The sequence below is a fragment of the Schistocerca piceifrons genome, chromosome 7 (assembly GCF_021461385.2).
Source record: "Schistocerca piceifrons isolate TAMUIC-IGC-003096 chromosome 7, iqSchPice1.1, whole genome shotgun sequence".
Taxonomy (NCBI): Eukaryota; Metazoa; Arthropoda; class Insecta; order Orthoptera; family Acrididae; genus Schistocerca; species Schistocerca piceifrons.
In genome coordinates, this window is record NC_060144.1 from 561,034,155 (window position 1) to 561,178,333 (window position 144,179).

At 44.7% G+C, this 144,179-nt stretch overlaps 1 protein-coding gene across 1 annotated transcript; it reads left to right on the forward strand.

The window, feature by feature from the left end:
* Positions 1-210: 210 nt before the first annotated feature.
* On the forward strand, positions 211-115,531 carry LOC124709079 (paired box protein Pax-6-like). The gene is made up of 7 exons (XM_047240726.1): positions 211-496; positions 78,142-78,309; positions 93,060-93,142; positions 98,149-98,295; positions 105,733-105,927; positions 106,042-106,267; positions 115,437-115,531. The coding sequence occupies exons 1-7, from the start codon at positions 211-213 to the stop codon at positions 115,529-115,531; spliced, it is 1,200 nt and encodes a 399-aa protein (XP_047096682.1).
* Positions 115,532-144,179: the final 28,648 nt, after the last annotated feature.

Consider the following 144,179-nt stretch of genomic DNA (forward strand, 5'->3'; position numbering starts at 1 on the left):
TAATATCTTTTTGTTTTGCCAACGTTTTCTCTTGCTCGGAGGAGTCAACACAGTGGAAGTAGTACCGTGTTGTCATTGGGTTTGGATGATGCGCGCGGGCCCTTTGTATATTTGTGAATGTCTCTGTCTCTCTCTCTCTCTCTCTCTCTCTCTCTGTCTCTGTGTGTGTGTGTGTGTGTGTGTGTGTGTGTGTGTGTGTGTGCGTGCGTAATGGAGCGGGCGGCAGCGGCGCGTCCAATTAGCGGGCAACGCATTCCGGAGCTTCAGCCAGCAGCCACCAGCCGCCAGCTGCCAATCGATGCGCGGGAGGCGGAGGCGGGGGCGGAGGCGGGGGTGGAATGGGCGTGCCGTGCCGTAGGCAGCCGGGCAGGCAAACAGGCACGCCGCGTGCCCGGCGCGCCCCGAACCTGTGACGTGCCTTCCGCAGAGACGTCATCACCGACTCTGCTGGGCGGTCTTCTTGTCTACATTTCAGAACCGTGCACTCCCAAACGCCGTGGGACGGTTAGGAATGGGAAATGTCGACGCCCGCAGAGGAATGGTCCACTTCCTCACTGGACTTTAGCCTTACCCAACGCAATTACACTGAATGCACCTCAGTTGAAAGGAAGAATGTGCTTCTGGAGAGAGAGGTTCCACAGAACATTTCATAATATGCTGCACACTCCTCACACAGATTAGAGCACACACACGAGGACTTCTGCAATGCTGCTGAGGACGAAACAGCGTGGAAATAAATTGGATGGTTTGGCAGACTCGATTTCAAGCACCACCTTGTACCTCAGTACATAAAAATAGCGACAAAATAGACGTGACATGAAACCCAGGACACAACAGTCAACCCGTCAGACACCTCGTGCCCCTTGCACTGGTTATCTATGATGTCGCTGGGAACACGTAAGGGTCTCTTGCGAAATTCCGTGTTGAACAGTGTGCGCTGAAAGGCTTGTTCCGAAACGCTGGAGCCTGCACCAGCATTCTATTCAGTCATCAGATCTGCCATATATCGGCTCTATCCTGACTTACAGAGAGGACAAGCCTCCGACCTCCACGTTTTGTAATTAGGCGTCGACGTCCAATACCTGGTCGCCTGTTTGAGGCTTATACGTCCGTTAACTACTTCCCATAAATCAGGTTATCAACCTTATCACTATAGTCTCTCTGTTAGTAGTGAAATTTTCTAACCGCTCACTGGTTCCACAGCAATGATGATATAGGGGATGATCAGAAACAGTGTGGAAAGCTTGTGTGTTGCAGGATAGACTGCGTTGACAAATAATTGTTGAGAGAAAGATTTGAATGTTGTGCCGTTTCCGAGTTAATTAGCACTGAAGTTAGCCAATCAGGTCGTTTCGTGCGCAAATCCAAGCAGCCTGCAGAGACGTTATAGTCAAACGTCTACTCCGTGTGGTTTCGTAAAACTGAACACGGAAGCGATACAAAGATTGGACATGGGACGAACCCGAGCCAAAGGCTGAGCAGTCTCGTGTGCCGTGGCAACAACTGGCACTAACTGTATCTGGCGGGCCGCTTGAATCTGCGCTTACAATGGCCTGATTGTCTATTTCAATGCTAATTAACTCGGAAACGGCGTAACGTATCGAATTTTTTTCTCAGCAATTATTTCTCGGTACAACCAAGCATGCAACACCCTTAGAAGCTCTTCAGACTGTTTCTGGCCATTGTGTATAAAGTAAGGAAGTTACTTTACATTACAAAATTTATAACGCAGATTTATAGCAAGTTAAGCATCTGCTAATAATTGCTTTCCAGATACTTTATGACGAAGTAATGAAAATTTTTTTTATACCGCTGCCACCTCCGGCCGCAATGGAAGCTGGAACGCCCACTAGTGGGGCGGTAGGGACCAGGTTAACTACCTCTGCCGTAGATGAGCAGGAAGCCAGCGAAACTGACGATGATGACGACGACAACTTCCTTGGGCGTTCGGCACTGGATGTATGTCTGTGGGACGGGCCAGATTCAACTGTTATAATGGGACTCTCAGGTTCAAGTACACGTCACAATTAAGTGACATAAAGACGTCGTTACATGTTGAGAAATGTACGATGGAAACCAATAACGCTAGTCCAGAAGTATGTACAGGCGACCTTTTCAAGTGCTTAACGCACATAGTTAACTCAGTCTGACTCCTCGCTTACATTGCTTCAGCTGTAGACTCATTCATCCAAGAGCGCTATTGCTGGATCTCTTCCGTTCGCTGGAACTTTCGCAACTCTGGTAACCTCTGCCTTGCTTGGCGTTTGAGGGTTTCTATATAAGGCGTTGAGGATGTGTGCTTATAGATGGTATGTGACTGCGTCTATTTTTACTTCCAATTCGCAATCAGTGAGCATCAAACCGGCTGTTTCTCCGTAAAGAATTAACGAAAGCGGTTTGCACTACGCACCTCTGCCAAATTTACAAGGCTTAGCAGCTAACATTCTTACTTGGATGATTTTTCTTTTGGCAACATTTCATAATTCGGTCATTACACGCCAATTGATAGACGTTGAGGAGACAAACCATTATGAGAACCTGCTTAATAGCGTGTTCGTCCACTCTGGAATGCAATACAACAGCGATTCTATGTGGGATGGATTCGACAACTCGTTGCTAGATTTCTAGAGGTGTGAGGTGCCAGATCTCTACGCACAGCTCATCCACGTCCGGTAAATTATGGGCCGGTGGTTTGCAGGCACAGTGCTGGGGTCCAGTAACGTCCCAGATGGGTTTCATTGGGTTCAGACCAGGCAAACGCGATTTCATTATTACGCTCGTCAAAACACTGTAGCAGATTTCTGGCCTTGTGACGCGGAAAGAAGTATGGAGTGATATGCATTTGGTCTGGTCATGTACTCCACATTTGTCTTGGTGCCTTCTATGACTACCACAGGTCCTATGGAAGCCCAGGTGAATGTCCCCCACAGCATACACCTGCCCCCGCCGGGGTGCGTTCGTGGAGCGTTCGAGCAGCCGTTTGCCCCGTTGACGGCGTATCTGGACACACCCATCGATCCGACGTAACAAGAAACATGATTCATCAGACCATGCGACAAGTTTCCATTCATCCACCGTCCAGTCTGTCTCATCTCGTGCCCGTTGCAATCGTTATTTGTGATGTCGTTGGGAACTCGTAAGGGTCGTTTGCTGCGAAATCCCATGTTCAATAATGTACGGTGAATTGTGTGTTCCAAAAACTTTTGCGTGCACCAGCATTGTACTCTGTCGTCATATCTACCACAGATCGTCGCTTATGGAGCTTCACGGAGAGGACAAGCCTCAGACCTCCACGTTTTGTTATGAGGCGTCGGCGTCCAATATCTTATCCCATTCGCGAGGTTTCTCCATACTACAACCACTTCCCATCGATCCCCATGACAACAGCACTCGAACAGCTGAAAAGCTGGAACCATAACAAACTCGTCTTTGTCAAAGAGTGGATTTTCCCGTATGCAACCCGTATCGTCGCAAGATGACTCCTGAACTCGTCTCCGCTCCGCTTACACACTTAACTTACCGCGTTCCTTCCTGCAACACCACCAGGCGATAGCTACTGAATATTGCAGCCCCGATGAAACAGGCTTCATTTGCGATAAGTAAATATGCAGGAAAGTGAGAACTGACCGTACGGTGACGCGGCAGCCATTGGCTCAACGAGGTATTTCGCAGGAATTATGCATAAACGTAAGTTTAAGGATGAAGATGATATTGGTAAAACATCACTCGAATACTAGTAACAAAATAACATATTTTGTCCACAGAGGTAACTTACTTATACACGTTCCAGTCTCATTAATGTGTCAACGCCTATGTTCGACATCAACGTCCAATAAATAACCAACAGACGGCAAGGTGGCAGTACTAGCAGTGGAAAGTAGTAAGGGTGCCGAAGGGACACGCAAAACAGTGCAACCGCTGTCGTAATATGAAAAGCTAAAGATTCAACTGACGTCCAAAAAAGGAGTATTCATTGGCTTTCGGACCAAGGGTGGACTTGTTTCCGAAATGGCTACGTCTGTAAACTGCTCGCGTGGTCAGAGTATACGGTGCATGGCAAAATGGCGCTATCCAAAACCAGCGCCAAAGCAAGTGTGGTGAACCACGGGCCATAGATGAGAGGGGTGAACGATGGCTGGGGAGAGGTGTACGGGCGAAAAGACGTGCAACTGTTGAGCTATTGATCACCCAAATGAACCAAGGGGCAATCAGTAGTGTCTCCTCATCGACCGTTCAGCGAAAGTTGTTGCGTCCACGCACCCACGCAGACTATTGTTCATCGGCGACAAGGCTGGAATTTGTGCCTCATTACCGACATTGGACGTCCAGTGGGAGGCGTCAGGTGGCCTTTGCCGACGGATTAAGTTTCGTGCTCCATCGGACAGATGGCTGTTGGCGAGTATGGCGTGAAACGTTTTTTTCCGCACGATGGCATCTACCAGCAGGACAATGTAACGTGTCACACGGCTCAGGGTGCGTGGTTCCAAAAGCACCAGGACGAGTTTGCCGTACTCCCCTGGCACCCAACTCCCCGAATTTAAACCCAATTGAGAATCTGTGGGACCACCTCGATCGGGCTGTTCACATAATGGATCCTCAACCGAGAAGCAGTGCAGCTGGACACGCCACTGGAGTTGACATCTTCCAGTGGCTCACTGACTTCCTCCTGCACGTCAAGCAACGATCTGCGCTGCGAAAGATGGTTATTCGGGCCTTTGAAAGGTGATCACATTAATGTGACTGGACTGTGTAGCTCAATATATAACAACCTCAAATATGTACAGTGGTATTGAGAGTAACTGAGCCGTCAGTTTAATCAATGTACCGTGTAAGTTCTCTTCTTGGTCGTTAATACTGTCTCTTTCTTTAGAAATTCGGGATATACTGACTTAATACGGCTTACACGATTGCCAGGACAGTTTCGAAACGCACATAGGTCTTGGAATTCCTGAGCTCATCGATGTCATAAAAATAATTGTCTCGTCTGGGATCTCTCCATAGGAAGGGATGCCAAAATATAAATCATCTGGAGACAGCTCTGATCCAAATCGATGGTGCTTGTTATGGTCGTAGTACGACTGTTTTATGTGGGGAAACCATGTTGCTCTCGGTATACTGGTGGGGGATTTTACGTAATGGCGTCCATTTGAGAGTTGGGAAGACAGCCAATTTTTGTCCCCTTTGCGGAGTGCTTGCTTGCTTAATATAGCATCAAATCCTGTGCACGGTGGGACGTTGAATGAGATTGGCCTACAGTTATACATGTTTCGCCATTGATGTCCAACAATTCTAACTGAAGTGCCAGAATGACCGTTAGTCCATATTAATTGAAAACATTTATATTGTCACTTCCATTGACGAATCTATGTGGATTGGAAAGCCGTAGAAATGAGTCATGCTTTTAGGAAAGCATCCTTCCTCGAGAGAATTTGCAATGTAAAGATACTAACTTCCGATGGAAGCTCTTATGTCCAATACGATGGCGTAACCCAAACCTCCCCCTCTCCCCATTGATCTGAGCCACCTGTGAACACTGTGACATGCGTCAGATATCTTCTCAGAGTAAGATGCGAGATTTTTACAGGTGTGATGAATCATGCAGACAAAATGCATCTGTGGCTCACTGGTGGAAGTGGAAAACTGTTTAACTCATCCTCTTGTTTTCATCTTCACTGTAATCTTCGAACAAGTCTAGAATCGGTTCAATAAATGGCTTTAAATACACACCACGCTCCAGATTATTCGGAATAGTGCGAATCCGAAGCTGCGTGGATAACCGGATACACCGATAATCCAAAATACACATGATTTTACCGGAAACTAGTGTTTACTGTACTCACAAAACATCCTACACTTGAAACCTGTTGCATTACCTATACGTTACCTGTCGGAGACAGACAGTGTGTTAACAGAATTACGCTTAAAACTCATTGTATTTCGAATCAGTTCCTTTCAGTTGGATGTCGGGAAATAATGGTCCATTTTTTACATGTTTCTCTTTTTCATTAACTTTTATCCTGACAACAGTTCTTGTTTTCCAGAGAGCCAAAACGTATTTTATCCTCCGTAGTCTAACAATGAATCAACGCATTTCAGTGCACGCTGTGGGTGATAACGGGTTCCTCGAAAGGGTCGTCTTCCATCTCTGTCTCTATCAAACATATTTTGTTCACTGTATCTGCATCACTTACCTGCTCAGATCCCGGTTCATAGGTATAGCTCTTTAACCACTGGCGGATGTTTTCGTTGTGTACGTTTTCTAAAAAAAAAAAAAAAAAAAAACCAATTCTCAAAATGTTTCTGTGGTGAACCACACAGCCTCTAAATTCTTAATAAAATAAAACATCGTCCATAGTAGGCTGTAATGTAGATGATACATATTTTATTTGTGCGATTAGCCAATTTAGATGACGTGTCATTTTCAAGCACATATGTAATGTTATGAATTACGTGTCGTGACTGTCAAAGTACTCTTCCCTACACGTAAAAAATAGACGTTATATTCCGTCTTTACGTTGTCCCGCGTAGTGAAAAAACAATAACTTCAAAATCATGAGATGTATTACATAATATTACACCTGTTCTTGAAAATGACTAGTCGTTGAAAGTAGGTAACCGGAAGATTTAAATAAAGTCTACTACGAACCACTTTTCCTTTTATTTAAAAAAAAACATCCGTTCTCTTTATAGTAGGCAACTCCGCGCGTCTTATTTTATTTCTTCAAAAATCGCCTAATGATGCACGGATAATCCGCACCCGGATAATCGCTAGATTGCTGGATACATACACACAACGAATACTATGAAAAGGAACGAAACTGGGTTAACACGGTCTCTATAAACACACTGATTTAGGGATTTCTATGTCTGAATAAGCAAAACGAAACAAAACAATCCTCGTGTACTGGTCAAAAGACCACTCTGCTATTGAATACTAAAAAGCATTCCTTTCTTATTCGGTACATAAGTATCCTGCCATGTGTCTAGATTCTGATTATTCGTAGTTTCTCTCAAAACATGTTCAAGCGAATACAAAGACTAATTCTTCTCGAACAGGGTATTAATACATTCGTTGTCGAACAGTCGTTACTTTACAACAATTATAAGTGCTGTTTGAATTGTGGAAAAATGTGGACACAATATATGGCATTTCGATGCCTTTTTTATCCAACGTACAGTTTTCGCACGGTTCACATGACCGTGAAACAATCAATAGGAACGAACAGTCCATCACCATTGTGCTTCTCGTTAGTAAAGTCACGAGCAGGGTGGTGGGCGGTGTGTTCATGCGTGCGTGCGTGCGCGCGCGAACTCATTTCTGCAGCAGGCATCCCTAGCAACAACTGATGCTGCTTTGTTTTCAGACATGTCCGCTGTTTAACGATTTTAATTAAACGGAAATCCATTTCGGCTGTGAAAGCATTAATTATCGGAATATTGTGGAGCCATTTATTTGCGAGCCGGAAGCTAATGTGGCGTGTAACGAAGGCGGGGCGGCCTAACCGCCAGCATAGCGGCGGGGCCGGGTGTCCCTGGCCGCGGTTCGCCGCTCGAATCCCGTGACAGGCGCGCCTGTCGCCGCCACTGCTTGCTTCAGTGACATCCGTATTGGACGCCGTTCATTAGGAAATAATGCATCGTCCAGCCAGCTATACTAAGCATGCACAGCTTCTTAAGCGTAAAAGATATCCTTGTTGACTACTACTTACATATACACAGAAGCGCCAAAGAAACTGGTATAGGCATGGGTATTCAAATGCAGAGATAAGTAAACAGGCAGAATACGCCGCTGCGGTCGGCAATGCCTGTGTACGATTGTTGAACAGGGAATAATGTGTCATAACAACATGGACATTCGACTGCTGTCAAATAGTCGTAGCTGGTACAAAGTCGAAAATAACAGATAAGCCTGCTCTTACGTTTTAATATTTGCAGAACTGATGAATTGGCCACTAAACTGTAGGAATGAAACACATGACGCATTTCACGATCAAACACCACCTGAAGCAGTTTCATAAAAACTCAAGAGAGGTGCAGTGAGAGAATATGTACAGAAGGAAAAAACCGATGTCTTAACTTTACTGAAACAGTTTTACGTAATAATTCAAATAATAAAGTTACTGAAACAGTTACATTTTTTTCTTGGCTAGCACCACCAGTTCCAAGAATTTATTCTCATTTATAAGTTATGTCGGAGTTTACATCGTTTTTGAACATGACGTAATCTCCCATAGTATTTGAAAATGAGAATACGTTATCGAAACACATTGTGTTACGCAAAAGAAAACGTGGCTAGTGAAGTAACTTCATAATTTGAATCATTATTGACCAGTTGCAGACAATTAAGGAAGATTATTTGTGACAGATGGAATTAAATTTCTGCTCACACAAACAAAATGTTTTGGTTCAAGAGTGAACTACATGTCCTGCTGACACGAACATATGAAAGTGCGCGTCAAAGATGTACACTATATGACGCAGAAACGATGCACTGCAAGGATATTACATATAAGGTCGCTGCTGCTTTACGAGTGCAAGAAAATTTATAAATTTAATAAGGATAAGAAAAGCAAAAAGGTACGTGCTATGACCTACTTTTGGCTGCACTTCGCCATCTTTAATCTAAAGGGTACAGCAGCCTAGACCCATTATGAAGTGTTGATTGTTTTCCGCCAAATATCAAGCTACCTGGTAGTAGGGCCGATGAATTCCCCAGTTGTAAATGAATGGTATGGTGGTTTCCAGTTGCAGTATTTGCCTTAAAAGCAGGGAAAACTTGCCGAAAATATTGATCAGAAGTAGAGAATTGGAACTATTTTAATTTATTCCTACGTCACAGTTGTCGCATTTCCCACATAAAAATAAAAAAGGCGTGTGTATTTGGGAGGGTGAGGGGGTGGGGGAGATGGGGCACGTGGAACTGTTCTTGGGTAGTACTAGCGAAGTTTTTCTTTTATTATTTCTCCTTTGTGTGTGTGGAATAGCGAGTTCATCTTATTTTCATAGTTTGATAGGCAATACATGTTTAGAGGATGCGTTGCATTAGCTTATGTTCACATGGCGACGACTGTACCATAAAGTATTCACTGCCATGTGCAACTTTCGTTTGCATAACGTCGTTTTTGAGAAGGAGCTGTCTGCAAGAATGGTAATTAAAAAACCGCTGCAACCTAACCAGTAACAGATCAAAAGATATTTTGCATGGAAGTCACGCTCTCATGGAACGTATGTACACCAAATAATCGCGAAAGTCACATAAAACTACGTAAATATATGACATATTGAAAAAATATATTTGAGAGTAGAAGCACAATGTCAACTTGCAAGCTAGAAAATTTACAGTGTACGAAAGTGTGAAGTGAAATTTTTTTCTAAGAGAACGCTAATTCAATAAATGCATAATCAATAAATTTAGAGGCACTTAGTAAAATAGATAAAGCGTAGCCGAGCTGTCAATGTAAGTGACAAAAAAAAAATATCGAGATGATTAACAGCAGCGTAAATAGTGTAAGAGAATCACAACTACACGATTGTGACAGAAGTATTTTTAATTCTCTGGGTGTTGTGTGATGTCCTTAGGTTAGTTAGGTTTAAGTAGTTCTAAGTTCTAGGGGACTGATGACCGTAGATGTTAAGTCGCATAGTGCTCAGAGCCATTTGAACCATTTTTAATTCTAAATCTGCACCAGTAGGAACCGAGAGTCTTAATGTAATAATGAGAAAGAATCGAAATTTGAAATTTATCAGGAAAGGACTCGAGCAGTTGAGAGCTTGATTCAGACTGGAAGGTACAAGCAGTGAGAGAGTGGCTCCATGGACTGCTAACACTGCTCTGCTCTTGTGTTTAGTGCACTCCCCACATATCCTAACACTGTCTAGGTTTTCTTTCTATCGTGTTCCGTTACTTTAGGATTATACAGCAGTATGTGGCTAGTAGGCCTTCAATTAGTAACAAGAGTTGAAATTGGTAGTAGATTCAATTTCCTTAACATTTTAATCGTATTCGTATCATTTAATTACGTCTCACAAATGATTTTGCCTGTTAAATGGCGAATACTTTAATTGAACAGAACAGTACATATTGCTTCATGTTTAAGATGGCCTTGTACCAAAACATAATTTTTTGCCGTTATGTGCCTGCTAACAGTTATAGAGTGACGATAACTACATGAATAAATGGGCAACAAATATTTTCACGAGGTTGCTCATCTTCGATAGACTTTTTCCAAGCAGCTTGTTTGACGTAACATGGACACCAGTTATACTTCCTGAACAGCACAAGTTATCAATACAAGGTTTTCGACGAGTTTATAGTGAAGTCCGCTGTACTTTTAACGCGTATGACATTGAAACAACTTTTACGAAACAATGCGAAAGCGATGAGTAGGTTGCTTTTTTCGTATCACAAGTTCTTTAACGATAGAAATATTGAAGCAACTATACTTTTCAATGGATTTTATGCGCTGTTTCATTCTGCAGTGGAGTGCGCGGCGATGCGAAACTTTCTGGCAGATTAAAACTGTGAGCCGACCCGACACTCGAACTCGGTCCACAGTTCGCGTCTCTATCTGGTACACGTATTTAATCTGCCAGGAAGTTTCAGTACATACTTTTCTTGTCCTTGTTCAGTATTTACGCCAATATTACTGCTGTCTGCCGCTTTTCCACTTTCATTTGTGCCTGTATATATACAACATTGACGGACATGGGGTCCCCTCTCACTATGAGACTGTTACAGGGACATATTAGCAGCAGGAGGTCTCCAAGATGCCGCAAGTTCTCATAATATTTTTTACCACGAGGGCTGCTGAAATGGACTTCGGTTCAAAACAAGCTCAGTCTGACTAATAAAAGCTTATAGTGCAGCCGCATGTGTCTGAAGATGGTGTCAATTAAACAGTTTTAGTAGTGTTTGCCAGCTCTCAAAAAAGGGAGTACAGTGATACAAGGCTTGGCTTATTTCTGGATTCATCCTTGTCGTAGACATAGCGGGAAAATGTTCTAAAAGTGCAGGTCGAAGATGCAGTCAAGCCACTGAAAATAATGTACCTGCTGATTTTTTTAAAAAAAGATAAATGAACACCCACCATTCGACTTTATTGTTGTTTATTTAATTACGACCTAGGTTTCGGCCTTTTATGCCATTTTCAAGTGATTGAGTTTATGTCATTAACATATACTGCAGGACATCAAGCTCAAAACTGACCACAAAATAAGAAAAATATTGGCTCGCCACGAAATGTCAGATGTAAAAATCACCATCTTGTAAAAAGATCAGTAAATAGTAGTGGTAGTACGTCATATTTAGTGAACACACTATTATTTACTGATCTTTTTACAAGTTGGTGATTTTTACGCCTGACATTTCGTGGGGAGCCAATATTTTTCTTAATTTATGGCCAATTTTGAGCTTGATGCCCTGCAATGTATATTAATGACACAAATTCAATCACTTGAAAATGGCCTAAAAGGTCGAAACCTAGCTCGTAAATACAAATGGAGGTGTGTTCATTTAAAAATTATTGTATAACTGTTCCTCAGCAACATCAAAAGCTGTTTTAAAAAATTGGGTTCTTTTATTTTTCAGCGGAAAAAAAAATTATTTTCTCACACAGCCAAATGTTGCTGAAACAATGTCTGTGGCTGAATATGAAACGATGAAAGCAATAACTTAGTAACTACACTTTACCTTCATTGGGCTTGAAGAGATTTGAAACTTTAGTGTTATCTTCTTAGAAATTTTATTTCATCAGAATAATTCTCAGAAACGCAGTTCTGAGGTGAAAACTGCATAGGTCACTAGAACAATGTTGCTGTGGTCTTTAGTACACAGACTGGTTTAATGCATGTGTTGGAACCTGCTTACTCTACAACATTTACGCCCCACACTCCCCTCTATTACCAAATTACTTGATGACTCAGGGCGTGTCTAGTCAACCGATTCCTTCCGTCAGTCAAGCTGTGCCATAAATTTATTTTCTGCCTAATTCGATTACAATTTTCAGCATTTTTCTATAACAAAACATTTCAAAAGATTGTATGCTCTTTTTGTCTGAACTGTTTATCGCCTATCCACATTTCACATCGATGTAAAGCTGTAGAAGTACAATAACTTTCAGATAGTGTTTTCTAGCACTTAAATTCGTGTTCGTTGGTAACAAATTTCTGTTTTTGAGAAAGGCTTTCCTTGATGTTGGCAGCCTCGACCCATATGTTCTCTACTTTTGGTGCCTAAGCAGCAAAACTCATAATCCAGTTCCCTGAGCATCACGTAACTTTGATCAAATACATTGCATTACCCATCTTTTTACTTTTATTAATATTCATATTACAACCTCTCCTGAAGATCTCTCCGTTTCATGTTACTGCTCTTCTAAGTCCTTAGACTAGAATTACAGTGTCATCGGCAAACCTGAAAGTTTGTATTTCACTTCCAGAACTTTAGTTTCCTTCAATACAGAATGTAGACTGGAGCAAATCGATGGACATGTAACAGCGTTCGAGAGCTGTGCTGCCAGATAACTAGAGAGGCCGCGATCTTCAACTGTAGATGGACCTGAACCTGCACAGACCTTGGCTAATAAATAGTCCAAATCCAATTGTGAGTTACTCTGTCGCAGGCAACAAGCCACGAAGGATCAAGGTGTGGCATTTGTCTGTCTGGTTCGTGTATAGGGCTGTACGTACTTTATGATAGACACCTGGCATGTCATTCTAATACCTCGACTGTTTTGCGCATATTGCATAGTCTTCATGTGACAGAGTGGTGTTGGCATTGTGTGATATAGCTACTGCCCGCTTTTATAGATGCGAGGATGCCAATATATATTGCCGAAACTAGTACTCTAATCCAGTAATTGTGTTTACATAGCCATCTTGGCAAATAAATTGATTTTCAAAACGAGACTACAAATACAGTAAATAAAGTTTAGTGACTGGGTACGGAGTTGTTGCTTTAACATAAGCGGATGTTATATTCTGCATCTACATTTATACTACGCAAGCCACCCAACGGCGTGTGGCGGAGGGCACTTTACGTGCCACTGTCATTACCTCCCTTTCCTGTTGCAGTCGCGTATGGTTCGCGGGAAGAACGACTGCCGGAAAGCCTCCGTGCGCGCTCGATTCTCTCTAATTTTACACTCGTGATCTTCTCGGGAGGTATAAGTAGGGGGAAGCAATATATTCGATACCTCATCCAGAAACTCACCCTCTCGAAACCTGGACAGCAAGCTGCACCACGATGCAGAGCGCCTCTCTTGCAGAGTCTGCCACTTGAGTTTGCTAAACATCTCCGTAACGCTATCACGCTTACCAAATAACCCTGTGACGAAACGCGCCGCTCTTCTTTGGATCTTCTCTATCTCCTCTGTCAACCCGACCTGGTACGGATCCCACACTGATGAGCAATACTCAAGCATAGAGCGAACAAGTGTTTTTTTTGTAAGCCACCACCTTTGTTGATGGACTACATTTTCTAAGGACTCTCCCAATGAATCTCGACCTGGCACCCGCCTTACCAACAATTAATTTTCATATGATCATTCTACTTCAAATCGTTCCGTACGCATACTCCCAGGTATTTTACTGAAGTAACTGCCACCAGTGTTTGTTCCGCTATCATATACAATGAAGGATCTTTCTTTCTATGTATTCGCAATACATTACATTTGTCTATGTTAAGGGTCAGTTGCCACTCTCTGCACCAAGTGCCTATCCGCTGCAGATCTTCCTGCATTTCGCTGCAATTTTCTAATGCTTCAACTTTTCTGTATACTACAGAACCAAACTATTCAGTTCTTTGTGAATTTTGTATGCGAAGAAGATAGTTTCCGTGACTCGAATCGTAAATAACGTCTCGATGTTCTGTGGGAATATTGAGGAAACGAACGGCCCCAAAACTCATCCGTGAGGGACACCCACGTTTGACCTTGAATTTATCCCTGACGAAGAATCTTCCTCGAGTACAGCGTACTGTAGTAACAATTTCTCCAGTCGGTGACACAGAGGGAGAGATACGAGGCTGTTTTAGTGGCGGAGCGGGCAGGCGGCAGGGTGAGTGAGCTGCGCTTTGCGCGCAGGGAGGCTGCAGGCGCTGCGCCGGCGACCCCTCCCGTGGCGGCCCCTCGGCCCGCGACGCCGCCAGCACTTCTTTTGTTCCGATATTGAAATAGAATCGTTTGGGTGTAAATAATTTGCTTTGGGTTCCCCGCGCGGGGCGGCGCGGCGGCGGCGCTCGCAACTGACAAGTTATTAGCCGGCAGCCGAGACACCCCTACCGCTAAACCGGCCCACGGGATGCCGACACAGTTCCTCGAAGGAGCGGCCGCCATTCTGCGCGGCGTTTAGCGCACAAAGCAGCGGGACGCCGGAACAGCTGCCCGTCATACGTCTGCCCCGCGGGCCGTGTTACGCACCGTAACAGCTAGAAAATCAACCTGCATTCGGCGGACCCAAATACGAGTACAAGTACCTCAATAGCTATAATTTTTTAAGGTTCCTGCGCCTCTTCGTGGCGTAATAACTGCCCGTTCGGCTCCGACGACGAGCTCTTGCTTAGGAGTCGGAGTCGGATCAATCCATATAGCGAAATGGTGCAGCGGTAATGTAGCGTACTCGAACTCGCGGGGACCTCGGTTCAAATCCCCCTCTAGTCACTCAGACCTGCAATGAGGCCTTACATTTTCTCCATACTTACAGCATTTGAAGATCAGTTCCCAAACATCGGTTTCCATAGCAGTACGTCTACTTTTCAAAATCTCTCGATGAATTCGCCTTTCGAGACTTCCAAGCGATATTTAGCAGAAAAAATTTCGAGATTTCTAACAGGGCGACTACATGGTGTTTGTGTAGCGTTATTGTCTTGTAATCGCGAACATGCTGATCCGATTTTAAGTGGACGTATTTTTTTTTTTTTTTTTACTTTTATCTGAACTGTACATCTATCATTAAATGATATCCTGATTTTAAAAGTTGGATCATAATTTTCTAATAAAAATAACATCTGTTTTTAACTACTGACAGCATGAAAATGGAAGTACTCAGAATAAATTTTATTAAAAATAGTGATTCAGTATTTGTTAGTTAACAATTCAATTCAATAACGAATGTAGAACTGAAATAAAAGAAGAAAATTTGCGTCTACCGAGAATCGAACCATCAACATTGCGATTACAAGGCAGGCTCCTGGCGTATCTAGCAGAAAGTTCGAAAATTTTTTTGCTTGATTGTATGATATTTTCTGAAGAGGTGTTTCGGGACCACCATACCATTTACTTAACCATTTGAGTACCGATGATTTCTGCCTGTAACCGCTATTTTGTTACTTTTTTCCAAGTACTAGTGTCTTTCGCATGAAACCACAGATGCTATTACCAGACAGACACATCTAGTGGTACACTGAGTTACTTCTTTTACGTATGCTGTGTACTGTAACAGTCACAGCGTCCAAAGCAACAGTAGGCGCTGGGATTATGCTATGCGATTGTCGGAGATTATGACATAACGTTTTCATTTTTTATAGTGCTGGTATTGAGGAGATCACTGACAGTGAAAGTAGGTATATCTAAAAACACTGTAACGTAAATTTGAGTCTGTACTAGTGCTGCTATGAGTGGTTTGGAAATGAAACCACTATGTACTTTTGATGTAAATTTATTTAATTTTAGGACCACTGTTGGTTGTTATTTAGGACTATAATTTGTTTTAGGCATTACGCGTCCGAGATGCGGGGTGTATCGAGCAGAAACGCGAAACTGCTTTCAAATATATTTCACGAAGTGAGGAGCAGCTGAATCTGTGTTGTCCCAATGTTTGCAAAGTGAAACCAAAACTTGAAGACAATTGATTGTTTACTTTTTGCCAATTTCTTCTTGTATTCGTTGCTTACTATGATTATAAAGGTCAATTTTTTGAAAAATTATAAAATTAACTATGTTTCTATTATTGGGACTCAAAAAGTTAAACGAGGGTGGAGAATGTTCCGTGAGGCCGGTGCACTAGTTGAACCGTCGTTTAGCCGTGGCGAGGATTCAATCCTGAAGGAAGATTAGAGTTTAACATCCCGTCGACAATGAGGTCATTAGAGACAGGATTGAACCCGGGCTTAGCTCACCTCCCTACTGGGTGTAAACGATAACTGTTACAGCGTATCACAGTGGGGAAGGTAAAGTCGAGACGAACGACTTGCTATATGACACTTGTGGTCTGTCAAGCCGGAAAACCATCTCAGATCGGGCTACGAAAGCTACCCAATCCACAGCACATTAGTGCTGACGCAGATTTTCAATATCCCCTCGCCCTCTAACGCCACACGCTTAGTCGGCCTTAACTGTTCATTACTTTTTCTCGCTAAAATTGTAACAGCGTCAAGTTAACAATTAAATCGTTTTGCTTCTCTGGCCTTCTTACCACGACGCTATTGTGCTTGTAACAGTTAGCTTTAGATCGAATTGCAAACATAATTAGATTTTGCATAAAGTTTACAAACTTCGTTTTTCTTTCATTACCCCGTCTATTGCAAAAAAATTGTTCAAATGGCTCTAAGAACTATGGCACTTAACATCATCAGTCTCCAAGACTTAGAACTACTTAAACCTAACCAACCTAAGGACATCACACACATCCATGCCCGAGGCAGGATTCGAACCTGCGACCGTAGCAGCAGCGCAGTTCCGGACTGAAGCGCCTATAACGGCTCGGCCACAACGGCCGGCTTGTATATTGCAAGCTAGTACGTTGCGCGTTAAGCCAGTCGAGAAGAATCTACCAAATTTAAACTAGTTTCACTAAATCGCTCAAGGCAAATATAGCGCGTACTTCAATACGAAATGCTTTTAATAATTTCCATAACGAAACTCTGTCTCGAAATCTGGCAGAAAACCCAAAGAGATTCTGGTCATACATAAAGCACAGCAGTGGCAAGACGCAATCAATACCTTCACTGCGCGATAACAACGGTGAAGTCACTGGTGACAGTGGCACTAAAGCAGAGTTATTAAACACGGTTTTCCGAAACTCCTCCACCAAAGAAAACGAAGTAAATATTCCCAAATTCCAATCAAGAACAACTGCCAAGATGAGGGACATAGAAGCAGATATCCTCGGTGTCGCAAAGCAGCTTAAATCACTTAATAAAGGATAGGCTTCTGGTCCACATTGTATACCAGTCCGGTTCCTCTCAGAGTATGCTGATACAATAGCTCCATATTTAGAAACTATATACAACCGCTCCCTCACAGAAAGATCCGTATCTAAAGACTGGAAAATTGCACTGGTCACACCAACACCCAAAAAGGGAAGCATCAGTTTTCTCCTCCGATTGCGAAAACATTCTGTTGGCACCCAACTACATAGGGAGTAATAATCATCACGATAAATAAGAGAAATCAGGGCTCGCACAGAAACATTTGAGTGCTCTTTTTTTTCCACGCGCCGTTCGAGAGTGGAACGGTAGAGAGACAGCTTGAAAGTGGTTCATTGAACCCCCTGCCAGGCTTTTTATTGTGAATAGCAGAGTAATCACGTAGATGCAGATGTAGGTCTCTTTACCATGTATCCAAAATAACATAAAACAAAAATCAGAGGATAATAGTCCAATAATAGGTCAGTCGAAATTGTTCAACACTTAAGTTCCATTTTTCCAGCTTTTTTTATGAAGCAAGACTCGGTAATTACTCGTACTACGAAATATTCACAGTACGGATTTCGGCGCTTTATTATGAGTATACGTATGTGGCATGAATATTCATTGAGAAATATTTCGTACAAAGCTAAAGCAAGTAGTTCTAAACTTCAACAACGATCAACTTAACTTTACCAAAATATAAGTACATTTCACTGCACAATATGATTGACTGAATATGAAGTTTTAAAACAAGGTACTGGTAGAGTGGAGATTCCTGCAGGAGGAGGAGGGAGGAGGGGGGATGAGGACGAGAGGCAAATTTTACTCTAAAAAAAGTACGTCATATGACTTGCAAATAACAATATGTGAATATTCAGTTTAGTGCCATGACCCACTTCGGCTTATTTGGACTTTAAAAAATTTTCAGAAGATTCTGCCGCCAACTGCTCCTCCAGTTAACGATTTGCCCCACACCATACCGCACTGCCGCCGGGTATCACTCTCCCCTGAATGAAATAAAAACACACTCGCCTTTGAGAATCGGGAGTGCCGATACAATTTCGCGAGATTCATGATAAGACCCCGCCCTTTAAACGAAGCTTTATCGAACCATGTGCGTCATCTCTTAAGAAATTTGACAAGTGCCGAAAGTGACGCAAAGAACACTCTTTCTGGCGCCCAAAAGAGTTTTCGACATGTTCCATCGTTTTCGGTTTCTGAACATTTAAAAGTCTTTTAGTCAATCAGCACTCTTTCGTTGCTGCCACTTCCGGACTCAACGCTCTTCCCCAGAAGGACATGCCATCCTGTGTTTACATTTATCAATTAAGGGCCGCATTTCTTTTTATTTTCAATGCATTTATTTCTACTATATCTTCCAATCGTTTATCATGGTCATCTATGACAGAAATAATATTGTTATATAAATAAATAAACCGACAATGCAGCGTTGTTGTCACTGATAAATGAAAATGACAAATACCATCTCCTCAGTGTGTTTCGACTTTGACAAAACAATTGCATAACCTCTGACCCGCACGTTAGTTCACGTAAAACATCCCTACTTTCTAAAATTTATTTATTGTTATTTCATGAAGACCCGCCCTCTTGAGTCACTATTGAAGGTAATTTGACACAAAAGACGTATTACAATTCTTTATTGTTAGTTAGGTTAGGCTAGGTTAGCGTTTGTTTTAAAGTCCCGTCGACAACGAGGTCATTAGAGACGGAGCGCAAGCTCGGGTTAGGGAAGGATGGAGAAGGAAATCAGCCGTGCCCTTTCATAGGAACCATCCCGGCATTTGCCTGAAACGATTTAAGGAAATCACGGAAAACCTAAATCAGGATGGCTGGAGACGGGATTGAACCGTCGTCCTCAGGATGCGAGTCCAGTGTGCTAACCACTGCGCCACCTCGCTCGGTCTTTATTGTTCAAATTACAATTATAAAGTTATTTCTAGCAAAACAAAATGTTTAAAATAACGTAATGAGTAGAATAAAATGAAAAGACAGGAAAAGAAAATGTTTTAAGCACACAACCATATAATGATAAAAAAACTAACCCCATCTATGTACTACTATTCTACATGGTTGCCTCGCAAAGAGTTAATTTTGCCAGTCCATTATCGTGCAGTCTAGCCTATGCAACTGCACTATTTGTAATTTACATGCATGGTACCGTCCTGCCGTTATGCTGCGGTCGCAGGTTCGAATCCTGCCTCGGGCATGGATGTGTGTGATGTCCTTAGGCTAGTTAGGTTTAAGTAGTTCCAAGTTCTAGGGTACTGATGACCACAGATGTTGAGTCCCATAGTGCTCAGAGCCATTTGAGCCTGCCGTTATGTATCTCAGCACTACTCGAGTTTCTATATGTACGTACAAGTTATTGCTATTCTAAATCTAAATTTTAACACTATTTGTGTATCACTATAGAAAAGAATTAAATACGCGCTGGTAGTATTTCATATACATGTTATAAAGTCCCTCGTCACTGTGTGCCGGACCGAGACTCGAACTCGGGACCTTTGCCTTTCGCGGGCAAGTGTTGTACCAACTGAGCTACCCAAGCACGACTCACGCCCCGTCCTCACAGCTTTACTTCTGCCAGTACCTCGTCTCCTACCTTCCAAACTTTACAGAAGCTATCCTGCGAATCTTGCAGAAAGCGTAAGTCGTGCTTGGGTAGCTCAGATGGCAGAGCACTTGGCCGCGAAAGGCAAAGGTCCCGAGTTCGAGTCTCGGTCCGGCACACAGTTTTATTCTGCCAGGAAGTTTCATATCAGCGCACACTCCGCTGCAGAGTGAAAATCTCATTCTGGATACCACAAATTCTCCTAGATTTTGTAAGTGCTTTCCAAATTCACTGCCATTTGTTTATCTTTCAGAGGTTTAAGCTGTTTTCGTCAGTGATTTTGGGAATGGTGATTTTGCAGACGCTGTTTATATACCCCACGTCGTAGCTGGTACGATGCACGAATATTCATGACAGGTCTGTCGACTGGACGTACTGCAAGATCCATAAACAGCTTTCGGCAGGCGTAGTCCGAATACTGCCAGTGGCAGCAGCCTGGTGTGTGTGTGTGTGTGTGTGTGTGTGTGTGTGTGTGTGTGTCACGCGCATCGGCCCGGCGCTGTGTGGGGGGTTCCCCTGAGCGGACGGCATGACTCGCCGGCGCGGCCAGTGGTTGAAGCGCGCGTCGCGCCCACAAAGGCCGCCTAATCCCGGATTACACGTCTTGCCGCGGGCCGTGTGAAGTGCTAATACAGCAGACAGCCGCCACAGCCCGCCCCGCAAGTGACGCTGCCCGAGCATCTCGTCCTTCACAGATATCCGTCGCGAAAGCCCGACGCGGGAGCTGATGCACGTAATATAGGATCGAGAGAGATGCCGCAGACGTTAACGTGTTTCGTAGGAATGGAGTTGGAAGCCGTCCGGCAGCCCTGATAAAGTTTTCCATCATTTTCCTAAATCATTTCAAGCGACAGCTGCGATGATTCCTTGAGTGAAACCACAGTCGGTTCCTTTCCCTGTCATCTTTCAAGTGACTAATCGTCCCATACCTAATGGCTTTAAGGTAACCGGGACGTAATTTCTAACCACTCTTCACATTTATGAAAGTTTGAAAGTTTTCTGCTTCGTTCATAACCATAACTGTTTGGCGTGAGGTATTTCAGCAGCAACATGCGGAAACTCATATTTGCGATTTCAGTCTTTCTCGCCGTATTCCACTGATGAATCCTTCTCGGGTTATCAACCGAGTGGTGGCGTCGTCTTGTCGCAACGTTTCAACGAGTTTCGTACCCATCATCTTCTGGCGAAGTGTCGGGATGCTGTCTGCTCTCATCTGTTACTTTCCCCTCTTTGCGGAAGTGTGAGGGGGAGTTTGTAGCATTTCGGCTTTTACTCCCCTGTGAACGTGTGTGTGTGATTTTTCTATAGGTTTTTGGTGTCTGTGATTTGTGATGATTGTTGTGAGTGAGTCTGGTACTTGCCTGAGGTAGGCGAAAAGATTGGTGTTATATGGGAAGGAACTGGATTAGGGATTGGGTATTGGGATTTTCTCTTCGACTTAATCGTCGAATATCGTCATAGGGCGCTTATGCTTATCGCGGGACATGTCATACCGACCTAGGGAGTGGATGAGCGCGTTTCCGGATCTGGAAGAACCCTCATAGAAGGCCCTTGCCAGATCCTGGAACCGCTCTCTCAGGAGTGGGATTTCGGCTGCGGCGTGCAAGTCGTCTGTGGGGAATCCAAGAGGTAAGTGTAGTGCCCTTCTGAGGGCGCGGTTCTGCAGCCTCTGGAGTTTGTCCAGGTGCTGCTTTGCCGCGTATCCCCAGACAGGGCACGCATACTCCATTACTGGCCGGATCAGGGCCTGGTAAACATTTACAGCTACTGGGCAGGGAAGGGAGCTGGTTGTGTTCAGGATAGGGTATAGGATGGACATTCTGGCGCAGGCCTTCCTGTGGACCTCGTCTATGTGGGGTTTCCACGTAAGACGAGAGTCCAAGGTTACGCCAAGGTACTTGGCGGTTCTGCGCCAGGGGAGTTGGTTTCCATTAAGGTGAAGGTGGGGGGGGGGGGGGGGGGTGACGTAGAGGAGGTTCGCGCCTTCCGAGCCTGCGGGTAATCAGCATTGCCTGCGTCTTCTCAGAGTTGATGGTGATGCGCCAGCGACGGGCCCAGGTTTCCGTGTCATCTAAAACCTTTTGTAGCCTACGGATGACCAGGTCCTTATTCGCGTTTCTCGTGTAGAAGGCTGTATCGTCGGCGTACTGTGCAGTGTGCACCAGGGGGGCCGTTGGAGTGTCCGCAGTGTACAAACTGTACAATACTGGCCCCAGGACCGATCCCTGTGGCACCCCAGCACGAATACGCCTTCTGGTGGAGGTGGCAGTTTCTACTTTGACGGAGAAAGTCCTATTCGTGAGATAGCTCTTGATCAGCTGAACTATGCTCCCGGGAAACCCTTGTGTGTATAACTTGTAGAGTAGCCCTCTATGCCATACTGAATCAAAGGCTTTGGCTACGTCTAGTAGCACTATCCCGCAGTAGCCTCTGTGGTTGAAGCCCTCTGTGGCTGCTTCATCCATTCTCATGACCTGTTGTGGGGCAGAGTGGTTCTGTCGGAAGCCAAATTGGAAATCCGGCAGAATTTGCTCTCTGGTAATATGTTCTCGTATGGGTCTTAGCAGGAGGCGCTCATAGATCTTGCTGAGAGTTGGCAAGAGGCTAATCGGCCTGTAGTGCTGCGGGAATAGAGGGTCTTTCCCTGGTTTGTGTATCGCGACCACTTCCGCATGTTTCCAGCAAGCTGGGAAAACACGGGATCGAGTAATCTCGTTGAGGACGTTCGTGAGATGTGTGATTGCTGTGGGTGGGAGTTTTTTGACTAACTGATTAGTGACACTGTCGTGCCCTGCTGCCTTTTTTGTAGGGAGGGACCTGATTACTCTTGCCACGTCCTCGGGGGCAAAAAGTATGGTTTCGTCCTCTGGGTCCTAGACAGTCAGTTGATGACTGACTACCTCTTCATGCTCTTCATCCTGGGGTTCTGCCGCTTGGAACTGCTTCTCGAAGGAGTCGGCGAGAGCGTTGGCCTTTCCAGCATGGCTGTAGACCAGTCCCCGCTCGCCATGCAGTGGCGGCATCCTAGCGCGTCGTTTTGTAAACTGTTTGGTCGCTTGCCATAGTGTATGATCGTCTACTTTGAGAGCTGTGAGGCGGTTTTGCCATTGCTGGTTTCTGTGCTCATTGAGCGCTACCTTCAGTTCTCTCTGTAGACGATTGAGCAGCCTCCTGGGGGCCTGGTTTCTGGTGATCTTCCACTCTTTTGCCACTTTGTTCTTATGTCGAATTTGAGCTAGCAAGTGTTCCGGGAGCTGTATTTGCGGCGGCGGGCCATCCCTTTGTGGAGGGGTGGCTTCTTCCGCTGGCTGCAGGATGGTGCCTGTTAGGTCTTGTAGCGCTTTTTCTACTGTTTCACCAGTAGGTGGCGGAGCGCGAGCGATATCAGAGGCGACAGTTTCTCGGTATCGCTCTCAGTCAGTACGTTTGTACGACGTCTGGTACCGTGGGAGTGCTACCCATTCTCCCACATCGACCTCCAGAATCACTGGGTTCTGGTCGGAGGACATTCTGTTGATTGTCCTTGCGGCCACAAACCCTGCGATCCTCCTAGTGAGAGCAATATCTATCACGTCGGGCCTACCTCCATTTTTTGGAAAATGTGTGGGCTCGACTGGACCCCATGTTTCGAAGTGGTGGGTGCGCGCTAGTTGTTGCAGTTTGGCGCCTGCTCTGGAGGTTACTCCAGAATTCCAATCAGGATGTTTGGCATTGAAGTCTCCCCCTATTATGAGTTTGCCTTCAATTTGCCCTAGAGCAGCTATGTCTCCCTCATCTATCTGGTCATGTGGGGATCGGTAGACTGCAACAATTGTTAGGGGTCCAGTGGCAGTGGTTACTTCCACCGCCACTGCTTCGATTTTGTTGGTAGCTGGTAAGAATACCTGGTGGTGGGGGATCCCTCTTTTTACATATATGGCCACTCCTCCGCCTTGGGTTGGCCTGTCTTTACGGTAGTTTCCGGGCCGTTGGTGTATCTGCAGTGTACAGACTGTACAAGACGGGCCCCAGGACCGATCCCTGTGGCACCCCAGCTCGAAAGATATCGGGATGCTGTGTTCTGCATATCTATATAGCTGCTTGGCCGTCGTCCGCTACTGTAGGCCGGCCAATCACGTTCCTCCGGAAGGGGGTACTGCATCGGTGGCGGAGGGGGGGGATGGGGGACCCGGTGGCTATCCAATCTGTCTGCGGACGCCGCTGCCTTCAGATCGGAGCGTTCCTGACGTATTCTATCAATTGTGGGATTCCACGCTGCACTGAGCTAAAAACCGCCATCCCTGTTTACTAAATTGTTTTGCAGACGTATCTCCACTGCTCTTTGAAGATTGAGTCTTAGAAACCGTTAGCGCTGCACAGCTTCTTCGTTTTTTCGATTTCGTAGGTGTGTCCCTCGGTAATGCTATGTTCTGCCGCCGCGGACTTGTCTGCTTGTTCTAGTCGTACGTTCCTCATGTGTTCAGTACAGCGCTGGGAGATACATCGTTGTGTCTGCCCGATATATTCCATCCCACATTCGCACTCAATACTGTAAATGCCCGGCGTCTGCAACCCCAGCTGGTCTTTGGTTGAGCCAAGTATATCTTTGACTTTTTTCGGTGAGCGAAAGATGCACGTTCTTTCGTCCTTCATTAATATTCTTGCGATCTTGGCTGTCGGCGGTCCAGCAAACGGCAGAAACGCCACACGTTTTGCTTTGTCTTTTCTGGTTTCTCCTCCCGCCTCTTGTCTGCACGCAAGGCGTGTCTTATTTGTGTCTCGGTGTAGCCGTTCTTTCGGAAGGTTTCCCGCAGATGTGCTAACTCACGCGGCAAACTCTCGCTGTCACAGGTCGACCTGGCTCTTTGTGCTAAGGTGTTGAGTACTGAGTTACGTTGTGCTGGATGGTGGCAGCTCCGAGCATTCAGATATAAGTCCGTGTGCGCCTTCTTCCTGTAGACACTCGGACTCGCTGAGCGGCAGTCAAGGGTTGAACATCTGTTCCTCTAACTCGCGCACTGTCAGCCATAGGCCCCCACTTGCGCGAGTGACAAAGCAGGAGAATCTCCGGCTTTGGTTTTACTAAGGACTCGGCGGAATTTCAGTACAGGTCTGCAGTAAGCAATTACGGCGGGCAGGATATTTTGTTAAGCGACGCCCGACAGCAGAATTGTCGCGTCTCTTTTCTTTTTGCGGGATGTCGAACTCCAGTGGTGCCTTGGAGTCGAAACGGTCTACCGATGTCGACAGAAGGCGCGTCTTGTTGTCGCCATTGGCCTCGTCTCCGGCCGTTTTGGGTGCCCTAGCTGCCGCAGAGTCAGGCTCTGCTCCCCCCAAGGTTAGGTTCAAATGGTTCAAATGGCTCTGAGCACTATGGGACTTAACATCTAAGGTCATCAGTCCCCTAGAACTTAGAACTAGTTAAACCTAACTAACCTAAGGACACCACACACATCCATGCCCGACGCAGGATTCGAACCTGCGACCGTAGCGGTCACGCGCTTCCAGACCGAAGCGCCCAAGGTTAGGGAAATTGTTGAGCAGGACCTGGAAGCCGGCCGCCGAACCGAAGAGGTTTCCGCCGCCGCCGTCCAGACCTCCGCGTCCACCAGTGCAATAGGGCCAGCAATGCAGCGGGGCCACCTAACGGTGACAACGATAGCCGTAAGTGGCACCCCCTTGGCAGCAGCCCCCTATTCCGTTCCAGACATTTCTAATAACACAGGAAATGCGATTATACACAAAACGCCAACAGCTTCGCCGGCCGGAGTGGCCGAGAGGTTCTAGGCGCTTCAGTCTGGAACCGCGCGACCGCTACGGTCGCAGGTTCGAATCCTGCCTCGGGCATGGATGTGTGTGATGTCCTGGAGGTTAGTTAGGTTTAAGTAGTTCTAAGTTCTAGGGGACTGATGACCTCAGCTGTTAAGTCCCATAGTGCTCAGAGCCATTTGAACCATTTGAACCAACAGCTTCATACGTAGTCAGTACTTGCGATCCCACCCCTCTTCCCCTTGTCCTATGTCCGCTCCTGCTTGTCAACGCCACCAACCACCTACCAGACTACATCGCACCCTGAGTAAAGGCAAGCTGACTACCCGGCTGCCGATCGAAATCCTCTCCAAACCCACCGCCTCGACCCAGCCCTCTACCCGATCCAAATACATTAAATCATCCCCACACAAGTCCTCTTCATCCAAACAGCGGAGTGCAAAGAAGGACCGCAAGGACAAGCACCCTAAGAGCAGGAAACGTTCCACAACCACTTCCTCACCCTCTGAGGAGCCTGCGCTCCCTGACAGCAGAGGGAACCAAGAAACCATCGCCCTGGAAGGGAACCACGTAAACGGGCAGGGTTCGGATGGTTTCGCGTTGGCGAAGAAAACCTTTCGCCAGCCGAGGCTTCCGGCGGCCCGGGGAGTGGAACACACCCCGAACAGGTTTCAGGCGACGGCTGATGAGCCAGGACAACACAAAACAACACTATAGAAACACTAACACAGAAACAAGTCATCCACCAACTCCCTCAGATTGTCGCAGAATTTCCTCAGAATTACGAGGAACTCTTCGAGTTGCTAAAAACAGAAATCGGGGGAGGCAGTTTCGAGGCGAAACCTGCCGGTGGTGACAAAATAAAAATATCACTACACGCATTAGAAGACTACAATACAGTCAAAATACTTTTCACTAACAAAAACATACCCCACTACATGTTCCCCACTACGAAAACACGAAACAAGAATATCGTTATCAGAGACCTCCCAAGACGACTGTTCCCCAGGCAATCAAAACAGACTTGACTGCCCAGGGGTATGTCGTCAAGGCCGTGCAGCAGATGGGCAAAGTGGAAAGCATGTGGCCACTTTTCCAGATCACACTGCCAGACATCTCACTGACCAAAAGGGAGATTAAGATGGCCCTGGCTGTGCCTGTCACCACCGAACCACTCCGCCGAAAAAACAACACGGTGCAGTGCTTCAGGTGTCAGAGCCTAAATCACATTGCCGCACCCTGCACCGTGGCGATAAGGCGCAGAAAGTACACTGAGGCCCATGCCACGACGTCGTGCACACTAAAACCTTCGCAGCCACAAATAAGGTGCGCACTGTGTGGCGAAACTCACACAGCGTGTTACCAAGGTTGTGAGGTCCACAAAAGACAATTGCAGCAGGCAAAGTGTGCAAAGGCCACCCCCCACACACGAAAACAAGACACCACCACCCCATCCGGTTACACAAAGAAACAAAACCCGTCAACACACACAGACAGGGCTTGGGTAAAACCAAGACCAGACACCCCAAGGGCAACATATGCGGAAGTGGTTTCTCCCTCGAGAAACCACGAAAACGTAGCCCTATCACTACAACACCAAACACAGTCACAAGAACACCGGGAAACAGACAACAACAACGACAAGGTCCACCAAGACAGAAGCAGCCCTAGGGAACTCCACACTCAGTCCACCCCCTCGGATCAGTTGTTAGGCATTATGGTGCAGACCATGAACCTCGTCATGGAAATGATGAAGGAATTCAGGGAGGCCCAGAAGCAGAACACTCAGTCGCTCCCGTCTGTGACTTCCTCAGTAGTTTCACCACCCCATCATGGATAGATGACCAAATATACAAGGCCTGACAATGTGCGTCTTTAACGCAGACGGCATTGTAAATAAAGAGCTCGAGCTCAGAGAACTCATGAAGGAGTTCTCCATCGACATATGCATGATGGGGGAATAAAAGCGACAGTCCCCAACTACGTTAGCTGCCTTAAGGACAGGGCAACCCAAGGCGGAGGAGTGGCCATATACATAAAAAGAGGGATCCCCCAACACGAGGTATTCTTACCAGCTACCAATAAAATCGAAGCAGTGGCTGCGGAAGTAACCACTGTCACCGGACCCCTAACAATTTTTGCAATCTGTCGACCCCCTCAAGACGAGATAGACGAGGTAGATATAGCTACTCTATGGCAAATTGAAGGCAAACACATAATAGGACGCGACATCAATGCCAAACACCCCAACTGGAACTCTAGAGTAACCTCCAGAGCAGGCGCCAAACTGCAACGACAAGTGTGCGACCACCACTTCGAAACATGGGGTCCGGTCGACCATCGCTTCACACTTTTTCCGTACACAGATCCTATTCGAATAGCAGGAGTCACTCAAAGATTGTTAGACTACTAAAAGGGAATAGTAATAATAGGGAATCCCTGTAGACTCATCTCAACATGTAACACATTTCCAGTGGTGGGCAGTCCGCATCTTACGCTTCTGTGGCGCCTCATAGCTTTCACACGGTTACTATGCGTCTGGCATTAGCAACTACGACAACAACGTTTATTGTCTCTGTCGGTCCATTATGGCCTGGGAGACATCGGCTGGTACATATTTCGTGATTCAAGAAACTTCACCCATTCACAGAAATCTGTTGCATAACGATCGGATTTACGATTCCAGTTTTATGACACCATTCGATAAGATTGTTAATACGATAATAGCTTATGGGGCCTGAAAATGGCATTATTGAGTTGCCGAAACTGGTAGTATTTGAGATGTAAAATAAAATAACCCAAAACATACGGCTGTTGGTAAAGTTTTTTGAATCAAGGAATAACGTTAATTTGTTTAGTCTCCGTCACAGTGTTGTCTTCGATACTTGTTTCACTCTGCAGGCGCTTCCCTAAAGTCGTCTTTTTAGACTTAAGAAACAGTTTTAACTCCCTCCTGATGTTTCAGCTCACCTTTCTCTCTCGTGTTTAGTTTAGCAGGCACGATGTCGCAATAGATGGACCTAAAATGATAATAACCGGAGACGTACTGACACCTCAGAATCCTTCCAAATATGATATAGTAGGATAGAAAATCAAAAGACGACTGCAGTTTAGCTAGAAGGCAAGCTCCGGAATGAGGTGATTACTGCAGGTGTCCGTGTTACGGTGCTGAGCCTCCAGAGACAGGCGGGCTGAGCGCTGAGTGCCGGCCACCCCCGCGGTGGCGACAAATAAACAGCTCGCTCCGCTCCGCTCCGCGCGGCAGCCTCGTAATAAACACCCTCTCGCAGACAATAGCGGCCACAATTCGACACGCCGGCTCCCCTTGTCCTTATGTCCCTGGGAGTGTTGTTCCGGCCGCCGCTCTCGAGTTGACAACACGGGAAGTTCCTGGTCAGTAGCGCTCATAGTATAAACCTACCTCCTGTAATTTGTCTTCCCTGGTTTATTTGTCACGAACTAATACAACTGAATAGATGAGTTGAAAAAGGGGTTATGCCTACTTCTTTTCTTTTTTTTAATTACGTTATGGAGATAACTGATCTTTGCGTGCACGCATCGTTTGGTACAACAGGTGTTATGCCCCCTGTATAGAAGTACTCGTGAGAAAGGCATTTACATAAGAAAGGGGATCATGTTCATATAAACAAGCGCATAGTGGACTTGTTCCAATAAAAAAGGAACTATAAGATGTAAAGGAAATTCTCCAACACTTACCTGACGAGTAGAAACCTTTTCATAACAGTATATGCCAGTGGCCAGCGAAGGATTGGCAAGATAAAGGTGAAACATACCCACCATTGTCTAATTTGCTGTATTTTGCTTGCGGTTGTATTTTTGGTACATTATGAGTAAACCTGTGTGCTCGTAGCACATTCTTTTGCTGCTATAATGAATATGAATAATATAAACTTGCATAACACAACCCTTCCGCTGCAAACAGGATGTTTCTTGCTTCATCACCATCATCAGGCTCGAAAGGGGGTCATCTCTAACACATTTGTACTGGATTCCTAACCACAGTTGGTGGCTAAAATATGTTGTAATGGTGTATGATGCTTCGCCTTGGGGCCAGTTGCTACAAGGCAGCTCCACGACAGTATATTTAAACCTTTGGTGGACTAAACGACTTTTTTGTCCCTTCCCGAAAGGCGACCCCTTTTCCAGCTCAACGTTTAACTGGTTTTTCTGCACAACAGTAATTCGTAAAAGTTGTTTGCTGTATTAGAAGTAACTTATGACATGCTTGTTGTGATGAATGTGATGTAGAGCATATAGAATGCCTGATTATATGTATCAAATCGCCTGATGACGTTGATCTCTCTACGTTAAATAAATCTACAAAAAAACACGGCGTCAGAAAAGGCTAAGGTACCCAGTTAACAGTCCACGCTGCACAATCAATGGAACTGAGGCCAATGACGTTGACGAATGAAGCAAAAATCAAAACATCCGATCGAACACAAAGTAGCAGTAATAACACCAAAAAGTTATGTGCGGTAACACATTGTTCTAACTTGCTTCTCCAAGTGATGGTAGATGCAACAATAGCTCACCAGCGGGCAGCAGGTCCCCTTACTGACTGGCTGTCCAGTGTGGCTAAACAACTTTTTGAGTGATTGACCAGCATGGCTAAGTAACTGGTTGACTGGTTGGCCAGCAGGCTGATCAACTGGTTGGCCAGCATGGCTGATGTAGTATAATTTTGTAATAGATTATCGAAGCAAAATCTATCGTGATACCTAGCAACAAATGGTTTGACCCTAACCTAAGTTTATATCATGTAAATTCCATTTACTTTCTAATACATACGGCATACATCTAGCAACAGCTCTGCTGTGCTGGTTCCATAGATACTACACTAACTTTCTGAAATTTTATTTCGTGTTACTGTAAGAAATCACTACTTCGAATCTTGAAGCTGGTTTAATCCTTAACCCCATATTTTGTCATCATGAGCTGAGGATATTAGTAATGTAACACAATAAAAGGATGTAAGGTTTCGTGGGGGACCTACTCATTTGCTTAATTTCAAAACTGTATCATGTATTAACATAGGAACATTTAATGCAATGTTTAAATTGAATTATTTATTTACATTTAATCTGACATGATTAGTGCTCTCAGACCCTCTCTTACCTCAGACTGGGGTCTCACACACACAGTACCTTTTCTTAAATGATTGTTTCCTAAGAAACAACAATTTTAGAATGATAAGTAGTATTAATTCTTTGTCTATACTTTCAATGTGAGTAAGTAATACTGACTATGGAGTGAGAAAGTTAACAATGAGAGTACTTCCACTACTGCTGCTGCTGCTGCTGCCACTAATAGTGATAATAATAATAATAGTGGCAGACATGAAAAGAATTCATAGGTGCATAAAATAGATTTTTTATGAGAGTTCTGGTTTGATAAGTAATGTTCATTCAAATGATAGTAGGTACCAAAGATCATGTTTTACATATGCAAGTCCAACCTGAACATATCAGCCGAGTTAATATTACCAAAATATAAATCGTAATGTCAAATTATCCATAATTTACGAAATATTACGGACTCGCAAAATCTAAGGCAAGTTTTGGAGTCTGTATGAAAACTCCATTAAAATGACGCTTCACACATCAGTTGTCAGAAGTTTCACGGTAGAACAAACATGTGTTTCATATGTGAGTGTAGCCCTTCCCAGCATATACTGCTGGAGAAATCTACTCGGGCTGCCATCTGAGCTCTTCAAGCGAAGTGTCGAGATGATGTGGGTTCCAACCAAAGTGCCGGCTGCCTCTCCCCGCCTCTCCCCAACTCTTTCCTCTGGCGCATAGTCAGTGTCCCATAGTTAGAACAGAACCGCTGTTCAATTCTCACGGCAATCAGTCTTGGCTAGACTCGCGTGGTGTCATCTTCTAGTCGCAGTCTCACCTTACATCCGCTACTGCAGCGTTCAAGCCGAACTTAGCTGGTAGACCTCGCCATTGATTCTTTAATACTGCTCTCCCAAAAGTCAACTAGGCTGGCACAATATTTTTGTTTTATCAGATTCGAACGCATGTCATTTGTCGAAGCTGTATTCTGTCGCCGGTGACATTTTAATTTTATTTTGCTAAGATGGCACAAAAGGTTGTGGAAATTATTACTTACGAATGGGTGCTACCACATTAATATACATTCAAAAAAATTTAATATACGACGAAAAATTTTTTTAAACTAATATTAATGTAAATTAAAATTTCCTAAGTTTTCAGGTAGCTTAATTCTGTTATTGAATATATGTTTTTAGTTATTTTCTGTGACCTCACATCCCTTAAAATGATGGGGAGAGGAGGCCTTTAAGTAGATGTTAGAGAGAGGCCAAAAAGCGGTTCAGAGTGAATTATTGTGTTACGTAGGGTTAGGGTAGAATCTGCAATAATTTTAATTCCTGTGAATGCTATCCTCATGCAGATTGGCAACAGGACGAAGACATGTCCAATGTCTGTTGTTACCTTGAAATTCCTTTGTGGGTTGTGTTAATTAATAAATACTGTAGTAGGAAGACATATTTTCACTTACGACTACTTACATGGTATAGAGAAACCTGACAGCACAAGTGTGCTGTGGCGCCAGAGACCTAGAACTTACTTGTACTGCAGCCAGGCTAATACATCTGGTGACATTGATGGAGTGCACAAGTTGGATTCGTGTTGCATTGAAGGGGAGCTCAGACTTTAATTCTTATTTGTCCCAAACATAGAAAACTCCACGAATGGGAACTCTACGCCGGGATTATTTTATGCTCTGGTTATTTTGTGACGAATTCTGTTCAAGTGTTTTTTGAAGAGAAGCCCCGAAATTCCAGGTGGATGGCAAATACACTGATGGTAAAAAATTGCAACTAAGAAAGAGCTGTCTGACATAAACGGAAGTTGGTAGGCGCGTTTCTACACCTGAAAGATGACGTCTATTCCAGTTCCGCGCCACTCGCGTAACACTGGCGCTAGCAGCGCAACTCTGAGCATGCGAATCAGGTTTGCGTTAAATACATCCTGTAACGGTCGTGAGCGTCATTAATCTTTGAGACTGTGGTAAGTCTATGTTGGTCAAGAATGTCTTTAAGGCGCCAAAGACGCCGTTACCAACACGTCACTGAGTCTGAACGAGGTGGTGTAATAAGGCTACGAGGAGATGGATGTTCCTTCTACGACACTGCAGAAAGACTTGGCAGGCAACTAACCACAGTACACGTTTGCTGGCAGCGGTGGTCACGCGAATAAACGGTCGCAAGGAGATCGGGCTCCGGACGGCCACGTGGTACTCCCGGAAGGGAAGAGTATCGTGTTCGGCGTATGGCCGTGGCGCATCGTGCTGCATCTGCAGCAGCAATGAAATCAACAGTTGGCACCACAGTGATACAACGAACTGTTACGAATCGGTTACTTCAAGGACAGACGCCCTGTAACGTGCATTCCACTGACCCCAAACAACTGCCATTTACGACTTCAGGGGCGTCACGCGAGAGCTCACTTGGAAGTGCAGGGTGGAAGTCTGTTGTGTTTTCTGACAAGAGCTCGTTCTGCCTCGGTGCCAGTGATGGCAGTGTGTTGGTTGGCAGGAGGACAGTTGAGGGCCTGCAACCAACCTGTCTCTGTGTTGGACAACCAGAAATAATCAAACCTTAAACCCAAATAAGAAATAACTTTTATTACACGAAAAATACCATAACCATCTAACTTTAATAAAACACCAGCAAGGATTATTCTACCAGAAATAGGAGCCTCTACATGGGCCTTAGGAAGTCATAAATGAACTAAAAATATTGGCATCTTAACTAAAAAGGCCAGAATTATAAAAAACATAAAATATAAAATAATAATAAATAAAATAAACCAATAAAGGGAGATATAAAGTATTAGAAAAATCATAAACCTTAAATAAAACTAACAATAAAGGCAATCTAGCAACCAAAGTATAAAAAATGAAATAAACACCAGCCTGCAAACGGTCAGGTTGATGACCCCAACCTAAAATCAAAAGCAAAGTAGGAACCAATCTAGCCTCGAAAAAAAATATAAAAAGAAAGAAGATTCAATCTAGCAAATGAACAATATAGTATAATTATCAGAATCAAAACCATAAAAACAAAAAATTAGAATGATAAGAACTTAAATAAACTGAACATCTAGCAGTAATTATTAAAGAAAAAATTAAAAAACGCAACAGAATTAAACTAAGAGAAAAATAATACCAAAATAATATCTAATTATATTCAAATCAGCATATGAATACACACAAATCATAAAAACAATACTTGACAGGAACATTAAAGAATGAACCAACCACCAACAATTATTTACTAAACAAAGAGGGATCAAAAAATAGTTATAAATAAATACTTTAACATAAAGACAAACCAAAAGAATTTAAAAAATCAGTACAATGAGACCGAATTATTGAAACCAAAATAGGGAAGACCTAAAGCACCTTCACAAACCGAAAAAACTAAAAAAATAACAGGAAAAAAATAATCAAAATCATATTCAATAAGAAAAACAATAATGAATATAAATAAAGAACAATATATTCCAATCTCAAAAGAATAAGTGAACTTGGAGTTATAATTTGGGGTGCGATTTCGTAACGACAGTAGGAACACTCTCGTGTTTATCCCGCGCACCCTGACTGCATTTATTTTTACGGCGGTTGATGATACGACCTGTCGTGCTGTCATTCATGAACATAATTCCAAGGGGCGTTTCCCCAACAAGCTCGCCCACATACCGCTGTTGTAACCCAACACGCCCTACAATGTGTCGACATGTTGTCCTGACTTGCTCGATCACCAGATCTGTCTCCAATCGAGCACATGTGGGAGATCATCGGATGACAACTCCAACCTCATCCGCAACCAGTATTAACCGTACCTGTATTGAACGAACACGTGTAAAAGTGGAACCCCATGCCACAAAATGATATCCAGCACCTGTACAACACAATGCATGCACGTTTGCACGCTTGCATTCAACATTCTGGCGTTTAAACCAGTTATTAATGTACCAGCATTTCACATTTACAATGGCTTATCTCGCGCTTACATTAACCTGTGATCTTGCAACGTTAATCACTTAAGTGTGTTACCTAGACAAACGTATTCCCGAAGTTTCATTATTTTACGTTATTTAGTTTTTGGTGTTGAGATCTTTTTCCATCATTGTATGTGTTTAACGCAAACCTTTGTAACTTTACGAGCTCACAAGATAAGTGCATCTGTGTTTTTAAACTCTGCCTTAAGCAAAACACAATGTATTCCTTTTTCTCTTTACTCATACATGCTTAGACACCTTAGTGTCAACTTCCATGGGTCTCGAATTATTTCTAAAACTACATTACTTGTGAAAATTGTTTTCTACAGATCGGCTTGGTTTTATACCTTTTGTCTTTTCAACAATACCTCATTTTTTTGTCCATCTGTGTTTCTTTGGTGTGTTTTCGACACCTTTTAATACTTCACTAAAATCTATTTTCACAAGATTTTTACACAGAAGTGAGATTTGAACAAATACTTATGTCGTCATACTCATAGAGAGGCGCTATGTTCCTGTCGCCGACAGTAAAAAGGTGAGGAAACAATGTATAGAATTGCAATAGAAAAAGAACCTGGTCGATAAACATAACATGCCAGCGATATGATAGAAAGAATAAAAAAGCCGACCTGTAGAAGTAAGTTTTCATAATCAATTTAGTTTCAAAAACAAATAGGCCACAGAAGATGACTCTCAGGTGTCAAAACATATCTGAGTAAACATACATTGTGTTTTGCACAAGGTAGAGTTTAAAAACGCGAACTTCATTCTACAACGTCAAGAGGAGTTCCAGACCCCAGCAACATGACTATGACACACCCTCTTTTTTACCCTCTAAAAACCAGTAAAGTGTAATATATATACAATTTGTGGAGTATGGAGGTAACAGCAGGCAATCACCAGAAAGGCTTAGCTCCTGATTCTGTCAAGTACACTGCCTTCTTATATACCATTACTATATGTGGTACCATTTGGCTCGAATGTCTCTGTTGAAGAGCTCATATGAGCCCTTCACTTCATGTTTGCAGCAGATCTAGCATACAGACAGACAATATATGTAGGTGATATTTTAATATCTACTGCCAAATGAACAACTCATCTTGAATTGCCCAAAGATGTTTCCAAGCATTTGTAGAGGTAAGCATGACTTTAAAACTAAAGAAGTGCAGTTTTCAATAAGGGCTATTCCAGGGTTATAAAATCACAGAACATTGGAACATGCCTGATATTGAGAAACGTAAAGTAGTCGCTTGTTCCCACCCCTAAGAAGCAAGAAATAACTTAAATCACTTTATGGTTTACGTAGTTTCTATGGACAGTTTATGAATGGACGGTGTTTAAATGCACCCCGACTAAGGAAACATCTTATAGTTTGTGTCTGGGCCAGTAACTGTTAGAAAGTAGTTGATGCTGCAAAAGAGACCCTGTGCAATAGCAAAATTTTATTTGGACCTGATTTCACTCTACTCTTTTTAATTAGCCACGAGTGGTAGCAATATTGGGCTGGAAGTTCATTTGTTTCAGGAATATGAAGTTAATAATAAATACAGACATCAGACTATTGCATTTGCAAGTAGGACGCGGTGAAAGTGTGAAAAGGCATAGTCAGTGACTGAAAAGGAATTTCATTTCATTGGAGATCCCTAAAATTCAAATTTTATCTGTTAAGTCAGCATTAATTGTATATACAGACCACAAAGCATTAAATTACCTACAAGAGTGTTGACTCTATCATAATCAATTGGCTAGTGGGGCCTCCTTATGCAACAATCTGACTTTGAAGTAATGCAGATTAAGGGTTCACATGAGGTGATGGCTGATGCCCTCTCTAGAGGTCAATTTTTGAGGGTAATTTTGTTTAGAAAAACAAAATTGGATTCTGAAAAATGGAAATTGAGCTTTCCTGAATAGCATGACAATAGATTAGCATATTATGTCCATGTGAGATATAGGAATATGGGGGCCCAGAAATGTCTGCTGAAGCTGCAAGAAACTGTATATTTTTATAATACAATGAGGAAAATCCACAAACAGTTAGCTACATGTGACAGGTGTCAAAGGTCAAAGTGCTAAACAGAAAGAGCCAAGGACACATTCCAGAAAAACCACTGAGTTTGGCTTCTGTACATCTGTATGGACCACTGCCCAGATCTACAAAGCCCTTCTGCTCTATTTTTGTCGTAAATGACTCGTTTTACAGATTCATTACATTGTACTCTGTATGTAAAGCTGCCAATACAGCCATAATTTCAAAATTTGCGAGAGATTTTTTTATTGACTTACAAAAATTGTAGGAAGTGATGTCAGATAATAGATCCTAGTTTGTATTCAAAATTTAGAAATGTTCCTTTGAGAGAAATATTATCTAACACACAATCTCTGTTCATCACTGTGCAAGTAATCCTGCCACGAGATATATGAAATAAATTGGATGTCTATGCCAAATCTATTGTCCACAAAAGCACACCACTTGGATCAAATATATATCTAGTTCTGAGAACTTAATGAGTAGTCTACATCATACTTCCCCCACTTGAAATTATGTTCAACAACCAACCCACAAATTTGCTTTCAGCAATGATTGATTTCCCTCCACGCATTCCCATGCTGCCTGAAGAAACGAGATCAGTAGTCAAAAAGGTAAAGAAAAAGCAGGCTAACGTCAGGATAAGGACCCATAACGAGAAATGAAGAGGTACTCATTTTAATGTTGGAGATCCAGTACTGGTAAAAGCTCAAGAAAAATCATGTCAGATGACTCTATAACTCAGAAAATCACTTGACTCTTACATTGGACCTTCTTTAGTCATAGAAAGTACATACAGAAAAGCACGTCTGGTATACCCCAAGTCGAAAAAACTGTTTGAACTTTGAAACTCTATTGAATTAAAACTGTAAACATAGACTGATATATAAAACCCTGATTGTTCCTTCCTACCTACTTCTCACATTATATGAACAATGTTTTTCATTGAGTATGTCTAATATCTGTAATTAAAAAACACTAATTCATATCTATATATTCTACAGCTGCGTTATTACAGATTAAATAAAAAACAACCTACAACTGTGAATAAATTATAAGTTTGAGTTAAAACACATTCGTCAGGTAAAACAAAAAAATTATGTGTGACAATCATTTGCTCATATTACTAAGAAACCCAATCAATGTTCTCAGAACAACTTCAGATGTATATGAGGTTTATGTTTCATTGTGAGTATTTATGCTAATTGTATCATACATATAAGAATCTGTCAAATCTACTCTGCAGCACAGCCACAGAGTACTGTTAAGGCCTTAAGCTGTAAATATACTCTGAGAGCCAAATAAAAAAGAATTTATTTTTTAACAATTAACATGTTGAATTGGGAAACCTGAAACTTTTTTCTTCTGTCATGCTTTGATGCTTTTAAGTCATAGGCTTAAACACAGTAGAAATACAAAGATCTATCTTTCGCTTGGCAGTGATACCTATATTTCTTTTTTAGGAAAAACTATCCTTGAAAAACTGTCAAATTAAAACCGTAAACATGATTGTAAATTCAGCAATTGTACGTTGGTAAACTTGGAGAGGTTGAAAAAAATCAGCCAAACAATTGCAAATAGAGGTTTATTGAAAACCTTGACCTAGGTCAATGCTTGGTGTAACAAGGTCCATTACACTTTCTGAAAAAGACAATTTTAAAATTGTGGAAACCCTGGTAAAAGGTTCCAATAAACATTTATTACTGGCTGGCTGATTTTTTGTTTCAACATGCCCAAGTTTTTATAGTTCAAGTAAAGAAATTTATGTGCAACACAATGAACCAATAGAACAAGATGGGATGGTATTAGCATGTCAGAGGATCTCCCACAAGCACTGAGAAGCTGTAAAACTACTTTCTGGCTGAGTGGTTGGCCAATGTGGATGAGAGACTTGTTGGTCATTATGGTTGACTAATTGGTTTTTGTGACTGTCCACTGTGGCTGAGCAGCTGGTTGAGTTCAGTGTGGCTCAGCACATGGTTGACTGCCTGACAAACAAGACACAGCAGTGAATTGAGTGATTAGTCATAACGACTGAGTGATTGGTTGAGTGGCTGATCACTATGGCTGTGTGACATGTTGAGTGGCTAACTGACTGGCCTAGCAACTCGTTGACAAACGAATGTAGCTGGCCAGTTGTTTGAGTGACTGACAGTTGTGGTAGAGTGACTTTAAGTGGCTGGCCAGGATGTCTGAATGACTGGTTGAATGGATGTTTACTGCAGCTGAGCAACTGATTTAGTTGCTAGTGTGGTTGAGTAACTAGCTGAGTAGCTGGCCAGCATATCTGAGAAACTGGTTGAGTGACTGGTTAGTGAGGTTGAGCAACTGGTTGAATGGCTAGCCAGTGTAACTGGCTGACCAATTAAGTCGCTGGGCAATATTACTGAGTGAATAGATGAGGGACAGCCCAGACTGGATGATCAATCAGTCGAGTGGCTGCCAAGAGTCTCTGGCAATTGTTGATGACTGAACTGCCAATGTGGCTGAATGTTTGGTTGAGTGGCTGGGCAGTGTATTGGGTGGTTGTTTGATCACTGGACCGTCGTTTCTTAGCAATTGCTTGAGTACCTGCCGAATGTGGCTGAGTGATGAGCTGAGCGGCTGATCATTGTGGATGATCTCCCAGTTGAGTGCTTGACTAGTGTAGATGAGTGGCTGATTGAGTGGTTGACCATTGTAAATGAGTATCCAGTTGAATGCTTGACCAATGTGGATGAGTGGCTGGTTGAGTGCTTGACCATTGTAGATGAGCAGCCAGCTGAGTATTTGAGCAGTGTGGATGAGTTACTTTTTAAGTGCCTGACCATTGTAGACGAGGAACCACTTGTGTGTTTAATTTCAGTGGCTGAATGGCTTGTCAAGTGCTTGACCAGTGAGGATGAGCGACCTGTTGACTGACTGACCATTGCAGATGAGTGAGCTTTTGTGTGGTTGACCAGTGTGGACGTCCAACCAGTTGAGTGCTTGACCTGCTTGGCAGAGCGACTAGTTGAGTGGTTGACCAGCATGGCCGAGCAACCAGATGCCCACTTGACCTGCACGGCTGAGCGTACAGTCGACTGGCTGGCCGACATGGCTGAGCGACCGGTCGAGTGGTTGACCAGCATGGCTGAGTGATGGGTCGAGTGGCTGAACCGCATAGCTGGGCGACTGGTTGAGTAGTTGATTATCATCACAGTGCGCTCCTGGCTGCTCCTGGCTGCTTCTGGCTGGGAACAGACAGAGAGTGGCCAATCGTGACATCATTCTGGATTGGTTGAGAGCTTAGGAATTCAAATTATCAGAAACTATTTTGAATATTTTCCACAGTCAATCAATAACACCTGGAATTTTTTTCAGAACTCTTGACGTAAAGTGATGTTTCTCAAACAAGCACCAGCTAATCTTAAAGATTCATCTTGAGAAATCAGTTACAGTCTGTCTCTACAGTGAAATGTGAGTAAGACTTGCAGTAGGGAACTGCCTCACCCGGAAACACGTTACAGCTGCCGTAAGGACGACTAAAAATCTGTTTCCCGCTTAACAAGCGGTGATTTTAGTTAGACGATGTCCATCTGCGTTTCTTCTGTTTGTTATGCTTTATGTATTCTGTCTAGTGTTTACGGATTTAATGGAAAATAAACACTCCCTGGCCGTGTATGTGCATCGCAGTGTCAAGGATTCGGAAGTCGCGCTACGGAAGAGACGCACAACATCGTAAAACAGCCTGTAGCTGCTGCCTGTGGCGTAGCAGGGCAGGGAGAGAGTGCGGACTCGCCTGCTCGCTCTTCAGTTAGCCCAGTGTAGCAGAGGTTTGGTGGTGTGGCTTCTATGGATTACATCTTACATGGGCTTCTAGAAGGCACAAGTTGACCCTATGGGAGTCGAACCAACATCGATATGATTTTCACGCTCCGCTTCTTATAACGAAGAGGAACCACGAGAGTGGCTATACTTCTACTTTCGAACCAGTGTACATGAATTGGTGTAACTCTTAAGCTATGTTGCGTCATTAATCGAAGTTTACTAATAATATTATAATTGTGTTAAGGATACTCTTTTGTTACTGGCGTTGGCAGTTCTGTCCAGTGAAGTAAGACATGCTATGTTCGTAAATGTACTGATAGAAGGCCGTAAAAACAGTATCATAAATGTCACAGGCCAGCGTGAGTTCACGAAGAATTTTGATAAATATTGGTGCGAAACACTGGTCATTACGTTAAGTAGTTACAAGCTCCTAGATTGTTAATGTTGCATGTTTCATAGAGAATGCTATTTGCGAATTTTTTTCTGGAGTTGTATTATAACGATTTTCGCTATGCGTGCGTTAGATAGAACTCCCAGGAACACTTAGGCTATCTACTCAGAAGTAACCGCCACCATTATAAAAGGAATCGGGGAGTATTCTGTTATCAGTAGAGGAGCTGTAACATCAGAATGGGTCGCTCAGCGGTGCTAAATAGCTTTGAACGTAGACTAGGCATTGGATCTTATTTGAATAACAAATCTATTTGGAAAATTTCAACCCTTCTAAAGCTTCCCAACGTCAATTGTCGATGTGATTGTGAAGCGTGAAGGAAGAAACGCTGCCAAACCAAGCCCAGCCAGACTTCAACTACTGACGGACAGGGATCGTAAAGCATTGCGGAGAGTGGTTGCAAAAAATCAGATTAAATCAGCGGAAGGAACCTCACGTGAATTCCAAAGTGCTACCAGCAGCACAGCTAGCACAGGGAGTGTGCGCTGCCTCTGAGTCCCAGGGTCCCGGCCTGGTTGGGGATTTTGTCTGCGCGGGGACTGAGTGTTTCTTTTGTCCTCATCACTTCATCATCATTCGTGAAAGTGGCTAGCTTGGACTTTGTACGGGGCTTGATGACCGCGCAGTTGAACGCCCCACGAATCACTCATAATCATCACAGGGAAGAATGCGGTAAAATGGTCGAGCAGCTCCTCATAAGCCACACAGGTCTGTCGTCAATGCTAAGCGACACATGAGGTGGTGTAAAGAGCAACGCCACAGGTCAGAGGACGACTGCAAATGAACGATTTGGGGTGATGAAACACGTTATACCTCGTGCCAATCCTATTAAACGGTTTGGATCTGGCGAGAATCTGGAGTACTTTATCTGCCATCAAAGTATAGTGCCAACAGCGAATTAAGAAGGTGGTGTTACGGAATGGTGGTGTTTTTCGTTGATAGGATGTGATCGCCTTATTTCCCTTCAGAAAATGCTAAATGCTGAATGATATTAACATATTTTACAGCATTGTGTACTAGGTACAGTGGAGGAACCGTTCGAAGACTGGCAGTATCAGCTTGACAACGCACCTCTTCATATGGCAGCATCTGCGAGACAATGGTTTGTGGACTATAACATTCCTGAACTGAACTGCCCTGAACCAAATGTAAAACCTCTGGGTTGAGTTAAAACGTCGATTTCACTCCAGATACCTGTGTCCCCCGTCACTGCCTTCTCTCGATGTTTTCCTTGAAAGTGTTCCCAGCAGAGTTCAAGCCATTGTAAAGTCCAAGTGGACACACCCCATATTAAGATCCATTAATAGGTGTCCCGATAGTTCTGATCAGATAGTGTATTTTGAGACATGATTGAAGGAGATGAAAGCACCTGTAGAACTCTACAGTCATAGCAAATTAGACCACATTTGTAAACGACTCACAGTATTCCCCAGTACGGGAAACACCAGTCATAGCTGTACTAATTGCATGCTGTAAATTTTTAAAGCTCCAAATTCTGATTAGGTGTCACACTATGTGATCAAAAGTATCTGCACACCCCCAAAAACTTGTTTCTCATATCAAGTGCGTTGTGCTACCACCTACTGCCAGGTACTCCATATCAGTGACCTATCGTGAGAGAGCAGAATGGGGCGCTCCGCGGAACTCGCAGACTTCGAACGCGGTCGGGTGATTGGGTGTCAGTTGTGTCATACGTCTGTACGCGCACCTTCTTGCTTCCCACTCCTGAAGAGCAATTCGGGAATGGCGATTGCATCTTTCAACATGATCGAGCACCTGTTCATAACGCACGGCCTATGACGGAGTGGTTACACGAAAATATCATCCCTGTAATTCACTGGCCTTTACAGCGTCCTGACCTGACTCCTGTAGAACACCTTTGGGTTGTTTTGGAACGCCGACTTCGTGCCAGGCCTCACCGATCGACATCGATACCTCCCCTCAGTGCAGCACTCCGTGGGCTGCCATTCCCCAAGAAACCTTCCAGCGCCTGATTGAACGTATGCCTGCGAGAGCGGAAGCTGTCATCAAGCCCAAGGGTGGGCCAACACCATGCTGAATTCCAGCATCACCGATGGAGGGGGCCGCGAACTTTTAAGGCATTTTCAAGCAGGTGTGCGGATACTTTTGATCAAATAGTGTATATTATTTGTGTATGGATAAGTGGTACGCCTCACCGCACTGCTAAATTTATTTTGTCACTCCATTTTAAGTAATTTACTACCGACACACATTCGCGCTGTAAGTCTGCTCTGTGACGATAGGTTTTGAATTCGAATTTGATAAGGTTTTTTTAGGCCAGATTTTGGCTAAAGGTGATTTACTGATTTCAACTGGTATCACATAATCGTGATGGAGCATTCCTAATGCCCAACCAATCATATTTTGTGGCACCTATTGTTAAAGAACGTATCAGTGTTGGAGTGCACACAGGAGCAGAAAGTTACACATTTTAATTTCCAAACAGTCGCCGTACTGTAAGACTACTCTTAGTGCAGTGTCCAATCACATTAATGCGGCCACCTGTCAGAAAGCCGAATAACCTCCTTATGCAAAGGGATCTGTGCAAGACTTGCAGAAAGAGAGTAAATGAGGAACTGGAAGGTGTCGACAGGGATGAACAGCCACGCCGACTCCAGTGGCATGGCCAGCTGCGCTAGATTTGCTGGTTGAGGATCCAAGGTGCGCGATTGAGGTGGTCCCACAGGCTCTCGATTGATTTGTAGTCTGGGGAGATTGCTGGCGAGGGGAGTACAGTAAACTCGTCCTGGTGCCGCACGAACCACTCGCGTACACTGCGAGCTGTCTGACACGTTCCATTGTGTGCGGCGCCTAAAGGATGCTGCGTTCTCGGAATCCTATACAACAATTCAAGCACATAGCATTAATACACTACTGGCCATTAAAATTGCTACACCAGGAAGATGACCTGCTACAGACGCGAAATTTAACCGACAGGAAGAAGATACTGTGATATGCAAATGATTAGCGTCTCAGAGCATTCGCACGAGATTGGCGCCGGTGGCGACACCTACAACGTGCTGACATGAGGAAAGTTTCCAACCGATTTCTCATACACAAATAACAGTTGACCGGCGTTGCCTGGTGAAACGCTGTTGTGATGCCTCGTGTAAGGAGGAGAAATGCGTTCCATCACGTTTCCGACTTTGATAAAAGTCGGACTGTACCCTATCGCGATTGCGGTTTATCGTATCGCGACATTGCTGCTCGCGTTGGTCGAGATATAATGACTGTTAGCAGAATATGGAATCGGTGGGTTCAGGAGGGTAATACGGAACGCCGTGCTGGATCCCAAGGGCCTCGTATCACTAGCAGTCGAGACGACAGGCATCTTATCCGCATGGCTGTAACGGATCGTGCAGCCACGTCTCGATCCCTGACTCAACAAATGGGGACGTTTGCAAGACAGCAACCATCTGCACGAACAGTTCGACGACGTTTGCAGCAGCATGGACTATCAGCTCCGAGACCATGGCTGCGGTTACCCTTGACGCTGCATCACACACAGGAGCGTCTGCGATGGTGAACTCGACGACGAACCTGGGTGCACGAATGGGAAAACGTCATTTTTTCGGGTGAATCCAGGTTCTGTTTACAGCATCATGATGGTCGCATCCTTGTTTGGCGACTCAGCGGTGAACGCACATTGGAAGCGTGTATTCGTCATCGCATTCTGGCGTACCACCCGACGTGATGGTATGGGGTGCCATTGGTAACATGTCTCGGTCACCTCTTGTTCGCATTGACGGCACTCTCAACAGTGGACGTTACATTTCAGATGTGTTACGACCCGTAGCTCTACCCTTCATTCGATCCCTGCAAAACCCTACATTTCAGCAGGATAATGCACGACCGCATGTTGCAGGTCCTGTACTGGCCTTTCTGGATACACAAAATGTTCGACTGCTGCCGTGGCCAGCACATTCTCCAGATCTCTCACCAACTGAAAACGTTTGGTCAATGGTTGCCGAGCAACTGGCTCGCCACAATACGCCAGTCACTACTCTTGATGAACTGTGGTATCGTGTTGAAGCTGCATGGGCAGCTGTACCTGTACACGCCATCCAAGCTCTGTTTGACTCAATGGCCAGGCGTATCAAGGCCGTTATTACGGCCAGAGGTGGTTGTTCTGGGTACTGACTTCTCAGGATCTGTGCACCTAAATTTCGTGAAAATGTAATCACATGTCAGTTCTAGTATAATATATTTGTCCAATCAATATCCGTTTATCATGTGCGTTTCTTCTTGGTGTAGCAAATTTAATGGCCAGTAGTGTATCAAGAAGCACTACCGCATTTCGATTTGAGTTAACAACTAGCGCTGTTTCGTTATCTATGTGTTAGTAATTTTTGCTAGTTGCTTAATTACCTCGGCATCATTTTGGGGAAAGAATATTAGGGTCCGTCTACCATGCAGTCATTAGAGGCGCAGTGAAAGCTCGGATTAGGAGATGAAAGAGGAAAAGAGTCGTGCCCTTTCCGAAAAATCATTCCGTCATTCAAGCTCTGTAGGGAGATCACAGAAAAGTTACATCTGGAACGCCTGATGGGAATTTCAACGACCCTCGTCCCAAATACAAATCCTGTGCCCCCTTGGCTTTGCGCCACCTCGATCATCTTGGGGAATTTGACTGCGGGGAGGGATATTTAGTACGTTGTTAATGTAATTACACGGCAATTATGTAACATTACTTAAAATTTTTATACACTCCTGGAAATTGAAATAAGAACACCGTGAATTCATTGTCCCAGGAAGGGGAAACTTTATTGACACATTCCTGGGGTCAGATACATCACATGATCACACTGACAGAACCACAGGCACATAGACACAGGCAACAGAGCATGCACAATGTCGGCACTAGTACAGTGTATATCCACCTTTCGCAGCAATGCAGGCTGCTATTCTCCCATGGAGACGACCGTAGAGATGCTGGACGTAGTCCTGTGGAACGGCTTGCCATGCCATTTCCACCTGGGGCCTCAGTTGGACCAGCGTTCGTGCTGGACGTGCAGACCGCGTGAGACGACGCTTCATCCAGTCCCAAACATGCTCAATGGGGGACAGATCCGGAGATCTTGCTGGCCAGGGTAGTTGACTTACACCTTCTAGAGCACGTTGGATGGCACGGGATACATGCGGACGTGCATTGTCCTGTTGGAACAGCAAGTTCCCTTGCCGGTCTAGGAATGGTAGAACGATGGGTTCGATGACGGTTTGGATGTACCGTGCACTATTCAGTGTCCCCTCGACGATCACCAGTGGTGTACGGCCAGTGTAGGAGATCGCTCCCCACACCATGATGCCGGGTGTTGGCCCTGTGTGCCTCGGTCGTATGCAGTCCTGATTGTGGCGCTCACCTGCACGGCGCCAAACACGCATACGACCATCATTGGCACCAAGGCAGAAGCGACTCTCATCGCTGAAGACGACACGTCTCCATTCGTCCCTCCATTCACGCCTGTCGCGACACCACTGGAGGCGGGCTGCACGATGTTGGGGCGTGAGCGGAAGACGGCCTAACGGTGTGCGGGACCGTAGCCCAGCTTCATGGAGACGGTTGCGAATGGTCCTCGCCGATACCCCAGGAGCAACAGTGTCCCTAATTTGCTGGGAAGTGGCGGTGCGGTCCCCTACGGCACTGCGTAGGATCCTACGGTCTTGGCGTGCATCCGTGCGTCGCTGCGGTCCGGTCCCAGGTCGACGGGCACGTGCACCTTCTGCCGACCACTGGCGACAACATCGATGTACTGTGGAGACCTCACGCCCCACGTGTTGAGCAATTCGGCGGTACGTCCACCCGGCCTCCCGCATGCCCACTATACGCCCTCGCTCAAAGTCCGTCAACTGCACATACGGTTCACGTCCACGCTGTCGCGGCATGCTACCAGTGTTAAAGACTGCGATGGAGCTCCGTATGCCACGGCAAACTGGCTGACACTGACGGCGGCGGTGCACAAATGCTGCGCAGCTAGCGCCATTCGACGGCCAACACCGCGGTTCCTGGTGTGTCCGCTGTGCCGTGCGTGTGATCATTGCTTGTACAGCCCTCTCGCAGTGTCCGGAGCAAGTATGGTGGGTCTGACACACCGGTGTCAATGTGTTCTTTTTTCCATTTCCAGGAGTGTATTTATTTATTTAACATGGTATGATTAGGGCCATCAGGACCTCTTACGCTGAGCAACGGTTTCAAACATAGAGTACCTTTTTTATATTGTAGTTACCTAAGAAATAACAATTTTAATACGACAAATACTATTAAGATGATTTGAGTATCTATAGTGGCAATGTGAGTAAATAATTCTGATTGTGAACTAATAAAGTTAATTCTGGAAGTTGCTGCCACTAATAGTGATGGAGGTGATGAGGAGGAGGAGGATGATAAAAACAATAGTGATAGTGGCAGATATAAAATATTATAAGTGTACAAAATAAATGTTTTCTGATACAGCGAGTTCTGGATAAAGGAAATTTAAGGAAACACGCCAGATAACAATACTGGGAAATGAGAAAGATATGGCTGAAAAAGAGGAGGTACAATGCTAACGAAAGCACGCAGGGACAATGGCAATCATTACTGTTGCTTTAGTTGACATGTCACTAACTGTCTTCTGAAGCTCGAGATCTTATGCAGTTCTGTAATATAATGCGGGATATTATTCCAGAAACGGGTTCCTGCTACTGAGGAGGACTTCGAGAAAGTGGCTGAATTATGGGTTGGGACACAAAGGACTTTACTCTGATGCGAACAGGTGTTTCTGCCATCTAATTCAGACAAGAGCGTTAAGATCTAGGAGGGATATGAGGACAGTGTACTTCGATAAGACAGTAGAGACACGCAGCCGGATAGCTGTGCATATGATGGTGACATGTGATAAGAGTCCAACATCACAGACATAAAGGACACAGCCACTGATAACCAGCTGTAATCACCGTGTGCTTTCCTGAGGAAATCCTTTCAGGAAAACATCGCCATAATCAATAGCTGGAAGTATAAGCGTTTGTACGAGGTTCTCTTTCAGAACAAGAGGGAAGAATTTTGAAAATTTGACGTGAATTGTTTGTAGGATATTTACAATAGTAATGCCTGTTACATTTCTGTGATTGACTAGTATTGGGTAGCTTTAGTACAGACTCTTAGGAATCGATTTTGGAGCAGCTACACTTTACATGTATGTTAGAGGCTACACACCAATTTTAACATCCAAAAGTGTGATAGGTGATAGGATAATCATATTAAAAATTCTGAGCTTTCCCTCAGTAGTAAGACCGTTGACTTTGATTAAACAATTCAAATGGCTCTGAGCGCTATGGGACTTAACTTCTGAGGTCATCAGTCCCCTAGAACTTAGAACTACTTAAACCTAACTAAACTAAGGACATCACATACACCCATGCCCGAGGCAGGATTCGAACCTGCGACCGTAGCGGTCGCGCGGTTCCAGACTGTAGCGCCTAGAACCGCTCGGCCACTCCGGCCGGCAACTTTGATTAATGGGTAGAGCGTGAAAAACGTTCCTGATCCTCTTTTCTAAATTTCTGTAGTATATTCATAAGGCACCCGACAGACTGTGGCATAAAAGTATCACACATAAACTCCTTAAATGTCGCTTTCCAAAACATATGATCAAAATAACAGGAAAATGACTGTCTATCTTCGTTCACCTGGGGCCAACAGAAGAGGAGCAGATGGGCCGCATCCTCTCGCAATGGTCAACAAAGCATTGACGTAACTGCGCTGAAGTGGATGTAGAGTGACTTGATCAATAGAAATTATACGGTTCCAGAGACCTTTTCAAGTCTCAAACATCTATGATGTATTTATGCAGACTGAAGCGACGAACGAAAATTTGTACCAAGACCGGGAGTTGAACCCAGGTCTCCTGATAGCTTGGGAGATGCGCTAACTACTATGCCACCCTGTTACAGCGGCTTTGCACAACTTGCCATCACATAACATGCTTTGGGTGCACGCCTTTTGTAAACAACATTTCTTCACTATGTTGTGATCTGTAGTTCCTTTCCGAACTCCGGCGACACTGTGGCCAGCAGGGCCACGGCAGCAGAGTCGGCGCCTCTTTCTGGCACTCCCGGCTGTCGCATTCCTTTCTGCGCCAGAGATCGCGCCCAGCGCAAGACTTATAATACATTTTTCCCATTTTTTTGTTCTCCTCGGAAGGAGGTTTAATCTTATTTCTGAGGGGTTTCTAGGGGTGAGGGCGGCCTCCTGCGCTTCTCAAGGGTGAGGCAGCCGCGTGGCGAAACACGCGGACGAAAGGAGAGGCTGCTTCCGAAAGCGAAGACGGCGGAAGGGGGAAAAGTGATGGCGAAGAAAACGGTGGAGGACGAGAACGCCGGCACAGGGAAAAAGGGGGGAAAGGCGGAGGGGGTGCTGTCGCGGTAACGTACGGCCCGCGCGGCGCTAATGGATGCCTCGACTAACCCAACATAACCTCACTCTCGCGCAAAATGGCCTCCATAAAGAAAAGGGAAGAGGAGCGCGGAGCCGGCAAGGAGGGGAAGGTGCGGGGTGGGGGTGGGGGCGGAGGGGAGGGACCGCAGTCAAAGCGCGCGATCTTTGTTTGCGCTGCGGCTTTTATTGACCATTCACGTGGCCAGGCTTCAGTACCTCATCTGGCCACAAAAACAGTACCCTGGACGTCACCAATGTGGTACACCAACCAATCGGCAGAAGACTCGAGTGGCACTTTCCTTCACTGGACACAAGACATTTCCAGTACGCTCAAACAAGACCACCCGCGGCGCTTCACAGTGATTTGTGGGGTATAGATGTAAATGCTGCTAGATTTATTACCAGTAGGTTCGACAGAATGAAAGGATTACGGAGATGCTTCTTGAACACAAATGGGAATCCCTAGAGGGAAGACGACGTTCTCTTCGCGACGTATTACTGAGAAGATAACTGGTATTTGAGGCTGACCGCTGGACGATTCACTGGCACCAACGTAAGAACCACAAAGATAAGATACGAGATATTAGGACTTGGACGGAGGGACTAAGACAATCGTTTTCCCGTGCGCCATTTGTGTTTGGAACAGAAAAGGAAATGACTAGTAGTGGTACGAGTTACCCTTCACCATGCACCGTACGATGGCTTGAGTAGTATGCACAATGAAGCGCCAAAGAAACTAATACAGACATGAGTATTCAAATACAGAATTTTGTAAACAGGCAGGGTACAGCAGTGCGGCCGGCAATGCCTGTAAATGTCTGGCGCAGTTGTTAGACCGATTGCTTCTACTATAATGGCAGGTTATCAAGATTTAAGTGACTTTGAACATGGTGTTATAGTCGGTACACGAGCGATGGAACACATGATCTCCGAGGCATCGATGAAGTGGGGGATTTTCTCGTACGATCATTTCACGAGTGTTATATCCTAGCCAGTAATGCCACCCGAGCCCGCTGCCAAAAGGTTGGCAGCATCAAAGTCCGGACGCCGTCCGCATAAGCAGCGCCAGCGAGACAGGAAATCGCCGCAAGTCTGCGCGCGCCACCGCTGGCTTCTGGGTTCTTATGCGCTGGAGTCGCGAGCGCTAGGACAGTTCTGTATTCGCCGCTCAGTTGTATACTCGCCACCGAATTGTGTACTTGCTAGTCAGTTGTGTGTTCATCGCAGCAGACTTGTTGTTTGTCGTCAGCCGACGCTGACCTAGCCGCTCCGACTCGAACTAGACAGATTTCTGTAGACACGGAGTCCACTACTGTGTTCTGTATCTTCGTTAATAAAGATAAGTACCGACTTTTATTTAATCAGAGTGTTTGGGTTTTCATCTTTCTGTTCACTGTTCCAGCGGACCGGTCGGCCCGCTATGAAAAGTGTGGCGGTGACTTCGTAAGCCGTTTCTACAGCGAATTGCTTGTCGCTACGAACGCCGCCACAAAAACGAGTGTATCGTCAATATCAGGAATCCGGTAAAAGATCAAATCTCCGACATCGCTGAAGCTAGAAAAATGTCCTGCAAGAACGGGGCTAACGAGGACTGAAGACAATCGTTCAGTGTGACAGAAGTGCAACCCTTTCGCAAATTGCTGCAGATTTCAATGCTTGGCCATCGACAAGTGTCAGCGTGCGAACCATTCAACGAAACATCATCGATATGGGCTTTCGGAGCCAGAGGCCCACTCGCGTACCCTTGATGACTGATGACCGCACGACACAAAGCCTGGACCCGTCAACACCGACATTGGGCTATTGATGACTGGAAACATCTTGCCTGGTCGGACGAATCTCGTTTCAAATTGTATCGAGCGGATGGTCGTGTACGGGTGTGGAGACAACCTCATGAATCCATGGACTTTGCATGTTACCAGGGGACTGTTGAAGCTGGTGGAGAAGTGATATGGGACCCATGATACGTCTAGATTCGACTCTGACAGGTGACACATACGTAAGCATCCTGTTTGATCACCTGTATCCATTCATGCCCATTGTGCATTCCGACGGACTTGGGCAATTCCAACAGATAACGCGACACCCCGCACGTCCAGAATTGCTACAGAGTGGCTCCAGGAACACTCTTCTGAGTTTAAACACTTCCGGTGGCCACTACACTCCCCAGACATGGGCATCATTGAGCATGTCTGGGATTCCTTGCAATGTACTGTTCAGAGGACACCCCCTCGTACTCTTACGGATTTGTGGACAGCCCTGCAGGATGCATGGCGTTGGTTTCCTCCAGCAACACTTGAGACATTAGTCGAGACCATGCCACGTCGTGTTCCGGAACATTTGCGTGCTCTCGGGAGCCCTACGCGATATTACACAGGTGTACCAGTTTATTTGGCTCTTCAGTGTATGTAGATGTTATGTAGTAAACTATACTCTGTCCATCTGAAATCTGACACGGAAGCCAATACTGCGCGATTAATTCATCCGTGTTTCTTGTTACGTCACTGGATTATCCTTTTCCTGGAACATAAACCCCTCTAATAATCCCATCCCCCCCCCCTTCAATATAGTCTGTACGACTGTTTGGGTAAATTTATAGTGCAGTCTCGCGGATAGCACATCAAACCTATCGTCCGCGCTTAAGATGCATCCGCCTTTCCATCTTCACGGATCGCTGGGATCTGCGCCAGACTAGATAGGTTACACGCTTCACAAGCGGATCAGACGAAAAGAGTAAGGCAGACGTCAACCCGAGTAAACATACCACATTTTTATCTGCATGAACTATGTGTCATGTTGCAGACATTCCTCTATATTAACAAATCAGGGTGTATACGACCCGGGACAACCGGGAAATCCGGGAAAAACCCGGGAATTTTTTCATCCGGGAGAAAACCGGAAAAAACCCGGGAATTTTTCGGAATTCCGGGAATTTTTCATTGTTTTAGCTTTCAGTTAATTTTTTTTTTTTAATTTTGGCTGCAGAATTGATTCTCTAGGAAAGAATGTTATTGTATCCTGCTGCTGGAGAATGATACTGCAGCAATAAAATATAAACGAGAGGGGGAAAAAATAAAACTTTAGTGACAAAGGAAATGTGCAATTTACAACAACAAAAAAACGTGCACGCACAAGCGTTTGCAAATAGCAAAAATATGTCAAAGGCCGTAGGGCGCAGACTGTAATTCTTCATAACAATAAACTGCATGCTATGAGCATGACGTCACAACTGTTCACATTGGGTTCGTTTGACCAATTGCCAGCGGTCTGTTGCGCATGCGCATTTGACTCGCGTATAAGCAGTACCTTCTCCCGCTACTTGAAGTTTGGCTGTTAGCTGTATCGGTAGCAGCAGCAAGCAGCCAGATGCAAACGAGAAAAATTTTTCTCGCGCGCCCTAGCTGCCAGATTCACGCTTGCACAGAGTTGTAGTGGGGAGGGGGTTAACCTCCACGTGACACGTGTTTACGTTAAGTGATTTCGCTGCTTCTCTTCGTGTACAGCTCCCAAGTCAAATGAAAACAAAACGGATTTCTGTGGCCGGGAGCTACCAAGTGAATTAAAATACATTCACATAATTACGGAGGGCAGAAATATATTATTAATTTCAGTTTTCTGATTTTATTTTATTTCCAAGTTAGTAGCAGTCAAGCATTAATCGCCTTGCAGAACAGTGAAGTTATTTTTGCAAGTTTGCTAAAGAAATTTAGCTTTATTAATCTTTCTGCTGAGGCAATCATTTTATTTGATACGAAGTGTTTCATTCTACAGTATTGGCTAGTTCCAACTTTTCGCTGAATTTCAAGTGCACGTTCTCATCTTCTGCCATATATGGCATTATGCCATAATAAAGAATCAAAAATGAGATCGTAGAGTACTGGTACTCCAAGAAAATTTACATCCCAAAAACCACACTGAAAAGCTTAATATCAGATGGGACCTACTTCACTGTGAATCTGGAAAAAGCCAATTCGCACTTCAAGCCGAATTATGCATTTTAGTATGGTTTACGAAATTCCGATGCTCTTTGGAGTACCCTCTGATGCCCTGTTTCTTTTATGGTGTAACGTAAGCTCTTTTAGTGCTTTATACAAACGAACATACGGGCTTCCTACACCACTGCAGTTGCACACGCACAATAATGCCTGTTTTCTGGCGCTCTCTGGAAAGGTAAATCGAACCTATTTCTAACAGTCTTCGGATAGTATTGCGAACGGTGGTTAGAAAAGCGTTACTTTCAAAGTAAATTTCTTTATACGCAAGATGAATTACGTTACGTGTGAGAAAGTGGGATGGATATCTAAATCACAGAGCGTTCGAAACTGAACAGTTTGAGGACCAGTCACTTACAAGAATTTCGAGCCGAGACATTTATGTCATAATTTTAAATTTACTGGCACATTTGTGTGATGTATCTTAAAATATAACAAACGCAAAAAAGATCAATATTACATGTGAAAGCTTAGCTTCTGTTGTAGCGTGTTAATCTTAGAGACTAATATTATATGTGAAAGCTTAGCTTTTCTTGTAGATATACGGTACTGTGTACATTAATGTAAACCGTTAACTTTTCCTCTTGCGTGTTCGCGCTATGTAACCAGTGATCTTGCTATTGGCTGACTATAACACGTGTCCTATGCTCTGAATAGCTGCTGCCATCGGCTGACGAGATCTCGTGGCTTGAGATATGACTCGCTTACAAAAGGACATCGCAACCTCGGTTTCAACGCTCCGCAAACTAAACGCGCTGTGTTTGGTGCAATTCGAATTTATACTTTCGTAATACGAAAATATGGAACGTATATGTTGCTGCAAATCAAAGGTCTTTCCAACACTTCTCTCCTTTTTTTAAAATTAAAAGTCTCTTCAAAATTTCTCTGCCCGTCTTTTCTTTTTTTTTCCGGGAAGTTCTACGCGATTGTATAAAACGTTAACCATTCAAAGAATTGATAAGTTTTACAATTCCGAGGGAAAATCTACGGAAAACCTACTGTCACTTAGCACAGAAAAAGTGTATTTTCGCCCGGGAAAAAGCGTATTTTTTAAACGGGATATTCGGGAGAAATCCAGGAATTTTTTTTCCTTGTCCCCATATACACCCTGCAAATATTGAAGACAGTACTTACTAATAGAGTTGCCCTCTACCAAAACTACGGTTGTGTACTTTTGCTACACTATATAAATTACGTAGTAAATGGTAGGATGACGGATAGTATTGGTACCATTGGTAGGGAAAGAAACACAAAAGAATGTGAAAGAGAAACTGGCAGACGACAACTTTTTTTTTCTCCTCAGTGTTAGTGTGCTGTGCATTTTAAATCATTACAAAATATAAATTGCATTTTATAAGTAATAAAAGTTAGTTGATGGCGTAACTTCTGCACTTTTACGTAACCAAAAGCAATTCCGTTTGATGCAGGTACAGCTTACATACACAAACTTTTCAAAAATCTGTATATTTGTTGTTGTCATTTTGTACTTACTGGAACGTCCTTCATCACGATCAAAGTTAAGAGTTTCTTTTTATTATTGACAAGTGCGAAAGTTGTTAACAAATAACAGGAACATGGTTCATATTAGCACGACGAAGCATTGAAGTGATGTTTGGTAAGTTTTTGTTTTGCGGTGTTTTTTTTTTCAGTTCTACCTTCATTAGAGGAAACTGCGTATTATAGCCCTATATCATAAATCTGTATTGTTTTTTTTTCTTTTTATTGCAACATCCTTCCGTTTCACGAAACAAATAAACAATTTTCGAATAAAACCTCAATTAAACATTGGAAATTTCTATTTTGCTATAAATACTGTTTATTTTTAAGTAAAAGGTACCGTAACTTATGTGGCCCTTTATATATCCTCACTCAGTTTCTAGACGGATCATTACTTCCGGTTTTTAGGAGAATATAGCAAGATACTTATCATATACACAAACAAAGAGATCGAGATGAGGCAGTGTCCGACGGTATGCAGACACCTAATGTACAAGTTACGTAGTTATGATCTTAACTGACCAGGCGTACTGGGTAAAGTACAATAGTGTGTGCTTACTTGTAATAGTCTACAGCAGGCTACGTCAGTTTTAGCTCTACATGTTAACAGTCGACGCCTGCTAACCTCTCAACTCCTGTGGATATGCGCTGCGGCCGACAACCAACCGTTCAGCGAGCGTTTCTTTACTCTAGGGCTCAACTTGTGATGAACAGAGTGGAGTAGGTTGGGCCCTTGCCTCATCCATTAACAGGTGATGTGAGGGATGCATAGTATCTGCACGCCTCGGCACTAAGTTAATGTCTTTAACTGTACAGTCGTAGTCATGCTACGGTACGAAATGTATGCCACAGAAGGGAGTATACTACTTAATTAGTCTTCGAAGTGACAGTCTAGAGCTTTCAGGATGGCAAGAATAACGAGCCGCCCACAACGAGGTTATTAGAGGCAACATGCAAACTCTGATTGTAAGAAAACGGAGAGAGAGAGAGAGAGAGAGAGGGGGGGGGCAATAAGGGGAGAGGGAGGGGAAGAAGGAATGGCGATCACTTCATTTGTAGGCAACGTTTGCCTAAAGTGATTCAGGAAACATGCATGGCTAGTAGGAAATTTGAATCACGGGGCCTTGACTAATGGCAATAAAGATGGAATTATGGTGTTGCTTCACTGCGTGCTAAGGTAGTTTACGTGTCACGCTTCCAATTTCAGCAAGTTTTTGCAAGATTCTGTAAGCTTACTCAGAGACTTGACTGAGGTGATCAGAAAAAATTTTTTTTTCATTTAAGCTTAATACTGAATACCCACATACATGACCGAAATTCCTCCTAATTTGAGGGTAGCATTTCTGATAAGAGGTAAGCCACCTTTGGCAGTGAAAGAGCTGTAAAATTTAATCTTTCACAGCCAGAAATTTCACAATTAATAAAATGTTCCGGGCTATTATGTCGTGGTCGGATGTATTTCACATTTCAACCCAACGTTTCGTCCCCATCTGGGGAGGACATTTTCAAGGGCGATGGTAGCTTCTTCGAGTGTCAGTTTCACAACGTAGCTCGCTACTACCTGCAGCAAAATTCCGTTTATGCGTGCTTCTGAGCTGCGGCGTGACGTCGCATGTTTCGTTTATCCGAGCGCAATTGGCCGTTGTCGATTGCGGTCTTCAAAAAAAAGTGGTTCAAATGGCTCTGAGCACTATGGGACTTAACTTCGGAGGTCATCAGTCCCCTAGAACTTAGAACTACTTAAACCTAACTAACCTAAGGACATCACACAACACCCAGTCAGAGAAAATCCCTGACCCCGCCGGGAATCGAACCCGGGAACCCGGGCGTGGGAAGCGAGAACGCTACCGCACGACCACGAGCTGTGGACTTCCGCTGTTGTTATCACCCCATGATAGAAGACTGGTACACAACTCCTTCAGTAGCGGAATCCAAATGTCATTCAATGTGAAGCCCTCCTTCATCCTTTGGAAATTGCTGCGGAGTTTTACAGTCTCTACGGCCTCTCTGGTATCCACTTGTGGCTGCCAGTTCAAATGGCTCTGAGTACTATGGGACTTAACATCTATGGTCATCAGTCCCCTAGAACTCAGAACTACTTAAACCTAACTAACCTAAGGACATCACACAACACCCAGTCATCACGAGGCAGAGAAAATCCCTGACCCCGCCGGGAATCGAACCCGGGAACCCGGGCGTGGGAAGCGAGAACGCTACCGCACGACCACGAGCTGCGGGGCTGCCAGTACTCGAGACCTGTCAAAATGAATGTGGTTGCCTCCTGACTACAAAGCAAGTTTCTCAACAGCTGATTTGTCAATCCCAGTACCCACGTACACCTCCCCACAACTACACAGAATCCTATAACTTCCTGTTTTTTTTTTTTTTTTCCAGCGGTTTGCGAGCATTCTTGGCCAATTTTATGTGATCTTGTATCTTCCGGCTGGGTTTGTACATTACCACGATGTTCCATTTCTTCTGTCCGCCTGTTCATTTGTGTATAAAGAATAATAGCGGTCCTGTCACACTTCCCTGGGGCACTCTTGACGATACACTTGTCTATGAAGAACACCGGCCGTTGAGGACAACACACTGGGTTCTTTTGCCTAAGAAGTCTTCGAGCCACTCACATATGTGTGAACCTACTACGTTCGTACCTTCGTTAAGTCTGCAGCGGTGCACCGTGTCAAACGCTTTTCGGAAATCTAGGAATATGGAACGTGCTTGATGCCCCCGATCCATGGTGTGCAGGATGTCATGTGAGAAAATCGCAAGCTTTTGGGACCACCCCACTATCTCTTCGTAGGCGTTCAGGCCCACAGCATTTATATACTCTTTCCATCATACATTTAACAAACAAGTAAATGTTGCGGTATTTTTTCTTCCGTGTTTGCTGTCACGTCATCGAAATCTCCTTCCGGCGGAACGTAAATCGCATCCTGTCGATAAAATTCACCTACGATTATAAAAGTGTGTTTGTGCTGCAGTCCCGTGCCGAAATAATAAAATGCCAAATGCCATTTATAGATGATTCATAGGAAAACAGCGACCAGCGGGAAAACAATATACCTTCAAATAGTAGTTGTTCATTTCGTAAAAAGGATAAATTACCAAAATTTTGAGGTGAATGACGAAATTGTTTCGAGACTTCACTTGCTGTTATAGTCGATATCCATAGGCTTTCGTCAAACTCATACTGATTTGATACGCCTGTCTGTCTGGTGAAGCAGTATCCGAGATAGGTTTGCGAAGATTTCTTCCTTTCTAAGGGAAGGGGAGAGTGGGCTGTTTCCCTCCCCGCCGCTCACTGTTTACACAGTTCCATTTGTGTGTCTAATCTAATAGCGTATTGTACAAATTTTACTGCATAACGAAATACTGAAGCCACTGAAGGCATTACTTTACAGTGGGTCGTCTGATGATATCTCAACTCTCTCCTTATCAAAATTCGAGGTATCCAGTTCAGAAATGCAAAACCCAACGGCTATGTTAAAGAGGAATCGATCATCAACAAAATTTATAAAGCCATCCTAGTGCTACATTTACTCATCTACTTTAGAACACGCCTCATGTGTCGACGTGTTGCTGTCTCAAGCATCGCCACGCCCGAGAATGACGCCACAGGGCACCACGCTTTTGCACCGTTACAGAGGAACACGAGAAATGTATTCATACTTGCGAATAAGGTCAACCGTCAGCTGTATAATAAAATGACGACAATAAAAATCTGTGCCGAACCGGGAATCGAATCCGTATCCCCCCCCCCCCCCCCCATATCGCGAGCAGTCGCCTTACCATTAGGCTATCCGAGCACAACTTCCGGCCAGATCCAAACTTCGATATGTCGTCAACCAAGTGTCTACAACCTACCCTGGTGGGCTTACATCCATTATGTACGTTCCCGTGCAGGGGAGACATTTTAACCAAAAGTCGCTTTCCCGGTTTCGGCGGATAAAGACAATAATGCAGTGCCTGTGTTTTTCACGTGCATACACGAGCGAAGGAATAGGCATTGCGGCAACCGCCCGGGAGGAGCCGAAAATCAAAGTTCGGGTCCTGATCTAGCACAGATTTTCACTGTCGTCATTCCACTATACATCTGATGGTTGTCCTTATTCGTAACTGCGCTGCGAACTCATTTCATATCTTTGATAACGCCTGTTGTCGTCACAGTGCCTGTTCCTTGTGACAGACCAGCAGTTTATACTCGTACTTTTTACGCAAATGTCCACCGAGGCAATACAGTGTAAGTTTCCCGCACTGTAATTCCTGAATTTGACGAAGATATCGGCTCCTCCGCAAAGAATTATAGTCTGCATATGCTACTGCGCAATTTGTTTCCTATTTTAGGACCAAAAACTAATATTTCTCATTAATCTTTTGTAATGACCTCTTTTAAAAATAGGTAAGTCGTTACCAGTATCTACCACTTGAATAGTATTGCCATAAGTTACGATTTTCGCCGGATGTCGATATTTTTAACGGTTTCATGACTTTTCCAACGCAAGGCCCCGGCTTTGGGGCATTGCTAACAAGAATTTTAAATATAATGCATATTCACTTTAAAAATGGTTGAATACACTAACGTTCAGAAATGAGTTTCTCAACGCAGTGATGGGTGTAACCCAGTAAGGTAGAATACGGTGCGTGAGGCGGCCAATATCAGCCGAGTAATTAAAGGAACCGCTCATCGAACGCCAGAACACACTCACCTGCGAGGCTCCCACTGTTGTACTAATACCGCAACGCCGCCGTTTTCTGAACAGTGTTTCAACTTCTGCCCACCCCCGCCCCCTCCCCCTCCCCCACCCCTCGTCCATTAACCGGCTGCAAGTGCTCTTGCATTCCATGGCGGTCTGTGTCATGGGCGTCAAAGTTTATTATTGTAGAAGGTGTCAAGATTGTGTAGTTGTACTAATGGAATAGGTGTCATGGGTGCTTGGACAAGGAAGAGACTTTATTAAATAGTTACGTTACGGCAACGCAAAGGCGTTGCCACAGGTAGGCACCAGGAAGCGGGCCAGAACTCCATATGAGTAAAGCAAAATGACGGCCAGCCGAGAAAGTGGGCTCGCTGTTAACTACTGACGGTAACAACCACCCCACACCAGCTTGGGGGCACCAAGGTGACTCTATCCAGCAGAAGCAATACATTTGATCCAGACAGAACGTTGTGAAAAGATTTCAGACATTAGGAAGACCTTCGGAAGAGTTATGAGAAAACGATACTACGAGAGAAACTCGATTGAGAGCTCTGGCAAATCGGTATATAAGCGGCCAAACAGGGAGCCAAGTCCGTGAGTGCCATGAGCTAGAAGCTGTCACTACCAGGAATCAAACGAAACAGTTAAGAATGAGCGAGTCGTCAGCGGTAGTACCTCTGCCGCACATCAAAGTGACGCTCAGCTGCTGCTGCTGCTGCAGCAAAACTACGTGGACTCTGGACACATTCGAGGAAGGTCAACTGAGTTTACCATAAGTGTCTAGCAACAGTTATCTTGTGTTTTCTGCCTGTCAGAGAAGAACACGCAACATAGAGTTTGCCTCTAATACCAACGAGGGTCACAGCACTATCGTATTTGCCGGCCGCGGTGGTCTATCGGTTCTAGGCGCGCAGTCCGGAACCGCGCGACTGCTACGGTCGCAGGTTCGAATCCTGCCTCGGGCATGGATGTGTGTGATGTCCTTAGGTTAGTTAGGTTTAAGTAGTTCTAAGTTCTAGGGGACTGATGACCACAGTAGTTAAGTCCCATAGTGCTCAGAGCCATTTGAACCATTTGAACCACTATCGTGTTTACACTTGAGAAACAAGGAGGGGGAAGGACATGCTGAACACCTCCAGTATTCTTACAAGTGGGCTGGTATCACACGCCACCTGCCCATCACCACATTTACACTCTACTGAATGAATGGAAGACTAAAATCTCATTTCAAAATCCAAATGTGATGTTTGCTGTCACATTTACAGGTTAGGCATGTATCTATGTTGCTAACCTAATCAAATATAGGTCCCGAAGTATCAGTTGCCTAACAAGAATAGATTACGTAAATGTGCTTTTCTTTAGTCAACTCTGTGAAGTGAGGTTTTTTTTTTCTTATTTAATAAAGAGAGGACATTGTTCAAGAAGGGATGTTTGGAAATTATATCCATGGGAGATTGTTTTATTATTACCACTGGATCACGCACATTATGGAAACTGGTTGTGAAGTGATTACTGGCTGATCATTATTGTGATGAAACATTTTGGACACTTAAAGGCTGGAATTATAGCAAATGGGTAAAGATATTGTGAGTAATCAACAGAAAGAATCTGTGTGACATTCTGGACTCTTCAGCATTAAAAGCTACAGTGCCGTCATGATTGGTGGCATAGCACAAGGGAAGAAAACACATACCTGACAAGATGGAGGTTGCGAGTTTGAAACCCTTCTGGTGGTTGGAAATTTTTATTTCTAAATCTTTATCAAGATAACTTTTTTCTTTTTTTTCCCAATTACTTGCACTTATTTTATTTCTGACTCTTTGCTGCAACCTTTTAATCATTGTGTCAACTCTTATTTGCCCGCCGCGCAACATAGAGTTTGCCTCTAATACCAACGAGTAGTATTTGATATGTTGTGTTTGCCACAATACAAAGAGAAACAAACGCTTTCTCGCACGGTCCTCCAATTGTGGTTAATGTATCTGATTACGTGTTGTGGGAACGAGGTGCAAGCAGAGAGCTCATCACTGAAAGGGGAGGGCAGAGTTGCTGGAAAAGACCCAATATACAGAGCGGTAGGGTGTACTACTTGATTTGCAAAGATATGCAGCCACTGTTAAGACACCTCTACGAATAGGGTTAAACTATGGCATTCCGTCGCGCTGACCACCCAGCTACCAGCGGCGGACTGCACCGTTATTCATTTCGTACAAATCAAAAGTTCTCCTCTCAGTTCCAGAATCGCCTGCCCTATTCATCCTGGGAGATTTTATCCTCTCACTTCTTTAAAGGTGACTAAGTAGACGTCAACCGACACTGTCAACTTCCTGACGACGCTACACAGGCCACTGCTTCGCCCAAGTTGTTTGATGGGACCTGTGCCGGGACCCACCAGGTCAATGCCACTCGCGTCCGCACACTTGTCCGTTTCGTATTTTTCGTGTGTGGTGACAAACAAAACACGGTAGGCATGTGACTTACAGGTGTGTACATAACACTCGTCGACGTCTCCGTTCGTTCAATCAGTGGGAAGACGACTGGTAATTAACTTACAGAATGTGTATACATTTCGAAACACAGTAAGTACAAACAAAGCAGTTGGATATATTAAATAGTTACTCCAACAAGCCCAACCCGTCTTACATTTTAAAATTCCATTAGTATTCTTAAAAAACGAAAAGCATGCATATCTTTATTATGCGGGTATTTCTTCCTATCCAACCCTTTAATGCGCAGATTTTTGAATTGAATAATTTTTGTAGGCGAGCTTATGGAGTTTTAGATGTCAGGACGGCTAATGAAAAATTCAGTTTTATTTTGTGTAAAAAGTTTTTTATTTCACTACTGGCCATTAAAAGTGTTACACCAAGAATAAATGCAGATGATAAATGGGTATTTATTGGACAAATATATTAAACTAGAACTGACACGTGATTGCATTTTCACGCAATTTCGGTGCATAGATCCTGAGAAATCAGTACCCAGAACAACCACCTCTGGCCGTAAAAACGGCCTTGATACGCCTCGTCATTGAGTCAAACAGAGCGTGGATGGCGTGTACAGGTACAGCTGCCCATGCAGCTTCAACACGATACCACAGTTCATCAAGAGTAGTGACTGGTGTATTGTGACGAGCCAGTTGCTCGGCCACCATTGACCAGACGGTTTCAGTTGGTGAGAGATCTGGAGAATGTGCTGGCCAGGGCAGCAGTCGAACATTTTCTGTATCCAGGAACTGCTGAAATGTAGGGTTTCGCAGGGATCGAATAAAAGGTAGAGCCACGGCTCCTAACACATCTGAAATGTAACGTCCACTGTTCAAAATGTCGTCAATGCGAACAAGAGGTGACCGAGACCATACCATCACGCCGCGATGACGAATACACGCTTCCAATGTGTGTTCACCGCGATGTCGCCAGACACGGATGCGAGCATCACGATGCTGTAAACAGAACCTGGATTCATCCGAAAAAATGACGTTTTGCCATTCGTCTACCCAGGTTCGTCGTTGAGTACAGCATCGCAGGCGCTCCTGACTGTGATGCAGCGTCAAGGGTAACCGCAGCCATGGTCTCCGAGCTGATAGTCCATGCCGCTGCAAACGTCGTCGAACTGTTCGTGAAGATGGTTGTTGTCTTGCAAACGTCCCCGTCTGTTGACGCAGGGATCGAGACGTGGCTGCACGATCCGTTACAGCCATGCGGATAAGATGCCTGTCATCTTGACTGCTAGTGTTACGAGGCCGTTGGGATCGAGCACGGCGTCCCGCTTTACCCTCCTGAACCCACCGATTCCATATTCTGCTAACAGTCATTGGATCTCGACCAACGCGAGCAGCAATGTCGCGATACGATAAACCGCAATCGCGATAGGCTAGAATCCGACCTTTATCAAAGTCGGAAACGTGATGGTACGCATTTATCCTCCTTACACGAGGCATCTCAACAACGTTTCACCAGGCAACGCCGGTCAACTGCTGTTTGTGTATGAGAAATCGGTTGGAAACTTTCCTCATGTCAGCACGTTGTAGGTGTCGCCACCGGCGCCAATCTTGTGTGAATACTCTGAAACGCTAATCATTTGCATATCACAGCATCTTCTTCCTGTCGGTTAAATTTCGCGTCTGTAGTACGTCTTCTTCCTGGTGTAGCAATTTTAATGGCCAGTAGTGTACATATCTAAAGTTGGAACTTTTGGTGAACAGAACAATACTTTTGAGGACAGTTTTTCCAGTGCTTCGGTTTTTTCGTAATATAGTATCATAAAATGATTAAAATTTTACGTCCTACTGTAAGTTTCATGCTCCGCCGATTTTTTAAACCTTGAGTCCTAATTTTCTGCAAACTGGATCTGGAATCACTACACTTGCAGTATCACATTTATTGTTAGGTGCCTTCTACATACTCCACAGGTTACCCTGCGGTGCGTGCCGGAGGGTTCCATGATCCACTGCTAGTCATTTCCTCTCGTGTTACACTCGCAAATAGAGCGAGGGGAAACGACTGTCTATATGCCTCAGCGCGAGTCCAATTTTCTCTCGTCTTCGTGGTCCTTATGCGACATTTACTTTATTTCTTATCAACGCTTAGCACTTTTCACAAGATCGTAACGTTTTCAAAAACATACCAACTTGTTGTCTTCTCCTCCTGGCAGGAGTGGACACTTTCCGCGCACTCTGTTTTTAACATTTTTCTGCGCCTGTGTGTCACTGCGTTATACGAAGTTACTTCACACACACTTTCACAGTGCTAACGAAACAGAAAACCATGGGGACACGACTGACTGGAGAGAGGAAGCGACTATTGAATTAGATCTGAAACAAGTACGTGTGTAATATATTTATACTGTGATTAAGAAAAGCTTTGAAGACTTTCAGGGTTTTAGCGGGCCTCCGTGCATCAATGTGATGAAGTGCTGAAAGGTAATGCCTCCGATTTTGGTATGTGAAAATTTTTGAAGCTTTTTAAATAAAACAAACTGCATTAACATCCTACATCTTTATTGTTCATGTCTACATATTTATTTCTCCACTTAGCCTAGTGACGAACACATTTCTCCAAACAGGAAAACAAGTTTGTTGATACTGTCACTGTAAAATGTTTGACTTTATTGACCGAACCGCAACCCCACCTCTGGTTTCACTTCTCGCCAGTATCAGACAGAAGTCCTCGGTGGTATTCTTCAGGTTTTGGAAACAGGTGAAAATCGGAGAGGGTCAACGCGAGTTTAGCACCACCGTTCCCCTTCATGAGGAGAACGAAGAATCCAACGTCGCACTTTACTGACGCTGATACAATCATCACCGCACACAGCTTTCATACTTCCTTGGACTTCAATTGGAGGCAAATTTTCTGCTGTCACAAACTCGATTACAGCACGCTGCTTTTCTCGCACCGACCTAGTTATGTTACATTTCTCGACCAATTTCCTTACTGACATCTTTTTCCACAATATTCGAGAAAGTAATGTACTCATGAGTAGTAGCATACCTAAATAGAAACAGTTTACTCAGCACATCACAGTTTGCATCCTAGAAAAGTTGCTCGTCTGATAAAGCTATTTATACACTCACTCATCAAATAGTACAAGCCTTAAATAATACTAGATCGCCTGTTGGTATTTTTTGTGATATCTCCAAGGCCTTCGATTGTGTAGATCATGGTACTCTATTAGGAACACTCATGTTTTATGGAAATGATGGCTTTACACACAGCTGGTTTGAATCATTCTTTACAAACAGAATGCAACAAAAGGTTGTGCCGAACAATTCAGACAACTTCGGAAAGATATTCAGACAACTTCGGAAAGATGGGAAATTTTAGTGTCTGGTGGGGGGAGGGGGGAAATCACAAAGGGAGTCCTACAGGGTTCTATTGTCGGTCCATTCCCATTCCTTATGTATGTGAATGACCTTCCACTTAGCACTCAACAGGCTAAATTCGACTTTTGCAGACGATACTAGGGTTGAAATACATCCCTTTAGAGAATAAGCGGCAGAAGAGTTGGTAAATGATATTTTCCAAATAATTATCAAATGTTTCTCTGAAAATGGACTTCCCCTATGTTTTTGCAAAAAAAAAAAAAGAAAAAATACCACTACATTCAGTTCTGTACAACAAATAGTCATACCAACAACTGATGTAGCGCATGAGCAGGAATCACTAAATAGGGTAGAATGCTACAAATTGTTGGGTGTACATATTGACGAAGACTTGAACTGGAAGAAGCACGTTACTGAGCTTCTCAAACAATTAAGTTCGCTAATTTTGCTCTTCATGTAATTGCTAATTTTGCAAACGAACGTATCATCCTGCTGACACATTTTGCATTTTTTCACTCGGTAATATCTGACTGGGTAATTTTCTGGGGTAAATCATCAGTTAGAAAGAGAGAAAGTAGATCTACTATCCCACAAAGGCGAGCAGTAAGAATAATCTGTGGTGTTCACACACGGACGTCATATAGTCACCTCTGGATGTAGCTAGGCATTTTAACTGCGCCGTCACAATACATATATTCGCCAATGAAATTCGTCATATATAATCAAAATTTGATGAGAAGAACAGTGATGTACTGAAGTACAACAGTAGAGGAAAAAATGTCCTTTATTATTTATCCACTGTTAAAGCTGTCAGTGGTTCAGGAAGGAGTTCAATATGAAGCATCAAAAATTTTTGACCATCTGCCCAATAACATAAAATGTTAGGAGCTGAGCTATACATGAGAATGATTTTAAACTATATTTAAAACATGCTTCGATAGCTATCTGTTCCACTGATGAATTTTTACTTAAAAACTGGTAGCCAACAAAAAATGTAGTTGCATAAGTAGGACTAAAAATAATAATGGGTATAATCATGTATACATATCCTGTAAACTGACTTTCCACATAATTTCGATAGAAGAATCGTACAAATGATCCCTGGAACATACAACTAACTAACTAACTAATTTGCTCACTGCCATGTTACATGCTACAATTCGGAGCCCTCTAGCGGTAAAGGACTGCAACTTGCCTTACTTTTCAGAACGCCTTCTTACCGAATTTGGTGGAGTTATACCACCAGATGGAAATGAACTTCGGCTGACGACTGACAGCCGAGCGTGCCTTTGTTCGCACCATAACTGAATTTTGATTAACAAAGTACAGTACACTATTGGTCGTTAACGCAGTCATCTTCATTATCGGCAACGTATGCGTTTGCCGCTACATCCACATTGAAGAGCCAAAGAAACTGGTACACTTGCGTAATATCGTGTAGGGTTTCCGTAACCACGCAGAAGTGCTGCAACACGACGTGGCTGGGAGTCGACTAACGTCTGAACAGTGCTGGAGGGAATTGACATCTTGGATCCAGCAAAGCTGTCCATAAAGTGTACGAGGGGGCATCCCAGATATGCTCAATAATGCTCATGTCTGGGGAGTTTGGTGGCCAGTGGAAGTGTTCAGATCAGAACAGTATTCCTGGAGCCACTCTGCAGCATTTCTGGACGTGTGGGTTGTCGCATTTCCTGCTGGAATTGCCCAAGTCTGTCGGAATGCACAATGGACATGAATGCATGTTGGTGATCAGACAGGATGCTTACGTATGCGTCACCTGTCGGAGTCTTATCTAGATGTATCAAGTGTCCCATATCACTCCAACTGCACATGCTCCACACAGTTACAGAGCCTCCACCAGCTTCAACAGTCCCTGCTGACATGCAGGGTCCATGGATTCTAAGTTTGTCTCCATACCCGTACCCGTCCATCTGCTCGATACAATTTGAAACGAGACTCGTCCGACAAGGCAACATGTTTCCAGTCATCGACAGTCCAATGTCGGTGTTGACGGGCCCGGACGAGGCGTAAAGCTTTGTGTCGTGCAGTCATCAAGGGTACACGAGTGGGCCTTCGGATCCGAAAGCGCATATCGATGGTGTTTCGTTGAATGGTTCGCACGCTGACACTTCGATGACCGAGCATTGAAGTCTGTAGCAATTTGCGAAAGTCTTCCACTTCTGTCATGATGAACGATTATCTTCAGTCGTCGTTGGTCTCGTACTTGCAAGATCTTTCTCTGGCACCAGTGATTTCGGACATTTGGTGTTTTACTGGACTGCTGATATTCACGGTACACTGGTGTTATGGTCATACGGGAAAATCCCCACTTCATCTCTATCTCCGAGATGCTGTGTTCCATAGCTCGTGTACTGACTATAACACCACGTTCAGTCTCACTTAAATCTTGATAACCTGTCATTGTAGCAGCAGTAACCGATCTACGCCAATCACTTAGTGTCTTATATAGGCGTTGCCGACAGCAGTGCTGTATTCTGCCTGTTTACATATCTCTGTATTTGAATACCCATGCCTATACCAGTTTCTTTGGCGCTTCAGTGTATTTAGTTAGTTAGTAACATTTCCGTCAATCATGTGAACGATTTTTTTTTTTGTCGAATTGATGTGTAAATAAGTCAGATTACAGGATATGTATACATGACTAGTGTTAACATTAATAAATGCATTATTATTTTAGTGCTGCTCATGGAACTACACTTAAAAACAAGATTTTTTTACAAGTTTTTAGGTAGAAATTTGTCAATGAAATAGGAGTTGCTCAAGAGAAATTATTTGAAGTTAGTTTTAAACCGTGCTTCACTAACTCATCTCTGAGAAACTGAAAGCTTTTACTATTGGTAATAAAGCTTATTTTTTATACTGTTTTACGCATGGACATCACTATTCTCTCAAATTATGATTATTTATGACGATGTGGAGGTGCTGTTCTAGGCGCTTCAGTCTGGAACTGCGTGACCGCTACGGTCGCAGGTTCGAATCCTGCCTCGGGCATGGATGTGTGTGATGTCATTAGGTTAGTTAGGTTTAAGTAGCTCTAAGTTCTAGAGGACTGATGACCACAAATGTTAAGTCCCATAGTGCTCAGAGCCTTTTGAACCATTTATGACGAATTTCAATGGCGAATATATGTATTGTTACGGTGCATTTAAAATGCCTCGCGCCTTGAAGAGGTATCTACATGACGTCCGTGGGTGAACATCACATATTATTCTTACTGATCGCCTGTGTGGAACCCTGCTTTCTTTCTAAGTGATGAGTCACCCCAGAAAATTATTCAGTCAGACATTACTGAGTGAAAAATGCAGAATGTGTCAGTAGGTTGATAAGTTCGTTTGCATAATTAGCAATTATGCGAAGAGAAAAGTAGCTGAATTTAATCCTTTAAGAAACTCAGTAATGTGCTTGTTATAGTTCGCGGTTACATCAGGACATACACCCAAAAATTGCAAGCATTCTATCCTATCTACTGATTCCTACTTATGTGCTACATCAATGGTTGATACGATTCTATTTGTTGTACAGAACTAAATGTAGTGCGTTTTTCAAAAATTAGGAAGAGTCCATTTTCAAAGAACCACTTAAGTTATTTGATAACTATCATTTACTAGCTCTTCTGTTCGTATCTCCCTAAAGGGATTTATTATAACACTGGTCTCGTCTGCAAAAAGTACGAATTTAGCTTGTTGAATGTTATGTGGAAGGTCATTCACTCACATATCAGGAGTGGACCCAAAATAGAACCCTGTGGGGCTCTCTTTGTGGTTTTTATCTCAGTCACTAAAATTTTCAACCTTCTCGACATTTTCTGGCCTACTCAGCACAACTTTTTTCATTCTGTTTGTAAAGTATGATTCAAACCAGCTGTGTGTAATGTCATCTGTTCCATACAACTGGAGTTTTTCTAATAGAGTATCATGACCTATACAATCGAAAGCCTTGAAGATATCACAAAAAACACCAACGGGCGATATAATATTATTTAAGGCTTGTACTATTTGATGATTGAATGTATAAACAGCATTCTCAGGCGAGCAGCGTTTTGGAATCCAGACTGTGATATGCTAAGAAATTTTTTCTACTTAAGTATGCGACGAATCTTGAGTCCATTACGTTTTCGAATATTTTGGAAAGAGATATCAGTAACGAAATTAGTCGATAGTTGTTTAAGTCTCTCTTGTCACCTTTCTTATGAAGTGGTTTACCTATCCACGCTGGTGATAAAACCAAGTGCTGGCAACGCTTTGTAATCGGCCCGTACACACACGGCGACAGATGTTAAGGACGAGGGCAGCGGAAGAAGGCCGGACATGATAATGAGGCGGAGGGCGCCGCTTTTGTTGTGCGGCGCCGCGTAATTTCAAAATGGCGGCCGCAGCGGGCGTCGGCGCGGCTGTTATCAGGTTTCCATTAGCGTGCGGCGGAGGCGCTCAGGCAGAAACTGCAGATAGCGCGGGCGGCGGGGGCGGCACCCGGAGGTGACGGCGCGCGCTGGCGGCGGGGGTGGCGGCGGCGGCAGCGGGGGCGGCGATACGCATCGCGCCAGGTGGTGGCGTGCGGGGCCCTCAATATGGGCAGCCCCACTCCCTCCCTCGCCGCATTTTTCCGCCATGTTCGGCGCTGCACTTTCCTGCCATGTCAAATAACCCGTCGTGTCGTAATTCTCCTAGAACGGCGGCAGTGCGCAAAGTGGCGCATGCGAAAACCTGAACACAGGAGTCATTTTTACTCGTAATCTAATAAACACTCACTGGAGGAGTTTACCCGCCTAATGCACAGTTACAGTATTTGCACTCCCAGGAGACATCACGTTAGTGCCGTGTAAAGCTGCATCTACGCATCATAATGGGCTCAGTTCGGCGGAGAAGAGAACGCGTGAATTTCGTCAGATATTCCATATCCAGCTCCGGGTTGCTTCTTGATGATCACGAGGGCTATATTTTGTTGTTAAGCTCCGATTCGTCGCGGAATCGAAACCATAGCATAAATCAAAAATGTTTTATTTGCAATATTTGGCTCTCTCTTCCAACTACTTCTGTATATAGCACTTAGACATATGAGGGATATTCGGAAGGTGAGATCCAGTACGTAGAGAAATGGAAACGAGAGTGAAAATCCGATGAAGCTTTGCACAGGTGTGTTGCGCAGTGTCTAGTATGCCTGTCATTCGCGTCAGCTCGCTCTTTTCAGTTCTGAGCACGCAGTCACCAGTTTACATGGGGCTCGCGAAACCGGATTTCATAAACCGATTTCCCAACAACGCTTTTGGATAGTCATGTAAACATCTCAAAATCGATTCTGGAAATCGGCTTCTGGTTGCCGGTTTTCCAATTCCGCAATCGATTTTGACTCTCATGTAAACGCAACCGGTTTTGAAACGTGCTTGGTCTGTCAGGTTTTGTATTGTTTTTAAAAAATTTCGGCTAATGTAGACAAAGTGGCTTTTTGTGCAGTTTGGGATAAGTATAAATATTAGAATGAAGCTGTTTTCACCTCGTCTAATTGAAGATAAATAGCGATTATGCTAACCAAATCACAGACTGCAATAGCTGTTTTCGAGGCGCCTTATTTAACTGGGCTAGCAAATCCGCTTCAGCACTTAACGTGTAAATAAGGTTTCCGAAATTCCGTTTTCGTCTTCCGGAAGATGTGCCGCATGTAAACGTAGTGAGTGAGTACTTAAAGATGCCTAGAGTAATAGTGTCTCCCGCCAAGTGTGCGTCGCCATTGTGAGGTTACGCCCTGTTTGATACAGCCTAACATAATGTACCTGTCATGCATTTCCTTCTTCTCGACAACTCTCGGCCGCACACTGCAGACATAATGAGCACGCCTCTGCAGCGTTTTGGATGGGAAGTGTTTGATCACTCACCATCCAGTCCGGACGTGGCTCCCTTTGATGTTCATCTCTGCTGACTTTTGGCACAGACAACGAACTGCATACCAGTGTAGAGAAGCGGTGGAAAGTACAAGCGCCTGTTTTCTATGACGAGGATATTGGAAAGTTGGTACAACGCTACGACAGATATCTAAGGCGGAGCGGAGACTATGTAAAGAAGTAGCTGGAAGGTGTCGCAAATAAAACATTTTTGATTTTCACTGTAGTTTCTATTTGGCAACCGACTGGGCCTTGCTTTCCGAATAGCCCTCTTACTATATCATAGCGTGGTAACAGTTTGCCAATACCATCGTCATAGAATTTCCTGTACTGGTCTGCAGTTCGTTGTTTATGCCAAGATGCTGTACTCATAGCCAGCGGTTCATGTGAGCGAAGAGATGAAAGTCAGAGGGCGCCATGTCCGGGCTGTCTGGCGGTGATCACACTTCGCGTCGGAAACGCTGCATGAGCTGCTTCGTTGCACCTGCTGTATGCGGTCGACAATGGTCATGAAAAAGGAAACGCAAGACAGGTACGTTATATGGGCTGCGTGAAATCAGGCGAAACAACTCAGCAGGCACCTCACACTTCCAGGGAGCCATTTTCTAGGCCCCTTTACGTGCTCACTGCGTGCTCAGAACTGAAAAATGTGACTTTATGCGATACATGGGCATGCTAGAGTTACTGCACAACATATCTGCACAAACCTTCATCGTATTTTCGCCGTGGTTTTAATTTTTCAATCTATCTGAGGTTGAAAAAAAAATAGCCTCGAAGACACTAGAGAGCTAGCAAATCGCGGAGATGTTGACTGCTACTTCACCTGATTTCCCCGTAGAAAAAAGACGTTTTCTCTGGAATTAAAATCGGATGATTAAGCAAGCCAATCGACGTATTGCATTCTGCCTGAGTGTTTGACGAATGAGGAACTTACGCACGCAGCCCTGTGGACATAATGGCTATCATCATTTGTTATGGCATGAGTGGCCATAACACACTCATAAAGAACATGTAGAAGAAAGGGCAGCAGTTAGTTATCGAGACTGATGAAATGAACAGCCTGGTCCGTATTTAACGTTGGAAAACAAACACCGTTAATATTCCGCCAACATTTCTTTATCTCGAACCGGTGTTCGGCTTATTACACCCGTATCAGGAAACAACTGAGTGACCTCCACAGAAGTTAGCGTCAAAAGAGACGTTCATGGAGGTATAATAAGGGGAGACGGCGCTGCAGACTTAACGCTGTACGTTGCATTGAACTCTGCGCCGCCATGTTAGAAGCCCCAAAACATAGGCAGACTACTGTTTACCATTCCTTCTTGTTCTTAACTCCTGTGGCTTGCACGCAACTGTTGTTTTAGTAGGAAAATGTTACAGCTCTTTCTTGAATAACAGAGTGCCAGGAAGGCATTTTCAGTAGTTTTTCTGGTCTTATATGCATATTTGATCCAATAATATGACTATTTCGCCTCATTAATGTAACTTTATTTTTGTTGTAAGTTTCGAATAACCAAGGCTGCTTTCCTAATCCAGCATTTTCCTTAATATGGAGTTCAAAACTCATGCTTGGCCTACGTCGTCTACTGAAGATGTATTTTACAATCCCTCCTCCCCACAACCTTCACCCCGACAGGTTTGATAGGTAGGAAATCCTAAGTCAAATAACGGAAACAGAATCACTACAGTAAAAGTAAACAATGCAACTAAAATTCATGTACCAAATACAAAAGAAAATATCGCTTGAAAAAGTCCACTTATGAATGAAATACGATTCCTTTATCCTTTATATCGTAGACGATAATTAGAACGATTAGTACACCCCTAAATAACCCATGCTGCTATTTTTTTTTTATCAAAGCATTTCCACCAGAAGCTAATGTTTGGGGCAACTAACATGGAGGACAATGGCTTCAAGTTTGTGACGTCATGACAACTCCCCATGGAGACTCTAGTACGTAGTAATGCAAACATTAGAAACAAAGATACAATCAACCCACACAGCATCTTTGATTATGATATTAGGTGAGAATTATCAGACCGAGTGCTCTTTCACAAACTCCTACCTTGTCACAGGGGCACATCCTTCAACTGTCCAAATTCCCAGAATATCTCCCAGTTCCGTAATCCCTCCAAACCACATCTAAGCGAACCACCATCTACGGATCCTTACCAAACTGAGAAGCTTCCAACTCTATGCTGCGTACTCCCGCCACACATTCCATATTCTGCCCCAACGCAACGTAGGCATATTCCCTCTCCCCGATTCCGAAATCTACCCCTCTCATCAGCTGAGGCCTTTCCTCTCCTGACTTCACGCTCTGTTTATCACACCCTATCACCGACCCCCATTACGTTACCCTCCTAGTTTCCACACGAAGCGGCTTCGCCACAATTCTGCCACTGCTTCCAACACTGTCATTTCGACGACGCCGTGCATCTACATAACAAGGCGAACCCGAACTCCAGCAACATAATGTCGGATGGTGCTCAAGGCTATTTCCTGCGTATTGTGATGGGTCGTTTAAGAGCAGTAACGTAATTCTGATTTATTCGGTTTGTTACATTAATTATCTGTGTGTCTATGAAAGTATTTTCACGACAATGAAAAATCCTGTAAAATGCACTGTGAGAAGTTTCCATATAAAAAGAGAGCTGTTCTTGGATTGGGATCAAATACGTAACTCATGTTGTCAGGTTCGAAGAGTTGATCTTCCTTGCAGTTGCTATAGAAAACAAGAATAAATTGACGTCCTGGAGGTACAAATACTGATCACATTAATTCGTGCCACACTTTGTTTTGAGCTTCAGTTTTCTTTATTTTCGTGTACAACTGTACCGAGCTGGTACAGTGTGTGCCGTTTACAATCGATTACATGTTAACTGATCAACACAGGTACCGCGTCGATACTTCAAGCATAACTGAGCCTAAAACAGTAGCTCCATATGGGCCTTATATAGATTTTACTACAATGACGTAATTGTTAACAACAGAAATTCAAATAATTACAATGAATTTTAGCAGATGATAGGACATTAAGTAACACTAAATGACGTAATATATCAAATTCATTATAAACAAGTCTCAACAAAAATGAAAATAGTCAGATACGTGATTATAACAATACATATTACATTTTAGTGGATTATTCTAACTATAGAGAATATAAATTCTTCGCCGGCCAATGTGGCCGAGCGGTTCTAGGCGCTTCAGTCTGGAACCGCGCGACAGCTACGGTCGCAGGTTCGAATCCTGCCTCGGGCATGGATGTGTGTGACCTCCTTAGGTTAATTAGGTTTAAGTAGTTCTAAGTTCTAGGGGAGTGATGACCTCAGATGTTAAGTCCCATAGTGCTCAGAGCCATTTGAACCATATAAATTCTTCCTAGCAATAAGGAAAACATTGTGTATTTCTATCAAACGTGATACGGATCTTCAGGCTCATGAAGACTATTAAGTGACTTAGTCGACATTTTAACAGGGTACTAGTACGATATTATAGTGCCTGTGGTGTTAAAAAGTGCAGTACTTCTAGTACTGCCCATATATTGCTATGCTTAGGATTGCTGGTTGATATGCTATTAGCTTTTCAATAAATTGTGTGAAATTGTTGGTAACAAGGGGTAAGGTCCTAGCTGCTATGCTTCAACGGCCAGACACTTCACTTCAGTTCTATGGCGGAAGACTTGTGTTTTTCGTAGACGCCTATGTAAATATGCAACAGTACTGTGCAGTGCTGGGCGTCGTATCTCAGGGTAGAGTCGCTTTGCATCTAACAAGGGAACCTCCCCATCGCACCCCCCTCAGATTTAGTTATAAGTTGGCACAGTGGATAGGCCTTGAAAAACTGAACACAGATCAATCGAGAAAACAGGAAGAAGTTGTGTGGAACTATGAAACAACTAAGCAAAATATTCAAACTGAGTAGTCCATGTGCAAGATAAGCATCATCTAGGAGAGTTCGAGTTCAGGAGCGCCGTGGTCCCGTGGATAGCGTAAGCAACTGCGGAGCGAGAGGTTCTTGGTTCAAATCTTCCTTTGAGTGAAAAGTTTACTTTCTTTATTTTTGCAAAGTTATGATCTGTCCGTTCGTTCATTGGCGTCTCTGTTCAGTGTAATAAGTTTAGTGTCTGTGTTTTGCGGCCGGACCGCAAAACCGTGCGATTAGTAGCCGAAAGGACGTGCCTGTCCAATGGAAACCGAAAACATTTCATTGCAAGGTCATAGGTCAACCGATTCCTCCACAGGAAAACACGTCTGATATACTCTTTAGGACACTGGTGACGGCATGTGCGTCACATGACAGGAATATGTTGTCGACCCACCTAACTTGTACACTTGGTGAATGGGTAAAAAGATTCTTCTACCTTGCCCAATTTAGGTTTTCTTGTGGATGTGATAATCACTCACAAAAAAGTGTGAAAACATAAGAGTTTGTCACATAAACTGCAACAAATGAATGCAACAGTTTCACAGTCGCACAGTTTTGTCTGTGCTCTGTCAAAACATGTTTTTAACACTTTCAAATTTTTCCGTGTGTAGACCGTCAAATCCTGCATATGTCCAAGCAAATCTGAACATGTCCTGGAATTTTGGAGAGCGAAGTTGCTTATATGTGAGTGCCTGAACTTTGATAATTGTCTGAAAATAAAAAATTAGAATTTTCTCCCGAGGGAAGACTTGAACCAAGGACCTATCGTTCCGCAGCTGCACACGCTAACCACAGGACCACGGCGCTCATGTGTTTACACTCTCCTTGATGTTGCCTATCTTACACATGGACTACTCAGTTTGTATATTTTGGTTATTTTTTCATAGTTCCACACAACTTCTTCCTGTTTTCTCGATTGATCTGTATTCAGTTTTTCAAGGCCTATCCACTGTACCAACTTATAACTAATTCTGAGGGGGGTGCGATGGGGAGGTTCCCTTGTCAGTGAACCCATACACGAGGTGCGTAGCGGCCAACTGTTCATCGGCAAACTTATACATGTTGGTGTGTATCACTGTTAAAGTACAACTAACACTGCCGATAAGGAAAGACAGAGCCACGACCCAGCAGTACTGAATGCTAACTCGAGTGCTTGACTGAAGTGGGCATTACTGTTGTGAACAGCCAGTATCGTGAGTGAACGGGAATAACACACACTGCGCATGCCGTCGACATTTTGACTGTTTTGTAGATAATTTCAGTTCAATACAGATACATAGATAAATGCTGGTAAGCAAAAACGATATTTCCTTGGAGTTCCTGAGAAACTACATTTACGTATGAAGTTTTCTCTCAATAACATGTCGTGTTCTACTCGCTACGAACTCTTCTGACCAATCACAGAGCTTTGAGTGACTAGAAATAAGACGTTCAAATTCTTAGAACATGTGCGTCAGTATGTTATGCAGAAATGATTACCATTTCAGTCATCTCTGTTCAGCATGTGCCTTGTTGCCTAGCAGGCATGGGGTTCGTCATGGGCCCTGATAACTTGTCCTTTGCGTGATGGCATCGACGCGTAGAAGGCGGGAATGGGGTGCTGTGACAGTAGCCATCCATGCTGCACCTGCCTGGTTCCAAAGTTCATCTGTGTGGTCGGCACTGGGTCACAGTCCTGCACCCGTCGTTTCGCCATATCCAACACATTTTCAATTGGCGAGAAGTCTGGTAATCTGGCGGGACAGGGCAAAAGACTGACGCAATATGACACCAAGAAGGCACGTGTTCGTGCAGCAATTTAAGGTCGTGCAGTGTCTTGCTGAAAAATGGCGTCTGTGAGGTCGCGCAGACAGGGTATGGCTATGGGTCGCAGGATGTCATTCACGTAGGCCACACAAGTCACAGTGCCCTGTACGCGCACCAGTTGTGATTTGTGGTTGTACCCAATAGCACACCACACCACAAGCCATCGAGCTGGCGCTGCATGTCTCGTGCGAATACAGTCATTGTGATGCCGTTTAACCTGTCTGCGGCCATCATTTTCAAACAAACATAACCTGAATTCGTCCTAAAACTCTATTGATGCCATTCCTGTCCAGAGTGACGATATTCCATGCACCATTGCTGTCTAGCATGTTTCTGCACATTCGTCAAACGTAGGGGAAAAAGTAGACGACGCGCACGTAACCCATGCCGTAATAACCAGCGTCGGACTGTCGCGCCTGATAATGTACGACGTGTTCCACTGTTCCACTAGAACAGAGGAGGACACACATGTCCTGCAATGCCAGTCGGATCAGGTGTCGATCTTCCCGGGAGGTGGTCTGGATGGTGCGAAGTGACTCATCTCGTCGTGTTCTACGGCCTTCTGTGAACCATTCGCACGCATCCGTTGCACTGGCGAAACACTTCGTCCCATATGATTAGCAATTTCCCGCATGGATGTATCACATTCTCCCATGCCAATAATGCGCCCTGTTTTAAACTCACTGCCGGCTGGTGTGGTCGAGCGGTTCTAGGCGCTTCAGTCTGGAACCGCGCGACCGCTACAGTCGCAGGTTCGAATCCTGCCTCTGTCATGGATGTTTGTGATGCCCTTAGGTTAGTTAGGTTTAAGTAGCTCTAAATTCTAGGGGACTGATGACCTCAGGTGTTAAGTCCCATACAGCTCAGAGCCATTTGAACCTTTTTTTTTTCCAAACTCACTGATTTGACGGTACGGTTCGCGCATATGTCTTCGAAGCGCCCTGCATGTCTGCTCAATTCATATTGATCTATTACCTTCAGTTTATAGTGACAACGACAGCCGGGGGCACATTTTTCCTGTAGGTGGCGTTGCGTGGCGATATCGATGTTGACCTGGAACCCTCGGCCCGACGTGGTCCAAATGCTAATCATTTCTGCAGAGCATACTAATTTACATATCCTGTGAATACGAATGTCCTACCTCTAGTCGTTCAAGATGATGTTCTTTGTGAGCACGAGTGTGTTTTGTTGATGTGGGCGAGGACGTACAGAAGTGGACTTGTGGCGGTTGCAGGGTCGGAGCTGGACGGCACGGGCGACGAGACGGCCTCCGGGGACAACAGCAACGCCGGCTCGAGCGCGGGCGGCGCCGACGAGGACCAGGCGCGCCTGCGGCTCAAGCGCAAGCTGCAGCGCAACAGAACCTCCTTCACCAACGAGCAGATCGACTCACTCGAGAAAGGTACGCACCCCCCCCCCCCCTCACCACCACACGCAGCTCTACGTCTCCGTGCCAGTGGCGATAGGGCGGGAGCTGGACACCGCCGAAGCCTCCGTTGTGTTGCGCGAACTCCGCAACCGGGGCCCGAGAGAAATACGGGCCCCGCAACGAACTTGTGACGTCACACTAGTTGCCTTGCCCGATATACCTCGCGAACACTCGGCTCCGTTCGGGGCCCACGGGTTGCCGATGAAAAGGTACTCACTAAGGGTCTTAACTTCGTCACGTGCTATTGACAGCTTGCACACATTTAAGCGAGCAGCTACGAATTATTTAATTCATCTGAAATATTTTTCACTTCTCGCAGCATAATGAATAATCCATTAAATTTCTGGAAAACAACTGCGATAATATTATTTCTTCAGTAGGATTTCGGCTGCCTATCGTCTGGCCGCCTTTGGACTCACTCTGACGATGGACGGACGATACGCGGCTGAAATGTCAGTTGAAGCAATAGTATTTGCGCGGCTGCATGCTCGAAATTTAAAGGATCATTCATGCCCGAAATTTAATGGATCATTCATCTGAAATAGTAACTTACTCCCCGCCGGAGACGATCGCTGAGAGTCGTAAGATCTGTAGTGTGACGTGTTGTGACGCGCACCACAGAGCCTGTATATCTTTCGGTGCGTCACAGGATTCAATCGGAAACATTTATTACCTTACCCGGATTAATTCTTTGCACTGCTATACATGTAAAACCAGCATAACTGAAGGCCACCAGCCTCGCTTTGTCCCAGAGACAAGATTAAACTTCTGACTACTCCAGTTGCAATAATGAAAGCCGAGTCGCAATCAATCCGCCTTCAGAAAAATGCCGAGATTCGACTCCTGGACTGGAATATGTTAAAAGGTCTCTTTATTATTTTTTTCTGAAGTGATAGGAATAGAAAGTCCTCGCTTTATCCTGATTCCATTGAATACAATGTCGTGTGAAGTCATTACAAGAATGTGGCACATTAAATTATACCAAGTGCGCAACGGAAATTGGTATCGTGATTTCAACAATACAATCCAAGCAACGGATCCTATCAAATTTACAATAATCGTTTCTCAAGTAGGCAGCGCTATCACCACTGACTTTTGGAGAAAACTACAATCGAATTATGGTCCGTGAATTAAACATTTATTAGCTTCTAGGTTTTCCTTTCTTAACTTGTCCATCATGTACCAAAAACAGAAACAACTTGTTGATATGTTTCCTCAATGTGAGGCGGTTTTTATCCAATAAAAATCATCAGCAACAAAGGATCGTTACCCAAATGGGATAATTTCTGGATGCAGTTTGGAATATAATAAGCTCTAACATTAGTGAAATCTAAAAATTTACAATGGCTAACAAGATACTATAGGGGAAAATTACACAAGTTTCACATACCAATAAGCAACATCATTACCGGGGGATGAAAAGGGGGGGGGGGCAGAAAGTAAGTTCGCCATGCTGGTTAAAATTCCGGTGATTGTGACAAATCCCAGGTTACCAATATCTTCTCCTGCTTGCAAGTATTCACAGTGATCAAGAAATCACTCAGAAGACATCGCTGTGGTTGTATTGTTAAACGTCATACTAGTGCACCACAGGTGTAAACAGCGCGTGTTTGTGACATTCTGTGTCTTATACTGTGTAAGTGGTTACTTGTGAAATTTGCGTGGGAAAATGCGATGAAAGCAGTAAACTAATGCGCAATAACAAGAATGATATATATCAAAATATCTGTCAATCAATCAGTACAGACTATTGGAGAGAAACTGATGAGAAATATCGTAACATAAATCAAACAAGCACTGTCAATTGAACATATTAGCCATATAAACGTTGCTCGGGTCTAGTTTCAAAAACATATACTTTAAAGACTCTTTAGCATGTTCGAAGTCAATCAAAACCATAAAGGATTTGCTTGCAGCTGTTGAAATGATTGTCGGTGAGGATGGGGCAAAACGCTGATACATTACAGAAAACAGAGAAACCAATTTGATTTATGGAGAGAACATTAAAAAGTAGCACAAGAAAAGAATAATAGTCAGACAAGAGCACAAACTGGTCCGTCATTACAGTTCATTTATTATCCGAAAGACCCTTCCGGATTGTAAACAAAATCCGAAGGAAATATGGAATACATATCTTCGGTATTACCTATCTAAAGCTACAAAAATTGCGCTGAAGTATTTGAGCTGTATAGCCACATCGTCAGCTTCTGAAAGAAGGTTCACAAAAGCAGGATACGCTCTCTGTCAGCAATTCAATAGACTGAAGGGGAAACATCTCTCAAAATGTTATTTTTAATGTCTGTAACAAATTTGAGATATGTAATGTTAATTATTACTGTATTTATTGATTAATATTTATGACATTAGAGGTATTAGCATACTGCTTCTTTCGCTATTCTATAACGCATTATTATCGGACAGGTGTGAAATCTAAATCAGCATCGATAATTTGCCACCATCGCACATTCCTATATTCCTTACATATACGTTGATAGGACGTATAGAACTTCTTCGTAACCGAGCGAGGTGGCGCAGTGGTTAGCACCTCCTCGCATTCGGGAGGACGACGGTTCAAACCCGCGTCCGGCCTTTCATGATTTCCCTTAATCGCTTCAGGCAAACGCCGGGATGGTTCTTTTGAAAGGGCACGGCCGATTTCCTTCTCCATCCTTCCCTCATCCGAGCTTGTGCTCCGTCTCTAATGACCTCGTTGTCAACGGGACGTTAAACGCTAATTCCTCCCCTTTCTTCGTTAGATCCATTGGTCTCGTTTCACAAGCTTAGTTTTTTTAAAAACATGGCACCGATTTCTACATTACTTCAAGACGGAATTCCGAGATTCTTTAAGTTTATTAGCTTCACATATCTCAATAGTATTTCGACAAGCAGAATGGCATCCAAACTCGAACACCACACACACACACACACACACACACACACACACACCAAGTGACGGTGAAGAGAGGTATTCCTAACACAGACTGCCGCAGTACCTCACGATACGCGGAAACGTCTTTTTTTGGCAGTGTTCCTGCAAGTGAAGCTCGATCCAACACAGTGGGATGCATACTTTGCGACACGTGAGGGGCGAACCACGCGAACGTAGTAGGGAATCAGCAAACGACTTCAGTTATCTCGGGTACTAACTAGCTCTACATTATGCTAGATACTAGAGCCTACGACACCTTTTATAGAAATTTACGAGTCTTTTTTCCTTACTTCACACCTTCTCAAGATCACAACAGTTCCACCAGAGGTGTTCACTGATCGCCATCAGGAATTTAGGCCGAAACCAATCTCATCCAAAATCGCAGTGGGTTGTTTCCATCTTCTAAATAGAAGACCTAGATTGAAAGTGAATATCATCCCGAATGAAACTGCACTGAACCATTGCTACACGTTTAAAAACCTTGGAGTACCTTTGAGCAGTGTCTCTTCCTTCAAGAAACATTGTGACGAAGTGACACACACACACACACACACACACACATATATATATATATATATATATATATATATATATATATATATACGTGTGTGTGTGTGTGTGTGTGTGTGTGTGTGTCACACACCTGATTGACATTCTGAAAAATTGTTCTATCGTTCGTCAGGTTTGATGCATACCACGCGTATCGTAGCATATCGGCAAAAATCGGAGAAGACAACTGGTGGTAGACGATGGATTGGATTTTTATACAATCGTCTCTGGAGTTGATGTCACGGTTTCGCTCGATTAAAAAAGCACAATTTTGAAGGCGCTTGATCAAATTTTTTACCTGCTGGTAAAAATGCACGTCACACGGTTGGACGAGAGGAGTGCACTTTGGAGGAAAGACTTTTATAGTGCACGTTGCTAACCTCTTATCGTCCTGGAACATCTCATCGTATAACGCCGGGTTCGTTTGCCCACCCCAAGAGTCGATCAAAAGGAGAAATTCTTTCTTTTGTACGTATGGTTGCAAAGCATTACGCAAGAAGTCCATGAACAAACCGGTTGTTAGTTTACCGGATTTGGAGGATGTAATAATAACGTTGGTATACTTCTTGGCGTACTCGTCGACTGTCATCTGTACTCTGGGTCCAAACGTACCTGTGGACTCTTTGGAGGCATACGAAAACAAGAGGCCAGACTCGTCCAGACACCGTGATTGAATATTGAGCCGTATACGAATGCGTCACCTTGTTCATGTCGTGTCGGGTTACCAGGACAGCCTTTGACCTTTTTCGGCGTGAGTTCTGTTGAACGTGGACTGGTACTGGCACCATGACAAACAAAATATAAAAATATCGTTTATATAAGAAATATACGAAATCTGTGTTGTCTATCATATATCAGATTATCATATTCTATCATGATGTTATATGACATTTGTGAACAGCCCTTTACGTACCTGTTTGATCAGTGTTAATTATGAAATCTTTGTCGAAGTTAGTTATCAACGTTCGCGTCTGGATCCGAAATGTGTCCGCTGCGGCCAAAATTTCGTCTTGGGTAGCCGTCTCTTCCCGGGAAACAAATTTTGTGATTTTCCGTTGCCGAGTCCCATGCTTCTTTTTAAATTCGGTGACCCATGTTTTTGAAGCTTTGAAGTTGAAATCTGGGAACTGACTTGCAGCGCCCAAGGCCCACTGCTGCAGGTTTCTAGTAGTAACTTGCTGGAAGTTTTGTCGAGCTTCTACGAAGCGATCATGCACCCATGACTCGATGGTACAATATTTATCAAATTTGCTACCGCCACGTTTGATTTGCTCTTCCCACCTGGATAAATAGCCCATATTTGTCAAACGAGAGCACCCTTTTTTTTGTAGAGTTTTGAGACTCCAGCCTGGATGTTCTTTGGCCAGATTGACAGCTCTAATTTTGTAATCCAGAGAAATATAGTCGTACCCTTTTTTTTTCTTTTCGTCCGGCTCGTATTAGTCTGATGATTCGTTGGCAATGGGACTCGTTTCAACGTCTTCGTAGGCATTATTATCGTCGATTTCATTAATGTTATCAGTTCCTCATCATGAACGAGGGTTTTTTCGGCGAGCATTTGCAGCGTATTCTGGAACATTTCTTCCCAAATTACCATGGCTTCTTCGTTGATTGATGATGACGGTTCTGCTGCGATGCGATTACTGTTACGAAGGAGGCTTTTAAATTACACCAACGCATCTTTCAATTGTTGTTTCGCCACTTCACTGTGTATAGAATCTTCTTCGATCACATCACTTTCATGCGAAGGGCCCGGATCGCTCTCCAATTGTACCGCCTCCATTTTTCCGTTTGTTTAACAGGGTGTACCAAATCTCTCACGTACGCACTGATTTTCGATTATGTTATAAGTTGCGCTAGGGGCCGGATCTACCTTCTTTCGAATTTAGCAGGCAACTACGCTCTTAGCCGGCCGCGGTGGTCGTGCGGTTCTAGGCGCTCCAGTCCGGAGCCGCGCTGCTGCTACGGTCGCAGGTTCGAATCCTGCCTCGGGCATGGATGTGTGTGATGTCCTTAGGTTAGTTAGGTTTAATTAGTTCTAAGTTCTAGGGGACTGATGACCACAGCAGTTGAGTCCCATAGTGCTCAGAGCCATTTTTTTGAACTACGCTCTTATGCGGCGGCTCGTTTCGGCCCATTCAACATCTGGTCCTTCAAGTGTGACGAGCGAGTAACGGAATTTATATTTCATACCTGCCACAGCAAATTTGTGTTCGTGGGGTCTCTATTCTAATTCGAACGTTTGACTTAGACTATACGTATTCGTTTCGTACACTATACGTATTCGTTTCGGAATATCGTTTCTACGTCTTCCGTTAACTATACGTGGTAAACATTATGAAGACAATTAATAACATTTGTGAAATACAACTTTGTTTGCGGAAAACATAACGATGTTCGAAGTCGCCAGTTTTTCCACTGCAAACGACTTTCAACAACTTATTATATGCATAATTGTTGCAACTGATTGCCGGGAATTTTATATATATATATATATATATATATATATATATATATATATATATATATATGTGTGTGTGTGTGTGTGTGTGTGTGTGTGTATGTGTATGTACATTTGAATTACAGAAAACAAATAATTAAAAAAAAGTTGTATGGCGCGAGATTCGATCCGGCGATCTTCGGATTACGAACCCGAGCGCTTACCGCTGCGCCACGACGCTGTAGAAAACTATTAATCGTAGAGAGTATTTCACCGCAACGGTTTCTTTTAACTGTCGATTTTCTCGACAACGACTGAGAAGTGCATCTTGGTGCTTTGCCACATTACACCTCTGGCCATGAGCTTTTATTATGCCCAGTATGAATCGAATCTGAATTTCACAATTGGCGGCCTCCCCTTGTAAGTGGGGTTCTCTCGGACACATTGCGTATATTTGGGGATTTTTTTCATTTATTACTGCTTACAATCTTTACAACTGCCGTCTAGAACTCTTGTCAGCGGATCGTCCTATACTTGGGCAGCGATTCAGAGATCTAATTGAGAAGACGTATATATTGTTAATACAGTTATCGCAATTCAACAACAGAGGCGTCTTAAAGAGCAGAGTTCCCTAATGCTGAGATATTCTGGCCACTAAGGCCATGATTCGAAGAAAGACGAAAGTAATGAGAAGTAGCAGAAGTGATGACTGATCAAGAAGTCGCTACCTAAGCAGCAAAATAATCAATGTCGGACGGAACACGCAGGACATCAAAAGCAGACTAACACTGCCGAAAAGGGCATTCCTGGCCGAGATAAGTCTACTAGTATCAAACACAGGATTTAATTTGAGGAAGAAATCTGAGAATGTGCGTTTAAATCACAGAACTGTATGGTAGTTAAACATGGACTGTGCAAAAACCGGAAAAGAAGAGAATCAAAGCATCTGACATGTGGTGCTACAGAAGAATGTTGAAAATTAGGTGACTGATCAGGTAAGGAATGAGGTGATTCTCTGGAGAATCGGCGAGCTAAGGAATATATGGAAAACGTTGACAAGAAGAAGGAACAGGTTGGCAGTACATCTCTTAAGACATCACAGAATAACTTCCATGGCACTAGACGGAGCTGTAGAAGGTAAATACCGTAGCGGATGACAGAGATTGTAATTAATTCGGCAAATAATTGAAGACTTAGGTTGTGAAATGCTACTCTGAGATTAAGAGATTGGAACAGGAGAGGAATTCGTAGCGGGCTGTATCAAACCACTGAGAAGACTAGTGACAAAGTAAAAAATCTAAAATACTACTAATTAGCCACCTGCTACAATGATGGAACAGAAGACTGTTTACAAGGCAATGGATTAATGATTTCGTATAGGTTTTTATATTTTGATTATTTTTAAGGTAGGCTAATTACATTCCGTGGTGAAGCAAAGGTTGTGCCGCTCATAATGCACTGCAGACTGTGTCCAGCGTCTAGCACCAAAAACACCATCTGCTACTGGTGTAACGAAGCTCTGGTCAACATTTATACCAAAATAAAACCACTCATTTCATTCATAAGGATTTAACTATAACTTCGAAAAAATCGAGCTGCGACCTTCAAGTTTGGTGGTGACGAGAATCAACCACTACATATTCACCCTTCAATGCGACACATTTTCCCAGTGACAGATCAATTGACGAAGACCTTGACTGTAGAAGTCTGCTTAAACTGAGGTGGCAAAAGCCATAGGATACATCCTAACATAATGTCAGACCTCCTTTTGGCCTGCGTAGTGTAGCAACTCGATGTGGACTCAGAAAGTCGTTGGACGTCCCCTGCAGCGATAATGAGCCATGTTGCCTCTACAGCCGTCAATAACTGCGAAAGTGTTGCCAGTGCACTATTTTGTACACGAACTCACCTGTCGATTAATCCCATAGATGTTCGATGGGAATCATGTCAACTGAACTGGGTGACCAGATCAAATAAATGGTTTAAATGGCTCTGAGCACTATGGGACTTAACTTGTGAGGTCATCAGTCCCAAGGAACTTAGAACCACTTAAACCTAACTAACCTAAGGACATCACACACATCCATGGTGACCAGATCATTCGCTCAAATTCAGTTGCTAACATTTGTGGCCCTGGGACGTAGCGCATTGTCATCCGTAAAACCGACCGAGGCGGCGCAGTGGTTAGCACACTGGACTCGCATTCGGGAGGACGACGGTTCAATCCCGCGTCCGGCCATCCTGATTTAGGTTTTCCGTGATTTCCCTAAATCGCTCCAGGCAAATGCCGGGATGGTTCGTTTGAAAGGGCACGGCCGACTTCCTTCCCCGTCCTTCCCTAATCCGATGAGACCGATGATTTCGCTGTTTGGTCTCTTCCCCCAAACAACCCAACCAATTCATCCGTAAAAATTCCATCTTCGTTATGGAACATTAAGTCTATGAGTGGCTCAAAATGGTCTCAGAGTAGCCAAACATAACAATTTCCAGTCAGTTATCGGCTCAGCTGGGCCAAAGGACCCAGTTTATTCCGTGGAGCGACCAACTGCTCGCACTGTGCCTTATTGACAACTGGGGTCCAAGGCTTCGCTGGGTCTGCGCCACACTCTTACCAACTGAAACCGGGACTAATCCGACCAGACCACGGTCTTCCTTTCACCTAGGATCCAACCGATATGGACACGAGCCCAAGAGAGGCGTTGCAGGCGATGTCGTACCGTTAGCAAAGGCACTTGCGTCGGTCGTGTGCCGCCATAACCAATTAACGTCACATTTCGCCACTCTGTTCTAACAATGCGTTCGTCGTACGTTCCACATTGATTTCTGCGGTTGTTTCACGCGATGTTTCTCGTCTGTTAACACTGAGAACTCTACGCAACCGTCGCTGCTCTCGGTCGTTAAGTGAAGGCCGTAAAGGTAATGCCTGAAATGTGGTATTCTCGGCACACTCTCGACACTGTGGATCTCGGAATATTAAATTCTCTAACAATTTACGAAATGGAATGTCCCATGCCTCTAGCTCCAACTACCATTCCCCGCTCAAAGTCTGTTAATTCCCGTCGTGCGGCCGTAATTACGTCGGAAACCCTTTTGATATGAATCACCTGCGTACAAATGACAGCTTCACTAATGCTGTGCCCTTTTGTACCTCGTGTACGCGATACTACCACCATCTGTACATATGCATATCGCTATCCCATGACTCTTTTTCGCTTATTGTATTGGCTATTCAGGGCCGCGCGGGATTAGCCGAGCAGTCGCCGGCACGGTAGCTAAGCGTGCTCGGTCAGAGGGTTAGCTGCCCTCTCTAATAAAAAAACTGAGTTAATCGATCAACAACGAACTGAAATGGATGTCTTACGACGTCCGCCCCGATCAGACGCAACGACCAAAAACGAACAAAGAAAACGCCGGCACAGTAGCTCAGCGTGTTCGATCAGAGGGTTAGCTGCCCTCTGTAATAAAAAAACTGAGTTAATCGATCAACAACGAACTTAAATGGATATCTTACGACGTCCGCCCCGAGCAGACGCAACGACCAAAAGCGAACAAAATGAGATAAAAAAAAAGTTGCGGTCTAGAGCGCTACAGTCATGGACTGTGCGGCTGATCGCGGCGGAGGTTCGAGTCCTCCCTCGGGCATGGGTGTGTGTGTTTGTCCTTAGGATATTTTAGGTTAAGTAGTGTGTAAGCTTAGGGACTGATGACCTTAGCAGTTAAGTCCCATAAGATTTCACACACATCTAAACATTTTTTGGCTATTCAGGAAAATTTTCACCACGAAGAGCACCTTGTCGGCGTTCCGGAAACGCATGCCACGAACTGGTTTTTTCATCCAAGAAATGGCAAAGAAGTCAATTGGTGCCATATCTTGAGAATACGGAGTACTGGGGCGTGGGAGCAGGGGGTGGGGGTCAGAGGGGAATGGGGAAGGGAGGGGGAGGGGGGGGGGGGCACGGAATGCAATAGTTGACGCCCCAAAGAAGTCGCACGTGTGGCTATGTTCTGTGCAAAATAAGCGAAAACACATCTTCCCCGCTCTTCGTCTTGGCATCCCCCCGTAACCTCTTCAGGAGATTTCGATAATATCCTTCTGCGATAGTTTGCCCCCTTACGAGCATAATTTGTTAGTAATAGACCATGATAGTCCCAAAAAACACTCAGCATCCCATCGCCCAATGATGGCTGAATCTTCATCTTTTCGACGGTTGTGAATCCACATGTTTCCATCGCTTGCTTGGGTCCTTTGTATTAGGGTCATAGTGATGCACCTATCACTCGAGTAAAGAAATTGTTCGGATTGGCTTGACTCCACTCGGTGGGCTGAGTAGACGTGGGAGAAAGCAGGCGGCGACCTTTGTCAAGTTTTTAATGTCGTGCAAGATGTTGAAAAGTTATCCATAACTGATTTTCAGTTTATTTACCATCACTCCTTTTGTCTTCAACCATCAGAGTCTTCACTTCCTTCGTGATTACCAAGTCTTCACAGAGATACTCTGCCATTTCATTATTCGTCATTTGGGCTATTACACCACACTGAAAGTGTCTTCGCTACTTAACATATGGATTATACTATGTTGCATTCTTGCTGTACACTTCCACCTTCTCGGATGGATTATTGCATAAATGTTCCCCTTCAAATTTCCAACTGAATAGGGTGTGCCACTTTGTTGTGGTTCTTCCAGTAGTGCCTTGTTACGGTACTATGGTGCGGTGATTCCCATGTGTACCAAGATTACAGTCATCTACCCAAAAACAAACAAAAAGTTAAGTAACTTTGTTTTTCGAGGTGATAATTAATATTTTACGACCATCCTTTTTATTTACAGAATTAAGTTGTCACTATTGATTAGCTTTTGGTTGTTATTAATATACATTTCTGAGCCTAGGCATATCTAGCGCTCACCGGGAGATTAAAGCTGGTGACATGGCGGTCACGTGAGGTGGTAAGGAAAGTATACAAGCGGAGCAGATGTGAATAAGGGAAACCTTACTGCTACAATACTGACCGTAACTGGGAAAGCGACTTTCAAACACGGTAAGGTGTTATGGCCCAGCGCCTGGGAACATACCTCTCGGAAATGACGAAGCTGGTCGGTCGCTGGCGTGGTACTGTTATTATTTACGGAAAGTGATGACCGATGGTGAAGACACGAGTAGACGATAAAGCCTTGAAAATCTGTTTGGGTTTGCTGCTCGATCCTAAAATCAACATGATTCAATACTTCGGCGATCCAGCTGTATGCCATCTTCAAGAGAACGATGCTGCAGCTGAGTACCCGTGAAAATTGATGTAAAGCCTGTATAACATCGTCCGCTACCGCTGATTTCTCCGGCTGTTGTAGCCTCGTATGACGGCGACCACCACGAATTGAACGGCCGATGTAAGCCTTCGCACAATGACACGGAATAACATGTCTGACTTCCTAGGTTCTACATCATTTTTCACAGAACCGAATAGTACCCAAATCTTGGAAGGTGAACGGAACACACACTTATAATCTTAAACGATATAATCCAGCACCATCAGCCCAGTCTTGGAGGGCAGCAACTGTGATGGATGTGTACGGTATGTACGCCTATAGAGGACGACAATTTTCATCCTTAGCAACAGTTTTTAGTGGGACTCAGCAGAAGCAGCGTTCTCCTGAAGATGGTGGACAGATGGATCGCTGAAATACTGAATCACGTTGATTTTGGGATCCGGCAGCAAACTCTACGATACTTCGAATACATATCACGCCGGGAAAGCCTACAAAGTTACGGGGGAATTGACGTCCACGCCTAATCACAGAACGTCAAGGTAGAGCTCTGTACAGCAGGGAAGGCGACAGTCTGTGGCCTATGTAAGGCAAAGTACAATTCAGGTGCACGGACAAGTGTTTTGGTACATATTGTTCAGTGCATATTGTTGATCATGGCGCTTCGCAGCAGACGACGATCCCTACGTGTTCGTATGTTGACCCAATGACATGGTCAATTACGATCGCAGTGGGGTTTGGGTCATAGAGAGTGGACCTTCAATCAGTCGAGAGTTGTCACCTGTTCCGATGAATAACATTTCTTGCTACGCCAGGTCGATGGCCTGGTCGAATCAGATGTCGCCTCGCAGACGAATGCCTGTAGGGGTGGTACTGTGCTACGGGAGACATTAACCAGGGATTCCATGGAGCCTGTTGTAGAAAAGGGAGGTATCATAACGACTTGGGACTACGTGAACATTATTGAAAGTCACAAGCATCCCCGGCCATCCTGATTTAGGTTTTCCGTGATTTCCGTAAATCGCTCTAGGCAAATGCTGGGATGGTTCCTTTGAAAGGGCACGTCCGACTTCCTTCCCCATCCTTCCCTAATCCGATGAGATGGATGACCTGGACGGTCGGTCTCTTCCCCCAAACAATCCCCCCAACTCACAAGCATCCCTTCATACTTGATGTCTTCTCCGACTGCGATGGCATCTTCCACCAGGATAATTATCCGTGTCACAAAGCCAGAGTCGTGCTTCAGTGGTTTCGCGAGCGTAATGGCTAATTCTTGTTGACATCCTGGCCATCTAATTCGCTTGATCTGAACCCGACGGAACGCATCTGCTACGCTGTCGGGAGCCACTTTGACGGTGACAAAACACTGTCCCATGATTTATTGGAATTGTTCGACACGTTCGTGGACATGTGGTGCCACATACCTTCGGATACCTACTTAGGACTTGCCGAATCCACACGGCGCAAAACCGCTTCTCTACTGCGTTCCAAAGATGGACCAGCATGCTATCAGGCAGGTGACACAATAGCTGTATTCCCTCGCAAGCAAGAAAAAAGGCGCCGCGGGCCACAGGGACAGACGAGTCGCGCAGCCAGAAAGCGCGGCAGGGCGGCCGTCGCTTGCCAGCGCGGGGGCGGGGGCGGACCGGCTGCGCGCCTCCTTTTGTCGCCGGTGCCGCCCCTGGCATTCACAAGGAAAGTGGGGGCGGGCGTCGCGTGAGGAGCCGCTTATCGAAAATCGATAGTTTGCAGCGGGGGCGGCACAGCCGAGGGTGATAGCGCAATTACTGGCGCCGCCGCCGCCGCCCCTGCCTCTCGCTTACTGGCACCTGCCCAGTGCGCACCTCCTCACACACAGTCCAGCTGACGTATTGCACTGCATCCAGTCATTACACACTAATTCCTTGCACGTTCCCGGCGGAACAGCTTATAGAGAGAGAGAGAGAGAGAGAGAGAGAGAGAGAGAGAGAGAGAGAGAGAGCTGATCCGCTATGCTTGTAGCGATTACCAAGACTTTAAGATAGCATTACTTGACTGAAACACTATAATTATAAGGGCTAGAGCCGTACAGGCAGTGTGTCACGCGTACACGCGAGCGAGCCGCCGCTATCTCGGAATGTCGACCAACTACTTCTGTCACTACAAGCGGACGCGGGCCGCGACGTGCCTCCTTAGCTGAGTCTCCGTCCGCCCGCGCGTCGTAAAGCTGTGTCGGGCACGGTGGTGACAGCTTGGCTCAGTGTGCGTCTTGTTGTAAACCGTATTTGGGATTAAATCTGTCAAAAAAATGGTTCAAATGGCTCTGAGCACTATGGGACTCAACAGCTGTGGTCATCAGTCCCCTAGAACTCAGAACTACTTAAACCTAACTAACCTAAGGACATCACACACATCCATGCCCGAGGCAGGACTCGAACCTGCGACCGTAGCAGTCGCGCGGTTCCTGACTGAGCGCCTAGAACCGCTAGACCACCGCGGCCGGCTTAAATCTGTCAAGGTCACTTACTTGGAGTTCGCTCATTTTTGTGCCAAACAGACCCATTGCCTTAAGTTTCCTGATAAATAACACGCGGCATCCTCAGCTGAGGATAACTAGCTACAAACTCAACTCACTGTTGTCAACGAAACCTATTAATACTTACTGAAACTTTCTTGTTACGATTTTGTAAATTTTTAATTAAAAAACCGCTAAATTCAGATAGTCAGTTGTCGATTCGTTATTTTTAAAATCTAGGACCAAGCGTTGAAAATATGAAATATTTCTTAATGATACTAAATTAAAATTACTTGTGGAGTTGTGACTACATCTAAACTGTGATTAATGAAGCGCAGGTTTCTGAATTTCTGTGGACATTATTTGCTCTCTAAAAACAAGAAGCATTTCTATTCCATATTTTCTCAAATAATGATACCCAAAGAAGAAAGAAATAGTTTTCGTGAAACTAACTTGGAGTTTGTATTTGCTTATGACCTGAAATTTTTAAGCATAGTTTACGGCCTGACTCGGGTATGGATGTGTGTGACGTCCTTAGGTTAGTTAGGTTTAAGTAGTTCTAAGTTCTAGGAGACTGATGACCTCAGATGTTAAGTCCCATAGTGCTCAGAGCCACTTGAATCTTTTGTAGACAGTCTGCATTTTCCGAGCATCCTACCAATGAGCTGACATCTGGCACCTGCTTTACTGACGACAGATTATTCTTCCTGACAAAACTTTCACTTGAAACTATAGAAATTGTATTTGGAAATAAGAAACCACTACATTATTACTTGGGCAAGACTAATTATATTTTGCTTTCGAGTCTGCATAACTTTGAACTATCTCAAATGATACAGTGTTATTGCCGAAAATTATCTGACGAGTATAGTCGGCAGTGGCGTAATCCGTATCACTTGTAAAATATTATTGGTTCCTTTACTGAAACTACTGGCTAATTTTTGACCTCCGCCTCACTTTCTTCCTATTGGTCGGATGCATCACGTGTCTTTTTTTTATGTGGACAGAACACGTGTCCTGCTTATACAGAGACCACTGTGCTTGTTGCAGAGTTCGAGCGCACGCACTACCCGGATGTGTTTGCGAGAGAGCGACTGGCCGCCAAGATCGGGCTACCGGAAGCGAGGATACAGGTGAGTCCACCCTAGCCGCGTGTGCACGGTCTCAGCTCCAGAGGACACTGCACACCCACACTCAACCGTACACTACCTCTCAATATTCAAAAACCCAAGTGATATCGTCCTACCAAGGTAGACTGCTGAATCTGGTAAAAAGCACTACTGAATTTTATGTACATTATTTTATTTACGTGCGGTTATGTCGTGTATGACGCAGCGAAACTCCAGTTGCCTTCATCCCACAACTGAACAGTATATCGAAGTTAGGGCATGGGAACAAATCCGCTGATTTTAAATGAGAGAGTAAAATTTATGAAGAACCAACGCAAATTTTTCCCCACTATGATCGATACTATGCTCTCCTAGAGAAAGATCACTTTCGCGAGATGAACCACGGTCGTTTATCAAACACCGTTTCATCTGGTCAAATATTGAAACTCACATCGTCGGTCACCAAATTTCGCGAAACTTCCAGTGAACTGCGCATAACATTATCAGATTCAGCCTTGACATGTCCTGTTGCATCTTATTTTGGTCAAAAGTCAGCAACAGTAGAGAACAATTCTTTGTTGTCCAGCTTCTAATGCAAGATGTAGTATTCTGTTTCATTTGAGGTCTGTAAAGGATCTGTTACAAGCCAACTTCAGTTCTGTGATCTACCATTACTGTACTGTCGCAGCAGAAGCTGTGTAGTACCGTGGTGTAGTGGTTATGATACTAAACTGTTGCATGGAGTGTCGTGAGTTCAAAACTCACCTGGACTGTACAGTTTTAATTTCTATACTCGGTTCGAGTACCTTCTAGAAGTATCCACAAATGTCAAGAAACATTCCTCACACACAAATAAAGAAAAGATGTTATGTGGACATGTGTCCGGAAACGCTTAATTTCCGTGTTAGAGCTCATTTTAGTTTCGCTCAATGGAGCACGTTATCATGATTTCATACGGGATACTCTACCTGTGCTGCTAGAACATGTCCTTTTACAAGTACGACACAACATGTGGTTCACGCACGATGGAGCTCCTGCACATTTCAGTCGAAGTGTTCGTATGCTTCTCAACAACAGATTCGGTGACCGATGGATTGGTAGAGGCGGACCAATTCCATGGCCTCCACGCTCTCCTGACCTCAACCCTCCTGACTTTCATTTATGGGGCATTACAAAGCTCTTGTCTACTTAACCCCGGTACCAAATGTAGAGACTCTTCGTGCTCGTATTGTGGACGGCTGTGATACAATACGCCATTCTCCAGGGCTGGATCAGCGCATCAGGGATTCCATGCGACGGAGGGTCGATGCATGTATCCTCGCTAACGGATGACATTTTGAACATTTCCTGTAACAAAGTGTTTGAAGTCACGCTGGTACGTTCTGTTGCTGTGTGTTTCCATTCCATGATTAATGTGATTTGAAGAGAAGTAATAAAATGAGCTCTAACATGGAAAGTAAGCGTTTCCGGACACATGTCCACATAACTATTTTCTTTCTTTGTGTGTGAGGAATGTTTCCTGAAAGTTTGGCCGTACCTTTTTGTAAGACCCTGTATACTGTATGTGTTCTGGCCGGAGGCAGTTAGCTCCGCGCTCTTGTATGTGCAAGTGCTGAATAAACCTTCGTTAGGTGAAGTTAGTGTTCGTCATTCATCTAATTACACCTTCTTCTACGTGACAATATCATTAATTTGATTGAATTTTCTGTCGGTGCTTGACAGAACGTGACGCAAATATTAAATAGGATACAGAGCATTAGGGAAGTTTTTCCTATTTAATAGTAACATCACGAGCTTTCTCTCTAAAATTCATTCCCACGCCATGACCTCTATTATGTGACCAGATCGCTAATTTAACTTTCATCCTTTTGCAATCACGTTTACTATCTTCAATCCAGAAAGAACTACCCTTAGATCTCAGCGGAGACTTGGCACGGACCTACTTACCTGTAATTTTAACCGCGCCGTTATCGAACCGTACCAATAAACATGTTCAATGACAACACAAAATTAGTCCCTCTGCATCTTCTACGGCATACTTGACATTAACCCTTACAGATGGCTATGAGATAACAAAATGCTGAAACTTTCCAACCGAGAGAGGTGGTGCAGCTGTAAGACTCTTGATTTCCATCGCGAGAACGGTTCAAGTTCCTGTGCTCCCATGCAGATTTAGCTTTTCTGTGATTTCGAAGCTGGATGTTCCTTTTTCGATATTGCAGATATACTTGGTAGGAATATTGCCTCTGTAGCTGACTACTGGCAGCAGTGCTGTCATGGGCCCGTACAGCCACAAGAAGACGGCTAACAGACGCGCACGTGACACTACCGAGAAGGAAGAGCATCGCGTTCGGCGTACGGCTCTGGCGCATCATAATGCATCTGCAGCAGCAATTCGAGTAGCAGATGGCACGACAGTGACACAACGAGCTGTTACAGACTGGTTACTTCAAGGACAGCCGTGTAGCGTGAATTCCATTGCCCCAAAGCACCGCCGTTTGCGACTTCAGTGGTGTCAGGTGAGAGCTCATTGGAGGCCAGGGTGGAGATCTGCTGCGTTTCTTGACGAAAGATGGTTCTCCGTCGGTGCCGGTGATGACCGTGTGTTGGTTAGGGGGAGGTCAGTTGAGAGCCTGCAGCCACCTGTCTACGTGCTAAACTTGTCTGGGGTGCGATTTCGTACGACAGTAGTAGCACTTTTGTGATTATCGCACGCACCTTGGCTGCAAATTTGTACGTCAGTCTGACAATTTGAGCCCTTATGCTGCCAGCATTCCATGATAACGCTCATCTACGGGTGGCGCATAAAATGTGTTACCATTTTGTTTTTGAATATAAACTTTATTGTCAATACAGTCTGAAAGGAAGGTATACTACAATGAAGAGCCGTCCATGGAGATTTGTTCTAACTCAGCACATGCTCAATATGTCCACCATTTCGTTTCCTAACTACCTTCAAACGAACACTGAAATTAGTGATTACCCTACGGCACATGTCTTCCGTAAATTCACTGCAAGCTTGAAGAATAAGTCTTCTGAGCTCCATTAAATCACGTGGACGTTTCGGGAAATTTTTTTTCCTTTAGGTACCCCCAAAGAAAAAAGTCACATGGATTGAGGTCTGGACTATTTGGGGGCCAATTTTGTCCGTCATTGACGCGACCTGGAAATCTGAGTGAAATGATCCACATGTCGAAATGCTCGTGTAAAAACTCCAACACAGTGTTTGCAGTATGTGGCCTTGCTCCATCTTGCATGAACCACTGCGTGTTCAAGGGCAAGGCAGTAGCAAGAAGCTGTCGAATGAAGTTATTGCGAAGCATGCTGAAATAACGCTCGCTGTTCACAGTTTCTTCAAAGAAAAAGGGTCCAATAAGTCCCTGACTGGAAATTGCTGCCCACGCTGTAATCCTCGGAGCATAATGTTGTCGTTCATGAAGCACTTGTGGGTTTTCAGTGGACTAAAAGCGTAATTTTGTTTGTTAACCGCACCGTCTAAATGAAAATGCGCCTCGTCTGAAAACCAAACGTTGTTGATAGTTTCTTCCCTATCCTCCGCCCACTGAGCAAACAGTAGTCTCTGCTGCTTGTGTTCATCAGTGAGCTTCTGTGCACAGGTCATCTTGTATGGGTACATATGGAGGTCACTTTTAAGAATGCATTGAATGGAGTGTCTGGATACTCCCAGTTGCACTGCTGCCTTTCTACACGATTTCCTGGGACTTCTCTGTACAGCAACTCGTACCGCTTCAATATTCTCCGGCGAACAAAGAGGCTTAGGCCGAGGTCGCTTCGCTTCCAATACTGTTCCTTCCTGTACAAATTTATCGTACAACCTCTGCAATAAGCTTAAGACAGAGAAACCAGCAACAACTGAATGAATTAATAACTCAACCGATACGTAAAAGGACAGCCACAAGAGTCAGTTGTTTCCAACAGCCCACAAATCTATTGTTTTTATTCGCTTATTCGAATCGCTACACAATGCATAGGTGTCGGAGGCACTTTCAGTGTGCTCAGGCAAGACCGAATGACGAAGAACGAACTGGCCTTCTTACTCAATATTCGACGTTTCACAATCGAGGCGATTGTAGGTAAAACGAAAATCAGTCGCCGGCCGGTGTGGCCGTGCGGTTAAAGGCGCTTCAGTCTGGAACCGCGTGACCGCTACGGTCGCAGGTTCGAATCCTGCCTCGGGCATGGATGTGTGTGATGTCCTTAGGTTAGTTAGGTTTAATTAGTTCTAAGTTCTAGGCAACTGATGACCGCAGAAGTTAAGTCGCATAGTGCTCAGAGCCATTTGAAAATCAGTCCCGGGTCAATCTTTCAAGTTATAAGGCGTGAGTGGTTAATGATGCACTTCCGGGTGTTCTTCCGAGTTGTTGTTTCCATTTTACGCTCTATATTTTGACGACCGACCTAACTTTCTTTTTCAGGTGCTGCTAGTTTCGTGTCATGTGCACTCGATGCGTGGAATCCAACCAGGCTTCTAATTACTCTTGGCCTCGCGCCGAAATTTTTCGCTGAGTTTGACTCCCGACCCCCCTACCTAGTGATGAACTAGCTAGACAAATGCATTCCCGAAATTTCATTACACTACTTTTTTGTGTTGCGAATTTTATTTTCGTCAGTGTATTTACTCGTTATGGATATGTTGGAAATAGAGTGTCTTAGATTCCCCACTCTGCCGGCCGAAGTGGCCGAGCGGTTCTAGGCGCTACAGTCTGGAACCGCCCGACCGGTCCGGTCGCAGGTTCGAATCCTCGGGCACGGATGTGTGTCATGTCCTTAGGTTAGTTAGGTTTAAGTAGTTCTAAGTTCTAGGGGACTGATGACCTCAGAAGTTAACTCCCATAGTGCTCAGAGGCAGCCAGATTTCCCAATTATGATTTTAGTTCTTGATGTGTAGTACCTTTAGATTTCAAATATTATTGAAAACTTATCAACGGAGGTATAAAATTACTACTGCTCGAGTACGGCACTGGACAGGAGAGTAGGGGATCTGTAGCGCGGTGCGTGTTGTCGAGCAGGTGTGGTTCTCGAACCGGCGGGCCAAGTGGCGGCGCGAGGAGAAGCTGCGCAGCCAGCGGCGCTCTGCGGAGCCGGTGGCCGTGGCGTCGGCGTCGGCGTCGGCGTCGCCCACGACGCGCCTGCTGGCCGGCGCCGCCTTCCCCACGGCGGCCGCCTACCCCGCCTCCAGCCTGCCCGCCGACTCCTACAGGTACTGCGCGCTGCACTCACACCCCGCTAACACACTGCCATGTGCCCGTCAAACTTGTTCCGTAGTTACTACGGCCTCTCAGTATAATTTTGTTCCTCTCTGAACATGCAATATACCGTGGTGCGTGAGACTGCGAAACCCATCAGAGTAATGTATCTACCCAGACTCCTTCACACTCCCCTTAAGACCCCACGTTAACCGTAAATAATTCAACGGAATCGCTGTCTTGAAATGCCCTATCATAAAATAAAAAGGTGGGAAATTGCAATAACCCAACTATATCTATTCATTCAATCAGTAAAATAAATCAGTAGATTGAAGAGAACTGTGTGTTCATTCAAATAAAAATTTGAATGAAACAAAACCGGTGGTTTACACTGAAGAGCCAAAGAAACTGGTACACGTGCCTAATATCGTGTAGGGTCCCCGCGAGCGCACACAAGTGCCGCAACACGACGTAGCATGGACCTGACTTGTGTCTTGTGGTGCGCGTACTGTAAGACCTTCAGTACACACACCATCAGATTATTTGACTTGTCGCTCTAACGAAGTAGGCGAGTGTCAGCAATATGTCTCGTTGCTTTATCGTGGCGTGTTTATCTTCTGCCGTTAGGTCAGACGATAGAAATGCCACTTGCACGCTTAGAGTAGCAGATTGACGGTAAACAACTTTAAACAGAACTTGATTAATTTTCATACCCATTTATTACAAATAATAACAAGCATAAAAATTACTTAACTTGGTTCTGGATGCTATTTACGATTGACAATCTGACGTTCCTTTGGTCTTGGTACGTTAATCTTATTCTCACATATCTCTGATACTTGACAAAGTGTCTATACATTTATCTTCATGGCTATGTACAGGAATAAGATAATCTTATTAGGTGCAGACTGAAACTTGACTATAGACAGGTACAGACAAATGTAGACTGGTACATACTGGTGCAGACTGACTAATCGGAGGTCTGTACACTCGTTATAATACCTCGCGCATTCATGTATCACTGCGCGAATGTGATCCGTGTGGAGAAAAGGTTCTACGTTAGCAAACTCATTGGCTGCGTTACATATTAATACGCGGATCGGCGGAAGCAGAATTTGGTCCCTCTCTATGGCAGCGCCATCTCGTAGTGCGGAGATGGACGAGCGCTGCGCCTGTCCTGTTGTGCTTAGTGGGTCGCGCTCTAGTGGGAAAGTTGTGTACGCGCTGACTACGCAGAACTATGTACACAACATGTCTGAAGTGGTGTTGGAGGGAACTGACACCACGAATCCTGCAGGGCTGTCCATAAATCCGTAAGAGTACGACGGGTTGCAGATCTCTTCTGAACAGCACGTTGAAAGACATCCCAAATATGCTTAATAATGTTCATGTCTGGGCAGTTTGGAGGCCAGCGGAACCACTCTGTAGCAATTCTGGACGCGTGGGGTGTCGTTTTGTCCTGCTGGAATCGCCCAACTCCGTCAGAATGCACAATGCACATGAATGGATGCAGGTGATCAAACAGCATGCTTACGTATGCGTCACCTGTCAGAGTCGTATCTAGCCGTATCAGGGGTCCCATATCACTGCAACTGCACACACCACATACCGTTACAAAGTCTCCACCAGCTTGAACAGTCCCCTGCTGACATGCAGGGTCCATGGATTCCTGAAGTTGTCTCCATACCTGTACGTCCATCCACTCGATACAATTTTAAATGAGACTCCTGCGATCAGGCAACACGTTTCCTGTCATCAACAGTCCAGTGTTGGTGTTGACGGCCCCGGGCGAGGCGTAAAGCTTCGTGTCGTGCAGCCATCAAGGGTACACGAGTGGGCCTTCAGTTCCGAAAGCCCATATCGATGATGTTTCGTTGAATGGTTCGCACGCCGACACTTGCTGATGGCGCAGCATTGAAATCTGCAGCAATTTGCGGAAGGGTTGCACTTCTGTCACTTTGAACGATTCTCTTCAGTCGTCGTTGGTCCCGTTCTTGCACAATCTTTTTCGGCCACAGCAATTTCGAAGATTCGATGTTTTACAAGATTCCTGATCTTCACGGTACACTCGTGAAATGGTCGTACGGGAAAATCCTTACTTCATCGCTACCTCGGAGATACTGTGTCTCATACCTCGTGCGCCGACTATAACACCAAGTTCAAACTCACTTAAATCTTGATAACCAGCCACTGTAGCAGCAGTAACTGATCTAACAACTGCGCCAGACTCCTGTTGTCTTATATAGGCGTTGCCGACCGCAGCGCCGTATTCTGCCTGTTTACATATCTCTGTATTTGAATAAGCATGCCTATACCAGTTTACTTGGCGCTTCAATGTATAATATTCACCAATTGTAAAGTATTTGCCTCAACATTCTACAAAAAACAAAGTTAATTGCTGATGACAACTAAAAAGACAGGCAAGTGGAGGGATGGCTACAGTATCCTAGCTGCACATGAAATCACTAATTCAATACAACCCAACGATTAATTTAGAAACTCCAGTAGTCGACTGAATACCACAACAAATTGTGCTATGACTTGAATCGGGTTTAGAGGTACGCTTCCTATATAAACACTAACCCCCACCTAGTGAGCCGTGCTGCTGTATACTCTCACGAATTTTCCGTGACGGTATGTCGGAGGACCGTGGTCGTAGTGGAGAATCAGCATCTCGCTCATCAGAACTCGGACCCCTCCAAGCGCCAAGTCGTCTCGAACCAGCGACCTGTTAATGTTCGGCGTTTCACAATTGAGGCGATTGTAGGTGAAACGAAAATCAGTCCCGGGTCTATCTCTCAAGTTATGAAGGCGTGAGTGGTTAATGATGCACTTCCGGGTCTTTCTCTTCCACCAGCTCCCGACTGATCATCTTGTGCTTGTCCGGCCGCACACGTCAATCAGGGAAGATGTTACTGTTTTTAGCAATGTTGTGGTATTTTCTGAGATATTTACAGGTCCAGACCAAGATAATATCTCACACTCCCGCTCACAGCTAATCCAGTCTTTGAAATATTGTGGATAAAAACACATTCAATAAGAGAGCTGTGCCTTCTGGGACGTATAACGCATTCTCAGTAGTGAACTTCAAATAGAAAGCCGCTCCAGACTCCCATGCTAGAGTAACAAATATTTAAATCAGTGCGTTCTGCTTTCCGCAAGAAATGAATAAAAAAGTGATACTAAAGTACTGCCAGGCCTATGATGATTACGTTTGTTGCCAAGTACCTACTGAGGTAACAATGGCCAACTCTAACCGTTGTTAAGTAGTGGAATTACGTTCAGAAGAGACATTAAGTGATACGTAAATGGTGTACTCGAATCTCTCCCCTGTACCTTAAAGCTGATTATTGTTATCTCATTATTTACTTGGTTACATACGAGGTAATGACGAGAGTAACAGTGAGCTGTTATGCTTTTTCCGGACAAATGACGCGAAAGAAGTTGAAATATTGTTTTCCAGTTTTGTTGCTGTATCAAGGAACTGTTTTTTTTTCCAGAAAAGGTTTCATTTTCGGACTGTTGCTTTGCTCATCACATTCTATGTCTGCTCAGTGTGCGTGAGTGCAATTTATATAGATTCAGTATGTCTTCTACTAATTTCCCGATCTCAGGTACTTCTCGATATCTTCCAACACACTAAGGGTTGTAGCTCAGTGATTAAGGTACCACACTCCTATTCCAAAATAGAGAGGTTCATATCTCCGTCCAGCAGTCCTCATTTGCGTTTCCTGAGTTTTGCAAGCAACGTTACTTTATGCCCCCCGCCCCCGCCACCTCAGTAAGGCCGTTCGCAGTTCCTTTACATCCTCTGTACAGTCAGAGTTTCCGCTTCGTCGTTGGTGACATCACTGCCCACAGGACGTTTGAAACTCCGTCCTTACTTTCCGTCCCGTGTCACAAGGTCGCATCCTGTCTCCTACATTTTCACAGATTTGTGTCTTCCCTTATCCTAAGTGTTATTCCCTTATTTCCCTCTTTATCCATTCACTCAGTTTCTAACATTTTTCTGTGGCAATACGTTTCAGAATATACTTCTTTCTGTTTTTCTATTTTCCCCTATTTTTCACGTTTTACTTCTGTTCTCCTAGGGTATACTGTATTTCTAATAGTTGTTACCCTAAATTGGTACAATGTTTCAACCGGTAGGTTCATGGTATCTTAGACTTCTGCTCTTTATACCTCCCCGAGTTCAATCAGTCACTTCCATCCAAGTGTTCCGTCTATCCCCAGTCTTCATAGCCAGGTATGATCCTAAATTTTTGCTTTCTTCATTAATTACATATTTGTACAGGTCGTTTAAGGAGTGAACGGCGTACGTCAAGAACTGACAGTACTGATGATTCTGAAGCACCGACCCTAGTGGCATCGTGGCAAGACACCAGATTCTCATTCGAAAGGATAGCGCCTCAAATCTCTTTCTGGTGATGCACTTTTACGTTTTCCACAGTTTCCCTACATCTCTAAATGCAGACGCCAGAATGGATGATTTTAGACGAAACTGATGATTTCCTCCTCACACATTCTGAATCCAAGCTTACGCTCAATCTCTGATGATCTCGCTGTCGACGACACGATAAACACTTATCTTCGAACCTGAAGGGTAATTATCATCTGAACGTATGTTCTACTCTCATCGGTTTTTCAGTAAACACATACATCGTACTGTCTGACATTAAAATGATTCATAATGTAGTAAATTAAGCAATCTTTACGGCATGCCTTGTATTTCCCTTCAAAAATCGTTTTGAAACAAAGCAAAGATGAGCAGAACTGCAGCTTGCATTTCGAATGGTTATGTATATGTTAAATAACAATGTAACCGTCAGCTCAGTTTAGCACACAAAATCCGTCTATTTGAGCTGTAAAATGCATTCAAGTTGAAGTTATAAACGTCGTCTTTAAAACTGCACTGACGATAAAGTACAACAAACAACCGTTAATGTATCACCATCTGTAAAGTTCCCGTCCCGAACTGTTCTAAAAAGGTGTAAGTCAGAAAGTGCGCACAACTGAATCCGGTGAAATGGGCACCGCCTGAAACAAAATAAAGAAGAAAAACAAAAAACGTAGATACCATGCGTTTCCATGACTTCCTTTTTTTTACCTCCCTCCAAAATTACGTGCTAAGTAGCCCATCCATTCCTTATTATAGTTATTGTAAATCTTCATCCGTTTGTCTGATTGTCTATTTCTATTGTTCCTACTTGCTTATTTCAGGTTCAGTTAATGATCTATCTCCGTAGATGCATCATCAGCAAAGAGAACTACTTCTGCGTTTTGAATATAAGGTGGATGGTAATTTATACACAACTATAATATGAACGGATACAGTTTCTAAACCTTAAGAACCCGACCAGTCATTCGCCCACAGTGACAAGATATCTCAGAAATCTAAAATGGCTCTCTGCAGTGGATTAATTGGGCATTGCGACTTGCAAAACGTGAACTTAAATTTATTCCAAAATAATGTTGCGAATATCCGCGTCTGAATACCTTAGACATTTTATGAAAAAGAACGGAAGTTAACATTTGTCACATAAACATCTTAATACATAAAACTTTTGAAGAGATTAAAACTGTATATTAGACAGTTACTCTAACCCAGAATCTTGTCTTTCCCGGGAAATCCATTCACTGATTAAGATATCCTACAAGATTTACGAGCAGCCATCATCAAGCTTCAATTGCACAGATATCTCTTTCCTACTTTCGAAAATTCACGCAAGGTGTGTCGCATACCTTGACGCACTAGCACTCGTGGAAGAAACGATTTTGCGGAGGAATCTATTGGCCACAGCCTGAAGCCGTCGGCACACGGACCGTGCTGTCGAACGTTAACGTAAAGCGTGCCGAGTTCAGCGTGCTGCTGAACGCTCAGGAACGATGCGACTTGTGCATACGGTACGTGGGCCCCAACGTGGTATACGCGATCGCAACGCACTCCAGCGGCAGTTGAGGGATGTTTCTAGTTCGTAAATCACACTGTTTACTCGACGGGCGCGCGTAAAATTCCCACGTTAGCTCTATTAAAACGCACATTTCCTCCATCGTCCACAAAAATGAAAGTACCATGTCCAATCAATAAGCAAGCAGGCTTATAAAAGTTCCATTACAAACAGTGCGGTAAAAATTTGGAATACTTCTCCGCATAAGACAAACATTATTTCATCATTCCCACATTTTAGTAAAACCCCAACGTCAGTCTTACTTGATCACTGTTCCTACCCACTAGCAGAATCTTTGCAACATGTGAATTACGAAGCGTAAAAGAAAAAGGAGCAAAATATCTTTATACAAGTAGCGCAAGCTGTCCTGTAGATTAATCCAATCGAACAAAGTCGCCCCTCAAAAAAAGGTGAACTTATATTTACATAACATCAAATATTATAGTATACACTTATATTAAACTAATAATAAAGTATCAGAACCTAATAAAAACGCGAATGTTAGAGGAAAAAATTTGGAAGTGTCACGACGCGAACCACTGCTCTACCATACAGCTCAACACAAGATAGTGACGCAACTTTTTTTTTTTTTAATCTCATTCTGTTCGTTTTCGTTCGTTGTATTTGCTCTGGGCGGACGTCGAAAGACACCCGTTTCAGTTCGTTGTTGATCCATTAACTCAGCTGAGCTACCGTGCCGGCTACTCATTACGCTACACCAACAACACACCCCTTGCCTCTAACCACATTATCCTACCCCATGCTGAAAACCTTAATTAAAGATATGTTACTAATTGAAATTTAACTATAACAAATTGTACCAAGAACAATGCTTTTTGGGTGGATGTTCAGTGTGTCGCTGCCATCAAATAGCCTACTCTCATAATACACAAGTTACAATAATTCTTTTGCCACGAATATGATGTTTCTCATTATTTTACTGGAACGGATCACACAGTTAACAACGCGTTTTCCAGTGATTCTCAACTTGCTGGTGCTCAGAAACGGCATATATACGTATAGGCTTGAAATGAATGCCAATATGGCGCCTCACAACTCTGTACTGAAGGGAGCCGGCGTGCGTGTGACGTAGGTGGCGTTGTTCCATCTGATTGGTCAACGCCCAGACGCACGCTCGGAATATCTGACATGCCAGATTTTGCTCTTCACATTCGGAAAGACTCCCGAACGTGCTATTCCCCGCTATGACATCAGAAACTCGGCACGCTCAACGTTCGCATGCACGGTCCGTGTGCCGACGGCTTAAGGCACTGCAGTCAAAATGAATCTTTCACTAAGCAGCCGAGTGAAAGATTCATTCTGGAATCTAATACAGAGTCGGCAAAATGGTAAATGCCACGAACCTTTTTCTTTGCTGGAATGTATTTCTACTTTTTTCTAAGGAACTTAATTGAAATGTGCTGCTTCTTTTGTATGTATAAAATAATGTGATATGTAGGTAGTGAGTGTCGGACACGTTCTCCTGGAGTACGGGGTGGTTCTCAGCACAGGGCAGCCGCACGTGGCGTTTAGCAGGGACTTGGACAGTAGCTGCGGCTGTTGCAGCCCCATGGCGGCCATGCCGACGTTCGGCATGTCGCCGCCGCCGCAGGGCCCTCCGCCCCCGCAGGGTGGCGCGCCCGCCCCCGCGTGCGTGCTGCAGGCGCGCGGGCCCGCCCCCGCGCCCGCCCCCGCGCCCGCCGGCCACGGCTACGAGGCGCTGTCGCTGGGCTACGGGGCTCGGCCGCCCGCCTGCAGCCCGGCGCAGCCGCCGGCGCCGGCGCCCGCCCCCGGGGGCGGCTACCAGGCGTCGCCCGCCGCCGCCGCCGCCTGCGCCGCCGCCGCAGCCGCCGCCGCCGCCGCGCTCAACGGCCACGGCCAGTACGGAGAGTCGCCGCCGCCGCCCGCCACCAGCATGTCCATGACGGTCGGCGTCGGCGTGGGCGTGGGAGCGCACTCCGCCTCCAAGGCGCCGCCGTGCTACGACTACACCGGTCAGTACCGGCCCACCTATGTAGCGCGCATCACGCTTGCGGTTGTCTGCATTAGGCACCGTTTCCACAGGCAACGAAATCTTGCACACGTATCCCCACCACCAGGAGTCCAGGTGTTTCTACAAGGGCGATCTGATTTTCCATTCGTATTGTATTTAAGATGCCAACGATATTGCCTCAGGGGCAACATCGCTTCCCGCCAGATCACCGAGGTTAAGTGCTATTGAGCTGGGCTAACACTTGGATGGGTGACCATCCGGTCTGCGAGCGCTGTCGACAAGTGGGGTGCACTCAGCCCTTGTGAGGCAAACTGGGAAGCTACTCGAATGAGAAGTAACGTCTCCGGTCTCATAAACTGACATACGACCGGTAGAGCGGTGTGCTGACCACATGCTCTCCGTATTCTAATCCAGTGACACCTGTGCGCTGAGGATGATACGGCGGTCGGTCGGTACCGTTTGGCCTTCATGGCCTGTTCGGACGGAGTTTAGTTTGTTATATTGTATTCAAGATGTGTAAACTGCACATTTTAGACCAAGAGCTGACAGAAAGCTTAACATAAAGAATACAGTCCCTCAAATATACTGTGCGGAAACAGATTAGTGCAAACTATACTCTAAGACACAGAAAACGACGCGCCGCGAAGGAATTATCCAAATGGAACGGAAATTGGCAGATGTGATGTACATGTACAGACAAACAAATGTTTACAATTTCAGACAAATTGGCTGATTTATTCGAGAGAAAGAGCTACGCAAGTTGAGCCAGTGAATAACGCGATGGTCCACGTCTGTCCCTCATGCGAGCAGTTATTTGGCTTAGCCCAGATTGACAGAGTTATTGGGTGGCTTCCTGAACGCTATCGTTTTTGCATTTTATTTCTCCAGGATCTGGCAGACCACATCTTTTCCGGTCGACTCTGAAACGCCTGATTAAATCCGCAGGACAGAGCAGGTAGTACGAATTGTGGAAAGGGGCCAAAAATCAGCGGCTGTCAGTTACATTCGAACACATAACTTTATTTAGTTGCCTAAACATTACAGGGCAATTTTCCGAGCTTAACTATCGACTGAATATGTCACAAAATCTTATAGCTTAAGGGCACAACGTCTTTAATTTTTAAAACGACTGAAGGCCCATGATTGAAAAACACAACTACAATTAATTTTCAAAAGGCAGAAGGCCCAAAACCTTATCCAAAAAAATATTTTAAATGAGGCTGAAGGCCCAAACAATGCAAGACTTGACAAGTAAGGAACTTTCAATTTTAAAACGGCTGAAGGCCCATTATTTAAAACCCAAGTAAAAGCACACAAATTCAAACCAACGGCTATGAGCCATTAAAATACACACTCAAACACCAATAAGAAAAGGCAGTACAGCCAGCGGCGCTCAGAAGTTTCCGGGGGCCGGTCTGCACTTGAAATATTAACGCTCGCTTAGGTGAGGCAGATAGTCGGCCCAACTCTATCCGATCCGCCGCCAATCCAACCAAGAGACAGTCAACGGACCCACCGACAAGACGACTTGCTTTCCACCCGACCAGTGCACAAGGAACTCCAAAGCCAAAACGTAAAAGTCGTAGCCGCCCACAACCAACTATGCATAATCTTTCAAAACTACACACACGTGTTGGACAGCGACAACACGATGAGGAAAAGACGCTGCCTGAATTTTACGTCGGCGGCCAGGGCAGGTAACCGGAACGCTAACGGCCGCAAGGCAGAAAATTCCGCTGGTGCACTCGGACTTCAAATAACCAAAATACAGTTAAACTCCACGGGATGGTGGCCAAACCTTCGCCAACTCGAACACTGGCTGTTGCTCACGGGAATACCCCTAACAGCCAACCACGAAAACCAACGGCACAATGTGAACAGACTGGCTTCGGTAACTGAATCACCACTCAACTTTGATACCCTGGGTAGGTGACCCACAAAGCTCGTAGCAATCGGACCAGCTCCCACACACTCCGACACTACGTAGAGACCGCCAGTGGGCCCGGCCCACTGCGCCGCGCGGAGATTTCCTGGCTGCTCCACTCCAACCGACCGACTGCCGCACACCGGCTAGCCGGAAACTATAAGCAACAGACCAAAGATAGTACAAGGTGCGAATATCGATACACACCGATGCAGCCACACATAGAAAGAGGAAGAACCACGGCATAACCGCAATAAACCGTGGGAAACCAAACGCAAAGTAACAGTCAATGTTTAAACCAACGTATAAGGCGGGGCCAGCACGGCTCAGAGTCATCTTTTTGGATGAATCAACGTTTCATCTATCGGGTAAAATAAACCAACATAATGTAAGAAGTTATGACTCATAAAATCATGGCGTCGTGGATCGTGGAATAGACTAACCGAAACTGGTTGCTTTTTGTGCCGTTTCTGTTCAAAAAGTTTATGGATCTTTCTTTTCTGCGCAGCAAACTGTGACAGGAATCTCATACAGGGTGTTTCAAAAATGACCGGTATATTTGAAACGGCAATAAAAACTAAACGAGCAGCGATAGAAATACACCGTTTGTTGCAATATGCTTGGGACAACAGTACATTTTCAGGCGGACAAACTTTCGAAATTACAGTAGTTACAATTTTCAACAACAGATGGTGCTGCAAGTGATGTGAAAGATATAGAAGACAACGCAGTCTGTGGGTGCGCCATTCTGTACGTCGTCTTTCTGCTGTAAGCGTGTGCTGTTCACAACGTGCAAGTGTGCTGTAGACAACATGGTTTATTCCTTAGAACAGAGGATTTTTCTGGTGTTGGAATTCCACCGCCTAGAACACAGTGTTGTTGCAACAAGACGAAGTTTTCAACGGAGGTTTAATGTAACCAAAGGACCGAAAAGCGATACAATAAAGGATCTGTTTGAAAAATTTCAACGGACTGGGAACGTGACGGATGAACGTGCTGGAAAGGTAGGGCGACCGCGTACGGCAACCACAGAGGGCAACGCGCAGCTAGTGCAGCAGGTGATCCAACAGCGGCCTCGGGTTTCCGTTCGCCGTGTTGCAGCTGCGGTCCAAATGACGCCAACGTCCACGTATCGTCTCATGCGCCAGAGTTTACACCTCTATCCATACAAAATTCAAACGCGGCAACCCCTCAGCGCCGCTACCATTGCTGCACGAAAGACATTCGCTAACGATATAGTGCACAGGATTGATGACGGCGATATGCATGTGGGCAGCATTTGGTTTACTGACGAAGCTTATTTTTATCTGGACGGCTTCGTCAATAAACAGAACTGGCGCATATGGGGAACCGAAAAGCCCCATGTTGCAGTCCCATCGTCCCTGCATCCTCAAAAAGTACTGGTCTGGGCCGCCATTTCTTCCAAAGGAATCATTGGCCCATTTTTCAGATCCGAAACGATTACTGCATCACGCTATCTGGACATTCTTCGTGAATTTGTGGCGGTACAAACTGCCTTAGACGACACTGCGAACACCGCGTGGTTTATGCAAGATGGTGCCCGGCCACATCGCACGGCCGACGTCTTTAATATCCTGAATGAATATTTCGATGATCGTGTGATTGCTTTGGGCTATCCGAAACATACAGGAGGCGGCGTGGATTGGCCTCCCTATTCGCCAGACATGAACCCCTGTGACTTCTTTCTGTGGGGACACTTGAAAGACCAGGTGTACCGCCAGAATCCAGAAACAATTGAACAGCTGAAGCAGTACATCTCATCTGCATGTGAAGCCATTCCGCCAGACACGTTGTCAAAGGTTTCGGGTAATTTCATTCAGAGACTACGCCATATTATTGCTACGCATGGTGGATATGTGGAAAATATCGTACTATAGAGTTTCCCAGACCGCAGCGCCATCTGTTGTTGAAAATTGTAACTACTGTAATTTCGAAAGTTTGTCTGCCTGAAAATGTACTGTTGTCCCAAGCATATTGCAACAAACGGTGTATTTCTATCGCTGCTCGTTTAGTTTTTATTGCCGTTTCAAATATACCGATCATTTTTGAAACACCCTGTACCTGGGCATGCTACAAAACTGATTGCTTCATCAACTTCACGAAGATTCCAATGACTTCATTTTTGTGCATGATGGCGCCCCGCTTCACTTTCGCCTTGAGGTGCGGCGTTATCGTACATCACCACCTGACAACGTTGGACTGGAAGAGGTGGACAATAAGATCCCAGGTCACCGGACCTAACATCTTGCGATTTTTGTCTGTTGGGGTACATAAAAGACAGCCTTTGCCCCATCTATGCCAGCTACAACTTAACTAGCTGAGAAATCTAATTGTCGAAGCTGTCGATTCAATAAAGGCGAACCTGTTGATTTGTGTGTGGAATGAAACAGACTACCGTTTCAGTGTTTCTCTCTCTTATGCAGGTCTCACGGTAGTCTATCCCGTGCAAGTCACTAAAGCAATACGTAACTACCGAACCTGTATTCCTTGAAACTGTTTACTGTAGTCAAGCTTTGATCTTCGTCTACGCTCTTTACCCACCCCCACTTATTTCATTCCATTACCAATTTAGTGTCTCAAGATACACTCCTGGAAATGGAAAAAAGAACACATTGACACCGGTGTGTCAGACCCACCATACTTGCTCCGGACACTGCGAGAGGGCTGTACAAGCAATGATCACACGCACGGCACAGCGGACACACCAGGAACCGCGGTGTTGGCCGTCGAATGGCGCTAGCTGCGCAGCATTTGTGCACCGCCGCCGTCAGTGTCAGCCAGTTTGCCGTGGCATACGGAGCTCCATCGCAGTCTTTAACACTGGTAGCATGCCGCGACAGCGTGGAAGTGAACCGTATGTGCAGTTGACGGACTTTGAGCGAGGGCGTATAGTGGGCATGCGGGAGGCCGGGTGGACGTACCGCCGAATTGCTCAACACGTGGGGCGTGAGGTCTCCACAGTACATCGATGTTGTCGCCAGTGGTCGGCGGAAGGTGCACGTGCCCGTCGACCTGGGACCGGACCGCAGCGACGCACGGATGCACGCCAAGACCGTAGGAATCTACGCAGTGCCGTAGGGGACCGCACCGCCACTTCCCAGCAAATTAGGGACACTGTTGCTCCTGGGGTATCGGCGAGGACCATTCGCAACCGTCTCCATGAAGCTGGGCTACGGTCCCGCACACCGTTAGGCCGTCTTCCGCTCACGCCCCAACATCGTGCAGCCCGCCTTCAGTGGTGTCGCGGCAGGCGTGAATGGAGGGACGAATGGAGACGTGTCGTCTTCAGCGATGAGAGTCGCTTCTGCCTTGGTGCCAATGATGGTCGTATGCGTGTTTGGCGCCGTGCAGGTGAGCGCCACAATCAGGACTGCATACGACCGAGGCACACAGGGCCAACACCCGGCATCATGGTGTGGGGAGCGATCTCCTACACTGGCCGTACACCACTGGTGATCGTCGAGGGGACACTGAATAGTGCACGGTACATCCAAACCGTCATCGAACCCATCGTTCTACCATTCCTAGACCGGCAAGGGAACTTGCTGTTCCAACAGGACAATGCACGTCCGCATGTATCCCGTGCCACCCAACGTGCTCTAGAAGGTGTAAGTCAACTACCCTGGCCAGCAAGATCTCCGGATCTGTCCCCCATTGAGCATGTTTGGGACTGGATGAAGCGTCCTCTCACGCGGTCTGCACGTCCAGCACGAACGCTGGTCCAACTGAGGCGCCAGGTGGAAATGGCATGGCAAGCCGTTCCACGGGACTACATCCAGCATCTCTACGATCGTCTCCATGGGAGAATAGCAGCCTGCATTGCTGCGAAAGGTGGATATACACTGTACTAGTGCCGACATTGTGCATGCTCTGTTGCCTGTGTCTATGTGCCTGTGGTTCTGTCAGTGTGATCATGTGATGTATCTGACCCCAGGAATGTGTCAATAAAGTTTCCCCTTCCTGGGACAATGAATTCACGGTGTTCTTATTTCAATTTCCAGGAGTGTATATCCTACAAACTTCATCAGATACCTTATCTAACCATTTAATGTCCAGTATTCTTATGTAACGACACATATGAAAGCTTCTGTTTTTTCATTGTCTGTCCCGTTTATCGCCCACGTTATATTTCCTTTTAACGCTAAACAAGACAAAAATTAGTCATTTCCGCGAGACAGCATGCTAATACTGTTTAACATTGCATCTTCCCTTGATAATGGTGAAGAAAAGTGTGTAAAAGCTCCTTTGGGCACGTCAATCCAGCTGAATGCACTCATTGATGATTAGATACGGCAGAGCTACGAAATGAGGGGGGTGTTGACTGCTACGTTTCACCCGCTGTTCCAAATAGTGGCTCAAATGGTTCAAATTGCTCTGAGCACCATGGGACTTAACATCTGAGGTCATCAGTCCCCTAGAGCTTAGAACTACTTAAACCTAACTAACCTAAGGACATCACACACATCCATGCCCGAGGCAGGATTCGAACCTGCGACCGTAGCGGTCGCGCGGTTCCAGACTGAAGCGCCTAGAACCGCTCGGCCACACCGCCCGGTTCCAAATAGTCTCAGACATTTTGTGTAAGATTAAGATCCGGACACTCGAGGTGCCCGAGTGTTCGTCATATCATGAACGATGCGTACAGCTCTGTCTACATGACTGTTGTCATCTTGGAAGATAAGAGTGTCCACAGCTTACTCATTATGCTGATGTAGCAGAGAGGGTAACTCTAGTAACCAATAAAGTTAAAATAAAAAACCTGTTTCATGTTCACGTTGGCGTAAATAACTGGGATCAAGTCCTGGCAAGGAAAACACTCCAAAAACATCACATAAGTTTCATCAGCCTGAAGTACAATCTCCACAAAATTCGGTTTAAACGCCTTGTATTGGCAGATAGGTAACATCGGGACTCGTAGGACTACACTACACGCCTCCAGCGAGCTTCTGTCTAATTCCTGTGTTCCTCGCCTAATGGAAGAAGCGTAATTTTATGTTGCGCTGTGAACAATACCAGACTCGCAACATTCCCTGGAAAACTGCTTCAAGATAATCTTGAATCACTGAGAGCAGTAGTTACAATCGGCTTTGAAGTCGATTACCACAGACAAGGCGTGACATTAAATTCCAATACGTTCGGCTAGAGTCTCTTTATGATCACAACTCTTGGGCCATGTTACATAGCTGTAGTGGTAAACCATTCCTTGTAGACATGTAGACACTTCATGTGTTACACCAAGACATCAGACAACCTTATCCAAGGAGTGATCATGGGCACTCCCAAACACGACAGCTCCAGTCTTCCGTTCTGTCACATTTCTCTGTCGACCCATCTTTCTATGCCCATTCCATTCAAACTATTAGCACATAGACACTACTTCAGCGCCATGGTGCTCATATTGAGAGTACGGTATAGTGTCTATGCGAACACGAAACTTTGAACTTTCCTGTATGCAGTTACATGTGCAATGTGTTTCCGTCTTACATAGTTTTGGCTGTAATAAACTACACTACTGACCATTAAAATTGCTACACCACGAAGATGACCTGCTACAGACGCGAAATTTAACCGACAGAAGAATATTATGCCGTGATATGCAAATGATTAGCTTTTCAGAGCATTCACACAAGTTTGGCGCCGGTGGCGACTCCTACAACGTACTGACACGAGGAAAGTTTCCAACCGATTTCTCATACAGAAACAGCAGCTGACCGGCGTTGCCTGGTGAAATGCTGTTGTGATGGCTCGTGTAAAGTGGAGAAATGCGTACCATCACGTTTCCGACTTTGATAAAGGTCGGATTGTAACCTATCGCGATTTCGGTTTATCATATCGCGACATTGCTGCTCGCGTTGGTCGAGACCCAATTACTGTTAGCAGAATATGGAATCGGTGGGTTCTGGATCCCAGCGGCCTCGTATCACTAGCAGTCGAGGTGACAGGCATCTTATCCACATGGCTGTAACGGATCGTGCAGCCACGTCTCGATCCCTGAGTCAACAGATGGGGGTGTTTGCAAGACAACAACCATCTGCACGAACAGTTCGACGACGTTTGCAGCAGCATGGACTATCATCTCGGAGACCACGGCTGCGGTTACCCTTGACGCTGCATCACAGACAGGAGGGCCTGCGATGGTGTACTCAACGACGAACCTGGGTGCACGAATGGCAAAACGTCATTTTTTCGGATGAATCCAGGTCCTGTTTACAGCATGATGATGGTCGCATCCATGTTTGGCGACATCGGGGTGAACGCACATTGGAAGCGTGTATTCGTCATCGTCATACTGGCGTATCACCCGGCATGACGGTATGGGGTGCCATTGGTTACACGTCTCGGTCACCTCTTGTTCGCATTGACGGCACTTTGAACAGTGGGCGTTACATTTCAGACGTGTAACGACCCGTGGCTCTACCCTTCATTCGATCCCTGCGAAACCCTACATTTCAGCAGGATAATGCACGACCGCATGTTGTAGGTCCTGTACGGGCCTTTCTGGATACAGAAAATGTTCGACTGCTGCCCTGGCCAGCACATTCTCGAGATCTCTCACCAATTGAAAACGTCTGGTCAACGGTGGCCGAGCAACTGGCTCGTCACAATACGCCAGTCACTACTCTTGGTGAACTGTGGTACCGTGTTGAAGCTGCATGGGCAGCTGTACCTGTATACGCCATGCAAGCTCTGTTTGTGTCAATGCCCGCCGGCCGCGGTGGTCTCGCGGTTCTAGGCGCTCAGTCCGGAGCCGCGCGACTGCTACGGTCGCAGGTTCGAATCCTGCCTCGGGCATGGATGGGTATGATGTCGTTAGGTTAGTTAGGTTTAAGTAGTTCTAAGTTCTAGGGGACTGATGACCACAGATGTTAAGTCCCATAGTGCTCAGAGCCATTTGAACCATTTTGTCAATGCCCTGGCGTATCGAGGCCGTTATTACGGCCAGAGGTGGTTGTTCTGAGTACTGATTTCTCAGGATCTATGCACCCAAACTGCGTGAAAATGTAATGACATGTCAGTTATAGTATAATATATTTGTCCAATGAATACCCGTTTATCATCTGCATTTGTTCTTGGTGTAGCAGTTTTAATGGCCAGTAGTGTACTTAAACCTCTTCTTTCTTTTTGAGTCACCCTGTACTGCTACTTGCAGCCCTCCCTTTATCTGATAACAGCCGTGCTTTGTCGTTCTCCTGTGACGAGCAGCGTCTGCGGTGTGTGTCTGCAGGCCTCATCTCGCCCGGGGTGTCGGTGCCCATCGCGGTCCCCGGGCCGGGCCAGCAGGCGGACGTGGCGGCGCAGTACTGGCCGCGCCTGCAGTGACGCTGGTGGAACTGAGCGCCACCGCCGCCCCCGCTGCCGCGGCCGCCGCCGCCCACGCCTCTGCCACTGGGACTGGGACGACTGCGCAGCTGACGGCGCGCCATCGCCAGCCCACCGGCGCCATCGGATCGGGACGCCAGCGTCAACTTACCGCAGACGTGTGCTCGCGCCCGAGCTGTGGTCCTGTAAGCCACAAATTCCTCGCGTCCGGGCCAGAGGATTCGTTATCACACTCCACGCAGAAAGCCCATTACCTTTCCTCTTCCACGTGCCTACTGCTTCCTCCAACCCTTCTCCTACTCCCCATTCTAAAACATTTCGGGTGTTACGCTCTCGACTTGCTATCAGACTTACGCAGTTGTCTGAGATACTTCGTTATGACAGCTTCAAAATAAGCCATAGTGGCCACATCGGGGCGGCCTGCACTGTTACACCTCCGTCTGCGCTCCGCATCTCACTGAACAGATAAAGAGTACAAGTGTATCTATGCAGTTTTTCTTAATTTTAGTGACTCTTTGCTGGAAACAACACAGCCTTTTACTTAAGACAGTTAAATTCGAGTACACAATTATTTAATACACGCATAAATTCACAAACGTCAGTATTTGAAACGTCAGAGATGTACGTCCGCTTCTTACACGTAATACGATATTACGCTGCCAATTTCATTATTTTCCCTCTCATTAACGTTTTAATGTTTTTTTGGCAAGAGAATCTGATTTTTTGCGAGGTTTCCTCGCTATATTTTGGTACAGAGCTTATTTAGTACATCTCAACATGGATCCGAACTCTGTCGTCGTCTGCATGATCATTGCATCTGTGAGAGTTTATCACCGCAATCCCGTGAAGGTGCGCACGGAAACATGCCTCACTCCTACAATATGCGAATAAGTTGTGTAACAGGTTTCATCGGAAGATTCTTTGGCTGCACCGTCGTTTTGATGATGTTACGCGCTGCAAAACCCTTTCCTGCCGCTGAAGTCTTTGCCACTACGGTTCCCATTGCTGATATGCTTCTTTTCTTGAAATTTGTGAGAAAGTAGGAATAAGAAAGTTGTATAGTAGCGTTTTCCTGCCTTTCAAGGTCCACTACTAAGTCATTGGGCCAAATTCCTGAGCGTCCATTTAACCGTCTTATGCCAACTGTTTCTCTCATTATTAATTCCACACATCATAACGCAGCTGTTGAAATGAGATTCCCACTTACGATGCCTTAATTGCTTCAAAGCGCTCCTAAAGTTGGTAACAATTAGTGTTTTGCTCCATTTTGAGAACCAAATATAACTCTGCTCCTTTAATAGTATTTATATCTGCAGTATATGCACTGCTTAATTATGGTTCCGAAATTTTTTTCGCTGTCTGCCAAGCAGAGTTGTAATAATCTCAACCACTTCCCTCACCTCTTTTCGATCCATTAGTATATGTATTGCAGGAAATCTCGCCATCCGCTATCAGATAATTCGTTGCATCATTATTAACGCTTGTGACTATTAGGAAAAAGGCGTTAGTTATTTCCTCCCCTATTCCGGATGCGGATTATCTACAATCTCTGTGTGTCTGATTTATCATCATCTACATCTACATCCATACTCCGCAAGCCACCTGACGGTGTGTGACGGAGGGTACCTTGAGTACCTCTATCGGTTCTCCCTTCTATTCCAGTCTCGTATTGTTCGTGGAAAGAAGGATTGCTGGTATACTTCTGTGTGGGCTCTAATCTCTCTGATTTTATCCTCATGGTCTCTTCGCGAGATATACGTAGGAGGGAGCAATATACTGCTTGACTCTTCAGTGAAGGTATGTTCTCGAAACTTCAACAAAAGCCCGTACCGAGCTACTGAGCTCACTATGCGAGATATATGTATGACGAAGGACTATATTTCTTATCTCGTCTTGCAACATACGTTCACAGAATTTTGAAGGTGAGCCTTTCCATGATGCATAGGGACTTTCTCATAGCATCACTCCCTGAATCTATTCAGCGTGCATGTGACATTCTTGCAATCATTAAACAAGTTCCTCACGAACAGCACAGGTACTCTCCTAACCTTTTCTATCTATTCCATTAATCTAGTACAGTATAGGTTGCAGAATGAGGAACAACAATCGGCCGGAAGGAAAAAAATCTTGCTCTTCTCAGTCTTCATGAATGCAAATATATTTTGCCAGATTGTTTAGTTACTTAGTATTGTTAAAGCCTACTATTTATGAGAAAGATGTTGAAAATATGCTAAATATTTTACAGCCCGTTTTTCTATCCGTCATTCATATGGGAAAAACACTGTTGAAATTATGGAAAGAAGGATCTGACGAAGTATGAAGTTACAAGTTGAAACTTTTCCACGAAATATGCTTAGATGGCTCAACTGTAAGAACACAGCCCTTAATATACAGATGTCCAAAACGGAGTATGGGTTTCAACTTGTCTCAGACCTTTCTCTTAAAAACGCAAGTTCATAGGAATTACTTTGCTTTTTCCCGATCACCACGTATACGTGCGTCTCTTTCTTGAGCTGTGTATGCTACTGCCTTACCAAGATGACTGTGTTAATGGTGAACAGGAAGTCTGCTGTACGGCGACTTCACAGTCCTCGAAAGCACAGTACACCATAAGTGCTAAAGACAAGGATACCAAGTAAAACATGAGAAAGCTATATAGGAAATACTTGTCCCTCCAAGGACGTTGAGTGCTGTTGGAATCACGGCATAGAAATTATATATTTCAAACGTAGAGTTCCTAACATACGTGGAACTTGGCACGCAACGACTCATTACCACCTGTTGGCAGAACTTTGCGCCACTGTTCTCACCAATTACGCAAAAAGGTTCTTCTTCATTTCATTATTTCTAATCGCCACGCCTTGCTTTTGTCAAAATTTCACCTCTCAAGACTCCAAAGCAAACCTATTGCATCTTTTACTCTCTCTCACACTGTGAGCTCGTTTAGAAGATTTTGTGAAGCGTCTATTACAACGGCGGTTTCCCTGTCATCAGAATCAGTCATGTCTATTCCATGGCTTTGCTGAAGCAATGCTCACTAAGTACTTACACGCTAATCAGTCTTTATGTTTCTTCTACTGTCCACCCGCGTGACAAAAAGTGACTACAAGCAACGCTAAGTTTTGTAGTTATTGTTAACGGAAAATATTTGCTGGCCATATACATTGTCTGTTTAGGACGATCTGTAACACAGGCCTACCTATAGATTCTGCATCCGCTCCTGTTCTAGAAGTGGCCAAAGAAATCTATCGTATAACACCAGAAAGCACCTTCCAGACAATTTTGACAGTCGCACGTTTACGTACAATACAGTTAGTCTGTTTGTAAATAGCTTCATGTTTTCATCTTCAGCGAAGGGAACACGAAACTACACAACGGTGAGACGCTACGGAATCTGTCGTAAACCAAAAAAAGAATTTCCTCTTGGCATCGCGCGAAGAGCCGTTTTTCGCACCAACGCCATGAACGTCATGTTTACAACTTCTGGGATGACGCTGGTGATTATGTGCCGACTGGCACACTGTTATTAACAACTTGCCTACTTGCCCTACTATTTATGAAAGTTGATGTCTGCTCATCTGTTCACCCTTCTTTCGAACTTTGTTGTATTATCGTCATTACACGGCACTCTCTCTGCTACTGCTGCTTCTTTACTAACTTTATCATTTTCTTTTCAGCGTCCTCCAAACACCTATGGCATCATCAATTCGCCTCTCGTGATCTTCAACAAGAGAGGGCAAGTTTGCTGGTCCTGCAGTAATTTTTGGCTCGTTCTGTGTCACGCTCTGACACAATTAATTCACACAGTGAGGTTCTGCTCGAGCTCAATCGCCTATATCAACTGTTCACATTACAACAGTCTGGTAACTGACCCACGACTTTTATCGGAAAATAAAGGGGAGTTTAAGCTTTTAAGGATACCGTTGTTCGTTTTAGATCACAGTGAAACGATGACGAGGCAGTTGCTATAAGACTTTTTGAGCGCTCCCACCACGACGTTACTCGTTTTGTGGTCGTCCAGATTCGTCTAAATATTCTGATTGCTAAGGCGAGGGGCTTGAATGGAGATTGTCACACTGATTCTTGCGTTTCCTTAGACTGGAATCAGCAGCCCATATCACGACCAGCGACGACTTTCCTTCTACTAGGAGCTATCCACAGAGTCGGTTAACATCATTGAAGGAAGAAAGATTGTTTATTTCATTCTGCGAAATTGATTCAAGGTGGCTGGATTTATTTTGTTATTCAGTTTGTTTGATGTCCTCTGTCGTCGAAAAGCGTGAGGTGCTCGTGCATGTATCATGACTGGTAACTGTTCGTCACCATCGGTCCAAACTTTTTCTTCTTTGAAGATGGCAAGTTTATAGTTGGATGGTAACGTACGAGATCGGATTAATGCTCACCTGTCATAGTCGTCACACATTCCTTAGCAGTTCCTGCCGGAATGCCTTTTCGAGGAGTTCACTGATTCAATGTAAACACGTGGCCGTCTTCACAGTCCTTATGTTTCCTCTAGCGCACTGACAAAGGACGGTTGCTCTCTAGACCGCAGCTTTTCCTGCTTAAGAATCTCAGTAACGTTGCTGCCCCAATGTCCACGGCCCCATCCGGAATGAGGTAGCAAGCGAGAGCGGGACGATGTCAAACTGGAGCTAGCCCAGAGCCCAGCTGGAATTTCCCTCAGCACCCTTACTGTTCTGCCACTGTGGTGTTGTAATTTCTCTGTAACAGCGCCTGGAGTGTGTTTTACTGCAGGGGTTCGTAGCCTGAGCAACACACGGTGGACGAGGTTGTGGCCCAAGCGCTGGCGGGCGGTACTTCAGCACAACATGCGGCGTCCGCGCTGTGCGTTTCTCTCCGCACAGCGTAATAATTGATCGTGTATTTAATATTTGTGTGAGGTGCAATCAAACTGTCATATCAGTGTCAAAGGCAACAGGAGTGTCCGTGTGATAGTAGTTATAGGTTATTACTGTTTGTGTAACCGTGCAAGAAACCAGATTAAATAAAATGTGTGAATCTTTGTTTTTTTCCTTTGTCTTTCTGTAAATTAATCTTCTCGCACTTGCGAGACGGTTAGTAATAATACTGTCGATATAGATTGTTAACGCACTGAAGGCATTCTCAATTCTGCATAACAATGTATTTTATTTAAAATTTCATATATAATTTGTAATATAATGTTTGTGTAAGATGTTTAAAAATAAAATCTTTAGCCTGGACGTCACCAAGTTAATGTTGGGCCAATGTAAAATTTATGCCTTTTACTGTATCAGTTGTCTGAGTCACAATGCCACAAAAAAGTACCCACCACCAACAAAGCTCTCGCCCACTGAAGGAACCTTAGCGATCAGGTTCAAGGACGAAGATCCTTCGGAAAGTAATTATTCTGCTGTCGATCGTCATCGCTAGGTTACATGGATGCTTATGTGACGTCATAATATACACTGAAGGGTCAAAGAAACTGGTACAGCTGCCTAATATATGTACGGCGCCCTTGAGCACGCAGAAGTGCCGCAACATGACGTGCCGTGAGCTCGACTAATGACTGAAGTAGTGCTGAAGGGAATTGACGCCATGAATCCTGCAGGGCTGTCCATAAATCTATAAGAGTACGATGGGGCTGAGATCTCTTCTGAACAGCACGTTGCATGGCATCCCAGATATGCTCAATAATGTTCGTGTCTGGGGAGTTTGTTGGCCAGCGGAAGTATTTAACCTCAGAAGAGTGATCCTGGAGCCACCCTGTAGCTATTCTGGACGTATGTGACGTCGCATTGTCTTGCTGAAATTGCCGAAGTCCGTCGGAATGCACAAGGACATGAATGGAAGCAGACAGGAAGCTTACGTACGTATCACCTGTCAGGGTCGTATATAGCCGTATCAGCGGTCCCACGTCACTCCAACCGCACGCGCCCAATACCATTACAGAGCCTCCACCAGATTCCAGATATTCACGGTACACTCGTGAAATGGTCGTACGGGAAAATACCCACTTCATCGCTACGTCGGAGATGCTGCGTCCCATCGCTCGTGCGCCGACTATAACACCACATTCAATCTTACTTAATTCTTGATAACCTGCCATCGTAGCAGCAGTAGCCGATCTGACAACTGAGCCAGACATTTGTTGTCTAATAGAGGTACTACCGACCGCAGTGCCGTATTCTGCCTGTTTACATCTCTCTGTATTGTAATAGCATGCCTGTACCAGTTTCTTTGGCGCTTCAGTGTATTTTAGCTCTCAACCATAAAGGATGAGACAGCTAAGACTCCAAATACTTTGGAGTGCAAAACTTAAGGACCAAAGCAATTTTCGCCTGATTTCACTGCCAAGTAACATAGCTCAATGAAATCTGGACATACATAAGAAGAACTGCTAAAATACAGTAAAGTCAGTAACTGAAATAAATACGCAGTGAGACGAACAGAACTAACACAGTGATTCAGAGATATTAATTACACTGAAGTCATCGTGATTCATGAAGGTCCCCTGGATATTACAAAAGACAGCGATACGGGTCTTAATAGGATGTGTGATCACCTCCATCTTCGCTCTTCGTTGCGGTTGCATTCTCCCATCAGCAAAAATCAAGTCAGGGCCGAATGCATCGCTGCAAAGGCGCACATGGGGAAGGAGTACATTGTCACAATAATGCTCACTGGTGAGCGTATCGTGTTCTTAAATTTTGAGATCAGCACGCACGTGCAACATTATGACTCCATACACAAAAACACCTGGACCACCAACAGCATCATGCTGAACAATACTGGGAGTCGCCTCAATCTGGCCATTGGGCAATTAGAAATTGTTAACAGGTAATTAATTGATTCTTTGTGTTCCATGGATTCCACTAAAAAGGTGAACCTTCAGTTTGATGAGTCAACTTATACCTCAACAGAACCGAACCATACACACTGATAAGCCAAAACATTATGCCCACTGCCCAACGCGACGCTGAATGCCATCTGCTAGCGTTGTGGGCAGGTGATGCGGTAACAAAACTATGTAAGCGGAGCAGACAGGGACGGGGAGTCATCCTAGCCAAGATATGGGCTGTAAATTGACAAATCCATTGAAGTAAGCGACTTTGACAAAGGTCAGGTTATTGTTACGCAGAGCTCGTGAACGAGTTTCTCAAAAACGGTGAAGACGATCGAATGTTTACGTGCCACTGTCGTGAGCATCTTCGGAAACAGGTGGAAGGACAGTGAAACTACGATTACGCGCTAAATGGTTGGACACGCACGACTCTTCACAGAACGTGGTTTTCGGAGGTTTGTCTGCTCTGCAAAGTAGGATACATGATGATCTGTAGCATCTCTGCTGAAAGAGCACAATCCTAGTGAACGGACAAGATTTTAGGACCACATCATTCATCGCACATTGTTGCACAAGGAACTCCGCAGTAGACCACTCCTACGTGTTCACATATTGATCCAACGGCATCGTCGATTACGACTGCAGTGGACACGGGACTATCGGAATTCGATAGCCGATCAATGGAAACGGGTCGGCTCTTCGAGTGAATCACATTTTTACTGCACTATGTTGATGGTCATCTCCATCAACGCAGTCATCGATGTGAACGGTGGCACGAGACGTGCAGCGCGCCTCGGACGCAGGCTGATGGGAGACATTCTCCTGCCCTTGCGTGGGACCTGTTGCAGTAAGCGAAGACACGCAGACAGCTGCGAACCACCTGCATCCCTTCATGCGTGATGTCTTCCCCGACGGGGACGTCACCTTCCAACGGTATAACTGTCCGTTTCTCGGAGCAATACAGTGAATATATTAAAAAACTAAAAACCCGCCTCGATTACGAAAAAAGCACCTAGTGTTAAGTGTTAACCCAGGTTTCGGCGTAGATAACTACACCTTCTTCAGAAACTGGTCACACTTTAGAATATTGCTATAAATAATGGCTATAGGCCTCAGTTGCTAAGACAGATGTATAACAAGAAAATAAATAAAAATAGTATTACGTCTTCAACCCTAGGGGTTGCGTTAGATGACAAACAGGTGGCAACGATATCTATGCCTTACATAGGCAATATAAGTTACAAATTGGGGCGTTTACGCAGAGCCCATAATTTCAGAGTAGCCTATTCTACTAATAATAGTTTATATAGGAATTTACGAGGGTCAGTCAAAAAGTAATGCCTCCTATTTTTTTTCTACGTTTAATTGTCAGGAAATTTAAATGCAATTACATAGGTTGAAAACCACAACATTGAGGATCATTTTGTCATTTTTCAATGTAATCTCCGCCCATCTCTACAGTTTTGGTCCATCTTTGAACAAGGGCATGTATCCCAGCACGGTAAAAATCACAGCTCTGCTTCCTAAGCCATTGACGCACGGATGTTTTGACGGCCTCCTCATCTTCAAAATGAATCTTTTAGTGGCCCGAACAGATGGAAGTCTGATGGTGCCAGGTCAGGGCTGTATGGGGGATGAGGCAAAACTTCCCATCCAATTTTGACAATCTCGTCAGAGGTGTGACGACTGGTGTGTGGTCTTGCATTGTCATGCAAAAGAAGAACATCTGCCATTGATTTTGTTGGGCGAACTCGCTGAAGACGTGCTTTAAGTTTGTTGAGGGTTGTGACGTATTGAACAGAATTTATTGTGCATCCCTGCTCCAAAAAATCAACCAGAATCACACCCTCTGTATCCCAGAAAACTGTTGCCATAACTTTCCCTGCCGATCGCACAGTTTTGAATTTTTTCTTCCTCGGCGAGCTTGTGTGACGCCACTCCATTGACTGCCTCTTTGATTCGGGTTCAAAAAAATGCACCCATGTTTCGTCCCCGGTCACAATCTTTTTCAGAAACTCATCTCCCTCCAAACGGAAGCGCTGCAAGTGTTGGGAGGCTATTGTTTTCCTTGCCTCTTTATTCTGATCGGTTAACATTCTTGGAACCCACCGTGCACAAACTTTTGAGTACCCCAATTGTTTAATAATCGTGATCACACTGCCTTTACTAAGAGAAATAATGCGACACACTTCATCTGCAGTCACCCGACGGTCACCACGAATGATGTCATCAACTTGCTGAATGTTGTGTGGAGTCACTGCACTCACCGGCCTGTCGCTCCGCTTTTCGTCAGTCAACGGTGTTTGCCCTTCAGCTTCCTTACAACGACGAACCCATCGTCTAACAGTGCTGACATCCACTGTCACAACACCATACACCTTCTTCAGTCTTTCATGAATGCGTATGGGCGTTTCACCTTCTGCATTCAAGAATTCAATCACACAACGCTGTCTCAAACGAACATCGATGTCGGCCATCTTACAAACTTCTGCTGTGCTGCCACCTGTTGACACAGAAAGTTACTACTGCAGTGGATTGCAGAAGAAGGTTTGAGGAATGGCGCCAAATTCAAATTTTTCACTTAACTTAATTTCTTTAAGTAGAAAAAAATGGGAGGCATTACTTTTTGACCGACCCTCGTAATTCACTCCTTGCAGAGTAAGATCGATGAACTTTCCCAATCAGAAGTATATGTAATTAAATGTGGGGATTGTCCAAAATTTTACATCAGGCAAACGGGGCGAGCTCTGGGTCTCAGGTATAAAGAGCATATTCCTACTAGAAGCGGTGACGGTACTAAGGGCTCTACTTATGCTGAACACCTTGTGCAAACGGCTCATGCGCCGAGCCCTCCAGTTAATATCGAGTTACTTCATGCCGAGGTTAAGGGCTTAAAACTGGAAGAAATGCAGAACTTTAAGCATCTGCAACATGTTAAAGACAATATCCTCAATGACCAACTCCTACTAAGAAATAGAAAATTTTTTGAAGGTTTCGCGCCTTTACTTTGTTCTTCATACTTGTAAATCTGATGATCTGGGGATTATCGCATGCGTGCGCTGATTGGCGAGCGCGGTTGGTCAAGCTGTTCATCTTCTTTCTTTTCATCCTCATTTTCCTTTTACGATGAAGGTGATTTTAAGCCGCTGAACACCTCACGTTTCATCCCTTTATCTTTATTACCACGACGTATTTAGATTACGTCCCCTCAGCCCCCCCCCCCCCCCCCCCAGGCTAATGACCGGCTTTAGGTATAATTTTTAAGAGTTCCTCCTGTCTTAATAGGTAGCTTCATATATAAGTTTCTTTACTAGCATAAGCAACCGTGTGCGGTTATTTTTAGGTTACATCTCCTGTTCAGCTCGTCTCTTGTTCTATCAAATGGTTCAAACGGCTCTGAGCACTATGGGACTTAACTACTGAGGTCATCAGTCCCCTAGAACTTAGAACTACTTAAACCTAACCAACCTAAGGACATTACACACATCCATGCCCGAGGCAGGATTCGAACCTGCGACCGTAGCGGTCGCCCGGTTCCAGACTGTAGCGCCTAGAACCGCTCGGTCACTCTGGCCGGCTCTTGTTCTATCCATTTCATTTTTTGATATACGTTGATTCACGGTTGGGAATATATGGGCTATTTAGCCCGACCCATGTATAAACTTTCTCGTATTCGTATGCGCATGCGCATTCAAGTAACTTCCATTGTCTTGCGCATGTGGATAGATAGCGGGTCAGGGTTGTAAGTGAGCGACCGTTTGTAGCTGCAGTTTATGGCGGGTCATGGCCCATCGAACATAGGCCGGTGTGAGGTGGAGCGTACACCATTAAGTTAAGTTGTGGTTTTGACTTTGTACATATGTACTGTTTGTGTTTTGCTTTTCGTTTTCGTTTATAAATGTATAGCTACGGTGTTCTTTTAATCATTGACAAAGGTCTTCTTAGGCACTTGTGGGTTTTATTGTTCTGAAGAAGGTGTAGTTATCTACGCCGAAACCTGGGTTAACTCTTAACACTAGGAGCTTTTTTCGCAATCGAGGCGCATTTTTAGTTTATTAATATATTAACCAACGATTGCTGACGCGCTGCGATGCTGAAGGTTCTTAATACAGTGAATTCACGTTGATGTCTCGGCGACCAAATTCGCCTGATGCAAATCCTATGGAACCCATGTGGGTCGCTGTCTGGCGCCATCACCGCATACACAAATCAGTGGCTCATTACTTACGCGAATGACATGACCTGTGCGTAGATGTCTAAAGCAACATACCTCTACAAACCTACCAACAAACTGTCGGATCCCTGAGACGCAGAATCAGTTACGTATTCCGCTCCAAAGACGAGTAAACAAGCTATTAAGCAGGTGGTCATAATGTTTTGGCTCATCGGTGTAAACTTGATGTGTAGACTCCGTAAACAGTCAGCTATCACTAGATTGCTTAATACTACTTGTGCCTACACCAGCTGACTACCACATGGAAAATTACAAGGAACCCACTAATTTTTTAGAAAACTACTGCTCTCACAGTTACATTCAATAGCTGCAGTTTATCCTCTACTGGAAGTTTAATATTTATTTGATTGCATTGGTATATTTTCGAAGAAACTCATTACCTTCAGCCGGCCGGTGTGGCCGTGCAGTTCTAGGCGCTTCAGTATGGAACCGCGTGACCGCTACGGTCGCAGGTTCGAATCCTGCCTCGGGCATGGATGTGTGTGGTGTCCTTAGGTTAGTTAGGTTTAATTAGTGCTAAGTTCTAGGCGACTGATGACCTCAGAAGTTAAGTCGCATAGTGCTCAGAGCCATTTGAACCTCATTACCTTCATTTGTAAACAGCAGGGGTCTATTTACGATATATCACTGCTCCTCACGCATCATTACAATCAACAGTGCTATATACCCCGGAGCTAACAGGAATTTTCAAAATTCTACTATCTGTGTCGTGTATGTTGCCCAACAAAGAGGATAAGACAGGTTAATAGGAGATGTGAACACATGCAGGTACTGGATTTTTTTTGCCTCCATATGCTATTAGAACAGGGAATGCATCGACTATTGGAACAGGGAATGCATCGGCTATCACTGGTACTGTGAGTCCTATCAAACTTTAATAATGTAATAAGACGCACGATGTATGTAACATACAGCCGGCAGAAAGTAGACGGACATTAACCGTGTCAACACATAGAAGCGAAACAGTTATCATCTCGAGTTTTCTGCCTGTCAGAGAACAGCAAGCACTATAAAGTTTGTCTCTAGAAACAATGAGTAATCTTTAACACTTTTCTGTCTGTTAGACTATGTTGTGTGTCATTAAAACAAGTTGCAAGCAAAGCGCTCGTCTCTGTTAGCGAAACGCAGAACTCAGGAACCGGAAGCTGCTGGAAAGGCCAAATCTATAGAGTGATAGGGCGTACTCACTAATTTGCAAAAATATACAGCCACTGTGAAACACCTCTCTCAGTAAGGTTAAACTGCTGGGAAAAAATTGTTCTCAAATTGAATTCTTAAGTATTTGCAACTTTATACACTTCCTACGATTCACACATCGTCCTGTGCTAAGTGTTCTAGGAGACTGTCTCCGTTTCACCCCGTTAATGTTGACGTAGCAGACCTCAGTCCATGATAAAAATATTGTCGTCAGTGTCCTGATTGCACTACGCAGACCACACTAATAGGACTTTTGTCGGGATGCGACAGTACAAGTGTCCGCAATAGACAGAGAGGTGCCGCGTGGGATTAGCCGAGCGGTCTGGGGCGTTGCAGTCATGGACTGTGCGGCTGGTCCCGGCGGAGGTTCGAGTCCTCCCCCGGGCATGGGTGTGTGTGTTTGTCCTTAGGATAATGTAGGTTAAGTAGTGTGTAAGCTTGGGGACTGATGACCTTAGCAGTTAAGTCCCATAAGATTTCACACACATTTGAACATTTTTGAACAGAGAGGTATTTCCTCAGTATTCATGCACTCAGAAAGCACTGACACGCACTCAGGTAGACAGATGACGAAGCTTTGGAAGAGACTCAAGACAGACCAGGGGAACAGCCCAGTAATACCTGAGCTCTGGAGAACGGCAGCGCAGGCAGTACAAGGGGTTGAGGTTAATAACTGGAGTAGCAAACAGTCAATTAGGATCTATTAGATGACGATCAGTTTGGCCTGACGAAAGAGAAAGGTACCAGAGAGACAGTTCTGATGATGCGCTTGACAATGGAGGCAAGGCCTAAGGACAACCAAGAAACTTTCATAGGAGTTGTCGACTTAGAAAAAGCATTCGGCAACGTAAAAAGGAGCAAGATGTTGGAAATTCTCAAGAAAACAGGTGTAACTCATAGGGAAAGACGAGTAATATATACTACTAGCTGACAAACCCAGCACTGCCCGTGTATTCATTTTGCCACTTTTCTGTTAGAAACCATAACAAAAAAATGAACTGTGTTTGTAGTAAAGAATCGAAAAATTTCATTGCCGCGTATTCGTGAAAACAACTTTGAAACGGTTGTATAATGTACGAATGTAGGAGTGTGGTATCCAAATAAAGAAACATGATCCCAGACAGTTTCCGAATACTGAGTGCAGCTGCTTCGCGTGTTTACGTCATTTTGTGAACGTCTTTATGGCAAAGTCTGTTCGTAGCGACGGCTACTGTTTTCGCCTACAACCGTTTGCGCTTCGCAGTTGAAAGCTGTCAAAAGCCCTATCAGGCATCAGGGATTTCCTTAAGTTGACTCGACTGTAGAAATCTCTTAGTAGTAAAGAATAAATGTATTAAACGTTCATGCACGATGCGGTATTTTTTTCGCGTACCTCTGTTTATGAGGTCATATCACTTGAACTACGTGTCACACTATGATATATTTGTGTAGGTAGTGGCATATGGCGATACTATCGGCGAAATATGTTGCGCAGAGAGTTGGTAGCAAAAAATAATAAATTTAATCGTCATGCATGATGCGGTAGTTTCTAGGGCATCTCAGTGTTCATGAGATATCTCTTTAAGTATGATAGGTAAGTAGTTCTTACCCCCAGAGCGATTGTTGCCTGATAGTAAGGGGCATGTGTACCAAGTTTAATTGAAATCTGTCCTGTGGTTTAGGAGGAGATGATGTACACGCCTCTCCCCCCCCCCCCCCCCACACACACACATAAACATACACTACTCGCCATTAAAATTGCTACACTACGAGGATGACGTGCTACAGACGCCAAATTTAACCGACAGGAAGAAGATGCTGTGATATGCAAATGATTAGCTTTCCAGAGCATTCGCACAAGGTTGGCGCCGGTGGCGACACCTACAACGTGCTGACATGAGGAAAGTTTCCAACCGATTTCTCATACACAAACAGCAGTTGCCCGGCGTTGCCTGGTGATACGTTGTTGTGGTGCCTCGTGTAAGGAGGAGAAATGCGTACCATCACGTTTCCGACTTTGATAAAGGTCGGATTGTAGCCTATCGCGATTACGGTTTGTCGTATCCCGACATTGCTGCTCGCGTTGGTCGAGATCCAATGACTATTAGCAGAATCGCAGCCCTTAGCTACCCTTGTTGTCGATGAGGGGCGTCCGACGTGAGTGAACGACACCGGCTCAACACATGATAGACACATCTCACTGCTGAACATGTGATACTGTGTTGCCTGAAACGTACAATGGAACCCAGCCGCCACTACTCTCTCATAGGACTATTACCAGGCGTTAGACTAATTCTGCAGTCTTTGCACAAGAGAACTCGTTGTCATTGGTTCACGTTTCATTCTAGGTGTTTCCTTCCCACCTTCTTAGTGCGCCGCGGTGGCTGCAGTATTTCTACTGTTGTTCATAATGTATACTTAGATGTCGAAAAAATCGTTGAATTGATAGGGAACTAGGATCTGGGAGTGCAAAAGTGCTGAACACAAAGAAAATAATACTTTCGACGTATTTACTTACCACAGTGGGTAAAAATTTGACAGCCTCAAGGATGAGCAATACTTGTTCGCCACATAGCCTAAGATTTAAATTGCAGTAGCGTTCTCGCTTCCCACGCCCGGGTTCCCGGGCTCGATTCCCGGCGGGGCCAGGAATTTTCTCTGCCCCGTGATGACTGGGTGTTGTGTGATGTCCTTAGGTTAGTTAGGTTTAAGTAGTTCTAAGTTCTAGGGGACTGATGACCATGGATGTTAAGTCCCATAGTGCTCAGAGCCATTAGAACCATTTTTGAAGATTTAAATTACAGTTCCTATAATAGTACAGAACATTTTAAAACCAAACAAACTCTAAATCATCAGAAAATAGCCTCAGAGGCATTTACTGGGCCTCACAGTAGTTTTGGCTACTTGCAAACTGATATTACTAACATGACAATGTACTGTACATGCACTTCAATCATTAAGCATGAACTTTGACGATAACAGAGTATACACGACAATAGGCTTTAAAATAAGAAAGAGAGCATTACTAAATCAACAAACATAAGTCATTGTCCGCAAGAGCAACCTGGGACAAGTGCAAAGTAAATAAATGGGCTGAAAAGCATGCTTTAACAAACTGGCTTGAGCTCGGGCCATGCCGTGGACATTTGCTCCATTCAGCAAAAATTCTACAAACTTACAAACAAAAAATACTGTAAATTTACATAACATGTAAATGACAAATACCGCACAAGCCTTTTAATCTTGACTGATAATGAAAAACGTTGGATGCGTTAACCCGAAAAGTACACGCACCAGTAGTGCAAGTGAGGACAAATCTTTGTAGATCAAGTTTAACACGTTCGCTGCGGTCACCAGTGCGGGCGGACGCTTGTAAGCGCACATGAGCTGAGAGCTGAAATCATATTCCTGCGAAACTTGTAAGTTCATGTGGCGCACGTACGTAATATTGACAGCGAATATAACGTCTGCGCAAGAGGTGGTGTTAGATACAGAAATACACGTACGCTTTAGCTGCATAACGATCATGTGATAAATGCTTGCATGCTGCCTGACGCTTACAAGCGTCATCTGCTTTTATTGCAAACAATTCTAACAACGCCTCTGATATATTGATTTTATTGCAAACTGGAAAGAAAATGCAATTCAAACAAGCGATAAATCCGCTTCATTGAGAAAGAATTAGCGTCTGAAAACACCAAAAGATTGAAACTTCCTGGCAGATTAAAACTGTGTGCCGGACCGAGACTCGAACTCGAGACCTTTGCCTTTCGCGGGCAAGTGCTCTACCATCTGAGCTACCCAAACACGACTCACGCCCAGCCCTCACAGCCTTACTTCCGCCAGTACCTCGTCTCCTACTTTCCAAACTTCATAGGTAGAGCACTTGCCCGCCAAAGGCAAACGTCCCGAGTTCGAGTCTCGGTCCGGCACACAGTTTTAATCTGCCAGGAAGCTTCATATCAGAGCACACTCCGCTGCTGGCTGTGGCTAAGCCATGTCTCTGCAGTATCCTTTCTTCCAGGAGTGCTAGTTCTGCAAAGTTCGCAGGAGAGCTTCTATGAAGTTTGGAAAGTAGGAGACGAGGTACTGGCGGAAGTAAAGCTGTGAGGGCCGGGCGTGAGTCGTGCTTGGGTAGCCCAGATGGTAGAGCACTTGCCAGCGAAAGGCAAAGGCCCCGAGTTCGAGTCTCGGTCAGGCACACAGTTTTAATCTGCCAGGAAGTTTCATATCAGCGCACTCTCCGCTGTGGAGTGTAATCTGATTCTGGCACCAAAAGATTTATCAAACGGAGAAAAAAACAGGACTCATCTGCAATGTGATGCTATGGAAACCCAATCTCATATAACAAATACGTTTGCAAAGTGTAGAGGTGATGTTTTTATAGCAAACCACAAAAAAGTCCACATACTGTACAGAAACATTGTGTTCTGAACAATCAATGTAACAATATTTTACTTGGCTGGCAAATAATACAAATACAAACACTTTACAAATCAAACACGAACAGATCTTCCTCTGAAGATACGACATACCATTTCATTACGGATGTGTAACTGTGCAGCAGTTCACACAGAATCCACGTTTGTCTTTATGCACACGTATGGTGTATCCGTACGCTTGCCCCGTTCTGCCCACGTTGTACATCGCCTCCTCATAACTTGCTTCTTCCCTACAGTTGTGTCCCGCTTTTGCACTACGTGCGTGTCTTTACGATATTTGTTACGCACACCTTTTGTAACGTCCATTGGTGGAAGTAATCTCTTTATTATTCGTATTATACAGGGTGATTCAAAAAGAATACCACAAATTTAAAAATGTGTATTTAATGAAAGAAACATAATATAACCTTCTGTTATACATCATTACAAAGAGTATTTAAAAAGGTTTTTTTAACTCAAAAACAAGTTCAGAGATGTTCAATATGGCCCCCTCCAGACACTCGAGCAATATCAACCCGATACTCCAACTCGTTCCACACTCTCTGTAGCATATCAGGCGTAACAGTTTGGATAGCTGCTGTTATTTCTCGTTTCAAATCATCAATGGTGGCTGGGAGAGGTGGCCGAAACACCACATCCTTAACATACCCCCATAAGAAAAAATCGCAGGGGGTAAGATCAGGGCTTCTTGGAGGCCAGTGATGAAGTGCTCTGTCACGGGCTGCCTGGCGGCCGATCCATCGCCTCGGGTAGTTGACGTTCAGGTAGTTACGGACAGATAAGTGCCAATGTGATGGCGCTCCATCCTGCTGAAATATGAATTGTTGTGCTTCTTGTTCGAGCTGAGGGAACAGCCAATTCTCTAACATCTCCAGATACTGTAGTCCAGTTACAGTAGCACCTTCGAAGAAAAAGGGACCAAAAACTTTATTGGCTGAAATGGCACAGAAAACGTTCACCTTAGGCGAGTCACGTTCATACTGAGTTGTTTCACGCGGATTCTCAGTGCCCCATATACAGACATTGTGACGGTTGACTTTCCCGTTAGTGTGGAAAGTTGCTTCATCACTAAACACAATCTTTGAAACGAAAGATTCAACTGTTTCCATTTGAGCAAGGATAAAATCACAGAAATCGATTCTTTTAATCTTATCAGCTGCAGACTGTGCTTGAACCAATTTCAGACGATAAGGTTTCATAACTAACCTTTTTCGTAGGACTCTCCATACAGTTGATTGTGGAGTTTGCAGCTCTCTGCTAGCTCTGCGAGTCGATTTTCCTGGGCTGCGAACAAATGCTTGCTGGATGCGTGCTACATTTTCATCACTCGTTCTCGGCCGTCCACAGCTTTTCCCTTTGCACAAACACCCATTCTCTGTAAACTGTTTATACCAACGTTTAATACACCACCTATCAGGAGGTTTAACACCATACTTCGTTCGAAATGCACGCTGAACAACTGTCGTCGATTCACTTCTGCCGTACTCAATAACACAAAAAGCTTTCTGTTGAGCGGTCGCCATCTTAGCATCAACTGACGCTGACGCCTAGTCAACAGCGCCTCAGGCGAACAAATGTACAACTAAATGAAACTTTATAGCTCCCTTAATTCGCCGACAGATAGTGCTTAGCTCTGCCTTTTGTCGTTGCAGAGTTTTAAATTCCTAAAGTTGTGGTATTCTTTTTGAATCTCCCTGTATAATCATACAACGTCATTTTGTGCCCTGAGTTTTTATTATATAGGTAATGTGAATTGAAGCAGTGCGGGGAAGCCGCGCGGTCTACGGCGTCTTATCATGGCCCACGCGGCTTCCCCCGTAGGAGGTACGAGTCCTCCCTCTGGCATGGGTGTATATGTCGTCCTTAGCGTAAGTTAGTTTAAGTTAGGTTAAGTAGTGTGTAAGCTTAAGGACCGATGACCTCAGCAGTTTGGTCCCATAAGACCTTACCACAAATTTCCAAATTTTGTGAATCGAACATTAGCATGTCAACTACATGGAAGAATAGTTTCTTGGGCCATCGGATAGTCTTTCGTTCACATAAATAATACGACAACATCTGGTCCTGCCTTTCGGTCCCAGACATACAAACTATTATATTTGATAACTGGAAGTGGTTCCGAGACTATTTGCTGTCGTGCATTCGGCACACGTCCCATTGTATAAGGATATTCTGTGGAAATACACGAGATCTCTCGTCTATCCTCCTATTTGCCGATCATTACGCCGTCAGAATATCGTGCAATAGTGTCTCCCTTCGCCAGTTGTGCGCATACCACGTCTTTAGGGGTATTTCTCCTATTTACCCTTAGTGTCCCGGTGCAATGCGTTTTTCCATTCCACAGGGTTTTAGCTAAAGCAAAGCTGTTGTAAAAATTGTCCATGTAAACGTGATGGCCAACATGCAGCTTCTCTTCTAACAAATGTTATACTATCTTTTCAGCATGTCCTTTTACCCCCATATCACCACGCATCCCCGTGTACACAGCGCATTTATTTACGAAACCGTCTGGATTATTTAGCATGTACAATTTGATGTCATATTTATTCCTTTTGTACTTACATATTGTCTAAATGACAATCGTCCCCTACAAAGAAATGTTGATTCGTCTAAAGATAGATCCCTACCTGGATAATACACCTGACACATTCTGTTTTTAAAATAATTCAATATGAGGCGTACCTTACATAGTCGATCATCTGGTTTCGGGTCTCCTGACTGGATTTTTCGCAAAATGCAGTGAGCGTAAGATAACAAATATCTGTCTCTGCCCATACTCATCGCTATTCCTCTATTTTCGAACAGCGGGTCTATCTTCCAGTAGTCTTGTAACCGGGAATATTTGACATTACCCATATGTAATGAAATACCAAAGAAGACTAGTATTTCTCCTATACGTACAGGTTTCCAATTTCGTATTTTCGCTCGCAAATATATTGCGTGCGTTACCGTTCGTTTCATCAACTACGAGCTGCAGTATGTCATCTGTAACCAGTAGTCTAAAGAAACTCATTGGCGTATTGTCAGCAGGATTTATCTGCAAATATTCTGCTTTTGCAAACGGATGATACTGCATCCCATGTGGTTCTTCATGCCAAATCGCACCTGGTTTGCTTACTTCTGCGAGCGCGGGTTCTTTATCGTCGACGATTTCCTCATTATCGTCGTCCGTATCGACCGATTCCGAACTGTCACGAAAAATATTCGACAGTTCTGCTTCCACACTGTCAGCACTATGATATGTCGCTGCAGTGTCCAAATTCTAGCCACCGTCCTCTGGTTCGTCCCCTCTCAACTCTACATCACTATTTTCTAACACACACTGTAGCTCACGGTCAGAATATTGTTCACTCTTCCTACTCTTTTCCGGGTTAGAAGGCCCCGCTGTCGGTGATTCGCCGCCATTGCAAACAATGCACAAGACAGACGACTAAAGGCGAAAACACACAACTGCAGACAGGAAAACGTTATGTGATATTTCGTTGGTTGCTTGTACTAACACGAGTGCACAGCCGAACAAACTAAACTGAGTACGCACCGCTTATAAGCGTTACCCGCACTGGCGTGTTGATCGCGGGTACTAGATGTTAACAAATTTCTCTTCTTCAGAAACGCTTTCCTTGCCATTGCCAGTCTACATTTCATATCCTCTCTACTTCGACCATCATCAGTTATTTTGCTCCCCAAATAGCAAAACTCCTTTACCACTTTAAGTGTCTCATTTCCTAATCTAATTCCCTCAGCATTACCCGACTCAATTCGACTACATTCCATTATCCTCGTTTTACTTTTGTTAATGTTCATCTTATATCGTCCTTTCAAGACCTTGTCCATTCCGTTAACTGCTCTTCCAAGCCCTTTGTTGTCTCTGACAGAAATACAATATCATCGGTGAGCCTCAAAGTTTTTATTTCTTCTCCATGGATTTCAATACCTACTCCGAATTTTTCTTTTGTTTCCTTCACTGCTTGCTCAATATACAGATTGAATAACATCGGGGAGAGGCTACAACCATGTCTAACTCCCTTCCCAACCACTGCTTCCCTTTCATGCCCCTCGACTCTTATAACTGCCATCTGGTTTCTGTACAAACAGTAAATAGCCTTTCGCTCCCTGTATTTTACCCCTGCCACCTTCAGAATTTGGAAGAGGGTATTCCAGTCAACTCTGTCAAAGGCTTTCTCTAAGTCTACAAATGCTAGAAACGTGGGTTTGCCTTTCCTTAATCTATTTTCTAAGATAAGTCGTAGGGTCAGTATTGCCTCACGTGTTCCAACATTTCTAAGGAATCCAAACTGATCTTCCCCGAGGTCGGCTTCTACCAGTTTTTCCATTCGTCTGTAAAGAATTCGTGTTACTATTTTGCAGCCGTGACTTATTAAACTGATAGTTCGATAATTTTCACATCTGTCAACACCTGCCTTCTTTGGGATTGAAATTATTATATTCTTCTTGAAGTCTGAGGGTATTTCGCCTATCTACATCTACATCTACATCCATACTCCGCAAGCCACCTGACGGTGTGTGGCGGAGGGTACCTTGAGTACCTCTATCGGTTCTTCCTTCTATTCCAGTCTCGTACTGTTCGTGGAAAGAAGGATTGTCGGTATGCCTCTGTGTGGGCTCTAATCTCTCTGATTTTATCCTCATGGTCTCTTCGCGAGATATACGTAGGAGGGAGCAATATACTGCTTGACTCTTCAGTGAAGGTATGTACTCGAAACTTCAACAAAAGCCCGTACCGAGCTACTGAGCGTCTCTCCTGCAGAGTCTTCCACTGGAGTTTATCTATCATCTCCGTAACGCTTTCGCGATTACTAAATGATCCTGTAACGAAGCGCGCTGCTCTCCGTTGGATCTTCTCTATATCTTCTATCAACCCTATCTGGTACGGATCCCACACTGCTGAGCAGTATTCAAGCAGTGGGCGAACAAGCGTACTGTAACCTACTTCCTTTGTTTTCGGATTGCATGATCATGATGATGATGATGATGATGATGATGATGATTTCCTTAGGATTCTTCCAATGAATCTCAGTCTGGCATCTGATTTACCGACGATCAACATTATATGATCATTCCATTTTAAATCACTCCTAATGCGTACTCCCAGATAATTTATGGTATTAACTGCTTCCAGTTGCTGACCTGCTATTTTGTAGCTAAATGATAAAGGATCTATCTTTCTCTGTATTCGCAGCACATTACACTTGTCTACATTGAGATTCAATTGCCATTCCCTGCACCATGCCTCAATTCGCTGCAGATCCTCCTGCATTTCAGTACAATTTTCCATTGTTACAACCTCTCGATACACCACAGCATCATCTGCAAAAAGCCTCAGTGAACTTCCGATGCCATCCACCAGGTCATTTATGTATATTGTGAATAGCAACGGTCCTATGACACTCCCCTGCGGCACACCTGGAATCACTCTTACTTCGGAAGATTTCTCTCCATTGAGAATGACATGCTGCGTCCTGTTATCTAGGAACTCCTCCATCCAATCACACAATTGGTCTGATAGTCCATATGCTCTTACTTTGTTCATTAAACGACTGTGGGGAACTGTATCGAACGCCTTGCGGAAGTCAAGAAACACGGCATCTACCTGTGAACCCGTGTCTATGGCCCTCTGAGTCTCGTGGACGAATAGCGCGAGCTGGGTTTCACATGACCGTCTTTTTCGAAACCCATGCTGATTCCTACAGAGTAGATTTCTAGTCTCCAGAAAAGTCATTATACTCGAACACAATACGTGTTCCAAAATTCTACAACTTACCGACGTTAGAGATATAGGTCTATAGTTCTGCACATCTGTTCGACGTCCCTTCTTGAAAACTGGGATGACCTGTGCCCTTTTCCAATCCTTTGGAACGCTACGCTCTTCTAGAGACCTACGGTACACCGCTGCAAGAAGGGGGGCAAGTTCCTTCGCGTACTCTGTGTAAAATTGAACTGGTATCCCATCAGGTCCAGAGGCCTTTCCTCTTTTGAGCGATTTTAATTGTTTCTCTATCCCTCTGTCGTCCATTTCGATATCTACCATTTTGTCATCTGTGCGACAATATAGAGAAGGAACTACATCTTGCTCACCAGATGGTAGAGTTTTGTCAGGACTGGCTCTCCCAAGGCCGTCAGTAGTTCCAATGGAATGTTGTCTATCCCTGGGGCCTTATTTCGACTTAGGTTCTTCAGTGCCCTGTCAAACTCTTCACACAGTATCATATCTCCCATTTCATCTTCATCTACATTCTCTTCCATTTCCATAATATTGTCCTCAAGTACATCACCCTTGTATAGACGCTCTATATACTCCTTCCATCTTTCTGCTTTCCTTTCTTTGCTTAGAACTGGGTTTCCATCTACATCCTTACATTTGTCCTCTAACCATCCCTGCTTAGCCATTTTGCACTTCCTGTCGATCTCATTTTTGAGACGTTTGTATTCCTTTTTGCCTGCTTCTTTTACTGCATTTTTATATTTTCTCCTTTCATCAATTGAATTCAATATTTCTTCTGTTACCCAAGGATTTCTACTAGCCCTCATCTTTTTACCTACTTGATCCTCTGCTGCCTTCACTACTTCATTCCTCAAAGCTACCCATTCTACTTCTAGTGTATTTCTTTCCCTCATTCCTGTCAATTGTTCCCTTATGCGCTCCCTGAGACTCTCTACAACCTCTAGTTCTGTCAGTTTATCCAGGTCCCATCTCCTTAAATTCCCACATTTTTGCAGTTTCTTCAGTTTTAATCTACAGTTCATAACCAATAGATTGTGGTCAGAGTCCACATCTTCCCCTGGAAATGTCTTACAATTTAAAACCTGGTTCCTAAATCTCTGTCTTACCATTATATAATCTATCTGATACCTTCTAGTATCTCCAGGCTTCTTCCAGGTATACAATCTTCTTTCATGATTCGTGGTTAACAGACAATAAAAAGAATGAACATACACTCCTGGAAATGGAAAAAAGAACACATTGACACCGGTGTGTCAGACCCACCATACTTGCTCCGGACACTGCGAGAGGGCTGTACAAGCAATGATCACACGCACGGCACAGCGGACACACCAGGAACCGCGGTGTTGGCCGTCGAATGGCGCTAGCTGCGCAGCGTTTGTGCACCGCCGCCGTCAGTGTCAGCCAGTTTGCCGTGGCATACGGAGCTCCATCGCAGTCTTTAACACTGGTAGCATGCCGCGACAGCGTGTACGTGAACCGTATGTGCAGTTGACGGACTTTGAGCGAGGGCGTATAGTGGGCATGCGGGAGGCCGGGTGGACGTACCGCCGAATCGCTCAACACGTGGGGCGTGAGGTCTCCACAGTACATCGATGTTGTCGCCAGTGGTCGGCGGAAGGTGCACGTGCCCGTCGACCTGGGACCGGACCGCAGCGACGCACAGATGCACGCCAAGACCGTAGGATCCTACGCAGTGCCGTAGGGGACCGCACCGCCACTTCCCAGCAAATTAGGGACACTGTTGCTCCTGGGGTATCGGCGAGGACCATTCGCAATCGTCTCCATGAAGCTAGGCTACGGTCCCGCACACCGTTAGGCCGTCTTCCGCTCACGCCCCAACATCGTGCAGCCCGCCTCCAGTGGTGTCGCGACAGGCGTGAATGGAGGGACGAATGGAGACGTGTCGTCTTCAGCGATGAGAGTCGCTTCTGCCTTGGTGCCAATGATGGTCGTATGCGTGTTTGGCGCCGTGCAGGTGAGCGCCACAATCAGGACTGCATACGACCGAGGCACACAGGGCCAACACCCGGCATCATGGTGTGGGGAGCGATCTCTTACACTGGCCGTACACCACTGGTGATCGTCGAGGGGACACTGAATAGTGCACGGTACATCCAAACCGTCATCGAACCCATCGTTCTACCATTCCTAGACCGGCAGGGGAACTTGCTGTTCCAACAGGACAATGCACGTCCGCATGTATCCCGTGCCACCCAACGTGCTCTAGAAGGTGTAAGTCAACTACCCTGGCCAGCAAGATCTCCGGATCTGTCCCCCATTGAGCATGTTTGGGACTGGATGAAGCGTCGTCTCACGCGGTCTGCACGTCCAGCACGAACGCTGGTCCAACTGAGGCGCCAGGTGGAAATGGCATGGCAAGACGTTCCACAGGACTACATCCAGCATCTCTACGATCGTCTCCATGGGAGAATAGCAGCCTGCATTGCTGCGAAAGGTGGATATACACTGTACTAGTGCCGACATTGTGCATGCTCTGTTGCCTGTGTCTATGTGCCTGTGGTTCTGTCAGTGTGATCATGTGATGTATCTGACCCCAGGAATGTGTCAATAAAGTTTCCCCTTCCTGGGACAATGAATTCACGGTGTTCTTATTTCAATTTCCAGGAGTGTATCTAAAATTAGAAAATCCTCACACCAGTAGTGCAGGTAAAGACTAACCTTTCTATATGAAGGTCAACGGCTAAAACAAGATAAATTGAAAGCTTTGTTAGAGTCGAACAAATGTTTAGCTTGGGCGTGCGCCTTTTACTGGGATGCTGACCCAAAACAATGACCAGCTGTGTTAGCCGCATCACCTTACGCCAAGAACATCAAATTAAAATTTAGCAACGAAAGCACAGGAGTTTTAATGGACCGAAGGGGACACTGCCTCACACAGCACAAGCCCTTAGTTTGAGCTGCGCGCTCGAATAAATCCCGCTCGAGGCGCCTCGACGGTGCCACCTACGGGGCGCCAGGGAAACCGTAGGTAGCTAGGTAACGAAACCTGAAGACGTTGCGCGAGCAAAGGTATCAATATGGACGTCCGCACGATTCAGGCATGTCGCAACTGTTGCGAACTCAACGTGTCCACACGTCGCTTCCTGTTGCTTCCAAAATGGCAGTATGCAGTACTGGTGTATTATCTTTGGGGAGCTACGAGGCTTAATTTGTGGGTAGCGTTCATCATCTCGTGTCGTTGACTGCGGGCTACCCCTTGAGACGCATGTTCAACGTTTTGTGTCTAACTCTAGCGACTAAATATTCAAATGACGTCGCTGGGTGCGCAAGATGGGTAGGCTACTTCTTGCTGGTAACTCTTCTTGCCATAAGGGCCGGCCGCAGTAGCCGAGCGGTTCTACGCACTTCAGTCTGGAAACGCGCGACAGCTACGGTCGCAGGTTCGAATCCTGCCTCGGGCATGGATGTGTGTGATGTCCTTCGGTCGGTTAGGTTTATCTAGTTCTAAGTTCTAGGGGACTGATGACCTCAGAAGTTAAGTCCCATAGTGCTCAGAGCCATTTGAACCATTTTTTTGCCATAAGGTGACCGTGCCTGGACAGTTTAAGATCGAAATAACGCTTCGAGACATGCTGACAGGCTGATTAGTGTGTATCTGCTGCTTTGTTACTTTCACAATTGGAGACCCAGCACCCTTTGCTTAACAGCTCTGAGAATGCTCTACTTAATTCCACTGGGAAGGCAGGTTTACTTCTACCTCCATTACACACGTGGCGGAACGTAGGCAATTTCTGTGTTCAAAAGAGCATTGACCAAGACGTTTTTGATCACAAAAGCACAGAATATGCCAGTCATGAGTGTCATGGAATACTTTTGTGCAGTACAGTCGTTGACGATTAGCATCAATCGTACATCTGAGATGGGTCCAATCCCTGTGAGAGTCTCGTTTACAGAAGACCACCTAACTCTTCCAAATGTTTCACCACCCACGAAGAGAAATAACTGAACAAACACTATCATGGTACTCTGAAACGCCAAAGAAATTCGTATTACGCATGTGTATTCAAATACAGAGTTAATTAAACAGGCAGAATACGGCGCTGCGTCGGCAAGGCCTATACAGGGTGTTACAAAAAGGTAGGCCAAACTTTCAGGAAACATTCCTCACACACAAAGAAAGAAAATATGTCATGTGGACATGTGTCCTGAAACGCTTACTTTCCATGTTAGAGCTCATTTTATTACTTCTCTTCAAATCACATTAATCATGGAATGGAAACACACAGCAACAGAACTTCAAACACTTTGTTACAGGAAATGCTCAAAATGTCCTCCGTTAGCGAGGATAAATGCATCCACCCTCCGTCGCATGGAATCCCTGATGCGTTGATCCAGCCCTGGAGAATGGCGTATTGTATCACAGCCGTCCACAATACGAGCACGAAGAGTCTCTACATTTGGTACCGGGGTTGCGTAGACAAGAGCTTTCAAACGCCCCCATAAATGGAAGTCAAGAGGTTTGAGGTCAGGAGAGCGTGGAGGCCATGGAATTGGTCCGCCTCTACAAATCCATCGGTCACCGAATCTGTTGTTGAGAAGCGTACGAACACTTCGACTGAAATGTGCTGCAGCTCCATCGTGCATGAACCACATGTTGTGTCGTACTTGCAAAGGCACATGTTCTAGCAGCACAGGTAGAGTATCCCGTATGAAATCATGATAACGCGCTCCATTGAGCGTAGGTGGAAGAACATGGGGCTCAATCAAGACATCACCAACAATGCCTGCCCAAACGTTCACAGAAAATCTGTGTTGATGACGTAATTGCACAATTGCGTGCGGATTCTCGTCAGCCCACACATGTTGATTGTGAAAATTTACAATTTGATCATGTTGGAATGAAGCCTCATCCGTAAAGAGAACATTTGCACTGAAATGAGGATTGACACATTGTTGTATGAACCATTCGCAGAAGTGTACCCGTGGAGGCCAATCAGCTGCTGATAGTGCCTGCACACGCTGTACATGGTACGGAAACAAACGGTTCTCCCGTAGCACTCTCCATACAGTGACGTGGTCAACGTTACCTTGCACAGCAGCAACTTCTCTGACGCTGGTGCAAATGGTTCAAATGGCTCTGAGCACTATGGGACTTAACAGCTATGGTCATCAGTCCCCTAGAACTTAGAACTACTTAAACCTAACTAACCTAAGGACATCACACAACACCCAGTCATCACGAGGCAGAGAAAATCCCTGACCCCGCTCTGGCGCTGACATTAGGGTTATCGCCAACTGCACGAAGAAATGCCTCGTCCATTACAGGTGTCCTCGTCGTTCTACATCTTCCCCAGTCGTGAGTCATAGGCTGGAATGTTCCGTGCTCCCTAAGACGCCGATCAATTACTTCGAACGTCTTCCTGTCGGGACACCTTCGTTCTGGAAATCTGTCTCGATACAGACGAACCGCGTCACGGCTATTGCCCCGTGCTAATCCACACATCAAATGGGCATCTGCCAACTCCGCACATGTAAACATTGCACTGACTGCAAAACCACGTTCGTGATGAACACTAACCTGTTGATGCTACGTACTGATGTGCTTGATGCTAGTACTGTAGAGCAATGAGTCGCATGTCAACACAAGCACCGAAGCCAACATTACCTTCCTTCAATTGGGCCAACTGGCGGTGAATCGAGGAAGTACAGTACATACTGACGAAACTAAAATGAGCTCAAACATGGAAATTAAGCGTTTCCGGACACATGTCCACATAACATCTTTTCTTTATTTGGGTGTGAGGAATGTTTCCTGAAAGTTTGGCCGTACCTTTTTGTAACACCCTGTATAACACAAGTGACTGGCACAGTTTGATCGGTTACTGCTGCTACAATGGCTGGTTATCAAGATTTAAGTGACTTTGAAAGTGGTGTTATAGTCGGCGCACGAGCGATGGGACACAGCATCTCCGAGATAGCGATGAAGTGGGGATTCTCCCGTATGACCATTCACGAGAGTACCGTGAATATCAGGAATCCTGTAATTCATCAAATCTCCGGCATCGCTGCGGCCAGAAAACGATCCTGCAAAAACGGGACCAACAACGACTGAAGATAATCGTTCAACGTGACAGAAGTGCAGCCCTTCCGCAAATTTCTGCAGATTGCAATGCTGGGCCATCAACAAATGTAGGCGTGCGAACCATTCACCGAAACATCATCGATATGAGATTTCGGAGCCAAAGACCCACTCGTCTACCCTTAAT

Coding starts and splice junctions, on each gene's coding strand:
- LOC124709079 (XM_047240726.1), top strand. CDS start 211: ATGGAGCGGGCGGCAGCGGCGCGTCCAATTAGCGGGCAACGCATTCCG. Junction 78,310..93,059: donor GATCGACTCACTCGAGAAAG/GTACGCACCCCC, acceptor TGCTTGTTGCAG/AGTTCGAGCGCACGCACTAC. Junction 106,268..115,436: donor GCCGTGCTACGACTACACCG/GTCAGTACCGGC, acceptor GTGTGTCTGCAG/GCCTCATCTCGCCCGGGGTG.